The sequence below is a fragment of the Selaginella moellendorffii genome, unplaced genomic scaffold, assembly GCF_000143415.4.
Source record: "Selaginella moellendorffii unplaced genomic scaffold, v1.0 SELMOscaffold_46, whole genome shotgun sequence".
NCBI classification, from domain to species: domain Eukaryota; kingdom Viridiplantae; phylum Streptophyta; class Lycopodiopsida; order Selaginellales; family Selaginellaceae; genus Selaginella; species Selaginella moellendorffii.
The window spans coordinates 641,727-758,898 of NW_003314307.1; the positions used below are offsets into that span (position 1 = coordinate 641,727).

At 44.8% G+C, this 117,172-nt stretch overlaps 22 protein-coding genes and 1 long non-coding RNA gene across 25 annotated transcripts; 9 read left to right on the forward strand and 14 right to left on the reverse strand.

Moving 5' to 3' along the window:
• Nucleotides 1–17,578: 17,578 nt before the first annotated feature.
• Nucleotides 17,579–20,202, reverse strand: LOC9656992. The gene is made up of 4 exons (XM_024685801.1): nt 19,532–20,202; nt 18,434–19,461; nt 17,815–18,366; nt 17,579–17,740 (listed from the first exon to the last, which is right to left on the reverse strand). The coding sequence occupies exons 2-4, from the start codon at nt 19,442–19,444 to the stop codon at nt 17,645–17,647; spliced, it is 1,659 nt and encodes a 552-aa protein (XP_024541569.1). The 5' UTR covers nt 19,445–19,461; nt 19,532–20,202; the 3' UTR covers nt 17,579–17,644.
• A 51-nt stretch (nt 20,203–20,253) lies between these two features.
• On the forward strand, nt 20,254–21,257 carry LOC9657332 (40S ribosomal protein S5). The gene is made up of 5 exons (XM_002980772.2): nt 20,254–20,387; nt 20,450–20,568; nt 20,639–20,782; nt 20,847–21,050; nt 21,122–21,257. The coding sequence occupies exons 1-5, from the start codon at nt 20,301–20,303 to the stop codon at nt 21,174–21,176; spliced, it is 609 nt and encodes a 202-aa protein (XP_002980818.1). The 5' UTR covers nt 20,254–20,300; the 3' UTR covers nt 21,177–21,257.
• On the reverse strand, nt 21,190–23,031 carry LOC9656993 (fructose-1,6-bisphosphatase, cytosolic). The gene is made up of 12 exons (XM_024685802.1): nt 22,723–23,031; nt 22,612–22,659; nt 22,476–22,550; nt 22,357–22,418; nt 22,238–22,304; nt 22,076–22,189; nt 21,940–22,026; nt 21,787–21,857; nt 21,672–21,737; nt 21,526–21,612; nt 21,395–21,470; nt 21,190–21,344 (listed from the first exon to the last, which is right to left on the reverse strand). The coding sequence occupies exons 1-12, from the start codon at nt 22,879–22,881 to the stop codon at nt 21,237–21,239; spliced, it is 1,020 nt and encodes a 339-aa protein (XP_024541570.1). The 5' UTR covers nt 22,882–23,031; the 3' UTR covers nt 21,190–21,236.
• Nucleotides 23,032–23,124: 93 nt separating this feature from the next.
• On the reverse strand, nt 23,125–24,265 carry LOC9657333 (glycine-rich RNA-binding protein 3, mitochondrial). The gene is made up of 3 exons (XM_002980860.2): nt 24,200–24,265; nt 23,475–24,134; nt 23,125–23,413 (listed from the first exon to the last, which is right to left on the reverse strand). Exons 2-3 carry the CDS (start codon nt 24,120–24,122, stop codon nt 23,270–23,272), a joined length of 792 nt encoding a protein of 263 aa, XP_002980906.1. The 5' UTR covers nt 24,123–24,134; nt 24,200–24,265; the 3' UTR covers nt 23,125–23,269.
• Nucleotides 24,266–24,986: 721 nt separating this feature from the next.
• Nucleotides 24,987–26,332, reverse strand: LOC9657334 (TATA-binding protein-associated factor 2N). The gene is made up of 3 exons (XM_002980861.2): nt 26,243–26,332; nt 25,410–26,162; nt 24,987–25,347 (listed from the first exon to the last, which is right to left on the reverse strand). Exons 2-3 carry the CDS (start codon nt 26,148–26,150, stop codon nt 25,147–25,149), a joined length of 942 nt encoding a protein of 313 aa, XP_002980907.2. The 5' UTR covers nt 26,151–26,162; nt 26,243–26,332; the 3' UTR covers nt 24,987–25,146.
• Nucleotides 26,333–26,417: 85 nt separating this feature from the next.
• On the reverse strand, nt 26,418–28,078 carry LOC9657335 (peroxisomal sarcosine oxidase). Its single transcript, XM_002980862.2, has 2 exons — nt 26,717–28,078; nt 26,418–26,660 (listed from the first exon to the last, which is right to left on the reverse strand). The coding sequence occupies exon 1, from the start codon at nt 28,075–28,077 to the stop codon at nt 26,842–26,844; it is 1,236 nt and encodes a 411-aa protein (XP_002980908.1). The 5' UTR covers nt 28,078; the 3' UTR covers nt 26,418–26,660; nt 26,717–26,841.
• A 1,495-nt stretch (nt 28,079–29,573) lies between these two features.
• LOC9657336 lies at nt 29,574–31,446 on the reverse strand. Its single transcript, XM_024685940.1, has 10 exons — nt 31,335–31,446; nt 31,086–31,265; nt 30,935–31,030; nt 30,809–30,886; nt 30,666–30,758; nt 30,504–30,602; nt 30,376–30,447; nt 30,129–30,290; nt 29,951–30,052; nt 29,574–29,884 (listed from the first exon to the last, which is right to left on the reverse strand). The coding sequence occupies exons 1-10, from the start codon at nt 31,404–31,406 to the stop codon at nt 29,645–29,647; spliced, it is 1,194 nt and encodes a 397-aa protein (XP_024541708.1). The 5' UTR covers nt 31,407–31,446; the 3' UTR covers nt 29,574–29,644.
• A 319-nt stretch (nt 31,447–31,765) lies between these two features.
• On the forward strand, nt 31,766–33,286 carry LOC9657337. Its single transcript, XM_002980773.2, has 3 exons — nt 31,766–32,279; nt 32,357–32,402; nt 32,485–33,286. The coding sequence occupies exons 1-3, from the start codon at nt 31,993–31,995 to the stop codon at nt 32,752–32,754; spliced, it is 603 nt and encodes a 200-aa protein (XP_002980819.2). The 5' UTR covers nt 31,766–31,992; the 3' UTR covers nt 32,755–33,286.
• On the reverse strand, nt 33,223–39,885 carry LOC112350139 (pentatricopeptide repeat-containing protein At5g16860-like). Its single transcript, XM_024685818.1, has 6 exons — nt 39,830–39,885; nt 39,261–39,713; nt 38,981–39,094; nt 35,754–35,854; nt 35,398–35,510; nt 33,223–35,347 (listed from the first exon to the last, which is right to left on the reverse strand). The coding sequence occupies exons 1-6, from the start codon at nt 39,883–39,885 to the stop codon at nt 33,431–33,433; spliced, it is 2,754 nt and encodes a 917-aa protein (XP_024541586.1). The 3' UTR covers nt 33,223–33,430.
• Nucleotides 39,161–40,732, reverse strand: LOC9656994 (PRKR-interacting protein 1 homolog). 2 transcript variants are annotated; one of them, XM_024685934.1, is made up of 4 exons: nt 40,477–40,732; nt 40,139–40,418; nt 39,811–40,079; nt 39,161–39,713 (listed from the first exon to the last, which is right to left on the reverse strand). In XM_024685934.1, exons 1-2 carry the CDS (start codon nt 40,714–40,716, stop codon nt 40,143–40,145), a joined length of 516 nt encoding a protein of 171 aa, XP_024541702.1. In that variant the 5' UTR covers nt 40,717–40,732; the 3' UTR covers nt 39,161–39,713; nt 39,811–40,079; nt 40,139–40,142. The 2 variants fall into 2 exon arrangements, with proteins under 2 accessions (XP_024541702.1, XP_024541701.1); XM_024685933.1 differs by having other exon boundaries at nt 39,811–40,084.
• A 279-nt stretch (nt 40,733–41,011) lies between these two features.
• On the forward strand, nt 41,012–43,093 carry LOC9657338 (serine/threonine-protein kinase BRI1-like 2). Its single transcript, XM_002980774.2, has one exon. It carries the CDS (start codon nt 41,012–41,014, stop codon nt 43,091–43,093), a length of 2,082 nt encoding a protein of 693 aa, XP_002980820.2.
• A 2,755-nt stretch (nt 43,094–45,848) lies between these two features.
• On the reverse strand, nt 45,849–47,805 carry LOC9656995 (transcription factor MYB44). The gene has a single exon (XM_024685853.1). The coding sequence runs from the start codon at nt 47,217–47,219 to the stop codon at nt 46,122–46,124; it is 1,098 nt and encodes a 365-aa protein (XP_024541621.1). The 5' UTR covers nt 47,220–47,805; the 3' UTR covers nt 45,849–46,121.
• A 178-nt stretch (nt 47,806–47,983) lies between these two features.
• Nucleotides 47,984–49,675, reverse strand: LOC112350140 (pentatricopeptide repeat-containing protein At4g02750-like). The gene has a single exon (XM_024685820.1). The coding sequence runs from the start codon at nt 49,673–49,675 to the stop codon at nt 47,984–47,986; it is 1,692 nt and encodes a 563-aa protein (XP_024541588.1).
• LOC9657339 lies at nt 49,665–50,261 on the reverse strand. The gene is made up of 3 exons (XM_002980866.2): nt 50,070–50,261; nt 49,869–50,001; nt 49,665–49,811 (listed from the first exon to the last, which is right to left on the reverse strand). The coding sequence occupies exons 1-3, from the start codon at nt 50,228–50,230 to the stop codon at nt 49,752–49,754; spliced, it is 354 nt and encodes a 117-aa protein (XP_002980912.1). The 5' UTR covers nt 50,231–50,261; the 3' UTR covers nt 49,665–49,751.
• Nucleotides 50,262–50,713: 452 nt separating this feature from the next.
• Nucleotides 50,714–53,113, forward strand: LOC9657340 (probable WRKY transcription factor 31). Its single transcript, XM_002980775.2, has 3 exons — nt 50,714–51,642; nt 51,702–51,833; nt 52,185–53,113. Exons 1-3 carry the CDS (start codon nt 51,071–51,073, stop codon nt 53,017–53,019), a joined length of 1,539 nt encoding a protein of 512 aa, XP_002980821.2. The 5' UTR covers nt 50,714–51,070; the 3' UTR covers nt 53,020–53,113.
• Nucleotides 53,114–53,285: 172 nt separating this feature from the next.
• Nucleotides 53,286–55,185, forward strand: LOC112350141 (aspartic proteinase-like protein 2). Its single transcript, XM_024685821.1, has 9 exons — nt 53,286–53,509; nt 53,572–53,704; nt 53,762–53,994; nt 54,042–54,257; nt 54,336–54,510; nt 54,569–54,639; nt 54,683–54,782; nt 54,861–54,918; nt 54,968–55,185. Exons 1-9 carry the CDS (start codon nt 53,286–53,288, stop codon nt 55,057–55,059), a joined length of 1,302 nt encoding a protein of 433 aa, XP_024541589.1. The 3' UTR covers nt 55,060–55,185.
• Nucleotides 55,186–55,418: 233 nt separating this feature from the next.
• Nucleotides 55,419–63,822, forward strand: LOC9656996. Its single transcript, XM_002980776.2, has 14 exons — nt 55,419–55,979; nt 56,050–56,107; nt 56,338–58,247; nt 58,312–58,467; nt 58,535–58,706; nt 58,775–59,061; nt 59,114–59,437; nt 59,568–59,935; nt 60,247–60,287; nt 60,374–62,319; nt 62,375–62,530; nt 62,648–62,819; nt 62,905–63,209; nt 63,272–63,822. Exons 1-14 carry the CDS (start codon nt 55,797–55,799, stop codon nt 63,701–63,703), a joined length of 6,510 nt encoding a protein of 2,169 aa, XP_002980822.2. The 5' UTR covers nt 55,419–55,796; the 3' UTR covers nt 63,704–63,822.
• Nucleotides 63,759–65,972, reverse strand: LOC112350153 (CAAX prenyl protease 1 homolog). The gene is made up of 13 exons (XM_024685851.1): nt 65,859–65,972; nt 65,661–65,808; nt 65,504–65,588; nt 65,353–65,448; nt 65,231–65,296; nt 65,070–65,168; nt 64,894–65,007; nt 64,729–64,839; nt 64,616–64,678; nt 64,474–64,566; nt 64,296–64,409; nt 64,162–64,233; nt 63,759–64,108 (listed from the first exon to the last, which is right to left on the reverse strand). Exons 1-13 carry the CDS (start codon nt 65,887–65,889, stop codon nt 63,926–63,928), a joined length of 1,275 nt encoding a protein of 424 aa, XP_024541619.1. The 5' UTR covers nt 65,890–65,972; the 3' UTR covers nt 63,759–63,925.
• A 96-nt stretch (nt 65,973–66,068) lies between these two features.
• LOC9657000 (pentatricopeptide repeat-containing protein At3g24000, mitochondrial) lies at nt 66,069–79,195 on the reverse strand. Its single transcript, XM_002980868.2, has 2 exons — nt 78,291–79,195; nt 66,069–68,727 (listed from the first exon to the last, which is right to left on the reverse strand). The coding sequence occupies exons 1-2, from the start codon at nt 79,035–79,037 to the stop codon at nt 66,094–66,096; spliced, it is 3,381 nt and encodes a 1,126-aa protein (XP_002980914.2). The 5' UTR covers nt 79,038–79,195; the 3' UTR covers nt 66,069–66,093.
• Nucleotides 74,452–77,125, forward strand: LOC9656999 (G-type lectin S-receptor-like serine/threonine-protein kinase At5g24080). Of its 2 annotated transcripts, XM_024685850.1 has the most exons (3): nt 74,452–74,487; nt 74,580–76,343; nt 76,398–77,125. In XM_024685850.1, exons 1-3 carry the CDS (start codon nt 74,465–74,467, stop codon nt 77,020–77,022), a joined length of 2,412 nt encoding a protein of 803 aa, XP_024541618.1. In that variant the 5' UTR covers nt 74,452–74,464; the 3' UTR covers nt 77,023–77,125. The 2 variants fall into 2 exon arrangements, with proteins under 2 accessions (XP_024541618.1, XP_024541617.1); XM_024685849.1 differs by lacking the exon at nt 74,452–74,487 and having other exon boundaries at nt 74,515–76,343.
• LOC112350154 lies at nt 77,431–78,304 on the forward strand. Its single transcript, XR_002993661.1, has 3 exons — nt 77,431–77,651; nt 77,717–78,081; nt 78,150–78,304. It is a non-coding gene; the product is annotated as an uncharacterized LOC112350154 (long non-coding RNA).
• A 6,364-nt stretch (nt 79,196–85,559) lies between the features above and the next one.
• LOC9657342 (G-type lectin S-receptor-like serine/threonine-protein kinase At1g34300) lies at nt 85,560–88,099 on the reverse strand. Its single transcript, XM_002980869.2, has one exon. The coding sequence runs from the start codon at nt 87,922–87,924 to the stop codon at nt 85,621–85,623; it is 2,304 nt and encodes a 767-aa protein (XP_002980915.2). The 5' UTR covers nt 87,925–88,099; the 3' UTR covers nt 85,560–85,620.
• A 6,792-nt stretch (nt 88,100–94,891) lies between these two features.
• Nucleotides 94,892–97,597, forward strand: LOC9657343 (nucleobase-ascorbate transporter 2). The gene is made up of 15 exons (XM_002980780.2): nt 94,892–94,899; nt 94,950–95,132; nt 95,217–95,314; nt 95,425–95,601; nt 95,678–95,778; nt 95,873–95,948; nt 96,007–96,066; nt 96,129–96,316; nt 96,366–96,462; nt 96,525–96,611; nt 96,672–96,730; nt 96,785–96,876; nt 96,936–97,013; nt 97,082–97,242; nt 97,305–97,597. Exons 2-15 carry the CDS (start codon nt 95,039–95,041, stop codon nt 97,515–97,517), a joined length of 1,581 nt encoding a protein of 526 aa, XP_002980826.1. The 5' UTR covers nt 94,892–94,899; nt 94,950–95,038; the 3' UTR covers nt 97,518–97,597.
• The last annotated feature ends 19,575 nt before the right edge of the window (nt 97,598–117,172 follow it).

The following is a 117,172-nucleotide window of genomic DNA, read 5'->3' on the forward strand; positions in this document are numbered from 1 at the left end:
ACTAAACAATCTCGTTTAGAACACAACTAACTCAAACTTGCTACTCAGTTTGTTTGAACATTAATACAGTTGCTAACTAGCAAATGCACGAATGCCAATAACACAAAGCTACAACCACATTATCAACACTATCTCTATTGAGACTAATGAAACTCAATATTAATCCTAAGGAAAGACATCTTATTTCACTTGAATCTCAACATCAATAATATCAATGACAAGGCATCACTTCAATGCCATCAACACTAGGGCAAAGCTAAAAGAAAGCAAGAATGAATCACCACTCAAACCTCTTTAGTAACTAAGTTAACCAAAGTCAAAGATACTATACTTAATATCTGAGACCAATTCTTCAACAATACTCAGTTACAGATAACATATTATCAAGGAGTGAATCACTACATCCAAGACTCAATGAAATCTAACACCACAGACTAAATGTAACCAAATAATATCGACAAAGGTAGAGTCGACATGCCAACATGGAAAACCATGCAAGACTAACAATACAATCCTCTGCAACACCATCCAGTAAAGTAAATTTATCACTACTAAATCATCATCAAGTGAAGCAAGTGTCAACAGTCCTTAACGAAGTTTAGAAGCAATTACTAGTTACAAAGTAACCAAAAATCACTTTTCAACTTGCCTTCACAAGACCCAAACACTAAACTCACGTCATCGAGTCATATATTTATCCAACATGAACATAATACCCTAGGTACAAAATAAAAGTTCATGGACAAGCACGAATTAAATGACCACCCGAATCCAACTCAATCGCAATAAGTTCATTAATGCATCTAGCTAATAACTCTAAACATACCTTGAAGAGGCTAGCTATGCATGATCAACACTCAGTCAAAATTAAAGTGAAGACCATAAGATGGCCTCATATTGGTACACAACCTCCTTATAGACAAAGTTATAGTACGAGTACTAACATCTTAACCTCAAACAACTAAGTTGGACATCACTATCCTCAGCCAAAGCACAAGACTATTAAGAGTAAATCAGGATCAGTGAGAGCTCACTACTCTCATAGAGTTTAACAAAATGCAAGGTGCAACTTACCACCAAGCATAACGCTACAAAAGAAAAACACAAAAGGTCACCCTTCTTAGAGAAGTGCAATGGCCATTTTTTTACACCAACTCCAAACTCTATCCAACTCAATTACCTTATCCACACTTTATCTTTCTCCCCTTAAGCCAATTGGAAAAGGGTGTAGCGCACGTGGTTTTGACCCTTTATCCTATGGTGATTTACCATAGGATAACACCACGAAGTGGAACCTAAACCCACTTTGTGCCACGTGACAGATGCCACGTGTCACATGCCACATGTCCATGCCACGTGTCCATAGGAACCCGAAGTTCAGGGCCTTGGGCCGCTGAACGAAGGAACGGTGCCAAACTCCCAAGCATGGAGCCAAGGAGTGACGGAACCGAACCACGGAGCAACTCCCGAGCATAAAGCCCAAGGAGCGAAGGGGAGCCCGGAGCGACTTGGAACAGTCCTGGAGCAACCAGCATCCCAATGCCAGGACCAGCACACAAAACGGAGCCAAACGGAGTCTGGCGCTATTTCGGCATACCGGTGGCCTAACGTGAGGATATGGGTACTCCACCAACTAGCATGGAATGGAACTTGGGCTTAGACCCAAGCCGGACGCAGAACAAGGACAGGCACGCAAGCGGGAGCTAGACTATGCCTCAGGTTGGTCGGCCATGCCCGACCTACCCACTATCCCTACTATACATTTGGAACCCCCCACAGCCCCCCCCTTGAGGAACACACGCTTTGGGCTTTCACCCCAAGCCTCCCTTAGTATCAGGAGTTAGTCTCTGGGACAAGCTCGAAACTTACTAAATATGGAATGTCCCTAGATTGCGAATTTGGACACGGGACGAACACCATTGTGTTCAGGACGATCTCTACATTCTGTAGATATGCCAAATGAGCAATTCTGGACACTTTCCATAAATAGTATTTGGGACCGAAATGAGACTAACACAAAGGGCATGATAGCGAGGGTGTTTGGCAGACACGGTAAGGTATCATCTGGCGATATTGAGGGACCAATCTCAATACGCGAGGGTTCTTGTCACTAGCCAGTGCAAGACATAATGAGACGGGAACTCCTTACCGGGCTAAGTATGCTTAGCTAATAACACGTAGGAATTCTGTCCTTATGCTCGTCCGGTCTAAGTACACTCGAAATGCCCAGTTAACTCCACTAGCACAAGAGGGACTGATAAAGGGTCCAGCAATACCGACCTCCTGCCATCGTGGCAGTAAGGTAAGAGTGTCCGTAAGGACTGGTCGACAGGTAACTTTCGATACCTGAAGTCACATTCGCGACACTCTCCCCCCCTTGGGAAGATCGACGTCCTCGTCGATGCATACTCGAGTCTAGAATACCGCCAAGGAAACAACTCCAGAAAAAGTTCACGGTACTCACACTATGTGAGAAATGCACCAACTTAAATGAGTTAGGGGGCAACCTCTTTGTCTAACGCGGATGCGCTACCAGCTCAGACACCTTCCGGCCGTCGCCGACAAGGAAATGACCAACGGAGTCAGCCACCCTTGCTGCTCTGGGAGTCACCCAGCTTACAAAAGTGTGATATGCCCTGTCCGCAGGAACATAGAGAGAGAAGCCAGAAGCCCCAACCCTCATAAGCAAAGAAACCAAACCCGTCGGTAAGGTTTAGATAGACTACTATAAACAGGCAGTTAGAGTTGTTTACACGGTCACGCCCTTTTAACGGAATAAGGAACATCGACAGAGAGGCGGGTTATGTGACCAGTCTACAGTAGCTACCCCATGACTAAAGATTTCAACATGCACACGAAGTGCCGAAGCCAGTCTGCCTATACTGGCCCAAACTCAAAGATCAATAGATGGACAATATCAAAGTCAGAGACAATAATATCTTAGAGACTTAATTACCAATGATTAAATCTTAGAGTAGAACACAAAAGTATTCTAAGCAAGTTATCATCCGATAAACTAGTATAGTATAGGAACCACCAAGATCATCAAAATTTGTAAACATAGGATTCACCATCCAACAAAATTCAATAGCAAGTATATCATCAAGTAAACTCAATGATGAAACTTAACTACCGAAGATAGTAGATAGTAAGCCAACAACTTACTAGAGATAACTCAAAAGACACAAAGTATCAGTGACTAACAAGCACAATGCTCGCGAATGTATCACCCGAAGGAAATAACATCCCAACCTATCAGAACTAACTCAAGCAATAATCAACAGAACAGAATGAATGCGGTAAGACCAACAAACACTCATTCCTGCCAACTATCACAAAAGCCAATCTGAATAGATCCCAACCAACAATACCAAGGAACTCAAGTTGCCTAAGCAAGTGTCAGCAACATCCTACTGATGTCTCAAACCCAAGAGACCAATCCAAAGCAAATCACAAAAAACATGTGATATTGCAAAAAGCCAAAAGCCATCAAAGAGAACAACCAACTATCATGAAAGATTGTCAATCATCCCATCAATAAAGAGATGCATAATCATTGTCAAAGAAGGAATCCACCATCCCACAGAATGGCAAATCATTCTATATCAACAATAATCAAGCAAAACTTGTGATAAAGATAATCAACTACCCTAGATGATAGTCAATCATCACCAATGATTGCTAGATGCAAATACTAACTTCATCGAAGCTAACAAGCCAAAATGTCTTCCCCAACAACTTCTAACAAATGGAACAATGAGCATAAAACTCAAAGAACCAAAAGCTCAAAGAAGTCTATAGCCAAGTCTTGTCTAACGATGATCACAAGTCTCACATGAACTAACTTCAATGCTAAAGAAGAAATTATGGTGCAACCCACAATATCTTCCTCAACACATCCATAAGCTAAACTTCATAATGCCAAAGCTAATGAAGAGCATATCTGCATCAATCCAAAAGCTAAGCATAACAAAGCTATGCTCAACAAGTGATCACCAAACGATCCTCCATGAATTCATCTTATAGCAAAATGTAACTCACTTCATAACAAGCACAAGAAGAATCATCAATGATCGATATATTCCAACTCAAATCCAATAAAGATTCAAACCTTCCAATATCAATCACTAACTCTTCCGCTTGTAGAGTTAATATAGTCCACGATTAAATCACTTTTCAAGGAAAAGCCAAAGCTTAATCCCTACTAAATAATCTCGTCTAGAACACAACTAACTCAAACTTGCCACTCAGTTCATTTGAACGTCAACACAGTTGCTAACTAGCAAATGCACGAATGTTAATAACACCAAGCTACAACCAAACCATCAACACTATCTTCATCGAGACTAATGAAACTCGACATCAATCTTGCGGAGAGACATCTCATTTCACTGAAATCTCAACATCAACAATGTCAACGACAAGGCATCACTTCAGTGCCACCAACACTAGAACAAAGCTAGAAGAAAGCACGAGTGTATCACCACTCAAAGCTCTCTAGCAACCAAGCTAACCAAAGTCGGAGATACTTTACTCAGTATCCGAGACCAATTCTTCAACATTACTCAGGTACGGATAACACATCATCAAGGAGTGATTCACCACGTCCAGACTCAATGAAATCCAACACCACGAACTAAACGCAACCAACTGATATCAACAGAGGTAGAGTTGACATCCCAACATGGAAAACCCATGTAAGTTTAACGACACGATCCTCCGCAACCTCATCCGATAAAGCAAGCCCATCACTGCTAAATCATCATCAAGCGAAGCAAGTGTCAAAAGCCTTTGACAAAGTTTACAAGTAATCACTAGTTGCAAAGCAACTAACAATCACTCTTTCAACTTGCCTTCACAAGACCCAAACACTAAACTCACGTCATCGAGTCATACACTTGTCCAACATGAACGTAATACCCCAGATATGAGATAAAGGTTCATGGACAAGCACGAACTAAATGACCACTCGAATCCAACTCAACTGCGATAAGCTCACCAATGCATTTAGCCAACAGCTCTGAGCATGTCTTGAAAAGGCTAGCTAAGCATGATCAACACTTAGTCGAAACTAAAGTGAAGACCATAAGATGGACTCATATCGGTACACAACCTCCTCATAGACAAAGCTACAGTACGGGTACCAACATCTCAAACTCAAACAACTAAGTTGAACATCACCATCCTTAGCCAAGGTGCAGGGCCACCAAGACCAAGTCAAGATCAGTGAGAGCTCACTACTCTCATAGAGTCTAACGAAATGCAAAGTGCAACTTGCCACTAAGCATAACGCTATAAAAGAAAGGCACAAGGGTCATCTTTCCAGAAAAGTGCAACGGCCACTTTTCTACACTAACTCCAGACTCTATCCAACTCAATTGCCTTAGCCCCAAAAGTTAGCATCCCTTTCGGGCCGCATCATACTAACTACATACTAAGGTCTAAGCTAACCGAAGTCAACTCCAACCCCTTCACTAGTTTGTATTGGCTTTCGAAAACGGAATGGTTTTCGGACAAAGTGATCAACAGATCAGCCATTGGAAAAGCCTAAGAAAATTTGTGGAAAATCCTTCCATCCTAGAGAAAGAATGACTCTCAGTCTAGGAATACAAACTTCCAAGACTCAACCAACTTCCTCGTACTAACAACTTCACATAGGTTCACCTCAACACAAATTCTCATGACCCATAGTATGCTTAAGCCTCGAACATCTTTTTGCCCATTCTCTCAACATCCAACACCGATATCTATAAAAAATGCAAATGGAATATCCAAGGCTTGATCACGAAGACCACATCTTTGAATATCCACATTGCATTAACACTCTTCTTCAACCACCTTCAAGATCCAATGTGAAGCTAAAACACTAACAAGAAAAATGACATGGAAAATCAAGTTCTAAGGAAAATTCCTCATCACTCGAAATAACAATGCCACTTCCACTAACACAAGTGCTAGTGATGTCAATGCCCCAACCACACATCTTCTCCATCTAACAATCTACTCCAAGTGTTAACGGATCAACTAATGAGCTATAGCCACTGAATGCTACAACCCTTTTCCAACACTTTAGTGGGCAAACTCAAGGAAACAAGGAACCAGCTTAAGCTTTAGCATAATGGACCACCATCGAGAATCTAGTCAAAGCTACTACAATGCTACTTCATGCAAGTAGACTAGCTTCACCATCAACCACTTTGGGGTTGATCATCATTTAACCAGCAACTTCGTAAACACATTGCTCATTATCACATGGATATGATATAGAAATCACAATAACTTGATCATCAATTGAGCAACACCACGAACAATGCCAATGTCATTACTTCAAAGGTTTACATGAATATCAAGTGCCAACTCAACTTGACAGAATGCAACATAAATGCCACACTCTACCGATAGAGATTTACAACACCCAACACCACTAACTTTTGTTCACAACACAGACAAGCTCATGCCACTCTTTTTCAGACCAAACTCAAAACTAATCCAACACCAAGCTACTCAAGGAGCAATAGCAAGGTTCCCCAGAAAAGAATTGAGCATTGCAACCCAAGTCTTCAAATAGCAAGTCTAGACAAAATGGTATAGCGCTTCACCGCTATCCATCCCATGACTCACCACTTGTAAGACCATCATCTCCAACATGCATCAAAATAGGGACTCTTGATTGCATAATGTGAACACAAGCAATGAGTTAACACCTCGTTGCAAATCATCTCTCCAAGAAGAAAAGATGATTTACGTGTTTGATCCTCCGTCCCCGACGACTCTCTTTTCGGTCTCATCTTTGACCAAACCTCAAGCTTGCTTTCGCACTGCCTTCAGTCCAATCCAAGAAAAGTTTATGAGAGAGCACGACAATGATTACTTGAACCAATAGAGTAATCCCTACAGTCTTGGTTGATTCACTTGTAATCATGCCTAGGAAGGATCTACTAGTGTCGTGCTAAACAGCTATGGACCAACCTATTTACCACTCATAGCAAACCTAAGGAGGTTTGCTTTCACCCATGGTACATGGAACAACTTATGGAACCACTGATAGGCTAACATTAATCCTGCCAACTCAAAGTGTAACCTTAAGTTGCTAATGTGCCTCACTCACGAGCCCAAGCGTAAACTCGTGTAACCGGAACAACTCAATCCCTTTTGTGAGCCCAAGACCAAGCTCACATTGTTAGGTACAAAAGGTAACCAAAACCATACCCAAGGAACAAATGTGAACCCTTTGCACCAAACGTGTACCCACTCGGATCATCGTTTTCATCTCTGCGTATGCAACGAGACTAGTTGCCCAATCTCATTGTATAGTACTCGCTGAGACTCATCCTCTGATACCAAATGTAGCGCACGTGGTTTTGACCCTTTATCCTATGGTGATTTACCATAGGATAACACCACGAAGCGGAACCTAAACCCACTTTGTGCCACGTGACAGATGCCACGTGTCACATGCCACATGTCCATGCCACGTGTCCATAGGAACCCGAAGTTCAGGGCCTTGGGCCGCTGAACGAAGGAACGGTGCCAAACTCCCAAGCATGGAGCCAAGGAGTGACGGAACCAAACCACGGAGCAACTCCCGAGCATAAAGCCCAAGGAGCGAAGGGGATCCCGGAGCGACTTGGAACAGTCCTGGAGCAACCAGCATCCCAATGCCAGGACCAGCACACAAAACAGAGCCAAACGGAGTCTGGCGCTATTTCGGCATACCGGTGGCCTAACGTGAGGATATGGGTACTCCACCAACTAACATGGAATGGAACTTGGGCTTAGACCCAAGCCGGACGCAGAACAAGGACAGGCACGCAAGCGGGAGCTAGACTATGCCTCAGGTTGGTCGGCCATGCCCGACCTACCCACTATCCCTACTATACATTTGGAACCCCCCACAGCCCCCCCCCCCTTGAGGAACACACGCTTTGGGCTTTCACCCCAAGCCTCCCTTAGTATCAGAAGTTAGTCTCTGGGACAAGCTCGAAACTTACTAAATATGGAATGTCCCTAGATTGCGAATTTGGACACGGGACGAACACCATTGTGTTCAGGACGATCTCTACATTCTGTAGATATGCCAAATGAGCAAATCTGGACACTTTCCATAAATAGTATTTGGGACCGAAATGAGACTAACACAAAGGGCATGATAGCGAGGGTGTTTGGCAGACACGGTAAGCTATCATCCGGCGATATTGAGGGACCAATCTCAATACGCGAGGGTTCTTGTCACTAGCCAGTGCAAGACATAACGAGACGGGAACTCCTTACCGGGCTAAGTATGCTTAGCTAATAACACGTAAGAATTCCGTCCTTATGCTCGTCCGGTCTAAGTACACTCGAAATGCCCAGTTAACTCCACTAGCACAAGAGGGACTGATAAAGGGTCCAGCAATACCGACCTCCTGCCATCGTGGCAGTAAGGTAAGAGTGTCCGTAAGGACTGGTCGACAGGTAACTTTCGATACCTGAAGTCACATTCGCGACAAAGGGGCAATTATTTGATGAAAAAGCCTTTAATGGCTATTTTATCCCTATTTATCCCCCAAGGTTTCAAGGATCCATGGTGATGGTATATCCAAATCTCATCCCATGATCACATGTGTTACACTTACCCCCCTTTTAGAGATGTCAATATCTTTATTGACTATTGACTAACAACCTCTACTAAGCCAAAGGGAACCAACACCTCCATTTCCGCACTTAATCTACCAATCCTTCTATTATATAAACTAATTATTCCATGTGAAACAACTAGTCATTCACCTGTACCACAGTCCTACGGTGGATACCTTTGTCTGGGATGCTCCACAAGAGGAAGGACATAAGCATGGATGCTCAATACATACGATTTTCAAATTTAGGGGTAGGAATATACCTTGCTCAAGGGTATATTATATTTTTACTAATCAATAGGAATTAAACTCATGCCATTTCCTCTAACACCAAATGTAACACACATGGCTTTTACCCTTTATCCTATAGTGATTTACCATAGAATAACCACAAAGTGGAACATAAACCCTCCATGTGTCACATGTCATATGCCATATGCCACATGCCACATGGTCAAAGGATAGCAGAGTGGAACCCAAGTTTCAAGGCCATGGGCCACTGAACGAAAGAACAGTGCCAAACTCCTAAGCATGGAACCAAAGAGCATTGGCACTGAAGCACAAAATGACTCCTGAGTGTATAGCCCAAAGAACGAAGGGACAAAAGCGCAAAGTGACTTGGAACAATCTTAGAGCATCTAACATCCCACACGCAAAACAGAGTTAAACAGAGTTTGGTGTTATCTCAGCATACCAGTGGCCTAACACAAGGATATAAGTACTCCACTAGCTAGCATAGTATGGAATTTAGGAGCTGTATGCAAAACAAGGATAGGCACACAAGTGGGAGCTAGACTATGCCTCAAGTTAGTCGGCCATGCCCAACCTACCCACTATCTTTACTATACATTTGGAACCCCCTCCTCCCCCTTTTGAGGAACACATGCTTTGGGTTTTCACCCCAAGCCTCCCTTAATACCAGGAGTTAGTCTCTGGGACAAGCTTGAAACTTACTAAATATAGAATGTCTTTAGATTGCGAATTTGGACATGGGACGAATACCATTGTATTCAAAACAATCTTTACATTTTATAGATATGTCAAATAAGCAAATCTAGATATTTTCTATAAATAGCAATTAGGACCGAATGGTACTAACACAAAAGGCATGATAGCGATGGTGTTTGGCAAACATAGTAAGCTATCATCTTGCGGATATTGAACGACCAAGCTCAATATCGCGAGGGTTCTTAACACTAACAAGTGCAAGTCAATGAATGAGTTTCTCTAACTAAGTCAAGTATGCTTCACTAATAGCATTTAGGAATTCCATCTTTATACTCATCTAGTCAAGTGCACATGCAAAGACTAGTTTCTCAACTAGCTAAGGTGGAGACTGAAAAAAGGACTAACAATACCAACCTCTTGTCATCATGGCAGTAAGGAAAGAATATCCGAAAGGATAGCCAACAGGTAACTTTTGATACCCGAAGTCACATTCACGACAGCCGATCCAACACCTTATGAACATCACAAATGTGTTCCTCCCAAGTCCCCTTTGAGTGGATTAAAACATCATCAATGAAGTCAGCAGTCACCTCCAATATATCATAAAGAACTTCATCCATCATCCATTGGAAAGTTGTTAAAGCATTGTTCAAACCAAATGGTATCACCAAGAATTTGTACAAACCAAATGGTGTATAAAAAGCAATTTTAGGAATACCTTCTTCGACTATCAGTACTTGCTAGTACCCAAAAGCAAGATCTAACTTAGTGAACCAACAACTTCTCCCAAAGGATCCAAGAGATTAACAGTGTGAGGAAGAGGGTATACATCTGGGATCATCACCACATTTAATAAATGGTAGTCCATGTAGAAATAAATACTCTCATCAATCTTCATCACAAGATGAGGTTCACACACCCAAGAACTCCACAACTTCTGAATAACTCCCTTTTCCAACATCTCCTTAACATTGGCATGTAAAATCTTTATTTTTTTGGGTGATTGACAATAAATAAAAACCTTGATTGGACAAGCATCCCCAGTTAGAATAGAATGACGTGTTGCAATCTTGATCCCAAATGATACGTTAAATTCAAAGAAATCAGCATACTCCTTTATGAGTCAGTCAACCTCTACAACATAAAGACCATTAGAGGGATCAGAAAAGGAAAAAGAGGAATAAGACATAAATTTAGGGGGAGACAAAAATAATGGAAGTAGAGGTAGAAACAAAGGAATGAAGTGGTACAAAAGTGAGAAAAATGGAAAAAATATTAGAAAAGATGAGATAAGGGGGAGAAACCTCAAAGTCACATTTAGCATAATTGTACTGCAACCAATATATACCAAGGATGTGGTCAAAATTTTGACTTGGCACCACTTATAATGACTACAAGTCAAACTTGAGACTACCTATATGCACAACCATGTCTGCCTCATCCTACAGACATGCGTGCGTATGGCTGTTGCCATAAAGAATGAAAATGGCTTTGCTACACAATGCAAATGCAAATAGCAAGGTGTGGCAATAAATTAAACAATAAAAGATAAACTCAAATTTATATTAATTGATATAGAGAAAATAATAGGAGACCTTTTGTTATAAAAATGAGCTTGGAAGGTAAACATTGGATGAACTAGTATCGAGTGAACCCTTTGATGATAATCCCAAAAACAAGATGGAGGGGTCACTAATTTATTTGCACAAGGTCCCTTCACTATTCATGCAACTTCTTATTTTCCAGATGCATCTTAGTGTCTAGACCTTCCACTGTAGAAGCACCAACAGAACATTGTTGACACCAAGGTCTCCACCTAGGAAATAGAGGTTGCAAATCCAAAAAACACCAACAATGTTGATAAGTGTGACCAACTTCATCACATGCCCAATAACGAACATCACGGCCATGACCACATCCTCACCCTTGTCCTTGAATTTAGGTAGCAACAACATCAACTTCAATTAGAATAAGACCATCTCTTACAAGGAGTGGAGCTAAAGGATGTGTAGTGAGAAGTGGAAGAGGTGATGTCTTATAATGTTGTGCAAAGCGAAAGCCATCAAGGGTGGCTGAAATAAGTGCATACATAACTACTATAAGATCTTAACAAAGTGCTAGCCACAACATTCCCAACTTGATCCGCTCTAACATGTTTAGCTCCACATGAAGCAGAAGCTTTGGAAATGAACACCAAACTACATTATTGATTTAGATGGCCCTTGACGAAGACAATGCAATTGTTAGAAGGCATCATCACAATCATTAACATATCTAAAGATGTATTTGAAAACGTCTGGGAGAATACTCTAATCCTCACGAATGGTTGTGCTTAAACCATTGTACCACTGCAGTGTTGTCCCTTAAAGACACATTGGAAATTCATGCAAATACTAAGCATCATCCCAAGAATGATATATGGCAATCACTGTAAAGTGATTGAACCAATGGTACACATCATCCCCAAAATTCCCACAGAAGAACTCCAGCCGAATATGAGGATTGGTTGCAAGAGTAGGAGGAGTTGTACCACACACCATAAATGCCACCATCAATTGAGTTTGTTTGCTTAACTACAATCACATAGCATTGAGCAATTGCTCTAATTGTTACTCTAGAGTCAATGGAGTAGGAGATTGTTACTTTGCTATGAAGATGATTAAAAAGGAAAGAGCAAAAGAAAAGCAATGGAAAAATTTAGAAAGAAAGGGAGACTTAAACAATGCAAAAGCTAGATTTATACAAAACTCTTAAATCTAAACACTCCTTAGGGACAATCAAAAGGTGCCCTTCATTTTCATAAATGTGAGTGCATGGAATATAGAAAGACAATACAAGAAATGTGCATATTGGTCTAGATTGAAATCAATCTGATAGCTACTCAAATCCCACTACACTAATATTAGTATATGGCATCATAGTTATACACTTAGACATCACACACACACACACAAACACATATATATTATGTGTTTGTGTGTGTATGTATATATATATACATATACATATATATATTAAATCATTTTGTAATTACAATTTAGAAAATTTAAATTTATAAAAATACTTATATATTCATATGTATTAAGAAGTAAAATATACAAGAAAAAATTCTTCTTTTAATTTATTGAAAGAGGTAATTTAGATTGGCACATTTAAGAAGTTAGAACAATTATTTAACTATATAAATATAACAACAGTATAAGTTTTAAATTAAATAAACTCTAAGAATAGTTGTAAATTAGATATTAATATTTTAAAGATGATAAATTAACATTTGTCAATGGCAAATATAACAATAATATTATTTTTTTTATTTTTAAGTGACACTTTGAAAGATCCTAATCCAAGATCTCCTAATTTCTAATATCATAGGAAATTAATAATTATATTTAAAATTATGAATAAACTTATTTTATTTAATCTATTTATACTTCTAAATTTCTTAAAGATTTATATGTATACAATGCATTCACCAAAAAATTCAAATAGTGAATGGGGAAAAAATAATACATTAAACAAAAATGAAATAGGAATGATTATTAGTGATGGATTTGAAGAACTTATAACTAGTATAAATTTATCAAAACATCATGAAGGATATAAAGCAAATTATGAAAATACAATAGAAGTTAATATTGGTAGAGCAATAATAATTGTACAATTTAAGCGTATGGATGGTAATCCTCCTACATGTTCAACAGGAGAAATATCAAAAGCTAAAGTTCAACCTAGAACATTAAGATACGGATTTGAATATTTATTTGATTCATTTAGGGATGATATGCTTCAAGCATGTTCTGATGAATGCACTTTTACATCAAGAAAATATCAAATTGGTTATAATGTTTTATTTTGGTCACCTGGGTCTAATTTAACCCAAAGAAAATACTATGGCCAATCTTTATTTCATAAACTAAATATTCATTATAATTTTAATGAGAATTGTGATATTACATTGACAACTTTAAATGCTGGATCAAAACATGACAGCCTTTATACAGGTCAATTTATAATTTCTCCAAATCGAAAAAATATATTATTAGTTGAGAGTAATTGCAAAATTACTCTATATTCTAGAACTATATTAATATGGAGATCAGATAATATTGATGAATATTATGATTTATGTGTATTGAAAGTTAAAACTAATGGTCATATAGTTTTATATAATAAATATAGAAAAATAGTATGGTCTAATAAGAAATATTGCTCAAATTGTTTAAAACTAACATCTCTTACTTTACAAAATGATTGTAATTTAGTATCTTATGAAGCAAAATATCCAAATAAAGTTTGGTGGGCAACAAATTCTTTTAATAATAAAAATTGTCTATAATTATACCAAAAGAAAAATTTATTTGTTAAGAAAGGATTTATTATAAATTCAAATGCTTTCTACAAACAGTTGTAAAGTGGATAATTTAATGAAAGTAGGTTTTTTAATCAATTATAATACTTATATATTTATAAAGTCTCTTATCAATTTATTGAATATTACTACAAGTGTAATTTTTCTTTTATACTTATGGTTTTGTAAATCATGGTTTATAAATATATATAAACCAAATACTTAGCAATTATTTCATAAGTATTTCATTCGGGTGGTGAGCCACTTCTTATATATGTATATTCTTGGTATAGCAATTATGATTTCCAACATGAGGTCCACTCAACAAGTATAGCATCGACATTGAGGTTCCTTAATATTGATTTCACTGACAACTATAGCATGCACATTATGACAGCTTCGATGGTAGCCAACAATGTTGATGAAGATAGCCATCTTTTCAAGCCATTTAACTTACTATGTATTCAACACTACAGGGTTAGAGCTAAGAATTTGAAATATCATTTACAGCTCTATCATCTTTCAACCAATATTTCTACAGCCACACATGTTCGAGCATGGCTAGAGAAGGCTCTTTTAGTGCTTTGACTTTGTCACGCCATCAGACATTGTTCCACTAAGTTAGTTTGCAAGTGATGCTTCTGCTTATACTTTTGCAATGGTTGCTATGGCAATCGTTGGTGTGGATCAAATGCATAACACTACAAACATCATGTTCATTTATAAAGTATTTATAATATTCTGACTAGATTTTTTTTGTGAACTTCAAAAGTAAGTCAATATGGACCATGTCTATCATAAGCTCAAATTGCCATGGTTTGCTGGGGAGATGCCAAATCATATTTTCTATAATCTCCAGCTAAGGATAAAAATATATTCAACATTGCACTCTCCACTATTGTCTTAAAAATTCTTAACAATATGCCTTGGGACCATATATAGAAGTAACTACACTTTGTCTCATTCATATATGGAAAGAATTTCAATATATATCTTTCATAATCTTTTTTCGTGGCTCATAATGCATGTTTTATTAATAGGTGCATGGCCACTTCATCCTTGAAAACCCTCAAGAAATCTCTATTTGTTGCAGTTGCCATGTTTGCAAAAAGCTTAGAATCGAAAAACAAATATGAGATATTAGTTGGTGCCACCATTGCAAGAACAAATGAACATTTTTCCAAACTTTGTGGGTCCACGGCAAATTCTATCCAAATAGTGGTCACCCCCAAGATGTTTGCATGGAGGACACTTATATAGACTTGATGTTCACTTCTACTCAAATGTTCGGTGCAATCAAACTTTTAGAGACAAAGAAGCCACCAACAAGCCACTTTGTATTCTCCACTAGTGCCAATCAAAGCTCGCCAAAGGTTATTGCATTCAAGGCTGATTAAAGTACTGTGCACTTTCATTTTCTATTCCATAATGTGCTTTCATTTTTTGTTTGTACAATATATTGTCTATATGCCATATAGTTGTATTTGGAATCCATTATATCAACTTGATGCTAGATTGCAACCTTAAAGTCTCTTGCAAGACTCTCCACCAAACTTCAGTTTCACTTCCAACAAGTCTAACTCTACTTTAGCTGTCAAACATGTCCTCTTTCCAATTGAGAACCACTTCAATATAGTACTCCTCTTAAAGATCTATCTAGAAGCTATCTCCATAAGATCCTTAGAGTGTGAATCCTTCTTCCTCCTATACATTGACTCCTTCTTGGCCAAGGAGAAGTTGTTGAACTTTTTAGGCCGTTAGATCTGGCCAATTAGCACAATTGGATGCAGGTTTCAAAAAATCTTTTCGAAGTTTAGGTGTGGAGTACAGCTCGGGCTGTGGGCAGAAGGTGTGAGTGATACTTGTTTCTTTGTGTGACCTAGGAGGGATAAAACTCTCCTTTTACCACAGCTCCTCTCAGCCACGAAGTTTTCAAGGGAAGCACATTGCCCAGCACCAAAGATGGAGGCCCAAGAGCTTGTAGGCCTAGGAGCTCTAGGGTCTATAGAGAAGCGAAAGAGGAGGCAGCCACTAACCAACACCGTCCTGCTCAAGCATGAGGATGTTTGTGGTGTTAGCAGCCACCCAAGATCCTTTTTGCAAAAGTTCTCACTTCTTTCCCTAGGGCTGGACTAGTAGTGGAATGCTATGGCCAGCACTCTGGAGCAGTGAAGCACCAAGTGGAGTGCCATGGCTATCCAACAGCCTAAGTGTCGTGGGAAATTGATTGATTCAGTCTGCTACTAGCACTCAGTTCTCTGGTGAGTGTTTACCATTTGAATTTATGGGCATAGATCTGGGAGACAGGGTGTTGGGGCAAAGAATTGCTAGGGCACAAGCCATGGACAGCAGGCAACAAAAAATGTTGCTTGCTATGGGTCTATGATCCTCCTGCATTGCTTATTAATTTTTTTGGCTCTTGGAAAACTCCTAATATAAGGGATTGTATGGGCATGAGAACAAGAGCTCTTAGGGTTTTGTAGAGCATGGCTGTTGAGTTTGGTGGTGATTGTGCAGTAGATGCAAAACCATTGGGCAAAGAATATCATTTCCTATGATTAAAATTCATTTTCACTTAAACTTGCCCCAATCACTTAATATAATTAAGATGCCAATTACCTTATCATACATTTTCTTCTTTATGTATATGTTTAATTGATAGATAGAGTCACCCCTCACCAATTGATAACGTAATTCTTTGTCTATACTAATGTATTGATCTGGTAATTACAACAATTCCATATAGATTGCCTCTCTCTAGACACGAGACTTACATTTTAAACATGAGATTGACAGTCAAAGTCTGGCAAATTAAACACCTTTATAAATCTTTTGACTAACTACAAACATGGTTTATTAGTACTATGGAATATCAAGTTTTAAATTTAGTTTATATCTAATATATATTAATAACAATTATTTTTTTAGTTTTACCTAGGTCTGGGTAGTAGTATTAGTGTTCTTAAGATTTTATTGTTCTATATTCTAAGTAAAGCACATGGCAAAGTAATTCTTTGCTAATATTTATATTAAATATATATTAAACTAATTTATTTTTATTTATTTCTAACAATTTTTTATTTCTATGTTAGACTTTGTTTAGGTCTGAGTAATATATTAATGTTATTAAAATATTAGCTATATATTTATTCATATTCCACGTAAACACATAATAATTAAATAATGCTTCCTAGTAGTCCTTCTTTACTTTTGTTTGAGTCTGGGTAGTAATAAATTAGTTTTTTAATTCTAAATTTGTTTGTATCCCAAGTAAAAAATATGATTTACATATAATATCTAATAAATAAAATTAATTTTTAGTAATTCTTGATTTAATTTTTTGGTCTGAAATATATTCATATTCTAATAACTGTAAAAAAGTATTCTTAGCAATTTTTATTCTACGTTTTCTGGGTTAAGTATTAAATTTTGTAAAATCTTAGTGTTCCAAATCAATAATTCCAAATTGAGAATATATTAATATTCTAAATATATATTCTATGCTGTATAATATTAATATTGTGGAGAGAGAGAGAGAGAGAGAGAGAGAGAGAGAGATTTGTATATATTATTGATTTTTGTACTCATAGAGCATTTGCTGGGCAATGTCTAATATACAAATGAGAAAAAGACAAGATTTTAAGTTATGCTGCCGGCCAAGATTTTGTTCCTCACAAAATAATTTTGTTATAGTTTTTCTATGTACATCGCTGATCAAAAATTTCGTTCACAATCAAATGATGGTCTCCCCGCTTTCACAGTTTCCAACGCTAACTTCAATCATCTTCTTGGTGGATTTCACGACTCTACAGCATTGCCTTCTCGGGGCCTGCATTCACAACAAAACAGGTTAGCAACACTACAAAGGAGAAATGGTAGAAAAATAAACGAAACAGCACTTACCAAGTGCCAAGAATCGTCGGCCTGTTCTTTCGTCACTATAATCTCCTCCAGAGAGCCTGGAGAGTGCTGGAGCGTCGACTTGCACTCTCCTCCTCCTCGCTGCCGACGGTCTCGACTATAGCTGCTAATCGTCTCCCCGGCTTCGTCGCCATAGCCAACTTCTTTCATGTAAAAGATAGTTGGCTGCTCGCACGGACTCTTCAAGAATGGCCGGGTGTTGAAAGGAAAGCCAATGTCGTCCATCCTTCTATACCAGCTCAAGAAGGTCCGCATTGGCAGCTCCAGCAACCGTGGAGGAAGTATCCCTCTGTAGACCTGGACAGCATATCCCCACGACACCGAGATGGACCATCTCTTGTACTTGTCGTAGCAAATCGACTGCTGGAGCACACCCCCTGGGTCCACTCTCATCGAGCTCTTGAAGTGCCTGAGCGCTTCAATCTGCGTAGTGTTTGGGAACACGGGGTCGATCAGGTCGAGGTGGTGGATCGAGACGAGCGGAGTCACTGGATGTGCTGCGAGGAGTCCAAACGCATCCCCATATATGTCGAACTGCCAGGAGAAGAGAGACAAAACCTAAGAAACTTGAAAGAAAGAAGCAAGAACTTCAAACACATACCTGGTGAAATCCCGGTTCTTTGGTGAGAGGAACTCCGAGCTCGGAGAGACAAGCCTGGATTCGATCGTCGCTGCCGTAAAGGTAGGGGTACTTCATAATGCATCGGTCCTGGACCTTCGCGAGAGCCTTGGCGAGAGGATAACTTATCGCGAAGCCACCACCTCCGTAAGCCATGTTGTACGAGAAATGAATGTTCTGAGTGTGGCTCTCGGAATGGGAGCCAATGTAGTAGAACTTGCGGTGGTCGTACTTGGACAAGATCCTCACCAAGTTCTCAGGAACAAACATCGTGTCGTCGTCTCCCATCACGAACCAGTGCACGTCCGTGAGGTTCTGCCGGAACGTCTCGGACACGACGCGAGAGATTCTGATCCCCGACCGCCCGCCTTTCTTGTTGGTGTAGTTGAACTTGGCCGTGTCTTCGGAGATCCTCATCGGCGGCAGCGCCTTGGACCAGCTGCTCACCGCCTTGTCCAGCCACACAAACCCCCGCATTTCCCCCGGCCGCCACCACAGCTTCACGTACTCCTGCCTCTTCTCCCACAGCTTGGCCGACGCCGCGATCCCGAAAACTATGTTGGCCAGCCCCGTCTCGTACCCGGGAGCCGGAGAGGACCCTTTCTCCGGCTCGTGCGAGGGCGCTATACTGCTGTGGAAAGGCTGCTGTTCTTCCTGCATGGGCGGAAGATCGTCGTCCAAGTATCTCACCATGTCCCGCTCTAAGTCGTCTTGGGCTTCGATGGCCCGGTTGAGCTCCTCGGCCTGCCTGAAAGCCTCATCGTCGCTGTGCTTGCACGAGTAGAGAACTCCACACCCGGGGCCCCCGAACACGAACATGAAGTACATGAACATGAACACCATAGCCGATAGAACGATTGCCAGCCGCAAGCTCCCAACACCTGTGAGCTGCTCTATCCTGTTGCTAGTACCTTTGACGACTCTGATACACTCCTCGTCGTCGTAGAGCACGGGCTTCATGCTGCTCCGGTGCTTCTTCTTGGAGAAGAACATCCTTCTTCCTTGAGACCCTGGAGGAATTCCCCAAAGACTGAGTATCATTTTTGCTGCTAGGCCTCCTCTGAGAAAGAAAAAGCTTACCTCACAGAGCCGAGAGATCTCGCGACGCCCAGTCGCGCTCCTGGGTCAAATTTGACGATGGCCGGCTCTCACAAGTTCCAAAGCCGTGTCTTTGACGTTTTCTCCCGCTGACAAAGCAATCCGAGAGAGCCGCGCAAAACGACGATCATCGCTCTCCCTGATCCACCCTTAGCTCCCAATTTTTAGCCCCTCTCTCCACACCTGGAATCTGGATCGAAAGAAAGGGAAGAAAGGGAGGAGCACTCGCGCGAAAGTGAAAGGCCGCGGGAATATCAGCGTCCCAGCGGCAATGAGCGCACGAATCTAGATCTGACCCTCTTGCGTCGTGCAAGCAGGCGACCAAAAAAAGAGAGAGAGTGAGAGAGAGAGAAGAAAAAGAAATCGTCCCTAGCACTGGAGCACGCCTCTTGCATCCGGCGATGGAATCTCCCTAGAATTGAGGATCTCTAGCGCTGCTACAGTGCCGCGGTCTTAACCTAAGCTCGCTCGAAAGATGCTTAATGGAATTTCCGTGAAAGCGATGGCCGCGCTTCCGGCGAGCAATGCAGGAGGTCGCGATGGCTTTCCCGAGGATCGCCAATGCCTCCTTAACGCAGCCAACGCGCTTGGACAAGAATGCCGCCATAGACCACGAAGAACACAGCGTAACGGGAAAAACGAAGGAAAAAAAAATTGTATTTCTTTTTTCCTGCTGGGCCTTGGAATCGAACACAGGACCGCTCGAAGGAATTTTAGGGTTCTTGGGTTTTGTAGGGTTTAGCGGGACAACATGGCGGCGCCGGTAGTCGAGAAGCCCAAGCCGGCTGGCCTCGCCGATGTGAAGCTCTTCAATGCCTGGACGTACGAGGAGATCGAGGTACGCGCGCGCCGATCGATTGATCGATTGATCCCGAGAGCGGGATTTCGTTTCCATTCCAGGTGCACGATATTTCGCTCGAAGACTACATTTCGGCTAAGCGTGCTACGTATGTTCCACACACCGCTGGGCGCTACTCCAAGAAAAGATTCAGGAAGGCGCAGTGTCCAATTGTCGAGAGGTGTGCGATCAAAATCTCCTTTTTCGCTGTCGAGCTCTTGTGAAAATTCCTTTTTTGTGTTCCTTTCCAGGCTTACAAACTCTTTGATGATGCACGGAAGGAACAACGGAAAAAAGCTGATGGCTGGTCGCATTGTGAAGCATGCAATGGAGATCATTCACTTGCTCACGGACGCCAACCCGATCCAAATTATTGTCGATGCTATCATCAACAGGTATAGAGGTTCAAGTGAGCAGGATTCCAGGACAGTTTTGGATTTTCTCTCTTTCTCTTTGCAGTGGTCCTCGCGAAGATGCTACCCGTATTGGTTCCGCTGGTGTTATCAGGCGTCAGGCTGTGGATATCTCCCCTTTGAGGCGTGTCAATCAGGCGATTTACTTGCTCACCACTGGAGCTCGCGAGAGTGCTTTCCGTAACATCAAGACCATCGCCGAGTGCCTTGCTGACGAGCTGATGAATGCTGCAAAGGGATCGTCCAACAGGTACTTCCTACATTGTTCTAGCTCATGCTTTGAAAGAAACTAAGAGCCCCTTCTGTGCTTGTTTGCATCAGCTATGCGATCAAAAAGAAGGACGAGATCGAACGTGTTGCCAAGGCAAATCGTTGAAGAGAATTTTTTCCACCACAGGTTTATTGTTTTCACTTCGCTTGAGATTGAATCAATAGTTTAAGCGATGGTTGCACTGTACAGCTTTTTTATCTCCTCTACGTCGTCGTAGCTCCCCAAGAAAATTGGAGACCTCTCGTGGAGGTGTTTGGGGACTAGATCGAGTGCCTAGGAACATAGATTTTAGAACAAACGGGAGTTAAAAAGCTAAATTTTACCCGCTCTTTCCCTGTGAAAGCCTGACCCCCGGCTTGCTCAACGAGATAGGACATTGGAAACACCTCATAGAGAACTCTGGTAAAAAAAGAGTGAGTTAAAAAAAAAATTCCGGGGAAGCGTTCTTTCTCACCGTAATTTTCCAAAGGGGCTCTTTTTGTCAGCTGGGTACATGAAAATTCCACCGTACAAAAGTGTGCGATGGACATCAGCTACCATACTAAAGATCAAATATTCTTAAAAACTGAGAATTCGATATAAAATTTAGAGTAATCTTGCCTGCCAATGTATCTGAGCGACTTTGGTGACGAGTCATCTTTGGGGAACTTTGCATTCTCCACATATCTGTCATAAATCAAAATCTTACTTTTTAAAAAGAAAACACTAAACTTACAATCTAGTGGGCTCGTCCCAGTTCTTTGCATTGCCCTCATTCACGGAATAAATTTTTCCCTTCTTTGGTATCTGCAAAGAAAAAATCATCAATCTTGGGCATCTCACAATCATCCATTGTAATAATGAAAGGAATCATCTTTTACGAACTTACCTTAATGTCAGGATGTGTCAATATAAATTCTCCCAGGGATGGATCTAGAGTAAACCCATTCACGCCCGATCCAGTAGAAAACACGAGCTAAGAGAAGAACAAAGCATTAAACTTTGTAAGTTTGTGAAGTTCTTACCGTGCATGAGCTACCGTACATGCAATACCCAGCCGCGACCATTTCACTGCCAGGCTTGAGAACATCATCGTTGCTGCCTGCGTTGTCATGATCCAGTAGAAAAATCCCAAAAATCTGCAGCAAAACCTGGTTTTGACGATCAATCTAGTGGAAAGGGCTTACAGTTCCAATCGAAACACCACAGTCGATGTTAGACGAGCCATCCAGAGGATCAAAGACCACACAGTATCTAAGATCAGTCGAGAAAAGAATTAGCGACGTTTGAGTTATAGTTTACTTACTTGCCACGGTGAGATGCCTCCACAAAGATCGCCTCCTCCAGCTCCTCGGACACAAGAACATTCTAAGCAAAACAAAGAGCAAATCCTTAGAAAGTAGGCAAGCATGGATTTTTACTCACAGTTCTTCCACTGCTGCTAAGCGCCTTGACGAAAACATCGTTTGACAACACATCCAGCTTCTTCTGTTCTTCACCCTGTACAGGAAAATGTACGGAAAACCTTGCAATCGAATCGAAGTTTCCAATTCCAACTCACCTGGACATTGGTTTCTCCTGCAAGGCCAATCAACTTGGCCAATCCAGCCTGAAACAAAAAAGGAAAAAGATTCCCAGATTGCAATCGCTAGGAAGAAATCTGTTCGCCCACCTTGTTCACTGCCGAGCACACGAACTTACATCCGAGAACAATGTGACTGAGCAAAATGGTGAGATCGCCGCGAGCCTCGGGATGCTTGCTCTGCTCGTTGAGCACGAACCGAGTGATTGTCATGAGATCGGTGCGCTGGGCATCAGCTTGATGATCCATGCCTCCAAACTCCAATCCAGAAAAACCCAAAAATGTCCAATCCCAAAACCAAGAGAGGAAAAAAAAAAGAAAAAACTACACGAACCTCGCTCGTCAAACAAGCATCACACACCTATTTTGCCGCCCGGATATACCATCCACGTGGCGTCTCGTGGTTGCCAAGTGTGAAACAAAGCTCTTATCTGCGTTTTCTCTCCAGAAATATTGGAGCGAAACAAAAGCTTGGTCACAAGGCCATCATGATTCCACCATAGCTTTGATCTTCCACTTATTTTAAAAACCATACAAATCGCTAACTATATAGTGATCTTTGATCTTTATCATCGTTCTTTCCACAAAGTGGTGGTGATTCTGGAAAGCAAAAGAGCCACTTTCGGTGCTTGATCTCTTAATTAAAAAAGTGCCTCTTCTTCTTGTCTCCTTGTTCTTGATCCTCCAGTTCTTCGTCCTTGCTTTCCTCCTTCTCGCGGTCCTCGTAAATCGCATACCCGCCAGATCCAGCCTCGGTTTTGTTCCTTGCTCCGGCTTCATACTGAAAGAACAAACATTGATCCAGAAAAAGAAGAAAAAATTCAATTTTTTTTTGTTCTTACCATGCCTCCCACACTGCCAAGGCTCGCCTTGGCATCGTCCAATCTCCCCTTCACGTCTTCCTGCATTTTCGAGCTTGTGTAGTCACTGTCATCCATCGACTCGTTGTCCTTTCGGACACCATATCCGGAGCTTCGATCGTAATCGCCATCCTCTTGTTTCTTACTCCGCCCACCATAGCCATCTCCTTGAGTGTAGTCTTCCTCCTCTGGTTTCTTCGTTCGGTCACCATAGCTGTAGTCGTCGCTCTTCGTTCCATAACCTCCAATGTCATCGCTCTTCTTTCCATAGCCTCCAAATTCATCGCTCTTTTTTTCCGAATCGGTGCTGAACTCGTCGGAGGTTTTCCCGTAGCCTCCACCGCTGTAATCGTCGGATTTCTTGCCATATCCACTGGAGTAGTCATCGGATTTTCTCCCGTAGCCTTCACCTTCGTTGTCGTAGTCGTCAGATTTCTTTCTGCCGCCATAACCACCACCTCCACTGCCGTAGTCGTCAGATTTGGCCTTGTATCCATCCTCATTGTCGTCGTAGTTGGAAGAATTCTTGCTCCTTCCTCCTCCATAGCCGCCGCTATAGTTGTCCTCCCCTGTGGCTACGCCCTCGGTGTTGGAATCGTCGTAGTTACTCCTCCTTCCCGTGTAAGACATTGTCGCGAAACGCTGCGAAATTACCACAAGAATGTATGTAAGTTGACGACTTTAGATCAGAGAATGCTTCAACTCACCAGAGAAACTTCTGAAACTTTCGAGAGAACTATGGAAGAACTTTTCCTGGCCGATATATCCGTGAGAAGCTCGAGGGCGTCGTTTTATACTGATAGATTTGCCCGCGGATCGACGAGTAAACTCCCTATAGCCGGTTCCCAGACACAGAGCAACCGACACCTGCAAGTTCCAGCAAGCATATCTCCACGAAATGTATACGCATATACCACCCGCGCGATAAAAGCTTTACGATGTCTCTCTCGTGCTCGTGAAGGCCACCAAACGGAGTAGTGATTTTCTTAAAGGGGCCCGGCGATGACCAATTCACCCACATTCATGCATGGTAAATCTCCACCGACGCATCCATCTGGGATTATTTTTCGCGTAGAATATAGATCATACTCTGCACGAACGATACCAAGGATCATCCGTGAGTTTACTGTGCTGGACAAAGTTTCTTCCCCAAAATCTTGAGTAGAAAGGATGTTCGATCACCTTCTGTTCTTCACCCTCTACACAGGAAACCTTGGCAATCGAATCAATTCCAACAAGATTGCACCCTCTCCTGCGAGGCCAATCCAGCGTGAAAACAAGGAAAAGATTCGTCGCTTCGAAGAAATTTCTTCACCCGCCTTGTTTACTGCCGCGCACAAGAACTTACATCAAAATGATGAGATCGCCGCGCGGGATGCTCTGCTAAATTGTCATGAGACCGGTGAGTTGGACTCCAAATTCCAACCCGAAACACCAAAAAGAAATCCACGTGTTGCCAAGTGAACTCTTATCTGTGTTTTCTCTCCAGAAATATTGGAGCGAACCATCTTGATCTTCCATTTATTCTCATAGCATATAAACCAAAACCATATAGTCCTTTTTCTTTGAGCTTTATCGCCTTCTTTCTACAAAGTGGTGTGATAGCTCCTTGGAAAGCGAAATATGTCCCAGAGCTTGAAATCGTGGAGATCTCTTAGCTAAACCAGTGCTTCTTCTTTGTGACTCCTTCTTCTTGATCCTCCAGTTCTTCCACGCCGTCCTTGCGTTCCTCCTTCTCGTGGTGCTCGTAAATCGCGTACCCGCCAGATCCAGTCGCCACAGCAGCAGCAATGCCGGCCTCGGTTTTGTGCCTTATTCCATGCTCGGGATCCACTTTGGCCTCGTGAGCTTCATACTGAAAGAACAAACCATTGACCATCTTCAAGAACAAGAAGAAGAAAAGCGTTTTCCTCTTACCGCGGCATAAGCTCCAGCAACCATTCCTCCAACAATGCCAATTCTCTCGTGCCTCCTGTGCTCCTTGATGTCGTCCTCGGCATCGTCCAGTTTCTCCTTCACCGAGAACTCTTCTTCTTCCTGGTCTTTCCTTGTATAGTCACTCTCATCGTCCTTTCGGACACCATATCCGGAACCTTGATCGTAATTGCCATCCTCTTGTTTCTTACTCCGCCCACCATAGCCATCTCCTTGAGTGTAGTCTTCCTCCTCCGGTTTCTTCGGTCGGTCACCATAGCTGCTCTTCTTTCCATAGCCTCCAAATTCATCGCTCTTCTTTCCATAGCCTCCAAATTCATCGTTCTTCTCTCCGTAGCCTCCAAATTCATCGCTCTTCTTTTCCGAATCATAGTTCTCGGTGCTGAACTCGTCGGAGGTTTTCCCGTAGCCTCCACCGCTGTAATCGTCGGATTTCTTGCCATATCCACTGGAGTAGTCATCGGATTTTCTCCCGTAGCCTTCACCTTCGTTGTCGTAGTCGCCAGATTTCTTGCTGTAGCCGTCGGACTTTCTGCCGCCATAGCCACCACCTCCACTGCCGTAGTCGTCGGATTTGGCCTTGTATCCATCCTCATTGTCGTCGTAGCCGGAAGAATTCCTGCTCCTTCCTCCTCCATAGCGGCCGCTGTAGTTGTCCTCCCCGGTGGCTACGCCCTCGGTGTTGGAATCGTCGTAGTTACTCCTCCTTCCCTCGTAAGACATTGTCGCGAAACGCTGAGCAAATCCCACAAGAATGTATGTAAGTTCACGACTGTAGATCAGAGAAATCAAGCAAAAGAAATGCTTCAACTCACCAGAGAAACTTTCGAGAGAGCTTTAGAAGAACTCTGGAAGAACTTTACGAAGAAATAGATATGTTATCCGTGAGAAACTCGAGAGCGTCGCTTTATACTGATAGATTTGCCCGCGGATCGACGAGTAAACTCCTATAGCCGGTTCCCAGAGCGTCGGCGGTCCACAGAGAAACCGACACCTGCCAGTTCCCAGCAAGCATATCTCCACGAGATGTATGCGCATATACCACCATCTCTGTTGCACGACTTCGCCGATAAAAGCTTTGCAATGTCTCTCTCGAGCTCGTGAAGGCCACCAAACGGAGTGGTGATTTTTTTAAAGGGGCCCGGCGATGACCACATTCGTGCATGGTAAATCTCCACCGACGCATCCATCTCGCGATTTTTTTCGCGTAAAATATAGTTAGAATGGTCATGACTGCACGAACGATACCAGGGAATCAAATTTTCGCAATGAGACCGAGTTTATCATACCTGAGTTATATTGTCACTTTACTTGATCACTGGACAAAGATTCTCCCGCTCGCTAGTAACACCTGGACTAGAAAGAATGCTCGATCACTTTATATCCGATCCTGTAGAGCAGGCCTTTAAGAGCTTCAAGTTGAGGACTCGCACACTGCTCGGAAGAGCGACGAGTCGAGCTGATCGTAGGACCACTCGCCGTTGCACACCAGCGAGCTCGCCATCTTTCCAATCTCGTCAGAGGACTTTGCCGAGGCTCCACAGCCGAAAGCCGCGAGGAACACCTCGTCCGAGAGCTTGTCCATGTAAGGATAGTTGCGGGCCGCGTAGGAGACGACGCACGGCTTCGTCTTCACGCTCTTCACTCTCAGCCCCGGAACAAGCTCCCGCAGCAGCACCTCGAGCAGAGCATCTGTCTCGACTTTGCAGCCTGCGCCGCGGAACCACTCGAGAAACTCTTCCTCCGTGGAGACGATCTTGGGCTGCCAAGTAGTGCCTCCAATCTTGACGTATGTTCTCCCGTCTGGATACTGGATCGGAGGACATCCATACACGGAATGAAGCACCGGGTTGGACTTGAGCCGCCATATGAAGCACGGCATTCCATCCAGCCTCTTCACTTCATCGCCATCGATCTCCGCTAGCACCACTGACACGGCTCTGATCTTCACCACGAGCTGCAAGCTTTTCGGCAGAAGAAAGTTTGTGTAGGCTCCAGTGCAAATCAAGACTCTGGCAGCTAGAAAACTCGTCCCTCGTCTGGTTGAGATCTTCACACCACCACCCTCTCCAAGTCGCTCGATGCTCGTCACGGTTTCCTGGACGAGCCGGATCCCATTTTCTCTGGCGATGGCGAGCTGAGCTCTCACCATCTCTCTCGGGTTCACGTAGCCAGCACCACCGTTCTCGACCACCGCAACATCCTCGTCTCCAAATCCAAAGTAAGGAAACCGAGAGCTTGCATCGTCCGCCACCTCTGCCTCGGCACCGTTTTGGAGCCCAACCTCAAGTGATCTTGCGAGGCTATCCCCGGCACCACCGTAAAATGGAGAGACTCTGAGAAACCCGACGCGTCCGTGAAAAGAAATGCCGCTCTTGGTCTCTACTTCTGGATAGTTGGAAATGGATTTGGCCGCGAGGTGAGACCAGACGGCATCAGGATCCACAACTCGAGTGATGCGTCCCTGGTCGTAGTGAGACGAGAAAACCGTGGGAAAACTACAATTGGAGCCAGTACCTGGAGTGCTCTCGGCCTCGCCAATACCGATTATGGTGCTCGGATCCGGCGAAGACATTGAGAGATGACGACACGCTGCCGACCCGATACAGCCCAAGCCCACAACTGCGATAGAGTAGTGCTTGGCCGCCATATCCAGCATTATTAGATTAGGGCACATTTTAAAAATTTCATATTGTTTAGCTGGAGGCATAATCCAAGCTTCTCTAATGTCTTTGCTTGAGATGTAAGTTTAGCAAAAGTATAGAAAGATGAGAACCTCAAGGAAAATTTTAAGAATTGAGGTGGCTGTAGAAATAAAAGCACTAATTTAGTGGAAAAAAGTTAGCAAAGTTTAAAAAGTGAATATAATAGGTTAAGGGTAATTTAAAAGTTCATTATTTGGTGCAGAAAAAACCCATCAAAGTGTACAACACTCATCACCCAACATACATATAAAAATCGAATGTTCCAATTCAAATAACTCTTGACATTTTCCACCAAAGACTTTTGTACAAACTAGTGTAATTAACATTGATTTGGACTACTCAACCCATAGATAAATGCAAAGAACACCATGACCATACAATCCATTGGTAATCTTGTGGCATTTTAGTTTTATCTTTTTTGATATGGCATATGCAAATAACTTCAAGAGTAATTCTGCTTCTCTATTAAAGCTGGTGGATGATCCATTTGGATCTTTTACAAATTGGAGTTCAACTAGAGAAATCTGCCAGTGGGAAGGTGTAATTTGTTCTAGAAATGGTCGAGTTTTTGGTCTCCAGCTTCATTCCCTTCAATTTTCAGGCTTAGCTCTCACTTCCATTATATTAAACATACCTTCCCTTCGCACCTAATTTGCATATGGCCTACCTACATCTATTGTGACATCCTTCTAGACTAAAGCTCCTCTAATCTCATCCTTTCAATTCTCCTTTTCAAGTTAGATTAAATTTAAAATTCAATTACACTAACTTCATGTTTTAGACAGCACTTTTAAAGATCAAAACTTCTCCAGCATAATTCCATGCTTGCTAGAAGCTATAGATATATCAGGCAATCGAAATATGTCCTCCAGCCTTGATCTTCTTCAAACTCTAATGAGGGCATGCAAAATTATGAAGTTCTCAAACAATCAAGTTGGTGGAGAGCTTTTCCATGGATTTTTTGCTGTGATTGGAATTAAGCGGGAGGTTTTGGATCTTTCATCTAACCAACTAACTGGCAATTTATCTACTGTGTTCTTTATGAGATGCAAGGGCCTTAAATCTCTATATCCGTCCAATAATTGGCCTATAATGACGATTTAATAGGCCTCAGACTGGACCATAACTTGCTATCAGGGAAAATTCCAGCTGAGCTCGGGGAGTTTAGGAGAATGGTGATTTTAGATCTCCCACACAACAAGTTCCAAAAAGAGAACCACAAACTTTCTTGCTTCCTGAGCACTTTAAACCTTTCATTCAACAACTTATCGGTCTTGGATCAAAAATTTACGAGGGAAACATACACTTATGTGGGCTTCCATGCAATCACACAAAAGTTCCCAGTGATTTCCAGAGGAATGTAAAAGGTGGCGGTGATGGAGTTGGGTTTCTCATGTTCGTATTTGGATTTGGCTTTGTTGTGAGCTGCGCAATGGCCATATCTGTATGATCAAGAGAGACACTTATTACGTAAAAGTCTTTACACTCTCCGGTTACGCTTGGATCGATCGATCACGCCAAGCTCATGGAAATGGACGCAGCGTGAGCACGTAAGACGCCGTTTACTTGCTCGATTGCAGCGCGAAGCCTCGCTTGCTTGGCCCACTCCATCACCAAACTTTGAGCTTCCGTGCCCTCCACACTCTGCTCCAAAACCACCGCTGCCTCCACTAATTTGCCGTCTTTCATCAAGCTCTCCACTTGATCAAGCACGGATTCAATGCCCCCATCGTCAGGGTTGTCTTCTTTCACCTGTCCAACTCCAGTGTGTGAAAAAGAGAGGAAAGACCAAACGCAAAAGTAGATAGAGAAGCATACCTTGAGATTCGAAGCACCGCGAGCAATCAAATGTGACACTGCTCCACCTCCAGTGGAAGGAATGAGAATCAGCTCACGGAGCTTTGGCTTCGACTCCACAAACTACAAAAATAGGAATGTAAACGTAAAAAGTAAGCCATAAGGGGTCAGAAAGGAGAGATTTCTTTTATATACGTACACTGTTTTGAAGCTGTAAAGGTCTTAACGACCCTCCTTTGAGGGCCTCCTCCGGTAACGAGGAAATGGCAGCATCGATCAAAGAATCTCCTCCTCGCAAGAATTCCACCTCCTTCTCTAGAGGCTCTCCATTGAGCATGGCGTTCTCAAACGCAAACACACCCTGTGACATCCATCTATACTCAACTGGTGGCAAAATAAGGGAGTAAAAAAACAGAACCGAGGGCTGAGGAGGGTTGATTTCGTACCATTACCATAGCAAGCTTCCTCAGTATATAGCTCTTTTCCAAGTCGCTACCACTGAGGCCTAAAGCCTCTACCTGAAAACTCAAACAAAGTCAAGTTGTGACTTCCTCCTTTGGAAGAAAAGTATCACCTGGCGTTTGAGCTCTGTAATTTCATTCACAAGACGAAGTTTATCCTTGCCAGCTTCCTCACTTTGTTTGGATTTCGCGTTGGCACTAGCCTCTTCTTTCTATGCCCACCAACGGACGGAGGATGAGCACAAAAAGAAAAAGAAAAAGCTATCGACACCAACCAGAGTTTTGATCTCCTCTTGCAGCTTTGACGCAATCATGTCGGCTTGAGACTTCAATTCTGACGCGTGCTTGGCTGTTTCATTCTCAAGCTCCTGTAACACACTGTAATTCTGGCTGGTGAAAAACGAAGAAAGAGCAATACCTTTTCCAGTTGCTTAGCACGAGCTTCACTGTCCGATGCCTTTGTTTGAGCTTCTTTTAATTCTTGCTCATACTTGGCCTGAAAACCATTGTGAGCAGCTACAGCTTGAAAGGCCAGAGATCGTACCTCGATCTGCTTCAAGTGATCCTCGTAGGCCTTCTCCACCTCGGCCTTCACATCCCTTGGAGCCTCCTCGTGTGCCCTTGGTTCGTGTTTGGTAGCCTAGAAAAGCATCACTCATGCTTAGAAGAAGCAGCAAACAGAGAAGACTTCCTACCAATGCTCGCTGCTCCTGGGAAAAGTCATAGTATTCCTTCGCGACTGTGGCTCCCATCAAACAAATCGATCCCAGGAGGAACTTGTCGATGCCATCCAGCGGCTTCTTGGGCATGAAAGACGCAGTAGACAAGTGCCGCGCGGCCCGGCATGGATTGGATGAGCCCCTCAGTCCGATCGGCTACACAATCAAGAATTCCATCCCTGTCAACGCAGCCCCGATCGATCGACCAGTAATCCATCCACATACCAGGAATTGTTGCGCGTTGCCGCCACCGACGATCGCTGCTCGCCTCCAGCCGCGCGCGACGAGAGCGCTCATCGCAAACTAGGGTAGCCTGCGACCTGGCATAGCTAAAATAGGGCAAGCACACCTTCGTCTGTTTCATGTGAAAATTTCGCGGTGAAAATTTTCCACCTTACTTGGAAGGGGCAAATTTGTCACAATCTTTGCTTTCCAAGATGGGGGCAGTTACCAGGGAAGTTGCCAACCATCTTGGGCCGTCCATTGGGTCAGATCGACGGACAGCATCAGCCTGCCGTTCAGCCCTTTAGGTCTGGCTGTACGCGGCGCATCGCCGCCGTCCAAGGCGGGAGACCGACGGCCACGATTCGCCCCAGACCTATCCTTACGACCTGGCTTTGGCTCGACGGTCCTGATAAGACGGCCCAAACTGGAAACCGAGGGTTTCCGAGAGTTTAGGGTTTGAGGGCGATCGATCGATCGAATGCCACACGCCGCTCGACGCCGCTTGCGCGGATCTATGCCGCCGTGTTCTTCTCGCGGCCGACGCCTCACATTTTGGTACGCTCCCAGATTTTGATTCCCCCCCTTTCTCCTTCTCTGAGCTCTTGTAAGATTTCCCTCGGAATTTTTCTCCTCTCTCCCCTCTCGCTGCTCCTCCTGTATGTATAGAGTGGTGGAGCTCTCTTTCTCGTGTACAGCCGCTGTAAATACTAGTCCCTCGAAGAGCAAGCTGGATTTCTATCCCCCCCGGAGCCTCGGCAATGCCGAGCAAATCCTAGAGAGTTTGGGAGAGATGAACGAGCGGTGGCGCGTCCGGTCGGGGATCCATGTAGATAGCAAAGTCAACGAAGAGTTAGTGTGTCCCAAGCCCAGAAGGCCGGCTACCGTGGTCTCTTGCTTCTCTCCGGAGCCTCTCAAGCCCCATCCTTCCACTCGAATGCACTGCGGGTACGATGGAGGAACTTTCTCTTCTTCTCTCTCGTCCTTGGTGCTAACTCTTCTCTTGTTTTTTCTTTCGTTTCTAGTGACGGGGATGTGGGCTTTGAGATCCTTGACATTTTTCTGAGGAAGGTAAGCGAAGATTGGTTTGTTCGATCTAGAGAGTTGGGCTTGGTCGCTGACACACAGCTCTGGTTTTGTTTCTCTATGCCAGGCCTCCTCCGGGGAATCATCAAATTTTTGTTGTTCTCCACCATATTTTTGTGGCTCGCCACCGAGCCGAGCAGGCAACCCACTTATACATGATGTACAGTTTACACACCAGCGCAGCAACGCCGCCGCCACCGCGGCCGCGTCTCCTCTGATATGCTCCCAGCAGCAAAAGAGTGTCCGCGAGCCGGCCCGAGCGTCCAAGCCTCCGGTCCGAGTGGAAGGATTCGTTCCATCCGGTCCGGACTCGAGGAGCGTCTCGGCGCTGGCATAGTGGGGGAGCTGCGCGTTATTTTTCCTCTTCGTCCTCAAATTTTCCATCGCCCAAGTTACTACTTCAGGCAAGCTGGTGATTTTGGCAAAGTTCTTTCGTTTTCATCTCTCCTCCTCCATCGTCACAACTCACAAGGAGGTTGTATACTTTTTTCTCTCGTAAGCTGGCGAGAGAGATCTTGCGCTGCTGCTAGCACAGGTGTTTCAACCAAATAAGAACGAGGATCATCGTTCCAGCGAAAGCAAGCACTCTCCTCCGGCAAAGAGCCTCGGATTATCATCGTCATCGTCTCTTTTCTCCATTTGGTTTCGTCGCCCCTCTTCTCTTGTACACAAGAAATCTAGTGAGTGCCTCTCCTTCTCCCTTCTCGATTCTCGATCGGTTAAGTCGGTTGAGAACAAGAAAAAATTTTCCCCTTTCCCCTTCGCTTCTCGGCAGAGCCTGTTGTACATATATATTTCAAGCTGATCCCCTTGTAAACTTTTGTAATCTTTGAAATAGTTTTTCCAATCAATCAAAAAGCTTTGGTGTACTTTGAAAAAGAAGGAATTGGTTGGAGGAGGCGCGATGGATTCGTGTGCGCCGACGCGTCCCGCGTGTGTTGTCTTTGTCGGGAATCATACCTTCCCCCTTTGACCAGACCAGTCAACCTTTGACCAGAAAAGTCAAAGGAGCCCTAATTTCTGCTCAAGAACCCTAGAAACTCGTCGTTCTCGTAGCTGTTGGCCATGAGGACGTACGCCGGGGATCCTCGATCGTCGAGCGCCAGGAGCCCCTCAAACGCGATCTTCCCGACGCGCACATTGCCCCATTTCCTACACGAGCTCAACAGCGACGTCCACAGCCTTACATTGCCCCCGTGCGGCATCTCCTCCACCATCGCCATGGCCTCGCCCAGCTGATTCGCGCGCCCCAGCACATCCACCATGCAGTTGTAGTGCTCCACGCTGGGATCCACCCCGAACCGCGGCGATCGCATCAGCGCAAAGTAGAATCTGGCTCGATCCACGAGGCCCGCGTGGCCGCAGGCCGAGAGGATCGAGAGGAACGTCACTCCATCCGGGCGGACTCCACTGTTCTTGGCGCCCATGTCGTCGAAGAGCTGGAAGCAGCGATCGAAGTCCCCCTGATCGGCGTACCCGGCGATGAGAGCGTTCCAGGCGACGAGATCGCGGCGGGGCATGGAATCAAACACCCGGCGTGCCTCGCCCATGCTGCCACACTTGGCGTAGAAATCCAGCACGCACGTCTCCAGGATCGAGTGCGCGGCCAGATCGTCCCGCGCCGCGATCTCCTCGTGGAGCTTCCGCCCCCGCTCCAGATCCGCCAGCGCTCCACACGCCTTGAGCGCCGCGATGTAAGCGCCCGAGTCGGGCACCAACCCGGCGTCCTCGCGCATCGTACGAAAGAGACGCAGCGCGAGCCCGGCGTCGCCATTTTCGGCATATGCCAGCACCATGGTCGCCCACGTCACCACGTTGCGGTCTACCATGGCGTCGAATATCCGCCGCGCGTCTGCCGCGGTGCCGCACTTGCCGTACATATCGATGAGCGCGTTGGCCACGAAGACGCTGGACTGGAATCCGTCGCTGGCAGCTCGAGCGTGGAGGTAGAAGCCCCTCTCGAGCGCTCCAGCTTTGAAAACTCTGGTTTTTCTTCCAGCGATCTTGAGCTTAGTGCTACCATCTTCGATCATTCTGGAGCTACCATCGCTGTTATCCTGAATCTCGGTGCTACCATCGTTGTTACCATCTTTGATCTTGGTGCCACCCTCGCTGCTGGTGCTACCATCTACGACATCTAAGAGCTTTCCATCTTCTCTCGACGCGAAGCTCGCGCAAGCCTTGATCGCAGCGGTGTAGCTCCGACCATCCGGCCGGAATCCCTCACTTTCCATCCGCTGGAAGAGATCCAGCGCCTCCTGACCATCGCCACTCTCGGCGTATCCCATCATCAGCGTGTTCCACGAGATCACGCAGTGGCAGCTCCGATCAAACACCCTCCTCGCGTCGGCCATGCTCGAGCACTTCCCATACATGTCCACCAGCGTATTCGCGACGTAGACGTTGGATTCCAGCCCATAGCAGCACGCCTGCGAGTGTAGAGCCATCCCTCTCTCCAGGAGCTTGCTCTTGACATTGTCCTCGCCAATCTGGCGATCCTCCTCTTCCAGTGCCAGGATCGCGCAAGCTCGCAGTGCCGCCACGAAAGTCCGGCCATCCGGTCGAAATCCCTCGTCTAGCATCCGCTGGAAGAGCTCGAGCGCGACGCGAGGCTCGCCGCAATCGGCGTAGCCGGCGATGATCGCGTTCCAGGACACCACCGTGGAGGAGCGCGCAGTGGCAGTGATCTCGAAGAGTTGCCGAGCTTCGCCGACGCTACCACACTTGGCGTACATGTCGATCAGGGTGTTCACCACGAAAATATTTGCCATCTCTCGCGAATCACTGAGCTCGCGGTGGATTGTCCGCCCGGCTTCCAGATATCTGGAGCTGCTGCACAGCTTGAGCGCTGCCAGAGTGATTGGCACGCTGGGCGTGGCTCCATCCCTCCTGATTCTCTCATAGATCTTCAACGCATCGGTAGAACTTCCCTGGAAAGAATGGAGTCTTTGATGATTTCCACTCTAGAATCGCGCATTACCTTCTTGGTTCCTCCTCCCGCGGACTGTGCGCATTCCCTGCTGTGGAGAGCTGGCGATAATCTCGCGAGCAGCAGCATGAGTGGCGCTTTCCCGCATTCTTCCTCTTCCCCAGCTTAAGATTTTCTAGGGCACAAATATTCGAGTATATTCTAGAACAATAGAATATTTTGCGAACCTAAAAGGATTTTTTTTGTCAGATAGAATAATATTTATGCTGTACTTAAAGGTAAAGCATTAATAATTTAAAGTCTTCCCACCACCTTGAATTATATTTCCTCAATACACATTACATTCCCTTGTGATCACCACCCAGAGACCCATAGGTGATCCCAAAAGCCCTCAACACAATCTCTACCCGGCCGTACCACCTCTCTCCATCTCACATACGGTGTACCAAATGGATCGTTGTACGGCAAGAGGGAATGGAGCATATTCCCCGTGATTGTTTCCTCATATCTGGTCCATCACAAGCAGCTTCACTTGCACCACAACAACACTTCCATCAGTGTGACTGCCCACTCAATTGTGGAGGTTCTAGTTCTCTAAATATTCTATGATCTTTCCAGCAAGCTCTTTCACCTGTTGAGTGGTGCATGTGGACTCCTTAGTGAGATATCATGAGGAGCTTGTGGAAATGCATTGCAAATTTGTAATTACACATGAAGTGAAATATCTCTGGAATTTTTTAAAATTACTTTTGATATTTACAAAGATGGCCTCCTTCACACCTTTCTTCTTGATTTTTTATTTTTTATTTTTTTTTTGTTTTTCATATAATCTGAACTCTATATACTGATAACAAGAATTACAAGTTCTCAAATCAATAGTTTTGTGACAACACAACAAGCGTTTTTGAAAGATTGGTGCTAATTTAATGATGTTTAAAGAGATTTCTTAACTCTGCCAATCTGAACTCTATGTACTGACACAAGAATTATAAATTCTCAGATCAATAGTGAAGATTGGTGCTAACTCATAATTTCATCATTTGATGAAGTTTAGAAGAATTTCTTGAGATTTTCCACATTGTGTGAAAAAGGTCTTTTGATCATTACAAGTGGATTTTGTCACAACCTAAAAAACACAATTTAGCTCTATATCATTTCCATATGGCTTTTGACCAAGTTTCAGGAAAAGGTTTAGCACAAGTTTCAGGATTTTTTGTTTGGTGAGATATTCCTTTCTTTCATGATTTTTGGTGCTGTAGAGACTATTAGCTTAATAAATATTCTATTACAAATGAAAACTAAATTATCCTAAAACATCACTTTATTTTAAAATAATTTTTCATAAGCCACAGCTTAAGTCATTTTACAACAGTCTCAGCTAATCACAGCAGTTATAGAATTTTATAGCAAATTGTGTTGAGGGCTTTTGGGATCATCTATGTAGTGCAGAGGGATGAGCTCTTGTCTTTGGGTTGGCTACGGAATCACTAGAGAATATAATCAGTATTGAGGGACTTGGAAAGTAAAAAAATAAAATATTCTTGCCATACCTTTTTTTACTTTTTCTATTTACTTTTTATATTTTTAACTCTTTAACTGTAAAAAAGGAAGTGGTTAAAGAGGCATGGCTTACAAACTGAAAGAGATAAACAAAGGACTCAAAGTGGAATAACATTGGAAGCATCCCACCATGAGTGTATGAAGTGTTGACATATTTCGAGCTTGACATATCTAGGGCTGGACATATTGGGGCCTGGAGATGTGAAACCACATACCATATACTTGATCTAATATTTTTATTAGTGGTAAAAACTTAATCAAGGAGAAAAGAAAATCTACATATATGAATGGAATTATATTCCATTTATATTTTCGTTGGATATAACAAGATTTTACTTATATTTTCTTTGGATATAACCAGATTTAAAATATGTTATATTACAACTGACTAACCATAGAGAATAATTTCACAACCTAAGAGAAGAGCCTTGGATTTCCTTCAATTATATATTTCTTCTAAACATGTAACTTCAAAATGGGGCATAGAAGTTTATACATATTTTATATGTAGTGTTAAAGCTTGAAAGCTTATCTGTATAGTAGGCAAGTTCTGCATTTTAGAAAAAATAAACTAATGCCTCTTCTGCAAAGGCAATGTTGTAAACCATTAGCAAACACCTAGCTTTAATTAGTTTTGAACTCTTACCTAGAAGTCAAGTGGAATCTCTAAAATGGGAGTTGAGCAAGCAATACGTACAAATGCATGCTGTTCTGTTTCATATCTTTTGCACATGGGCCCATGTGAGGTTGATTTGATGCCTAGGTGGCACCCCTTGTAACATCAGACACTTATGTAATTCTAGATGACAAACAAGAGAGGTTCAAAGTTCCTACTAGAGTGTGTTGCCATTATGCTCATGCTTGTCAATTTTTGCTATATAAGGCTGTGGTTGGGCTTTTCAAAAAAACATCGATTCAATATTATTGATGGGGGTTTTTACTTTGGAATATCATTTATGGGTAGCCGTTTCCACTCTGTAGATGGAACAAAGCTGGGAAATATTAGGCATAATAGAGCAAGGATTACTACAAGGCAAGGTCAAGGAGGCTTGGCTCTGATCAAGAAATAAAGAAGCTTTGTTAATGCAACAATAGTCCCCATTTTTTATCTGCTCCTAATAAATATCTCAATTCCAATCCAGCTTAGTCCTTTTTCATCCCTAATATACATAGAGATTGTCAGCTTGAAATGATAAATAAATTTTTTAAAATAATGTATTTCATACCTTTTGCATGGGTCTAGATTTCTCTGATTGTGATGTCAGTTTTTAGGGCTTAGTAGGTTCAAAATTCCCACTAGAATGTGATCCAATGATCAATTTACAATATGAAGGCCAGCTCACCTACAAGGAACTTTGTGCTCTTGCATTTAGGGGGAGTAGGAGGTGGAGGTGCGTTGACAAGCACCACACTACCAGCTTCTGAGAGGACTCTAAACTTCAGCTCACAGGAGACATGGATGTGAAGGAGCTGGATGGCCTTGTGGCCACACTCCATCTAGCATTATTATCTCCTTGGATGACAGATCCCTCTTGCTTGAGATTTAAATTGTTTCACTATATCAGTCTTTAGATCTTTCTTGATGTAAGCTACCTTGAATATAAATTCTAAACTTTGAATATGTTTAAAAATTCAATACTTGTGTTTTAGCTTGTTGATTTGGGGACAAATGTTAGCCCGAGATTATGTCTAGGAGAGTGGAGTTAAAGTTATGCCACAATTTCCTTTTTGCAGGGCAAATGCTTAAAATCAAGGACCATTGTTGAATTTACAAGAATTTTCCCACTTTAACTTGTAGATTAGTTATAAACACAAGTATATATTGATTTATAAATGCTTTGACATGGAATTTTAGTTTTGAAACAGGTTTTACATGGTACTTAGTAGAGAAGTATGAGAGTACCATATGATGGTTTCATCCAGCCCTAGTAGGCAAAACCATACCATACAAATTAGCTTTTGTGGGGAACATTGCTACTTGAACATTACAACATCAGGAATGACATTCTAGTTTCTTGAGTATCTTTGACATTTGAAGCTTTGCTAAAACTTGGTGGATAGGACAATTCTTCACCTCAGTGCCTGATGATCAAGCACTGCTAAATGCTGCAGAAGCTGGTGCAACATCACTCCTTCTAGTTGGAGTATCAGCATCGTTGTTGTATGGCCGGGAACAACTACCCCAGAACTGTGAGAACAATTTCTTCTGCATGAGTCAAAGTGGAAATGCAAGTACATCTCAGAATGTGCCAAGGAATCAAATATTAGTAATATCTATTTACCTTTAATAAACATGTCTAACTAATTGCTTGGTCTTTGAATAATGCTCGCAACTTCCTCAATATATACTACACTCCCTCATGATTCCATAGCCAGCACCCAGAGCCAAGAGCTCGTCCCTCTGCACCTCATACGTGATCCCAAAAGCCCTCAACACAATCTCTACCGCGCCGTACCACCGCTCTCGATCCAAAAGCTCGTAGAAGATAGACTCCCCCATCTCACGCACAGCGTTTACCATATCCCCAAACGGATACACGTTGCTGGAGGACGGCATGGAGCATATCCCCCCGCGATCTTCCCCCCATATCTGGTTCATCACCAGCAGCTGCACTCGCACCACGACGCTCCCCGTCAGTGTGACCGCCCACGCAAAGGGCTCGTTGACGCGAACCTCGCGGAGGTTCAAGTTCCGTACATATTCTATGATCGTTCCGATGAGCTCTCTCACCTCAGCCACCGTGAGCCTGTCGTAGTAGGCCCTGCGCAGGAAGAGGCCCAGGCGTGGCGGCGGCGCGAGGATCCCCCTGGTGAAGAACACAAGAGATATCGATATCATCAGGAGAAACACAGAACGTCGATGGAGATGCATTGCGAGTGAGAATGGATCGATTGATCGCTTACCTCTGATTTATATACGTACGCAAGCCCGTCCATGCTCAGTCCGTCCCAATGTAGACTTTTCTGCTTTCCTTCCATTTTTTATTTCTAGATGTACTATCCTTCGAGGTGGGGCACCAGAAGTTTTTTACCATTGTGCCAGGATCAAGCATCTGGGCATCGATCTTAACAAAGAGAGAAAAATACGAAGGTTAAGTGACAAAGCTCCAACGCTTGCCTGACTTTGAGCTATATATTCAAAGTTCCGCTTTGAGAAGGAAATAAACTACCACCTTTCCTGTCAAGGCAATCCATTAGCGAACAAAGAAACCATAGAAAAATGGGAGCTTACCTTACTACTCGGCCTCTGAGTCGGAGCTGGATTCTCCAGCGTTTGCGCCTTTCGCCTTGTCCGCCTCCTCCACGCCTGGCTCTTTCACCGCCTTGTCCTTCTTTTGCTTCTTCTTTTCTTTCTTCTTTAGCCTCTTTGCCCTCCTCTTGGCCGTTCGCTCCTCGGCCTCTTTGAGCCGGGCTTCGCGACGAATCGCAAACTCCGTCTGCTCCTTCTTCCTCTGATAATCCGCCTCCATCCGCGCCAGGCGATCCTGCTCCCTGCGTCTCATCTGCCGGTACTGCGCAGGCCGAAATATCGATACTCTGGGGCCAAAAACAAAGAAAAATCGCGCTTACCTGGTGGAAATCTCCCGAGCCAGACCCAGCGGAGCTCCCAGATGTGTTGCTGATGCGCACGGGAACTTGCTCCGTGATCCGCCGGAGCTTAATCTCGAGGTCTTCGTCCTCGGCCGGGATCTCTGGGATCGCCGGCTCCGAGGCTGGGACCAGCGCCTTGCCATCGCCCCTAGTGCTGGCGAGAGTCACTACCTGGGTGTTGCCCTCTGTGTAGGTCTGGGACGTCGTGTACCGCGGCATTCGCCCAAGAACCCTAAAATCCCCAAACGAAAAAAGGTCACGGTTTCGAATCCCAATAAAAAAGTAGAATCGCTAATGAATATACTTAAGCTGGACTTAGAACAAGTATATCCCACAGACTTCTATTTCTCGTGGGTCATGAAAGAAGGTCCAGGGAAGGTGAGAAGTGGGACCAAATACTTTGACAAACTTTTGAATAGCTGTAGAAGAGATCTTTCTAGTGGACATGACAAGTTTCCTCATGGACTATTTAAACAGGTTTGAGTGAAGAGAAAAGGTAGTCTAGTGCATGATCATGCTTTTGAATTGCTATCTCTTGATCGTCTTGTTTGCCATTTTCGCGGCAGCAGAGGCAAATTCATCCAAGAGTGACTCCAGCGTGCTCTTAAGACTGAAGAGCTCTGTGCATGATCCATACAAGGTACTTTCGAGCTGGGGATCTAATCGGAGTGTTTGCAAGTGGGAGGGCGTGAGTTGCTCAAAGAAAGATCGAGTTTCTGGTCTTTATCTCCAGAATTTGACACTCTCAGGTTCTATTCTATCTTTTATGATCCAGGAATTGCCTTTTCTCCGCCAGCTTCATGTCTCGAGAAGCAGCTTCAAAGACGAGCTTATTGCCAACACGAAATCAAATATGTCATGCTTGCTGGAATGGATGGATCTTTCTGGCAACCAAAACATGTCTTCCAGTTTTAATCTAGTCCAAGAGCTCCTGATGGGCTGCAAGAATTTAAAGGTCTTCAACTTATCAGGCAATCATCTTGGTGGAGGGTTTCATCACATTGACTCTAAATTTTCAATTGGTGACAAGTTGGAAGTGCTGGATCTCTCAGATAACAAGTTGGGTTTCAATCTTCCTTCCTCTTTTTTCCTTAGATGCAGGAGCTTAAAATCTCTAGATCTTTCCACCAATAGCTTTACAGGAGAGATTCCAGAGACACTATTCAGAAGGTGTACTGCTTTGGAGCAAATTTCATTGGCTCACAACAATTTCTCCAGTTATCTTCCTTCACTTATTTCTCTGCCATATCTAAAGATCATTGATGCCAGCTACAATGCCTTCAAAGGTCAGGTCCCTGCATTCAGGACAAATCTCAGGCATCTAAATCTCAGCTCCAATAGTTTTACTATCACCAGCAATGAAACTTGTCCATTGACATCAAAACTGGAGAGCTTGATTTTGGTGAACAACGAACTGAATGGACGAGTGCTGGACACCCTGAAGCTTTGCAATGCCTTGAAGATGTTGGATCTAAGTTTCAACTCAGTGACTGGACAGATACCAGAGGATATTTGTGACATTCTTCCCAAGCTTGAATACTTTCTTGCATGGGTGAACAGCCTTGAAGGGGGCATTCCATCAAATCTTATGGCGTGCAACAACCTGACAATGATCATTCTCAGCTACAACAATCTTGAAGGAAACATCCCTGCAGAGCTAGTCTCTAGCTTGATCAAGCTCCAGTGGTTAAGCTTGAGCAACAACAAGCTAATTGGAGAGATTCCTTCATTGGAAAATGCAAAAGAGATGCTTGTCTTGCAACTGAGCAACAATTCATTACAAGGGAAAGTTCCAAGCAGGATGGGCATGCAAGTGATAGAGCTCCGAAAAAACAAGCTCACTGGAAACATTCCTCCTATTTTAGGATTCACTGGGAAGACATTTGTGAAAGCAACTCTCGGCAGCTTGAAAACAGCCATAGACACTGAAGCAGGGATTTGCATGGACACCACCTTTGCTATACAGGGCATCAGCTTGGACAAAATGAAAGAGCTTTTAAAAATTAAAAGTGGAGGATGCTTTCCTAATGTAAATTTGCTTCCAGCTCTCACTTATGGATACAACATCAGTAGTCCTCTTCATATTGATATTTCACATAACAATCTTTATGGAGAGATTCCATCCCAGTTGAGCGAAATGCAAGACTTACAATACCTCAACTTTGGGCACAATGATATATCAGGGGTAATACCAGCAGCACTAGGAGTGCTTAAGAATATGGCAGTTTTGGATCTTTCTCATAACAACTTGCAAGGGGAGATTCCATATACATTTTTATTACTTTCTTCCTTATCAGCATTGAACCTTTGCTGCAATAACTTATCTGGGATTATTCCACAAGGTGGTCAACTGACAACACTTAAACCAAGTAGTTTTGAAGGAAATGAATATCTATGCGGCTTTCCTCTTAGTGCTTGTAGACCACCAAATTCTCTTGATAATATTGACAACAGTAATATCGGAGGTGGCAAAGTCGGGATTGTTCTGATTGCTTCTGGCTTTGGAATGTTTGGATTTGTTTTGAGCTTTACAATTGTTATTTTTGTTGACATGAGGAAAAAGCTGGTATACCGAACATTATTTAGAATCTTCTAAAGTAGAACAAATAATAATATTCTAATATGATTTTTATGTTTTGAGAGTTTTTATGGACTAAGCATAACTTTCACACATCATATTATCATAAGCAAATTCCTTTAGTTGTTACAACACAAACAACTCTTATTCTTCTATACTAATTAGAGAAGCTTAATGAAAATTCTAAACTATCAATTTTTCACATTTACTTTCAAAATTATAATGCCCTACAAAATTTGGACATATTCATGGACCTTAACACAGAATCTAATCAACATTTGGATTTGGATTGGGAACCCGCCCCATGTAACAGCACTCTAATGGGCGCACAACCCCTTTACATTACCACCTAAACTTGTGTAACTCAATCTTACAGATAATCTAGATGTTTGTTCCAACCCAATGTTTCAATATAGAAAAATTTAATGTTCATTTTACTCCAATCCATCCACTATGACTGTAATTTTGGATCCATCCATTATAGATGTATATTTATCATACATACCCAAAAAGGTGGGATCTTGTTGAAGATATACTACCTAAATCAATAAAAATATATCCAGAGTTAATTCACCACTACTAGAGGCTTACTCATGTTAACACCTTGATCTAGGCAAGAAAATTCAAAAACCTTAGCTCAAGGAATGAGTGGAAGAGGGATGGGTATGGCTATGCATCAATTAAAAGAAATATTCTACCAGATACACTTAGTTAATTCAAATTCAAATAATTATAAAGTAACTATATTATCTTTCTGGGCCGCCAGATCCAGCCAATGGCACTATCAAAGGGTTATTGACTTAACCATGTCTTATCAAATAATTGCACTGATGTTTGCTTTTAGCAATAGGAGATAGTCAATTGCCTAATACAAGAAAGGAATGCGTTGGGACACATGTCATATGTAAAGTGTTGATTGGATTAGTGAAGAAGGCACTATGAGGAATGCATATGCTTGATGATGTGGCAAAAACTAAGAAAGGCATTATCTCCATCAATTTACTATTGACTTTGATTCTTGCTCCATGTATTGTTTGTAGCACTGAAAGAAATTTTTGAATTAAGTCTAATGAACAAACAAAAAGGCTTGGATATTAAGCTGTGAGTGCATGGAGAGAGCTAATATTCTTTATGGCTCTGAGTAATATTAATTTTATATATTTATTCATATTAAACACATATAATTAAATAATGCTTTTTCTAAATTAATAATAACTATTCTTAGTAATAGTTCTTTTTATACTAGTATTCTTAAGATCTTAGTATTCTGAATTTTCTTATATCCCAAGTAAACATACCATGCATTAACATCTAATTAATAAATATATTTTTAGTACTTCTTCTATATTAGTGTTCTTAAATTCTTTATACTCATATTATTGGCTTATACTTTGCAGCTAATATATTTAAAAATTATTTATTCTTAGCAATTCATTTTTTACTTTTTTCTGGGTTGGGTATTAGTTTTCTTAAAATCTATGTTCTAAATATATTCATATTTCCAAGAGCATGGTCTATATTGTATTGTGTGTGTGTGTGTGTATGTATATATATATATATATATATATATATATATATATATATATATATATACAGAAGTTTTGCACAGTCCAACATTTGATGAGAAAAACTAGTACAAGTATAACATAGTTTATAAGAAACTATAGTATAGTTTATAATATTTACAACAAACCCTTTATAAAAACAAATTGTATAATATGAATTATTATTCATGGTATTTCTTTTTCAGAGGTGAGCTTTCGAAACATCTGGAGAGCCCACTCGCATCTCTGCCGCTGGCCAAAGCTCTGCCGCCATAACTCTGTCAAACACAGCCTTTGCCGATTCCACGCACCCAAACTTCTCATACATGTTGATAGCTGTATTTCCAGCAACACGGTCGGAGCCACTCACTGCCTCTAATAAACATCTGCTCCTGTGTAAGGCTCGAGTAAGCACTGGTTAAGGCTTTCACCAACACGAACTTGTTAGAAGCGATTCCGTCCTGAAGAGAAAAAATGCTACTGTCTGATGCCCATTCTGAGCATACCTCGTGATGATCCTTCTTCCTTGCCTGCTGCCTGGTTGGAGTAGCCTCTTTTCCTCCGTTTTCTCAACCTCTGCTGCCATTTGAATCACCTGGAAGTAAGAAATATGAGATTCCCACAACAATCTGTGAGAGGAAATTTGTTGACCTTTACTGATGCAAGCTTCTTGAGAGCCTTTTGCAATGTTTGGATTTCTTACTGGATTGACCCAACAATCTTGTCAACTTCAGGCCCCTGGTGATTCTCTTTAGCGTAGTCTATTGTTATCACCAGTGACATCTGTATTGGAAGCTTCACTAGTTAGCATAGCAAAAAGCCATATCTAATACATAGCTTAGAACCTTTTGTCCAGTATTTTACTGAGGACTTTAGCCTGGAAACACAAGTAAGCGACCACATTATGCAATCCAATGAATGTGCTCATCTAATGCCCATGATATGCTCATCATATGATACTAATAGTCGACATCAAGGATTAACCTATACAAGCAAGATCAGATTATATAGGCTTAAGGACATTTAATTAGCATCTAGCTAACCTCTTTATGATGTAAGTGGGGATTCCAATGCATGGATGACATTGCCACAGTGGTTGACGGGAGCGAACAAAATGCCATATCCTGCCCTTGCAAAGGAATGAAGCTTTGGCAGGGAAATGTCATCACAGCCAAGTGGATGCCCTCCTGCTGCAAGATTATGACAGTAAATGGATCCTGGAATAGAACTCCAAAGCGTGGCCCAGGAGAAATGGGACAAGGTTTGTTTGTTTGTCATGGAGCTTCAAATTGTCACAGAAGGGCGCTGGGGATGAGAATCCTCACTGGCACCAGCAAAGGTATAAAATAATCCCGAACTTAACACTACTTGGAAACATACACTGTGCCGAGCTATCGTCAGTCGCGATTTTCAACGAACTTCTTCGCTAGTTTCCAACTAGTTTCCTTCGATGACAAAAACAAAAGATGACATTGATTCATCCATACGCGATCGATCGAAGCTCAGCTCACACTTCTGGGTGGCGGTGGCATGGCGGACGTGGCAGCCGCAGCGGCCGAACGATGCCCAAAAAAGTGATGCCTACGGTGGAGATGCTGCTGCTGCTGCTGTTCCTGGACGGACGAGATGTAGTTGTGGACCTCCTTGGCCACCATTTGCTTGAGCATCGACGCCAGCGCCTTGTTACTCTCGATCCGGGCATCGATCGGCTCGGGCAAGATTGGGGGCGCCAATACCTGCGCCACTGCTGCCCTAATCGCGGCATTGACGAGATCCATGGCCTCGTCCGCGCGCAAGAAGCCGCTGGGAGGAGCCCAAGCAGGGGACTCCTCTGCGCGGGCTCTAGGGCTAGGGGCAGGAATCGAGCCGGTGACCGCTACACCGGTGTCGCGGACAGGATTCGAGCCCCGGACCCTGGCGTCGGTGTTGGAAGGATTCGAACCTGGGAGAGAGAGCGATAAGCAAACGGTGTCGCTCGTCGAGCGCGTAGATGGAGGAGCTGGAGCTGGATCCACGGGCTTCGTGTAGCTCGAGAACGCGGAGGATCGCGACGCGATGTCGAAGGAAATGAGGTTGGGCCGCTTGGATGATCCATCCTCCGCCGCCGCGTCGACGCTTGCGCGCTTCCTGCTAGAAATCGCGGGAGTGGCCACGCCTGCCTCGTCCTCTTCTTCCTCCTCCTCCTCCTCCTCGCTGCGATCGGGGCGGCGGTCTTCCTCGTGCTCGTCGTCCTCGTGCTGGATCTGCTGCTGGTGGAGCGATCGCCGGCGCAGCGTCGAATTCCAGTGGTTTTTGATCGCATTGTCGGTGCGGCCGGGGAGGAGCCGCGCGATCGTCGCCCACTTGTTGCCGTGCTGCGCGTGCGCCTCGATGATGATCGCGTCCTCGGCGCAAGAAAAGGGCTTGTGCTCCACCTGGGGGCTCAGCTGATTGCACCAGCGCAGCCGGCACGATTTGCCCGATCGCCCGGGAACCCCCTTGCTGATGAGCGACCAGTTCCTCGCCCCATACTTCTGGATGAGCTTCTGGAGATTGGCGTCCTCCTCCGGGCTCCACGGCCCCCTGACCTTGTCGATGGATCGATCCACCGCCGATTCCATCACCCAATCACAAAATGCAGGCAGTTTCGTCGATCGCCCACCCGCCTCCCCCCTCCACTCTCTCGCAGCTCGCGCAGCTCTCGCGAGCTTTAGGGTTCTTCGCTCGGCCCAACTACCATAGCTTAAAATGGACGACGGATGGGCCGTTCCGTACCAACAATCGTGGCCGTCAGTTTTGGGCCAGGTGGTCCGCCTTTGTTGGTTTTGGGCCGTTGGAGGCCGTTAAGGAGGGCAACGCCGATCCAACGGTGTAGTCCGCGTCGACTTTATTCGCCGGCGGATTTATATAACGACCGGCCGGTCCAGGAGACAGCTGGCGCGCATACGTGTCACAAATCTGGCGGGGGATGGGCTTGCCAGTTCACGTGAATGGGACTTGGAAGCGGTTGAGAGGAAATAGTCTACACTTCCATATGGTCTCTCTTGTTTGATTGACCAAACAAACAACACCTATCATATTAGACAGTGGTACGGACGAGATAAGGTAACTACGTGTGTGATTCCTCGTCGCTCCCCTCCTTTGAGAGGAGTAAAAAATTTCTATCGCTTCGTCTTTAAGTAGTGGACTGTGGGCACCACGTCAGCGACCACGCGTAATTGTGAAAAGTGGGTAGGTGGAGTTTGTTGGCCTCTCATTGTCCGACATTGTGCGGATCAACGGTCTACGTTGAATGTTTGAAATCTAACGGCAAAACAAACCCTACGATCCCTGACCTAATCAACGGTCTATGTTGAATCTAACGGCAAAACACCACCTGACCTAATCAACGGTCGTCGCGTTTGAATTTAGGGTTACAGGCGTTTGCGAGCAGCACGTACGCGGCGGAGTTTCGTGGCTCCTTGCCAATGGCCGACTTAGCGGCGGCTCCACCGTGTTTTAGGTCGCTGTGATTTCTACACGACGCCAGGAAGCACGTCCAATCCACGCCGTCGGCCATGAACGGCATCGTGTCGATCAGCTCCGCCGCAGATTCCAGGTATCCGCCCCTGCCAAGGACGTCGACCATGGAGCAATAGTGGGCTTTGAGAGGATTAAGGCCGTAATCCTGGGCCATGGAGACAAAGTAGCCGCGGGCTCCGTACACATCGCCCTTGTGAATGCTGGCCATGAGTACGGACGAGAAGCAAGCGTGGTTTGGTGGTATTGTCATTGGCATCTCATGGAATATCTCCAGGGCGCGGGAAGATTCGCTGTCACTGTCACACTGGGATGCCAGCATCGCGGCCCATGATATGACATCAATCTCTGGCATGGCATGGAAGAGGTCCCTTGCAAGGCGAATATGCCCGTTCTGGGCATATGCCACGAACATGCACGTCCAGGCGGCCACTTGCCACTCTGGCATCTGATAGAAGATTTGCTTCGCTTGCTGTAGATGCCCTTCTTGGGAATATGCTGCTAGTAAGCTTGTCCAAGATACCAGATTCCACTCGGGCATCCTTGAAAACAAGCTGTGGGCCTCCTCCAAACGACCATTCTGGGAATATAGTGCCAGCATTGAGCTCCAGGATACTAGATCACTCTCGGGAATCTCATTGAACATTCTCTTTGCATCGCTGATCTGTCCCGTTTGAGCAAATCCAGCAATCATGGCCGTCCACAGGATGAGATCCAACCGTGGAGCTTGGTCAAACACAGTTTTCGCTAGAGAGACCAGGCCATGGTCCACAAAAGCCGCCACCAACGACGTGTGAGATGCAAGGTGGCGAACTGGCATTCTGCGGTGGAATATCTCCGCGGCCGTTAGATCTCCGCTCTGAATGTAGCAGTCGAGCATCACCGTCCACGTGTCCCAATTCCGTTCCGGAACCTGGTCGAAGAGATCCTTGGCCCGGGCAATTTCTCCGGCTCTGGCATATCCCGAAAGCATTGCATTCCAAGACACTAGATTCCTCTCTGGCATCTCGTTAAACACTTGAATTGCATGGTCAAGTATCTTGTGGAGCGTGTACGCTGCCAGCATCGAGCTCCATGATACCAAATTTCTCTCAGGCATAGAATGAAATATTCGCTCTACTTGTGTAATATGCCCATTGTGGGCATATACTGTGAGTATGCAAGTCCACGAGACCACATTATGCTCGGGCATCTCATGAAAAATGCTCTCGGCATCTTTGAGGTTCCCTCCTTCGGCATATGCCGAAAGCAAAGAGTTCCACGAGACTAGATTCCTTTCTGGCATCTCAAGAAACAAGTCTCTTGCTTGCTGCAGATGCCCATTACGGGCATATGCTGAAAGCAAGCACGTCCACGACACCAGATCCCGCAAAGGTAGCCCGTCAAACATTCTCTTAGCCGCAGAGACGTCCCCCTTCTTCGCATACGCATCCATCAGGACGGTCCATAGAACGAGCGTGGTCGACTGGAGCGAATCAAACAAGAGCTTGGCTTCGTGGAGCTGGGAGTTTCGTATGGAGGCAGTGAGCAATCGATAAGACGATGAAGGATCAGCCATAGTTTCCATTTGATGTTTATCAAGGCCTAAGAAGAACGTAAGAATGTATACATCAAATCAATCTTAAATCAAATCTTCAAGAACTGGATTCATACAGCCCGATCATGTGACCATCCAGGCATCTAAGCGCTGCAACCTGGAACAAAAACCATTGTTATTGACAAGGTCTCTCAATGCAAGCAAAGATTTCCACCTTTCCATGAGCCTGGTATTTTATAGGACCATCGAGCTCGGCGCCCATGGAAATAAGCTTGACCACAGTGTCATCGATGTCGGGCACGCTAACGGAGATGAAAGACGAGTAGTTCTTCGCCGGCTTTGTATCACTGCAGCACACAAGATCTGCTAGCTTGGATCAGTTCTAGCACAGGATCTACAATCCCATCGCGCATACCTCGGCGCTTGCATCATCGCGATCTTGAAATCGCCGCAGGTGAGCTCCGCCCATCGCTCCGTGCAGACGGCGACGGTGAATCCGAGCGCATTGGAGTAGAGCTTCGCGGCCTTGGGAACGTCGGCGTGGAGCTGGACCAGATGCCTCACTGCGGTCGCCATAGTTGAGAACCCTAAAAGTATCTTTTCCCCATTTAGGATATTCGTTTAGGGCTTTAACGGTTTGACACCTGCGCCCTTTTCGGAGACAATCACACTAAAATTTATTACAAGAATCCATGACCACTTTAATGCCGAAAGATACAATCCTTCAACCGTTTCAACGAACTTTCCTCGCGGAATTTCTAGCTCTAATCCGCCATTTGAACAGGTCACCCGCATCCGACGGTCGAGCGGCGTGGGCCGTAAATCTGGGCTCGGTCAAGCCGCCGCTGGGAAAAGCTCAGTCAACTCTGGTCAGGAGCTCCGCGGGTCAAAGAGGGCGGTCAAGGAAAATCGTTTGACCGGGGCAAGAGCTCGTGCGCGGGGTACATGGGTCAAACTTGGTCAAACACCCGGTGGCTGCAGAGATTAAGCACACAGATTCTTCTGGAATTTTCAAATGTGTTGACTGTGGACTGGAAAACCCCAAAGAGTGGATTTCAGACGGCCGCGGAGTCCTTTTTCCTTCTTGTCAACGTTCCAAGCTCTGTAAATTCTTCGCTTGAGCGCGTATAGATGCATGGAATGGATTCCAATTTCCAACGATCTGTGAGATAAAGGAGTGATCGATCGAGATTTATCGACAGACAAGCATAGAGCTCATAAAAGAGGGATTTTGATGATCGTGAAAGACAAAGAATGCCGTGTTTCCAGGATGCGAGGAAGATGAATCCGAGCTAGTCCGCTGGAGATACCAGACAAAGGAGAGGTTTTCTTGGCTTGTTCTTGGTGGGAATGTGATTCCGCCTCTGCTAGAAGAGAGAGAAGTCGATCACTGGTCGACCGATGAGAGACTGAGAGATGGATCAGCAGCAAAAACAAGAGCAATCGAGCTCGTCCTCGAGCTACCAGCAGCTTCTCAAATCGGAGGTGAGCAAAGGGTGTGCGCAAGTCCGCCAATTCGAGCAGAAGCTCCATTCCTTGATCCAATCCCCAGCATTCTACCCCACGCTCATCTTCGACGCCACCGCGATCATCTCCACCTTCGCCAACGTCATCGCGCAGCTCAACCGGGGCGATCCCACGCAAGCAATTACAGCCGCCGCCGCCGCGGCGGCGATCACGATCCCCACTACAGCTCCTTCTCTTCTCATCCGGCCCTCGTTAGAGCTGCCCACAGTGCCCAGCAGCTCCACCGCGTCGTCCTCGCCAATGACTTGCAGCCCAATCCGAGCTTCAACGCCGCCACACTCGCCCCCAAATCTAGCGCTCTCGAGCCCTCACACGACGAGCAGCAGTAGCCCGGCATTGACGCCTTCCACCACACCGGAAGGATCGCCAAACAATCCACCGTGCACGGCGGCGCTGGATGGAGCGGCGGAAGGCGGCGGCGCCATGGACGAATTCCCAGCTTCTGGGATTGGGAGGAAGAGGTGAGCCGGGTTTTTTTTTGTGGTTTAGGGCTCTTATTTCTCCATTTCTCCTCTACCAGGAAGTGCTTGCCCAAGCGCGTGGTGAAGCAGCGCGCCAACAGCAACGAGCATGGGAGCGAAGCTCCGGCCGACGATGGATTCACCTGGCGCAAGTACGGGCAAAAGGATATCCTCAATTCCAAGTTTCCCAGGTATGATCCTCGATCTCGATCTAGCGCCAGTAAGTAGCTCGCTCAATGCCGTGTAGCTCTCGCGATGCGGTGGAGAGACCTCGTTTTCTTGGATGATTTCTCACTGTCCTGGGAGGATTTTCTTCTTGATTCGTACTGACGGTTTCTTTGGATTCCAAGCTTTGAGATTTTGCGTATCTTCACTTCGATAGCTATCGATTGTGATGTCTCATCGTTTCCTTTGATACAGTCTTTGCATGTCAGTTTTCTTGCGATAGTTCTCTCAGGGGGTTGTTCAGGCAGCGCTAGCTCGTCTCACTCGAGAATCGAGAATTTCCTTCTAACGTGTGATTTATATTCTCTCTCTTCCAGGAGCTACTACCGTTGCACTCACCAAAAAGAACTTGGCTGCCAAGCGACCAAGTACGTCCAGAAGTGCGAAGACGAGCCATCCATGTACCAGGTGACTTACATCGGCGAGCACTCATGCCAGAACGCGCAAAGCAACAGCTTCTGGAGATCGGGGCTCTCCGCCAGACCGCTTATCTTCGCGATGAATCCCGGACAATCAGCAGCGGCAGTAGCAGCGTCACTCACGCTCCCGAGCTCGGGGATCCATTCCACTCCACCGTCTCTCGCGTCTCGGCTCGAAGAAATGAGTGCCTCCCGCCTCACGCTCTCGCCGTCGAGGCCCTCCACTACCGGTTTCAACCTCTTGAGACCGGCTGCTTCGCTCACTTCTCCGAGCCAGTGGACGACTCCGAGATTTGGAGTCGCTTGCCCAGTGAAGTCCGAGCCACTCGCATCTCCTCCGCTGCAGCTAGCAACAACGACGAGCCAGCAAGAGCCATCGCCGTCGAGCCTCGACACTGACAGGCGATTGCTCAGAATGTCGCTGGGAAGCAGCATGACGGTGGCAGCAGCAGAATCATCATCGCTGCATTCATCTTCGTCGTCCACACCACCGCCGCCGCCGCCACCGCCACCATCTTCGTCCTCACCGGTTGCCGCTACCACCACAGTTGCTGTCACTGCTGGAGAGCACGAAAACATCCAAGAACTTTGGAACCTGGGGGAGCTTCCGGAGGTTGGCATGGACACGGCCTCCCTGGAAGACATCCCAAAGAGATCGTCGTCCTTGACAGACATAGCTTACCTCCAGGACATTATGGGCTACGACCCCATGCTCTTCGACTCGGACAACTGAAAGTGGTCTTCTAACAATTCTTTTTCCTGCGGCGAAGCTAGCGATATCAGTTTTGTAAAGCAGTTCTTTTAATCATAGCTTTCCTTTTCTTTTTCACTGCTTTTGTCGAGTTTGCGACTAACTTCCTCTACTAGATGGCTATGAAACAGGCTTGAAGAAATCATCTTCGCTAGACCGAGTCTGTCTGACTTGGTTCGTAAGAGATACAACCTCAACTTTAAGGCATTTTCTCAGGTAAGCGATCTCCTCACTCTTGTTTTCGTTCGATGGATTTCGCAGTTGTGTTGCTTTCTCTCGCGGTTCTTCAGCTGTTGCGCGTAGATGGAGCAGCGGTTTTCCAGCTCAAACACAGATTTTTCGAGCATCACAATCCAGCTTCCAGAGGGATTAGCGAGGACCATTTTAAAAGGCTTGTCGAGCAGAATATGAGACGAGGGAGGTCTCTTGCTAGAGTCGAGTTTGGACTGGAAGGAGGCTATTCGGAATTTGGGTAAAAAGCTTTCTTTTCGTTTTTTCTTGGGGTTTGAGCTTGTACCGTGTTTCTTCGTGCAGACTTTACTACACGGAAGTGGAACTGGGAAGTCCATTCCAGAAGCTGAAAGTTATAGTGGACACGGGGAGCAACATCTTCTGGGTCAAGTGTAAGCCTTGTCAGTCCTGCTTGAATCCGGAAGATGATTCCAGCGTAAGATATCGTCAAACTTTGAACTTATTGACAAATTTTTTTTTCTCTGCTCCCCAGCCCTCTCAAACACTTTTCGACACGAATTCTTCGTCCACTCTTGCTTGGTCGAGATGCTCGGACCCTCTTTGTGATCCACACCAGTGCCAGAATAAAAGCGTGAACAGCGTTTGCTCTTTCGAGATTGGCTATGGAGACAACTCGTCCTCCACAGGTGCGTTTGTGAGGGATAATATCAGCTTGGTTTCGCGAGATCAAGGCAGGGGTGATACAACTTCCAAGATTTTTCTCGGGTACGTTTTTGATAGCTCCAGGCCTTTTCGCAAGCGGTGTTCTTCAGGTGTGCGAATTATATCTCTGGTAGCTGGCCAGGTGATGGGGTTATGGGATTTGGACCGCTTCCGCTGGCCGCACCGTCCCAGATTGCAGCTCAGAGGAATCTCACCAAAATTTTCTGGCATTGCTTAAGCGGAGAGAGAGATGGTGGTGGAGTTCTTGCGCTTGGAGAATCTCCTCCAGAGCTAGGAATGGTTTACACTCCTCTCCTGAACACCTCGTAAGTTTTGAGCTTTCAATTTGTCTCCTTTTTTCCCTTTCTGCTTGCTTGACACAAGCTCGTGATTTTGGAAATCAGAGGCTATTACAGCGTGATTCTGCTCGGCATTTCTGTCAACTTTAAGATCCTCCCGATCGACACAAAGGATTTTTTAGACACCAGGAACAGTAGCGGGACTCACGGAGTCATTTTTGACAGCGGCACAACATTTGCGACACTTTCGACTGCAGCAAATAATCTTCTTTTCCAGACCGTAAGCTCCTGTTTTCTATGTTTTTTCTTCGCAAAAGTGTTTTATTTTTTAAAAGCAGATCTTAAACTTAACCAGCGCTACAGTAGCGTCTGACATCAACGAAACTCGGTGCTTCCATGTTAGAACCAGGTACTTGAAAAAACAAAATCGGTTTTTTCTTACTTTGTTCCAGCCTCGGTTCGTCTTTTCCAAACATCACTCTTTTCTTCCAAGGTGGAGCGTCCATGAGCTTGACACCTGAAAACTACTTGGCATCTGTCACCACAAACCAGGTACGTGAAAACGAAAAAAAAATAAATTAGCGATTTTCAACAGCAAAGAAAGCGCTCATGACTTTGACAATCGAACAGAAAATTCACGTCTACTGCTACGTATGGCAATCGTCTGGCGATCTCACTGTCTTGGGAGGTAAATCACAGAAGCATCTTTTTTCTTCCCATGAAACTCTCGTGTGTAGAAATCGTCCTCAAAGACAAGCTGGTGGTTTACGACCTCGAAAACTCCCGAGTTGGATGGAAGAAAGGCCATCGCGATTGTCACAAGCAATAACAAGAGATTTTTGATGGCCCCCCAAAGCTACAAAGCTTAGAAAAGCTATAGAATTCTTCTTGAGAATTTGGATGGAGATAGAGTTCGTGTTTGTCTAAAATGCTTGGAACTTATTTTCAATGTCAAAAGAGAATTCGTAATAACAAGAGATTTTTTATAGCCTCCCAAAGCTACAAAGCTTAGAAAGCTATGGAGATATTTGTCCAAAATGCTTGGAACTTATATTAGCATGTCCGTACCAATGTCAACAGAAGAGCTTTGTCTGATTGGCCAATGGTTAGTTTCTTGTAAGAATTCGTCTATTTTGCCTGGCCGCGTCGTGACGCGTGAAGGGCACGAAGGGTACGATGGTCGTACGCGGGGTCTAGGGCCGTACTCCAGGAAGCTTCTTAAGACTTGGGGCTCCTGATCGCGCAGCGCAGACAAAAGGAAGAGCGCGACGCGATCGATCGGCAAATCGCCACCATTGCGCTGACAATCGCAGCAGCAGCAACAGAACGCGCAGGCGCGTCCACAGCGCATTTGTCCGGTTGCGCGCCTCTCCTCCCCAGCGCCGCTCCGATTTCCCGACAGCCGCGAGAAATCTCGAGCGATCTCGCGCAGCAGTTCGATCGGATAAGGTCTGGTTAGGGTTCTTGATCGTTTCCTCTGCTTCGTCGTCGTCGTCTAGCTGCTGTAGATCGATCGATCGGTCGGTCAAAATATCGCAAATGCCCGTGTGGTAAGGGGAGGAAGGAATGGAATCCAGGCGTGGCTCCGATCTAGGCAGGGGCGGATCCAAGAAGACCTTCGAGATCCCGCACAAGGACACTCCATTGGAAGTGCTCGAGTCGTGGAGAAAGGCCACGCTTGTGCTCAATGCCTCGCGGCGCTTTCGCTACACTGCCAATGTGAAGAAGAGGCGCGACGCCGACGAGAAGGTAAGAGATTTTGGCCATAGCTCCTCCTAGAGATGTTCTCACTTAATTGTTCCTCTTCTTCTCTTTGCAGAGGCGGAAGTTTAAGACGACCGGGCAAGTCGTGAGGGCCGCGTTTCGATTCATCGATGGTGAGTTCCTTGCTTGTCGGATTTTTCTCCATGGCTCTCTGGATGATCTCTCGTGCGTGTTTTCCATGTGAAAGCTTTTTCCTGGCTTTTCCAAGTTTTCTTTTGGATGATCTCGTCTCTTTTGTGTGGAAGTTATGAGTGCCTGGCTCTTTTTGGATGCGTTATAGCTTTCTCGAGTGGATTTTCATTCCAGCTTGGTGGCGACTGACAATCGCTCTAAACTTTTCCAGCTGGGATCTCCGCTCCCGATGTTACCACTGTCGAGGACGAGAAAGCAAAGCAGCACGGGTTCCAAGTTTCTCCAAAGCAACTATCGTCACTGGGTGACAGGAGCGCTCAAGAGTCCACGCTAAAATCTATGGGAGGGATTCACGGAGTGGCCCAGAAGCTACTGGTGAGCCTCGACGATGGAGTTTCCAAAGACGAGGTCGACAAGAGGAAGGAAGCTTTCGGGTCCAACGTGTACGAGGAGAAGCCGCCGAAAGGATTCTGGGTGTTCGTGTGGGAGGCCATGCACGACTTGACGCTGGCAATTCTCGGCTTTTGCGCTATCCTCTCGCTGGTGATCGGTGTGCTCACGGAAGGCTGGAAGGAAGGGTGGTACGATGGAACCGGTATTGCGCTCAGCATTATTCTCGTGGTTTTCGTCACTGCCGCAAGCGACTACCAGCAGTCTCTCCAGTTCAGGGATCTCGACAAAGAGAAGAAGAACATACTTATACAGGTGACAAGGAACCACAGGCGGCAGAAGGTTTCCATTTTCGATCTTGTTGTTGGAGACGTGGTGCATCTTTCCATCGGCGATCAAGTTCCAGCGGACGGGCTGTTTATCTCCGGGTACTCGCTGGTGATCGACGAGTCGTCCATGACCGGGGAGTCTGAACCACAGCATGTCGGGAAGGATAAACCGTTTTTGCTTTCGGGGACGAAAGTTCAGGATGGCTCGGCACTGATGCTCGTCACGGGTGTTGGAATGAACACGGAGTGGGGGCACCTGATGGCTGTGCTGGGTGAAGGTGGTGACGACGAGACTCCTTTACAAGTAAGGCTCAATGGAGTGGCGACTTTGATCGGGAAAATCGGCCTCGGCTTTGCGGTCGTGACTTTCCTCGTCTTGCTCCTGAGGTTTTTGATCAAGAAGAGGTTCCAGCTGGTTACTCATGACGCTCTCGAGATCGTCAACTTCTTCGCCATCGCCGTGACTATCATCGTCGTTGCTGTGCCCGAAGGCCTCCCGCTTGCGGTGACGCTTACTCTGGCGTATGCGATGAAGAAGATGATGAAGGACAAGGCCCTGGTGAGGCATCTGTCCGCTTGCGAAACGATGGGATCGGCGACTTGCATATGCAGCGACAAGACCGGAACTTTAACGACAAACCACATGACTGTGGTGAAGTCATGGATTGGTGGAAGAGTTTGGAGCGAGTCAAGGCCGGAAGTCTGTCCTGAACTTCACGAGCTGGTGCTTGAGAATTGCTTTCAGAACACAAGTGGAGACGTCTGCGATGGAGAGGGAGGCAAGCCGGACCTGATAGGAACACCGACCGAGACTGCGGTTCTATCGTTTGGTGTCAGCCTGGGAGGTAACTTCAAGAAGGTGAGAAGTCAGTCGAGCATTCTCAAGGTTGAGCCGTTCAACTCGGCGAAGAAAAGAATGGGGGTGCTGGTAAAGGACGGCCATGGGACCATCCGTGCTCACTGGAAAGGTGCTTCGGAGATTGTCCTGGGCATGTGTGACAAGTACCTCGACACCGAAGGCAACGTTTGTCCCATAGACGAGAAGAAATACCGCGAGCTCAAGGGAATTATCACGACTTTCGCCGACGAGGCTCTGAGGACGCTGTGCATGGGGTTCCGAGAACTGGAGAGCGAGCCTGCTGAAGATAAACTTCCCGATAATGGCTTCACCTGCATTGGAATCGTCGGTATCAAGGATCCGGTAAGGCCAGGAGTGAGGGACGCCGTCCAGCTTTGCTTCGCAGCTGGTATCAAGGTTCGAATGGTAACGGGTGACAACATCAACACCGCGGTTGCCATTGCTCGAGAGTGTGGCATCCTCACAGACGGTGAAGCGATTGAAGGGCCCGACTTTCGTCGCCTCAGCACCGAAGAGATGAGAAAGTTGATTCCCAGCTTGCAGGTAAGCAAGCAAGCCGACGTTTTTATTGAGCTTTCTAATTATTTATCTCGGTTTCGTCTCGAAGGTTATGGCAAGATCCTCTCCAACTGACAAACACACTCTCGTAAGAGAATTGCGAGCTCTGGATGAAGTGGTTTCCGTAACTGGCGATGGAACCAACGACGCTCCGGCTTTACATGAAGCAGACGTTGGCTTAGCCATGGGAATTTCTGGAACGGAGGTACTACTTTTCATCTTGATCTTCTTTAATCGTTCTGAGCGGCCGGAATTTTTTTTTTATGCAACAGGTGGCAAAGGAGAGCGCTGATATAGTTATTCTAGACGACAAGTTCAACACTATAGTGGTGGTAGCAAAATGGGGCCGCTCGGTCTACACAAACATCCAAAAGTTTGTGCAGTTCCAGCTTACAGTGAACCTTGTGGCCCTCGTGTTGAATTTTACATCTGCTTGCATCACAGGTAAGATTCTTTACTCTTTAAGTTCTTGGGTCTCATATGTGACTTTTTCTTCTCTTGTCGTTGATCAGGGACGGCTCCGCTCACTGCTGTGCAGCTGCTGTGGGTGAATCTGATCATGGACACGTTGGGTGCTCTTGCTCTGGCAACCGAGCCACCGACGGATGATCTGATGAAGAGAACACCCGTTGGACGTAAAGGATCCTTTATAAGCACCGTCATGTGGAGGAACATAGCAGTCCAGGTCGTTTATCAGCTCGTCGTTCTTAATGTTCTCCTGTACAAGGGAAAAGACATTCTCGGCTACGACACCTTGACGCTCAACACCCTCATCTTCAATGTTTTCGTGTTCTGCCAGGTAAACACTACTGCTTTCTCTCTTGTTTTTCTCACTGTCGCCGCTGCTACAGGTATTCAACGAGCTGAATGCGAGAGACATGGAGAAGCTCAACGTTTTCAAGCACACCTTCAACAACATAACTTTCCTCCTGGTGATCCTCTTCACGGTGGTTTTCCAGACCATTCTGGTGGAGTTCCTGGGCAAGCTGGCCGACACCACCCCGCTAAATGCAAAGCAGTGGGGGATCAGCGTGCTGCTCGGGGCCATCGGCGTGCCACTGGCAATGCTCGGCAAGCTCATTCCAGTCCCCGCAGAATCGTCGTGCTTCTCCTCGCATTCCAGCGACAACGACGAAGAGGACAACGATGGCTACCAGCCACTGCCGCAGAGCGCATGAAACTCCACTCTCTCTGCGAAGTTGGCGAGAGTGGAAGAAGAAGAAGAAGAAAAAAAGGAGAGCTTCACCAAGAGAAAGGGAGCTAAGTTTTGTTTCCTCACCGTTTCCAGGAAACTTTGATTTCCAGGGACGAAAGCAAGCAAGCTTGTCAATGGAATGCAAAGTTTGCCGCTTGATTATCCCCATCGAATCGAATCAAAAGCGAAAAGACCTCGGTGTGGTGATCGATGCAACAGGAAGAATTTCGTCCCATTCGCTCGAAACCAGCCAATCCAGATCTAGATCCAGGATTGTAGCAATACTTCACCGATTTCAACAGGAAAGCCCCACAGTGCTAGAGACAGCCCAGCCTTTCCGTGAAGCTTCCATCCCTGAAAAATCTCCCCGCGAGTCTGACTCCGCCCTAAATTCTAGGTTAAATTCAAATTTCAAATCGACCTGGCATGTGCGAATATTCTCCACCCCGCAGCTGCGCGGAAGCCGGGATCCTGTCCCGTCCGTACGCCTGCCCTAATCTTAGCGCCATGGCCCAGCCCTTAACACTGGCAGTCATGTGTATTGTAAAAATTAGAAGGGATTAGCCTAGGAAGGGAAGGGAAGGGAAGAAAAGAAAGAGAAGAAAAGAGAGAGAGAGAGAGAGAGAGAGAGGATATCATCAATCGATTCTTTTCGTCCTCCCTGTGGCTCTCATCGCGATGATCTTCGAGAATCCTCGCCAAGAGCGTGGGATTGGCGCGCGCTTAGCATTGATCGTGGTTGTGCGCCAAAACCCTACGAGGTGAGGGGTATTTTGCCGCTCGACGCAGGCGCAGCTCGATAGAAATGGAGGCGCTGATCGTGTCGCGAGGTATGGATTCGTGTTCTTCGCATCGAGATCGTGAGGAAATCCTGAATCGCTGTCGTGATTTCCTGGTTCTTGGCGGTATTTCGCAGGGCCGCTGCTCGACGACGAGGCCTTCGCGATCGATATTTCGACGCTGTCATCCATCGTGCAGCAATCCGACGCGCGCCTCCTCCGCGATCACGGCGGCGTGCTCGGAATCGCGGGCAAGCTCCACGTCCACGGCATCGAGCATGGCATCGATCCCTCGGAGCTCGATGCGCGGCGGCGAGCGTTTGGATCCAACACCTACAAGGAATCGCCGCAGAGGAGCGTCCTCTCCTACATTCTCGACGCCTCACAGGATCTGACGCTCCTCATCCTGGTGGTCTGCGCGCTCGTCTCCATTGCGGTGGGCATCGCGACGAAGGGATTCCGCGACGGCTGGTGCGATGGAGCTGGGATCCTCGTCTCCGTCGTGCTGGTGATCACGGTCTCGGCTAGCAGCGATTACCAGCAGGCTGTCCAGTTCCGGGCTCTCGACAAGGAGAAGGGAAAGGTCTACATACAGGTCACACGGTCCGCCAAGCGTCGGAGGATCCTAGCGTCAGAGCTGGTGGTCGGTGACATTGTCCATCTCGGCATTGGCGATCAGATCCCGGCGGATGGCTTGCTGCTCTACGGCCAGTCGCTGCTGGTGGATGAATCGTGCATGACAGGCGAGAGTGAGATGCGAGCAAAATCGCCCGAGCAGCCATTCCTCATCTCGGGCACCAAGATTGGCGATGGATCGGGGGTGATGATCGTCACTGGCGTGGGAATGAACACCGAATGGGGGCACAGTATGTCGATTCTCAGCGGGGAGGATTCCGGGCAGTCCGAGACTCCTCTCCAGCACAAGCTCCAGGATCTGGCGACGCTCATCGGGAAGATTGGTCTTGGATCGGCAGTGGCCATCTTTGTGATCCTGGTGACCAAGTACGTGACTTCGAGGAGAGGCGCTTGGTCGATGCACGACGTGATGAAGGGCGTCCAGTTCTTGTCCACGGCCGTGACGATCGTGGTGGTGGCGGTGCCCGAGGGGCTTCCTCTGGCGGTGACGCTGTCCCTGGCATTCGCGATGATGAAGATGATGAGCGAGAAGGCACTCGTGAGGCACCTGGCGGCGTGCGAGACGATGGGGTCCGCGACGTGTATACTGTGCGACAAGACGGGGACGCTCACGACGAATCAGATGACTGTAATCAAGTCGTGGATCGGGGACGAGTTACTGGTCGCGGGAAGAACAGAGCGGGTACCGGTGGTGTCAAGATCTTCTCGAGAGATGGTCCTGGAAGGGATCTTCCAGAACACGAGTGGAGAGGTGGTGGTATGCCCTGGCGAGGCATATGATCCGAAGACCAAGACGGTGGAAGTGATTGGAACTCCCACCGAGACGGCGCTGCTCCAGTTTGGATTGGACTTGGCGGGCAATTGGCAAGGAGTGGTGTCCGAGGTCCGATCCAGATCCAGGGTCATTCGCGTGGAGCCGTTCAACTCGGTGAAGAAGATGATGGGAGTTCTGATAGCCGTTAACGGTGGTGGTGAGCAATCGGCTCCCTCGTACCGTGTGCATTGGAAGGGGGCCTCGGAGATAGTTATGGGAATGTGTGACTGGTACCTCGACTCTCAAGGCAGGAAAGTCGCTCTCGATGACAGCAAAAACTGGGAGCTGAGAGGAATCATCAGAAGGTTTGCAGATGAAGGTCTGCGAACGCTCTGTTTAGCTTACAGAGACTTGGAGATCGCTCCGCAGGGGGAGGAAGCGCTTCCCCAGCAAGGTTTTGTCTGTGCCGGGATTGTTGGAATCAAGGATCCGGTGAGGCCCGGGGTGGAGGAAGCTGTAAGGATGTGCATGTCCGCTGGTATCCGAGTAAGAATGGTGACCGGTGATAACTTATACACAGCTATGGCGATTGCTCGCGAGTGTGGGATTCTTACGGACGGTGAAGCTGTCGAAGGGCCCGTTTTCAGAAGCTGGACTGGCGAAGAAATGCGGCGAAGAATCCCAAAGATGCAGGTAAGTTTTTGATGCTCTGTTTGAGCACTCGTACTTACCTGCCTTTTTCAATCAGATATTAGCAAGATCGAGCCCCTCCGACAAGCACAGGCTTGTCAAGGAACTGCAAGCCATGGGGGAAGTTGTTGGAGTAACAGGAGATGGAACAAACGATGCCCCTGCTCTCCGTGAAGCAGACATTGGGATTTCCATGGGAATAGCTGGAACCGAGGTTGGTAGCCCCGATTAAATATTATTCTTCTTAATTCTGCTGGGTAGTTCATGTTTTGCTTTCATGATTTCGTCCTGATGATTGAAGCATTGTTAATTGCGTCTTCCCTTGTTACAGGTTGCTAAGGAGAGCTCAGACATCATAATCCTCGACGACAACTTTGCGTCCATAGTCAATGTTGCGCTCTGGGGTCGGTCTGTCTACACCAATATTCAAAAGTTTGTTCAGTTCCAAGCGACTGTGAATCTGGTTGCGCTCGCCCTCAACTTTTGGTCCGCCTGCTCCACAGGTACTTCTTTTTTCTTCCTGTTCCTTTTGCGACGATTCTCCGTATAACGTTTTTAATGCGTTTCCTAACGCTTTCCTCGGCGCAGGAGATGTTCCCCTCACTGTGATCCAGCTGTTGTGGGTGAATCTGATAATGGACACTCTCGGGGCCCTGGCGCTTGCTACGGAATCCCCACATGCGGGATTAATGAAGAGGCCACCAGTGCGGAGAAAGGAGAATTTCATCAGTCCGGTGATGGCCAGGAACGTGCTTGCACAGTCTGTGTTCCAGCTTGTCGTGCTCATTGTACTTCAGTACCGGGGGCTGGAGATCTTCGGCCTCGTTGACGCGGGCGACCACGAAAAGCTGGTGCTCAACACGATCATTTTCAACACCTTCGTCTTCTTCCAGGTTAGTGCCCCCGCCGCTCGTGCTCGGGTTTCGTTTGCTCACTAGATGCCGATCCACGCCAGGTTTTTAACGAGTTCAACTCGAGAGAGATGGACAAGATCAACGTGTTCCGGCACCTGGACAACCGGTTTTTCCTCGCGATCGTGACGGCCACGGTTGTGTTCCAGGTGGTTTTGATCGAGTGGCTGGGCTCCGTGGCGAGCACCACGCCCCTGAGCCCCTGCCAGTGGCTCTTTTGCGTGGGAGTGGCGTCGCTCAGCCTGGTGGTGGACGCTGTGGTAAAAGCGATCCACAGCTTGTGGAGAAAGTGCTGCCGATCAAAGTGTAACACGATTAGCTTCTTCCGCGCCGCGAGCTGCCCGCTCATCCCGCGAGTGAGCGCTCCATCGTACCAGACGTTCTTCCGGGCCAAGAGCTACCATGGCATACCACGGCGTGACCAAAGCAATGGCCACAGCAATGGCCGCCATCACCACTACTCTGACCAGGTGTGAAGAAAAAAGAAGAGAGATTATTAAATTTTTCCACTCGAAGGCATGTACAAATAACTCGAGGGCGATGATATAGTATTTTCTTGCCTGTAGAATAATGACCTTAGTCTAATCTAAGCTCACAATTTCGCACAAGCTTTAAGTTTGATAATGTGGTCCGGTTTGGGGTGGTTTGAAACCAAAATCGAGAGGAAATTTACATACAAGGATCTCGCTTCTTTTCGCTCACTCGGTCTTCTTCTGGAATTTGTCCAGCGCCGCCAGCCGTTCCACCAGCGGAGGATGGGAGTAGTGGTAAGTGGAGTACCAGGGATCGGTGTTCATGGCGGACAGGTTCTCCTCCTGGAGCTTGATAAGCCCGCCACGGAGCGGGAGTGCGTAGCCCAGCTCACCCGCAAAATTATCAGCCTGTAGAGAGCAAAGCTCAAAACACTCCCCAGCGATCTCGCGAGTTTTCTTACCTGGAACTCAAACGCGCGACTCACAAGGTTCATCACAAAGCCAGCAACGTGAAGCAGTGGCGTCAACGTGTGCTGCATTGCATTGATAATATTAGCTATGGTCCACTTCTTAAGAAAAGGCGTAAGAGAAATACCTGGAACAGCTGCAAGCCGATAAGTACCGGCTGAGTGGTAAAGCCAAAGCTGTGGAACAAATCCTTGGAGTTGCGGACGAACGTGTATCCGACGCACTGGAGTAGAGTAAGAAACTGGACAGAGCAGCAAGCAAAAAGAAAGCGTCAGCAAACGCGCCATGTACGTGTGATACAAAACCTGTCCCGCTATGAACGAATATGTCGTGTGATTAAGCTTCCAGTGCCCCAGTTCGTGCGCTATCACGGCCACTACCTCGTCCTCGTTTGTGCACTGTAAACAGCATCGTATCGAATGAAACGAGAAAAGCAAAATAGCGTACCTGCTGAACTAGTGTATCGTATAGCACAATGCGCTTGCTTTTGAAAAAACCGTACATGTATGCCTGCAAAAGAGTAAAAAATGAGTAACCAACAGCCACAAACAGTTACTTACGTTGCTATGACTGCTTCGGGTAGAGCCATCTACCACAAACAGCTTCTTCAAAGGAAATTTCAGAGAGGCAGCCAGATCCTCAATTTGCTTTCGCAAAGATCCTTCCGGGAGCTGCAACAGTTACGATGTCAGTTTCAAGAGATTACACTATGTGCGTGAGCTTACGGGTGTAAACTTATTGAACAATGGTTGGATCACGAGTGGATACAGTATCAACATAAGAAGCCCGAGGACAACAATGAACCCCCACAGATAAATCGCAAGATATGGGCCACTTTTCTGCACTCATCATTCATATATATATATACATATATATAAACAGAGGAAACTCTTCACCATACCTGGACGATGATGATTACAGCTGAGACAATTGGCGGGGAAAGCACCACCATAAGAAGTAGGCCCGTTAGAATGTCTTTAAAGAAGAGCCATATCGTTTGCTGGTCCAAAAAAGCTCAAGGTTAGAAGAAGGCACAGCGGAAACAAAAGAAAGGCGGCAAACTTTATTAAATCCATGACGCTCTTCAATCACAAAGGTGGAATACAAGGCGAAAGGAAGCTCCGTTATCTGAAGAATAAAGCACACAATGATGTTTTAACAATCTACAAGCTTTTTTATCTTACTTGAGACCATATAGTTGTCAGGACGAGAAAAGCCAATGTTTGTGCGATCTCGTTTTGAGGATCAAAGCCCAGCCTTACTGCCAAGTCTCCGGATTTCTGAGCGCACCAAGAGCTAATGATCGTCAAAAACTAACATGAAAGACCACTATACCATCCAAATCCACGGCAAAATTTTCAGCAGCAGCATACAGCACTCCTCAACGATTGTCCAGACCGAGTGTATGAACTGAAAGCGGCTGCATTGAAACATCAAAAGAGATTGAGAGTGAGAAGTAAGAAGAGCGCTTTGAAACTTTTTTAAAAAAAACCTCTTTTCAATAGTGTAAGCGCGCGACTTCTCAAATTTCTCCTGGCTGACGACGCCTTCGAGCGTGGGAGGCAGCGTGGGGAGCTTGAGAGCCCTGTATTGGCGGAGATGCAAGTAACTCTCCACGAAATACATGAAGATCATGAACCCTGGCCAAGAACAACGATATTTCGTGGCGAAATCGAGGCGAGACACTCACCGACAACGGATTCCAAGTAGGGAAACGCCATCACGCCAGGCGCTCGCGCTCTTGGATGAAGAACAAATATACGTAGATATGCCCAAAAACCCTAGCTTAGAGTGAATTTCTGACCAACAGCTCAGATCGATCCGTCACGAACGGCTGTGATAAAGACAAAATTAATAATTGCTAATCGGGTTCCTAATGACCTAATCTTTGCGCGCCATATTTTCAAATTTGAAACCTTATCTCTTTACCAGTAGTCTCCGCAAGAACAGCTCCCATTTCTAAAGTGGTGGAAACGATTGGAATCCCTGACCACGATCTCCCGCCCCTCGATCGCCGAAATGAGCTTGATTGCGGTGTGACAATCGCCACAGGCGCGCAGGTTCTTGATGATCCGCAAGCTCGATCCCGGCGGCGTGCTGAGCACCCCAAATGCCACTGCGAGCTTCTCGCTATGGCAGCCCAGTAGATCCCTCTTGTCTGCCTCGCCCACATTGTGTGTCACCATTCCCGTGTCCACGACGTATCCTCGATCCACCATCGCCCTCTCCAGTCTCCGGAGCTCGGCATATATCTCCTCGCGCCGCGGATGATCGCGATCGCCTGCCACGAATTCGTGCAGCCGGTTCTTCACCGCGATCAAGCTCCTCCCGGGCTCTTTCCTCAATCCCTTCTCCGCCATCGCCTTGCGGATGCTCAGCGCCTCGTCCCAATTCCCACTCGCGGCACAGATGTTTGCCAGCGCGACGTGGGCGGCCGATGGATCGTGCTGGGACCGTGGCTCCATCTTCTCCACATCCATCGCGTTCCTGGCCGCGCGCCTCGCCCGGGAAGAGGAATCGCCCAGGCTCCGGCAAGCGCCCAGCAGCGCCATCCACATCGGGGAGGATGCCGGGGAAGAAACCGAGATCCTGGCAATGAAATCCTCGGCCTGCTGGAGCTCTCCAGCACGCGCCAGCAGATCGATGACGCAGGAGTAGTGCTTGGGTGATGGATCGATCCCAAACTCGCGGCGCATCGCCACGAAGTTGTAGCGCGCCTCCTCCAAGAGCCCCGAGTGGCCGCAAACCGATAGAAGGCTCACAAAGGTGACCGAATCCGGGCGGTACCCGTCGCGCTGCATGGTCCGTACGAGCCACAGTACACCGCGCGTCACGCCACACTGCCGGTAAGCCCCCGCCATGGCGTTCCACGTCGTGACGTTGCGGCGCAACGCACGGTCAAAGATATACCGCGCGGTGTCCACGTCGCCGGCCTTGCCGTACATGTCCACGAGCCCGTTCGCGACGCACGTCTCGGACTCTAGCCCGAGCTCCCTGGCCCGCTCATGGACGCGCTTGCTCGAGGATGGATCCGCCAGCCCACCACACGCACTCATGGCCGTGACGAGAGTCACGCTGCTCGGCTCCAGCCCCTCAAGCAGCATCCTCGCGAAGAGAGTGAGCGCTCGCTCGCACCGATCGAGCTGGACGTAAGCTCCCATCATCGACGTCCACAGCACCATGTCTGCCCGCGAGGACTCGAGGAAGAACTGGAAGATCTTCTCGGCGGACGATAAGTCTCCACACTTCCCATACATGTCGATGAGCGCGGTAGCGACGTGAGCGTCGGAGAGGAATCCACACTCCACAATGGAGCTGTGGAGAGTTCTTCCCGACGAGAGCGCTGCTAAGATCCCCGCGGCGTCCACTGCCATGACGAAAGTTGGAAGGCCCGGTCTCTGCCCCTGTGCTTGCATCGTCTGGAAGAGCTCCATGGCTGCTTGAGCGTGCTCGCGAAGAACACCGGCTTCTTTGCCGCGCTCTCCCTTCACGTACGCCGCTAGCATCGTGGTGTGGAGCGCAACGCTCTTCTCGGGATTCCTGTCGAAGATGGCTCTCGCCTGGCTCAAGCTCCGGAACTCCGAGAACATCTCGATGAGAGAGTTTGCAACCATCGTCTCGGATTCCAGTCCACTCTCCCAGGCCAGAGAGCTGATCCACACTCCATCTTGGAAGAGTTCCAGTCCGGAATCCGCGACGCAGGTGATCAAGTTCACGAGAGTCACTCCCGTTGGCTTCAATCCTTCGTGGAGCATGGATCGAAAGTGTTCCATCACTTGCTTGGTCCGGCCGAGCTGGCAGTAGACTGTGAGCATCCCGGTCCAGAGGATCACGTCGAAAGTTTTCACTCTGGCGAAGATCTCCCTCGCTCTGTCCAGACCTCCACACCTCCCGTACATGTTGATCACCGCCGACGCCACCACCGTGTCCGCCTCGTATCCACACTGGACGATCTTCTCGTGCATCAAAACTCCATCTTGCAGCGAAGCTGGATCAGTGCACGAGTTGAGAGCTGTGAGGAAAGTTACCTTCTCGTACAGGACTCCTTCTCCTCGCATTTGATCCAGGAGTTTGATGCACTCGTCGCTGCGTCCGTGGTAAGCGTGAGCGGCGATGGCCGAGTTCCAGGACGCCAAGTCCTTCTCAGCCATCTCCGAGAAGAGCTTAGCCGAATCCAGCAAGCTCCCGCACCTCCCATACATCGTCACCAGCGCGTTCGCCACCGATACCTCTCGATCGAATCCACTCTCGTCGATGAGAAGGTGTAGAGCTCGACCGTCTTGCAAGCTTGAGCAGGCACCGAGAGAACTGATAAAAGTGATGCAATTCGGCTTCACTCCCTGGAGCTGGAGAGAATCGAGCAGGAAAAGAGCCTCTTTGGAGCACCCTCTATGAGCGTAAGCCGTGATCATCGCGTTCCAGCATTCGATCACTTGTGCCGAGTGATCCGCCACCTTTTCGAAGATCTCCCTGGCTTTGTCCACTCTCCCACACCTCGCAAACATGGAGAGCAGTGCGGTGGCCACCACCGCCTCACGATCCAATCCACTCCCGACGATATAGTCGTGAGCCATCCAGCTATCCTCGTCCAAAACTCCCCGGCTGGAGCAAACGTTGAGCAGCGTGAGGAGCAAAACCTTGTCCGGCTTTATCCCTTCCACCGCCATGGATCGAAGCAGCCCCCAAGTCTCTCTTCTCCTCCCATTCTCCGCAAACACGGACACCAAGATCGTCCAGCTGATCACATTCTTCATCTCCAAACAATCGAAGAGCTGTTTGGCGAGATCCAGCCTCCCACACTTTCCATACATGCTGACCAGCGCATTCCCGATCTCCAAGTCGGAATCCAGCAGCTTGTCTTGGATCTGGCGATGGATCCCGGCACCATCTTCGAGCCGCTTGAGGATGCCACACACGTTGAGAGCCGCCAGGAACACAAGACGGTCGGGCTCCACGCCGGCCTTGATCATCTGGTGGAATCTCTCCAGCGCCTGGGCATGGAGGCCCGCGTGGAAGTACGCCACGAGAATCGACGTCCAGGAGAAGATGTTCTTGTGCGCGATGGAGTCGAATGCGCGCTGCGCCTCGTCAGTCCTGCCGCATTTGCCATACATTTGGACGAGGCAGTTGCCCAGGAATCGCGCGCCGCTCTCCTCGCGATCGTCGAGCAGGAGCCCTGATTCGCGGATCTGCGCGTGGAGGCGCTTGCCATGCGCCAAATCCCCCAGCCTACCGCATTCCTTGAGGAGGCGCGCGTAGCTCCGGCACGCATCGTCCACGCCGCTTCTGGAGATCGCCGCTCGCATCTGCCAGCAGCCATCGCCAGACCCTAAATCTCGGGCATATTCTCTAGGGTTTTAAAACTCCAAGAAACTCAAGAATATGCTATTGCCCTTTGTTTGCTTACTTGCTGGCCCGATAATGTTCCTCTTTGACATCCTCTATGGAAAAACAAGATGATTTTCAGAGAGCCATGAAACAAGCTTAGAAAGCCTTGCCTCAGGATTTGGCATGGGCTTTCCAGAAGTACATGGCCTCGGAGCTAAAATGTCCAGAGATGGAAATTTCAGAAACTGTGAATTGTTGCTGAAGGTTGCCTTGTGGATTTAGCAACACCCAAGTTCGAGGCCCATTCGAGAACACAATGACCTTTATTATAATATATTATTTCTATTTATCTGCTTTGATGGAGCATAAATAATATTATTGTTGGTCGCTAAGGGTCTGTGGGTGTGCTCTAGGACTCTAGAAGCCGTGGTCTACACTCCATTATAGAATACTTCTAACATTGTTTGGGCACGTTCTCTTTTCCTTCTTTTTCTGTCACAAGAAAAAGGTCTCCTAGGAGGTCCCAGAACACAGGTATGACTGACAGTCAATAACTTGACTTTAAGTCAAGCACGCAGAGACTTTAAAGGACTATCTGCGTGACTCTTACGCACCACTCTTTCTTGCCATGGCATTAGCGTTTTTACTCCTTGTCGCCTTTGCAATTGCGTGCAGTGCAATGGAAATAGAGATTGGGAGCAGTCTCAAGCTGGGAAGCCAGTGGAATTCATCTGGAGGTACTTTTTCTCTTGGTTTTCATCTAATGGACGAGGCCTACAATCTAGCAATATGGTACCAGATCGATCCTGAAGAAATTGTTTGGATGGCAACTACTGATAACGGGCAGTTTGTCCATGCCAGTGGAAGCGCACAGCTTCAGCTCAGGTCTGATGGTGGACTCGTCATCATCGATCGAGCTTCCATTCTGTGGCGAACTAATTCTGGACAGGCCAAAGGTGCTTCTCTTTTAGAGACTGGCAACTTGGTGGTCTATGGAGAGAATGAGCAATTTGCATGGAAAAGTTTTGATGTTCCCACCACCACCATCTTGCCTGAACAACAATTTCACACAGAAACGGTTTCTGATACTAAAATTCTGTTCTCTCAGTCGAGAAACTATGCACTCCAGCTCAACAGGGGTCAGGTTTTCCTGAGGAACAATAACAAGAAATTTGTCATTCCTCAGAGATACTGGTACATAGCAAATCCTGCTGTTAACAGTTCGCAAACGTGCCTTATTGATGATACTGGGGAGCAAGTCAACAGTAACATACAGTGCCAGACTGATGGGTCTTTACGTTTTCCAGCAGTTCTCAACTTGAGCTCTGATGGAGTTTTATCGTATTATGACGCAACTGGCATAGCAACTGAAAATTCTCACAAATATGCACTGGATTATGGAATCTCGAACGTTTTGAGGAGGCTTAAGCTAGATGACGATGGAAATCTGAGAATGTATAGCTTCTCAAACGACACCAGGTCCTGGAGTATTGTTTGGCAAGCACTTATGCAGGAATGTGATGTCTTTGGAGCCTGTGGAGCTTTTGGCCTTTGCACCTATCGACCAAAAAAGACTTGTAGCTGCCCTCCTGGATTCCATCGTGTTGATCCCATCGATGATTCTCAGGGTTGTGATTATAATGTTCCTATGGACTGTGAGCATCCTACAAAGCTTGTCTTGGCCACCCGAGCCGACTACTACTACAGTGACTATAGATTTGACGCTGCCGTCACAACTTTGGAGCAATGCAAGGCCAATTGTCTAAAAGATTGTCAGTGCCTAGCAGCTGCATACAAGGCTCAAGACGGTGATAGTCTATGCTTCCTCAAGGGGGGACAGGATAGACTCTACAATGGGATGCAGTCGTTTGACAAGCCCAACCTTGTGTACATGAAAGTATCCATCAACGACAAACTAGCTGCTGATGACCATTATGATTACTTCATGTCGAACACAAATGCAACACTGAGCAACATTTTCACTGCTCATCACAAAGAAAGTTACCTTTCTATGCACCTTCACTCAGTTGTCATAGCCATCGCCACTGCAGAATTAGTTGCTTTTGCTGCTATTGGAGTTGCCATGTTCTCGATGTGGAAGCGCAGATCTCGAAAGGAATGGGAGGCTTTAACAGCAGAGATTGAGGGTTCTCCTACCAAGTTCACGTACAAACAACTCCAAGAGGCCACCAATAACTTTGAGGAGACGCTAGGCTCTGGTGGATACGGAACCGTCTACAGAGGTGAAATACCTGAAAAAGGTGGTATTGTGGCAGTCAAGGTGATCAAAGCTGTTACTCATGCAGAGAAGCAGTTCAAGGCGGAAGTGAATACTATTGGAAAGGTACATCACGTTAATCTTGTACGTCTGCTTGGCTACTGTGTGGAGGGTGTTCACAGGCTCCTTGTCTACGAGTTCATGCCAAATGGTTCACTCGACAATTATCTATCCAGTAATTCAGGCTCCTCTGACTCGAGTTGGCAGACTCGGTTTTCTATAGCACTAGGCATAGCAAAAGGCATTGCTTATTTACACGAGGAATGCCAGGAGTGTATTATACATTGCGACATCAAGCCACAAAACATACTTCTGGATGATCAAATGAGTCCAAAGATTGCCGACTTTGGTCTAGCCAAGCTGACTAAAAGAGAGCACTCCATGAGCGTGACGACTGTAAGGGGAACCCGGGGTTATTTGGCACCCGAGTGGCTGGATGGTCTGTCGGTCACCCCCAAGATCGATGTTTATAGCTTTGGAATGCTCCTTTTTGACATCCTCAGTGGAACAAATAAGATGATTTTCAACGAATTGGCTGGAACAAGCTTCGAAAGCTTTCCCTCAGGAATGGAGGACTATTTTCAGAAGTACATAGCCTCAGAGCTACAATGTATTGCAGATCCAAAGATGGAGATGGCAGAGACTGATTGGCCGCAGTTTAAGTTGTTGCTGAAGGTTGCATTGTGGTGCATCCAGCAAAACCCAAGTTCAAGGCCCTCTATGAGCCGTATAGTGCAGCTGCTGGAACACAATGATCCGGAGAACAAGATATTTGATCAAGACTTATGTTAGGATTTTAAAACATGTAGTTCTTGCTGAAAAGTAATTGCAAATAATATAGTGTATTGAATTTAATTCTTCATTTTTATCATCCAGACCATAGTGATTGCAAGTATAAAAACTCCTTCTGTAATTGCAATTGCCAAGAGAGCATAATATATATGCTTTCGACTGGTGCTGTTTTTTGGGGTCCTACTTCCATAAACTAACATTATTTCTTCTGTATCTGTGACAAAAGCATCAATATTGTTCAGATCACCTGAGTATGCAAAACCTTCAACTTGTGATTCTCCTGCCACTTTGAGAAGAACAAAGTTTTCTAGAAATGCTGTCTGGATGCCATTGAAAAGCTTCCCAGCATTTCCCTTGTGAAAGCAGAGGTCTGTCCCTTGATATTTGTAAGCAGCTGCCAAACAGTTGCAATCCTTCAAACAACTTTCCATGCAACCTTGAAGGGGCATGACAAGCTTAGCATCAAAGTTGTAGTCATTCCAGGGGTAATCTGCCCGGTAAATACGAACAAACTTGTTATTGGTTGCGTTGCAATGCAAAGGAATGTCGTAAGCACATCCAGCTAAGGGATCAGTTTCATTGATCCTGTGAAATCCTGGAGGGCATCTGCAAGTCTTTTCAGGTGTATAGGTACAAATCCCAAACTGCCCACAAGCTCCGAATATGTCACACTCCATAAACACAGCTGTCCAAACTGTGATCCATGACGAAGAATTGCGATCCACACTAAACATCTTAAGGCTTCCATCGGCATCCAGAGTGAGCCTCCTAGTAAGAACACTACTGCCCTTGTGGTCAATTGCATAGATCGTAGAACTGTCCCAAGAGTTCCCAGTGCCGTCGTAGAAAGTGAGAACGCCATCACCACTCATGTTGAACCGAGGGAGTATGTCAAGACTGGAAATGTTGACAATAGATAAGTTGGTGTTGGTGATGGTCCAGTATGGCTGTGTGAGATATTCCTTGTATCGGAGCATGACTTGAATGGGATTAAGTTCCAAGCTATACTTTCCTGCCTCAAGGGTCATTGATCCGACGAGCTGTTGGTTAGGAAGGAGGGTGTTGGTTGGAGAATCAAAGCTTTGCCACAGTATTCCATCGTGGGCATCAAGCATCATGAAGCTTCCAGTGTCGGACATCCTGGCCTTGGAGATGCACTGATCACATGAGATAATCACTGTCTTCCACACAGATTGAACATTTTCTGCGCTTCCCTGGTTGACAAGAAGTGCATCGTTGGTGAGGATAAGATTCGCATCTTCAGTGACAAGAAGTGGCTGATCGCTGCCGAGGGACTTGGCTGTCCAAACTATCGTATCGGGGTCAAACACATACCAAATCGCGAGGCTGAAGCGCTTACTGTCAGCGATCGACTTGAAACCTACAGCAAAAATGCGTCCCTCCGAAACCCAAGACTCTCCAACTTCAATGCCTTGGCCGAGGTGGATATCACCTGACTCCGCGCGAACAAAATTCAATGCCAAGAGATAGAAATGTAGCAGCAGAGTGGTGGAGACGGCAAAGATTGTTACTCCTTCCATGATAGCAAGCCAGAAGAGGGAGTCAAACAAGCCACCCGTGTTAACTAAGGTACATCTCTTGAAGACTAGACGTGCTCTAAAGCGAGTCATCGTCGTCACAGACGCACTTCTCCAAAAGCAAAAACAATGGGGCCCATCTTTGACAAGGTGGAAGTGTTTGACACGGCAGAGAGAGTGGTTTGTGGGAATCTTATATCTGTAGCTTGGAACAAGATCTCATCTTGTGGACCTTCATCTAGACTGATCTAGTGAATATTCCAAAGACTTGACTCGCTTTGTGTGGGCCTTCTCGAGCGAGATGGCCTGCATTATGTTTTGGCTTTTTCCAAGTTCCAGGTTGCTAGTCTAACACGGCAGATGGTATTGTGTAAATACTCAAGGTCAGTGCCTTATCTTTGTTCTTCACTGGAACTATGGCAAAAGCTCTTTCCCTAGTGCTGATCGCTACACTCTCATCCGTTCTATCTTCCAGAGCAGTTCAACTGGGAGAAAAGCTCAGTGCCGGAAACCCACCATGGATTTCTCGTGGGAACACTTTCGCATTCGGCTTCTACAGCACTACTAGTGGTATGTCCACTCTCGCAATTTGGTACCAAAGCACAGGAACTGTCGTCTGGGAAGCCACGCTAGACAATGGCGCAAGCACGAAAGAGAGAGTAAGCGTAAGCAGAAATGGAGTTCTCGAGCTCACCGCAACTGGTCTCGTCGTCACAGACGCTTCCAAGCCCGTGTGGACTTCAAATCTGCGATGCAACAATCGTTGCTCTGTCACCGTAGCTTCTCTGGAGGAAAATGGAAACCTTGTGCTGCTCGGCAATGGAACAAGGCTCTGGCAGAGCTTCGACTCACCAACAGATACAATTCTTCCCGAGCAAGATCTGGTTGGAAACATGACGCTGGTCTCCGGAAAGTATAGACTGAGCATGAATAAGAGCAGTGTTGGCCTCTACTTTGATGGCTTTTCAGCGAATGAATCCTACTGGAGTGTTCTCAACAAGGATCTTGACGTGACGATGAAAAACTCCATCCCCAGGCTCACCTTCAACAGGAATGGAAGTCTCGAGTTTTTCGACGCAAATGGAAGCTCTTGGTATCGCTACAAGTATGACAACGCGCAGCGGTACCCGATAGACTACGGAAACAGCAGCGTCTTGCGGAGGCTCACGCTGGAAAAGAATGGAACTTTGCGGAGCTACAGCACATATGGAGAGAGATCTCTCTGGAGAGTTGTGTGGCAATCGCTACTGCTCGAGTGCGATGTGTTTGGGACGTGTGGAAATTTCGGGCTTTGCAAGTACCAGCCCAGGAAGTCGTGCGTTTGCCCCCCAGGATTTCATACTGTACGTGATAGGAGCAGTGGTCAGCTCGATGGCGATTTTCCGGGATGCAGCTACAACTTTCCATTGAACTGTAGCAACAGCAAGATGGTGGAGCTAGCTCGAGCCGATTTTCTTGGAAGTGGTTACATCGTCGGTTTAAACTCCAGCATGTCCTTGGAGCAGTGCAAGAAACTTTGCTTGGACGATTGCCAGTGCGTTGGTGCTGCCTACACGCTTGACGGCTCGGGGCAATGCCGGCTAAGGAAAGGTGGCAGCACTCCATACAACATTGTCCAGTCGCCACAAAAGGCATCCATCGCTCTCATCAAACTCTCGGCCTCGGACACACGCGCACAAGCCGATCCAAACGACATGAAAAACCTCTTTGTCACGAGCATGAATGCCAGCGATCTATATCAAGCGGACAGTCGCAAGTCTAGCGGCACCAAGTTCTTCACGGCTTCTCGAGCACTCGTGTTTGGTGTGGCGGTGGGGGAATTTGTGATCCTGTGCTGCGTTGTGATAGCAACGTCGATGTGGTGGCGAAGATCTAACAAGAAAATGTGGAACAAACATGCTGGTGATCACCATGGGCCGACGAGATTCTCATACGAGCAACTGGAAATTGCTACTGGGAACTTCCGTCACAAACTCGGCTCCGGTGGATTTGGGAGTGTCTACAAGGGTGTTCTTCCGGACAAAACAGTGGTGGCTGTGAAGACTCTAGAGGTTGCCACTCACGGAGAAAACCAGTTCAAAGCCGAGGTTGCCACTCTTGGAACGATTCATCACGTCAACTTGGTTAAACTCTTGGGCTACTGTGTCGAGGGCAGCCACAGGGTTCTGGTTTACGAGTACATGACCAATGGATCGCTGGACAAAGTGTTGACGTCGATAAGAGCTCCTTGGAAAACCAGGTATTGTCATAGAAAATCGCAAAGTCCTAAGGTTAAACTCACTCTCTTGTTCAGATACTCCATTGCTATGGGCATTGCAAGGGGCATCACCTACTTGCATGAGGAGTGCTACGAGTGCATTCTCCACTGCGACATCAAGCCACAAAACATCCTCCTCGACCAAAACTTGTGCCCAAAGGTGGCGGACTTTGGCCTTGCAAAGCTGACCAAGAAGGAGATGGCTCTCAACGTGACCACCATCCGAGGAACTCGAGGATACTTGGCGCCCGAGTGGATCAGCAATCGGCCCATCACCACCAAAGTGGACGTCTACAGCTACGGAATGGTGCTGCTCGAGCTTCTAAGCGGCCATGACAAGTCAAGATCCGGCCAGAACACTTATTTCTCCGTGTGGGCTTTCCAGAAGTACATGGCGGGAGAGTTTGAGAGCATTGTGGATCCAAAGCCTGTCACGAGTGTCGAGTGGAGCCAGTTTGAGAGGATGCTCAAGACTGCGTTCTGGTGCATCCAGCTCGATGCGAATTTGAGGCCCAGCATGAGCCGGGTTATCCAGATGCTCGAGGACAACAGCTCCGAGCTTGCGGTTCCACCATTTCCAACACCACTTGATCACGAAGCTGGAACTGGTAACTCGAGCTCCATTCCTCTCGAGACACAGTCGTTTCTGGAAGCACGCTAAGCTAAGCTAGCTAAATTTATATTATAAAACTACAAAACGAAATAGGAATGCTTAGAGATTCCGGATGCCAGAAAGTTGATAAAGTAACATTTTGTCACTGTTATATTTCATGCTCATGCTCTGCTTACATGCATAAAAATAAATATTGCGATTCATCGACATCACAGAGCCCGATATTCATATCTTGGAAAAGTTGGCCGCCGTAAAAACCATGCAAGGATTTAATTTTCTCGATCTTTGGCTCGCGTCGAAAGTTACCGTTGAAAGAATTCGCTGATGATTACTTTAACCCCTAACGCTAGCCCGGACTATCCCCACCAAAAGATCCAGGCCGTCGATCGCGTTGCCTCTCGACATTCCGCCACGAAATGCCGACCCGGCTTACGCGCGTTCCCTACAGTGGCACTATCTTCCTCTTTAGATTTGTTTTTGTTTCTTTTGCCGCAAGGAAGAAAGGAAGAGACGAGCAAAGCTGCGAGCAGCGGTCGAGCGATCGATCGAGCGATTGAGTGGTTTCATCACGGAGAAGATCAAAATGTCTGGAGGAGGGGGAAAAAATGACTACTAGAATCTGGTTCAAGAGCAGCTCCCCGAGCTCGACTACTGTGTCAATGACAGCCCTCCTCTCGGTTTGTTCTTGCGGTTTCTCCGATGGATTGATCGTGGTGACTTTCTTGGCCTACTTTTTTTTTAGAGGGAAAGAAGACATAACAAGAAGAGCAAGCAACCGATTTAGTTCTCTCTATCAGCGATCGAGAAGAAGAAGACGCTCAAAGAAAGTTCAAGGTTTTCCAGAAAACAAGAAAACTTACATCGTTTCCCATGGCATAAACGAGAGGAGTCGTGACCAAAACCGTTGTTCCGACCATGGTAAGATAGTGCTGGAATCCGACAACAATGGTCTCGGCTGCTCACTCTTTGCGAGCGGCATCAAGACGCTCATCCAGTCCTTCCTTGGAACCAGGCTTCCGGCCATTGTGGGGGGCTCCTACGCTTACATCCTCCCCATCTTCAGCATCATCAACTCTCCCAAGCTGCGAGCCATCAGACGATCGCGAGGTACAAAAAAAATCCATTTTTCTTTCTTCTGATCGACCCTGAAAGTTGTTTTCCATCGTTCTTCTCAGAGGTTTCTTCACTCGATGAAAGCTATCCAGGGAACTCTCATCTGTGCCTCCATTCTCCAGATAGTCCTTGGCTTCAGTGCACTCTGGGGTATTTTTTCAAGGTGTAGTTTAAGACTCGATCGTTTCTTTTTGTTTGACGATATAGTCGTGAGCCATCCAGCTATCCTCGTCCAAAACTCCCCGGCTGGAGCAAACGTTGAGCAGCGTGAGGAGCAAAACCTTGTCCGGCTTTATCCCTTCCACCGCCATGGATCGAAGCAGCCCCCAAGTCTCTCTCCTCCTCCCATTCTCCACAAACACGGACACCAAGATCGTCCAGCTGATCACATTCCTCCTCTCCAAACAATTGAAGAGTTGTTTGGCAAGATCCAGCCTCCCACACTTCCCATACATGCTGACCAGCGCATTCCCGATCTCCAAGTCGGAATCCAGCAGCTTGTCTTGGATCTGGCGATGGATCCCGGCACCATCTTCGAGCCGCTTGAGGATGCCACACACGTTGAGAGCCGCCAGGAACACAAGTCGGTTGGGCTCCACGCCGGCCTTGATCATCTGGTGGAATCTCTCCAGCGCCTGGTTATGGAGGCCCGCGTGGAAGTACGCCACGAGAATCGACGTCCAGGAGAAGATGTTCTTGTGCGCGATGGAGTCGAATGCGCGCTGCGCCTCGTCAGTCCTGCCGCATTTGCCATACATTTGGACGAGGCAGTTACCCAAGAATCGCGAGCCGCTCTCCTCGCGATCGCCCAGCAGGAGCCCTGATTCACGGATCTGCGCGTGGAGGCGGTTGCCCTGTGAAAAATCCCCCAGCCTACCGCATTCCCTAAGGAGGCGCGCGTAGCTCCGGCACAGATCGTCCACGCCGCTTCTGGAGATCGCCGCGCGCATCTATCAGCAGCCATCGCCAAAGCTTAAATCTCGGTTGACATTAAATTTTATTTCCCAATGTTAAAGTGTTGAGAAGTCGAGTGCTGGGAAGAGCGCCATGATGTATGGAATCATTAGTCTCACAGTCATGGCCGTCACGTACTGTCCTCACAATGTCCACTCTTGTTTCTTCTGCAAGCTGTAATAGAGGATAGCGAACTTGAGCACTTCGAGTGTGGAGACCAAGAACTTCAATCGTGGCTTGGCTTCATTGCTCATTTGGAGAGAATCACTGCTGTTGTTGTTTTCCAAGACTTTGATGCATTCGGGTGCAATGCCCTTCTTGCCGATGTGATGCACTCTACTCTAGTTGGAAGCTTCCAAAGTATTCAGCAGTGAGGAGACACTTGCAGTCACTAGCGCACACCATTTCTGCCTTAAATGCCAGGAGGGGTTGCATGCCTAACTCCTCATCACTAGGTCTCATCAAGGTAGAACTCCTTTGTGAGGGAGTGTGCTGCTATGCTTCTTTGTTTCCCCATTGAGTCTTTATCTTGGGTTTTCTCATTCTTCTGATTGTAAACTTCAGAGGGCTTGTTTGTCTCTCATCTTCTGTGTGTTTATTGTAGAGTCTTGGAAGATTCTTGTGTCTTTAATTCTTGTTTTTGGTTGAAAAGTCTTTGAGTTATAATTTTTCAATTGATCTTCATAGGATTTTGATTGTGGGGCAAGGTTTCCCTCGCCCCACCACTTCTTCATTTTGAATTCTAGAGTGTCATGATTGTAGCCTTCACTTCTTTCAAGATTATTGTTGATGAGGTTCATGTTGATTGATCAATATTCTTGAGCTTATTGGGGTTGACAATTTCATGGTTGGCTTGTTCATGTTGTTTGTTAAGTGTATAAATGAATTTGAAATTGTATTCTTGAAATAGTAAGAACCATTATACAATTTTATCAGTGAGGATGGTTTTGTTGAGTAAATAGTGCTTAAACTTTTAGAGTGTGTAAACCAGGTGTCAACTTGAATGTTAAAGTCTTTTTCTCAATTTTGTTGAGTAGAGCTTTAGACATCCTTATATGTTTTGATATTGATAATTACTGCAAAAGTGATATAAATCATATTGAAGGAGTTTTGATACTTTAATTATATAATTTTATTGCCATATAAAAAATCCTCATACTCACTTATCTAAAAATGCTATTTGCATTTGGCATTTATATTCATTTTTAGAATATTATCTAGGAATATGCTTTTGATAAAATGGTTGAAATTAAAAACTTGGCCTAGATTAAAATAAGTAACACTTTAATTATTTTTTAAGTAGGTCAAGAGCGTGAAAGTTTTGAAAGAGCATCTAAAGCTCAAACTGGATAAGCTGCTAACAAGTAGACCAAAGGTACCTGAGATCTGTCAAGCTGTCATTCTAGCCAAAGCAAAGAAATTTCAACAACAAAAGCTTATGTGCATGAAGCACTTCAGGAGCAAGTTGGGCATTCAGGACCATCGACTATTCAAAGTCGCAGTGAGCCATCTGCATGACATGGGGGAGGGGATCTATTTTGATCAGGAGGTGTTTCAAATGTTAATTCCTCATGTCCAAATGGGAAGGGAAATCCATATTGAGATTGATTGGCTCAACTATTCCTTGAATGCAGGTGTGGAGAATGCACTGATTCACATGTATACCAAGTGTGCACTCATGGTGAAAGTGCTCTGGATCTTCAAGGGCATGAAAGGTTGCCAACCGGTATAGTGTTGCTTTGTGGATGTCTCTCATCCTTGGCTATGTTGAGAGCAGTAAGGAATATCTATCTCTAGAGATATTCCACCGCTAAGAGATGTCCCCTGGATTCATAGAGCTTTGTCACACTGATCAAGATGTGCTCCAGTTGAATTTTTGCTCAAGATGGGTCAGGATTTGTACACTGGGAGAATTGAGGAAGCTCATAGAGTTTTTTGAGGGATTCTCCAGCCAAATGTCGTGTCATGGATGATTTTGATCCTGAGGCATGTCCTGAATGAACAAGGTCATCTATTTCTTCTCTGTCATGCAATGTGAGGGATGCATGTCAAGCGTTTGTTGTGGTGCTCAAGGCCTTTAGCAACTTGGCAGCAAGACCAAAAGCTCTGATCATAGTGACAAGAAGAAAAGGCTTTTCCAGGTTTCTAGACTTGCAGTGGCTATGAGTCTGATGTATTCATCACTAGCACTATGGTTGATATATATGCAAAGTTTGGCAATATGGTGGAGGCCTATAGAGTTTTTGAAGGAATAGCCCATTGAGATATTGGCTCCTGGATGACAATTATACTAGGATATGCTCAAAATGGTGAAGTCAAGGTGGCCTTGGATTTCTTCTTAAGGACGTAGTCGCATGGAGGGTGTGCAGACACCATGGCTTTTCTTTTTGCAATTCTAGCATGCACGAGTCTGGCTGCATAAGGGCCATTCCAATGAATTGATGGGAAACTTGTGAAGCTCTAGGCTCTAGAGAAAGGGATGGAAGGCCATAAACTGGAAAAAGTAAAAAACTTTTTACAATAGATAATGTTAAATTATAATTGTAAAAGAATGTTTGTGAGGTCTAAGTGTATGGCTATGATGTTATATACTACTATTAGCATAATAGAATTTTGGTAGCCATCAAATTGGTTTCAATTTAGACTATTTACCCATGTATATAAGTTAAAATTTTTAGGCTAATTGACATATTCTATATTGGTGGAGATAGGGGCAAATTTGATTGTCACTAATAAGTGCTTGGATTTGGGATTTTGCTATAGATCTTGTTTAAATCTCTCTTTCTTTATAGTTTTTTTAATTTCTTCCTATTTTGCTTTTTCCTTTTCCATTCATTTTCATGGTAGAGAAGCAGTTTCCTCCTCCTTTGACTCTGGAGTAGTAATTGGTGCAATTGCTTAATGCTATGTAGTTGCAATTAAACAATCAAACTCAGTTAATGGTAATATTCACACTATTTGGTACAGCTCCTTCTGCTCTTGCTACTAATCCTTATGTCTGGTCGGAGTTTTTTTATGAAAATTCTAGGGATGATGTGTACCATTGGTTCAATCATTTCATGGTGATTGCTATAAATCATTCTTGGAATGATGCTTGGTGTTTGCATGAATTTCCCATGTGTCTTCAAGGGATGGTACTGCAATGGTACAATGGTTTCAGCACAACCACTCGTGAAGATTAGAAAATTCTCCTAGACGTATTCAAATGCACATTTGGATATGTTGATGATTATGATGATGCCTTTAACAATTGCATCATCTTCATCAAAAGTGATTTGATTTTGTGATGCAATTTAGCATTTGTTTCAGAAGCCTCTTTCTTCGTGCAAAGCTAAATATGTTAAAGTGGATCAAGTTGAGAATCTTGTGGTTAGCACTTCTTCAAAATCTTGTAAGCTTTATGCATGCACTTGACGATGCTCTTCGCTTGGCATAACATTATAAGACGTCACCTCTTCCACTTCTCATTGCACGTCCTTTATCTCCACTTCTTGTAAGAGATGGTCTTATTCCAATGGATGTTAATATTACTGCTGCCCAAGTTCAAGGACAAGGGTGAGGACATCTGCCATAACCAGACTGATTTTCACCTAGATGCCATAGGTCATAGGACGTCATCTAGGTGGAAATCTTGTGTCAATAATGTCCTATTAGTGTTGTTGCAATGGAAAGTTTGGACACTAAGATGCTTCTAGAAAACGAAGAGTCACACAAGTAGTACAAGGACCTTATGTGAATACATTAGTGACACCTCCATCTTTCTTTTATGAGTATTATCAAAGGGTTCACTCCACACCAGTTCATTTAGTGTTACTTTCCAAACTTATTTCTATAACAAAAGATTTCTTATTTTTCTCTCCATGTTAATTGATATAGGCTTGAGTTTATCTTTTATTACTCAACTTGTTGCAACATATTGCCATTTACATTTGCGTCATATAGTAAAGTCAATTTTCATTCTTTATAGCAACAGTTGTATATATACATGTGCACAGGATGAGGCAAATCTAATTGTGTGTGTGGGCAATCTAAACTTCAGTTACAGTTATTATAGATGGTGTAGAGTCAAGTTTTTGACTTTATCCTTGGTATAGATTGGTTATAATTATGCCAAGTGTATGTTCCTCCTAGTGATTGTAAAAAGAATCCTATAAAGCTTGTTTTGGCCACTTAAGCTGACTACTACTACTACAATGACTATATATTAGACAATATTGGAGTAATGTAATAGTATGTGTGAGGTTTTGGTTGTAATCCACAGTCACTCATCACGTTCCTACCAAGCTCATGGTGAAGAGCCTCTTGAAGCTTGTTGAATGCATGTTCTTGAAGAGCTCCCCACATGAAAGGTGTGTAATAGCATCACCAGAGGTAAAAAACATTGAGGCGTAGCCTTGGATAAAACGTCAAAAGGATCCCAAGAAAACAGTGCAGCTGTGGACTGAGGTCAGGGGCGAAAACTCCAAAAATTCTTTGTGTTGTGCCATGTGAGAGACTACACATTGTTTGGAGATATCAAAGCCTAAGAGGCAGCCTTTGGTGACAGCAAACTTACACTTGTCTAGGTTAAGAGTGAAGCAATGATGCCAGCAAGCTCCAAGTGCCACAAATGCTCCTCAAAAGACCCACAGTGAATCACCCGGCAAGTCATGAAAGGCAAATGTCATGAAATGTTGGACATCTATGCAAATCCACAGCTTGCCACTAACTTTCCACAGAACCATGTTGGACACCAATCTCTTGACTCCCACATGTAGAAGTTTCTCCTCCTTAATTGATGGCAACAATGCTGTGTTGAAATGTCCTATGCCTTGGCATTGTCAAAGAGCTTGATCTCATGGCAATGACCTCTAAGGTGGGCAAATGCGTCTTTGAAAGAACAAAGAAGCTCCAGGAGCTGGTTTTCGTATGCACTCATGAAGACTGGATCTGAGTCGTCCGAGAGGAAGGCCTGCTTGCAACGATCATCTAGGGTCAGAGATGTGTTGGCAGCATCAAACATGTCCAGTGGTGGCTCCGTGGCCGTTGTAGGAACTCGTTCATGCATCACCTTGATCGCTTCATGAGAAAGTTTATCCGCCCAGAAATTCCTGGTGTGTGCGATGCTCAGAAAAGTGTCAGTGTCAAAGAGGGATGTGAGGTCAATAGCTCACTGCCACAGGTCACGAATATTGGTTTTGTGGAAATGATACTCGCCATTAAGTTGCCAGATGACAAGCTGAGAGTCTCCTGTGCATTGGACGTGGCAGATTCCATGTTGTGAGGCAAGCTCCATGGCAGAGATCATGGACAAATACTCTGCCTCGTTAGCTGAAGTTGCAAGAAGTGTTGTGGAGAGCTGAGCCACATTTTGCTATTTGTCACTCCAATTCCTGCTCGATGACCATGCACCATTGAAGTAAGCTGTAAAGAGTTCTGGAGGGCTCTCAAAGAGAGATGAGGAATTAACAATGCTCTCCAGATCTGCTTCGTGGCCTTGGGAGTCAGCAATGAGAGGTGTCACTGAGAAAGGTGACGGCGGCAAAGGAACTGGGATTGCGAGCTGAGCAGCCTCCAAAGCGGTAGCAACTGAAGGAAGATCGTTAGTGTAGGTGGAGCTGGTGCTAGGAGTCTCGTTGCCACTTTGTGTCGCCACTGGGGAAATGGCATTTGTGGTGTTGTCAAGAGTGACCGAGTGTTGAGCTTGACAAACAAGTTCCGAGGGAGTGTGCTGTAGGTGGAAGTACAGTGGAGAATGTGGATCCCAGGGAGAGAAGCATCTTGTAGCAGCTCTGGAAAGACCACTAGAAAGGAATCTATCATCTATGGAGTGCTGTGAGCAGCTGCAAGGGAAGAAACCACTGGTGACAACACGAGGGAGCCTTTCTGATTGGAGAAGGTGGCATGATGAATGCCATCCGAAATGGAGAACAATCCCTTGTGTCAATCTGTTTGAGCATGGATGGCATCTTGCCAGCTTCATCCAAGGATTAATTGTACCTCCAATGTTTTACCTTTTATCGTTCGTTTTATCGGAAGAAAGTGGTGTCTTGTAGTTTACCACCAAGAAATCGACCAAGGTTTCAACATCTTTGCAAATGTCCTTGGGGATGACAAGATGTTGGGCAAATTTCTCAAGCATGATGGGGATGACATGAAAAAGGATATGGGCTCCAGAGAGTATATGACAAAAACACTCCAAAGTGTGCTGGTGATTCACGTTGACAGGTACAAATGCCGAAGCCTCCTTGCCAACAATGACAAAGATCTCAAAAAGCTTTCCTCGATTTGGAGCACACATCACTGGGGCAAGGTGAAGTTGCCAAGTACTTGGAGGCTGGTTGTGCTCCTGATAGTTTCTCCCTGGACCAGCAATGAGTGGCAGTACCTATTTCTCTAGTAGATGGGCTGAATTGATTTCTTAAAATAAACAGGGTTGGCATTTTTTAGTCTACTTTGGCCCACTACTAGTTGCATGTTAGAGTTTATCCATGCATATGAGTTGCCAGCTAGTGATCATAATTTTCCAAAACAAATAATAGTAGAATAGAGGTTTACCATTTCGAAAAAGATAAAGAACTAATAATGATATCACCTCTATTATCGTCCATTTGTCAGAGAACCAACTTCAAGAGAAGGAACCATAGAAGGATCCAAAGCTATTTCAGAGGATAAATTTGGAGACAATGGTTCAGGAACTTGTATAGTATCCTCCATCATTTGCACCACTTTCCCCATTGATGGCCTTGCATTTGCATCATGCTGAATGCACCATAATGCAACTTTGAGCAGCCTCTTGAACTGCACCAAATCCACGTCCTCCCTCACTAGCTTCTTGTCAATGATGCTTTCCAGATCTCCTGCTTGATACATGTTGTAAGCCCAGTCCGAGAGACACCAGCGGTTGTTTTCTGAGTTTATGGCAGATATTGTCATGAGGTACTTCTCCCTGCCGCTTATAATCTCGAGCAACACCATTCCAAAGCTGTAGACATCCACCTTGGTTGTGATTGGAAGGTTGCTGATCCATTCAGGTGCAAGATATCCCCTGGTTCCACGCACAGTTGTCACACTCAATTCCCTCTCCCGTTTCATCAGCTTGGCTAAACCAAAATCCGCTACCTTTGGAATAAAGCTCTCATCAAGCAGGATGTTTTGAGGCTTTATGTCACAGTGGAGAATGCATTCCTGACATTCGTCATGAAGATATGTTATCCCTCTTGCAATCCCCAAAGCAATGTTGAATCGGCTGGCCCAGCCGCAAAAGTGCTCTGTATCATTCAAAAAAAGTAGCTTCTCCAGTGAACCATTAGGCATGTACTCATAAACCAGGAGCTTTCGATTGTCCTCGTAGCAATACCCCAGCAAGCGGACGAGGTTGATGTGGTGAATCTTGCCGAGGGTCTTCACCTCGGCTTGGAACTGTTTATCGGCTTGCATGGCCATTTCCAGCTCCTTGACTGCAACAAGAGTGCCATTTGGAAGCCGGCCCTTGTAGACTGTCCCAAATCCTCCCGATCCAAGCCTGTCATAAAAGTTGTCTGTGAAATTTTGCAGCTGCTGATACGTGAATATTGCAGGCCCACTGCCAAAATCGAGATCCATGATGTTGTTACGTACTCTAGCGCTTATGATCCAGCAGAGCCCCATAAAACATGTAACCAAGAGGAAAACCATCAACACAAGTGTTGTGATGAAGAGCGCAATGCGAGGACCATCTCTGAAAAATGGCCGATGGAGCACCAGCCACTGGAAACCAGGAACGACGGTGGCATTTGCGTTTGTCACGTATACGTTTGCATCCGGACTTTGTCCTGGATCTTTGGCAGAAACTTTCAAGAAGAAAACGTTGTCCACGTCCACAGACTGCTTGCCATTGAACAGACCCGAGGGATCTAAGCCCTTGAGCCAGCATATTCCAGCGCCACCCATCTGGAAAGCAGCTCCGAGACACTCGCACTCCCTGAGGCATCTTTGGATACAATCCTCCTGGGATGACGGATTTGGCAGTGGGTGGCTATTGTAGTCATTGTATTGGAAGTCCGTGCGTACAAGTTGGATCATCTTGAAGTTTCTTGGATCTGTTGAGTTTTGGCCTGCGGGACACTTGGTCAACGGGGTATTGTAAACACAATCCTGTGACGGATCGGAAGCATTTGTGGGGTGAAATCCCGGAGGACAGATGCAAGTTGCAGTCGGCCGGTATGTGCAAATCCCAAAGCGCCCGCATTTCCCAAAGATGTCACACTCGAGAAGAACAGCTTGCCAAGTTATGAGCCATCTGTTCTTAATCTCATCAAGAGTGTAGATTCTCAGGTTGCCATCATCGTCCAGGGTCAGCCTTCGGGTTAGACCAATTTCAGGATAATCGAGCGCATACCTCTGTGCCGTGTCATATACTTTGTCAGGATTTTTCCAGGAGCTGCCGTTCCCATCAAAGAAAGAAAGCATCCCACTAGTGCTGATGTTGAGACGAGGAGGACTGAGCGCAGAACTGGAACAATTGTCATTCGCAATCTGCCAGTATGGTTCAAGCCAATATCCCCGGGAGTAGAGCGCAACTCTACTCACATCCATTCGAAGGTCATATTTTCGGTTACTGGAGACAAGCCGGGTGTTTCCAATGAGCTGCTGATAAGGAAGAAGGGTGTCCGTGGGGCGCTCAAATGACTGCCAAACAGGCACTCCGTTGCTCGTTAGAAGTTGTAAGTTGCCATTCTCCTGAAGCAAAGCTTTTATAACTCCGAGAGTTGACGTAGAAGTTCCCCAGATAATTCCAGCAGCGTTGGAGGTGAGAACTAATCGACCATCGATCTGGAAAACGAGCTGGTCGCCTTTGATAAGCCCGATTGGAAAACCTCCCGTGTCATTGGACATTGCGCTCCAGACGACTGTGTTGGGCATTTTGGTGTACCATATCGAGAAACTATAGAGGGGAAATGTGTGATTGATATGGCTGAATCCTGCAGAAAAGGTAGCGTTGGGAGACGTAATCCATGTCTGAGGGTCTTCGCCTCTCACAATTATGGTTGTGCCTGGACTTCCACCATCAGCTGCCACCGAAGTTAAAATGATATAGCACAAGCAACAGAATAGGAGAATTCTAAAAGCGAGAAACATCAAGAACATCTGTTGTTTTCTGGAAGGTGTGAAATGCTTACATCCTTTTTATAGCTGGGAGTGTCTTGCAGCCACTTGTTGTGTTTTACTTCAGTATCTTCCATGTAGATTGTCGTCACATGACTATACTGGTCTTCCACGGCCACAACTTTGATGTTGAAAGACATTGAAAGTTGCAATTATTGTCAGTTTAACCTTGACTGCATGCTTGACTCTGACTCTGACGATGACCTGGACTCGAGAACTAAAAGCGTTAGTGCACGAGCCTTTGAATTTCCTCAATACTTGACTCTCAGGTAATGACAAAAGTAATTCTTGAGCTTCCAGTCATCTTTTCAACTGCAATAGAGATTGGGAGCACCATAGAGGTGGGAAGGGCCTATCAATCCTGCACAAACTGTGGCAACGGAGCAAAATAAAAACGGAGAGTTTATTCATATCAGTGGGAACGCACAGCTTTAGCTCAGGGATGAGAACGGACTCATTGTCACTGATGATGCAAGTGTGATTGTGTGGCAAAAAAATCAAATTGGGGCTGTTGCTCTAAAGGTTCTTTCCTTCTGGAGACTGGCAACTTGGTGGTTCATTGGGAGGACATGGCAGAGTTTTCCTGAGGAACAACAGCAAGAAGCTTGAAATTCCTCAAAGATACTGGCATATAGCATATCCACTTTGCGAACGTGCCATAGAGATGAAACCGGGACCAAGTCAACATATAGTGCCAGATTGACAGGTCTTTACATTTTCTAGCAGTTCTCAACTTGAGTTCTGATGGAGTTTTATTGTTTTATGACACAATTGGATCAAGTCCGCCACTGAAAATTCTCACAAATATGCTCTGGATTATGGAATCTCGAATGTTTTGAAGACAGCAGGTAGCAGCGCCCAGACAGCAGCCCACAGGATGTTGTTATGAATTTAGGACTTGGACAAGTGGCAGTCAGTGGGAAGCCGGAACTATGGGACTTGGAGTTCACTGCGTGGAGTGCTGGAGTTTAGACCATGGAAGATGGATAGGCTCTGAACAAACCTTTTCTCAACAAGGATTTCTACAAGGGCATTAGGATAGTTACCAATTCTCCTCCTATCCTGGGATTAAAACATAGAGATAAGAGTAGCATTGAGGACTAACAAGGGATGTAGCAGCTCACTCAGGAATTCTATTAGACCCTTTATATGGCTTAGCCATGGACCCCAATCTGGGAAAGCATAGTAGAAGAGGTCATGTAACTCTCCCCCACAGGTTCCTCAATGAGTGGTTGAAAGTATACTCTTATGTTGAAGGTGGATGCTATGTTGTGCTTGTGAATGAGATTATAAGTTTCTTTTTATTTTAGACTAAATGCAATAAATTAGTGGAGGATTAACAATATGCTAGAGTTGTGACATAAGGAGTATTATATCAGTTGTGGGAGATAAAATACAAAAAAACTTTCGTCAAGGAAAAACATTAGCATTGCTATTAAAGTTGGTGGCAAGGTAAATAAACTTTTAGATAGCCGTGGTGATAATTAATACTGGAGCATGAGGAAAGTTAAGTCCTTAGACAATAATGGTTTCTTAGTGTTAACTCATCTTCTCCACAAAGCCTAAGAATATCTACTTTTTCAAATGACACCAAAGTCTTGGAATGTTGTTTTGGCAAGCACTTATGTAGGAATGTTGTATTTTTTACTTCTGGAGCTTTTAGACTTTGCACCTATTGCCCAAAAAAGACTTGTAGCTGCCCTCTTGGATTCCATTGTGTTGATCCCAAATAATGTTCCTCCTAGTGATTGTAGAAAGAATCCTATAAAGCTTGTCTTGGCCACCTGAGCTGACTACTACTACTACAATGACTATATATTGGACAATATTGGAGTAATGTAACAGTATGTGTGAGGTTTTGGTTGTGATCCACAGTCACTCATCACGTTCCTACCAAGCTCATGGTGAAGAGCCTCTTGAAGCTTGTTGAATGCATGTTGTTGAAGAGCTCCCCACACGAAAGGTGTGCAATAGCATCACCAGAGGTAAAAAAAATTGAGGCGTAGCCTTGGATAAAACGTCAAAAGGATCCCAAGAAAACAGTGCAGCTGTGGACTGAGGTCAGGGGTGAAAACTCCAAAAATTCTTTGTGTTGTGCCATGTGAGGGACTACACATTGTTTGGAGATATCAAAGCCTAAGAGGCGGCCCTTGGTGACAGCAAACTTACACTTGTCTGGGTTAAGAGTGAAGCAATGATGCCAGCAAGCTCCAAGTGCCGCAAATGCTCCTCAAAAGACCCACAGTGAATCACCTAGCATGTCGTGAAAGGCAAATGTCATGAAATGTTGGACATCTATGCAAATCCACAGCTTGCCATTAACTTTCCACACCAGAACCATGTTGGACACCAATCTCTTGACTCCCGCATGTAGAAGTATCTCCTCCTTAATTGATGGCAACAATGCTGTGTTGAAATGTCCTATGCCTTGGCATTGTCAAAGAGCTTGATCTCATGGCAATGACCTCTAAGGTGGGCAAATGCGTCTTTGAATGAACAAAGAAGCTCCAAGAGCTGGTTTTCGTATGCACTCATGAAGACTGGATCTGAGTCGTCCGAGAGGAAGGCCTGCTTGCAACGATCATCTAGGGTCAGAGATGTGTTGGCAGCTCGAGCTTGGGTCTATCACTGGCGCGTCTACAAGATTAGAGTCAAACATGTCTAGTGGTGGCTCCGTGGCCGTTGTAGGAACTCGTTCATGCATCACCTTGATCGCTTCATGAGAAAGTTTATCCGCCCAGAAATTCCTGGTGTGTGCGATGCTCAGAAAAGTGACAGTGTCAAAGAGGGATGTGAGGTCAATAGCTCACTGCCACAGGTCACGAATATTGGTTTTGTGGAAATGATACTCGCCATTAAGTTGCCAGATGACAAGCTGAGAGTCTCCTGTGCATTGGACGTGGCAGATTCCATGTTGTGAGGCAAGCTCCATGGCAGAGATCATGGACAAATACTCTGCCTCGTTGGCTGAAGTTGCAAGAAGTGTTGTGGAGAGCTGAGCCACATTTTGCTATTTGTCACTCCAATTCCTGCTCGATGACCATGCACCATTGAAGTAAGCTGTAAAGAGTTCTGGAGGGCTCTCAAAGAGAGATGAGGAATTAACAATGCTCTCCAGATCTGCTTCGTGGCCTTGGGAGTCAGCAATGAGAGGTGTCACTGAGAAAGGTGACGGCGGCAAAGGAACTGGGATTGCGAGCTGAGCAGCCTCCAAAGCGGTAGCAACTGAAGGAAGATCATTAGTGTAGGTGGAGCTGGTGCTAGGGGTCTCGTTGCCACTTTGTGTCGCCACTGGGGAAATGGCATTTGTGGTGTTGTCAAGAGTGACCGAGTGTTGAGCTTGACAAACAAGTTCCGAGGGAGTGTGCTGTAGGATGGAAGTACAGTGGAGAATGTGGATCCCAGGGAGAGAAGCATCTTGTAGCAGCTCTGGAAAGACCACTAGAAAGGAATCTATCATCTATGGAGTGCTGTGAGCAGCTGCAAGGGAAGAAACCACTGGTGACAACACGAGGGAGCCTTTCTGATTGGAGAAGGTGGCATGATGAATGCCATCCGAAATGGAGAACAATCCCTTGTGTCAATCTGTTTGAGCATGGATGGCATCTTGCCAGCTTCATCCAAGGATTAATTGTACCTCCAATGTTTTGCCTTTTTTCGTTCGTTTTATCGGAAGAAAGTGGTGTCTTGTAGTTTACCACCAAGAAATCGACCAAGGTCTCAACATCTTTGCAAATGTCCCTGGGGATGACAAAGTGTTGGGCAAATTTCTTAAGCATGATGGGGATGTTGTGCTCTGTAAGCTCTAATCCCAGTGCATGCATGACTGTGAGGGACATCATGTTATTTCCAGAACCGCAGTCTACCAATGCAGTTCCTGCCATATGCCCTCGATAAGTGACAGGAATGAGAAAAGCTCCAGGATCTGTCGCCTTTGCCTGGACTTAGGACAACCTTCATGGGCTGTCTCTGAGGCGAAGACTGAAGTGATGAAATGCCACTGAGGTGATGGGCCTTGGAAATCCCCGAGAGAAATATCCAAATGTAAATCACAGAGCTTTTGTGTGACATATTTAAGGAACTTGAGTGTGACATTCTGCTGCTAGAAGGCGGAAATCTCCTGGAGTGCATTTCCACTGCTGCTCCTGGAAAAGGTGCTTGAGCTGGAAGTGGTTGAGGGAATGGAAGTTGAATTTCCGTTGGCATCGAGCTTGCTTGAGGTGATGGTGGGGGATCTAGACCAGAGAAATCATTTGAAACAACATGTATAGGAACAGCCTTCTTTTTTCGAGCTCAAGTAGTCATGACAACCTGGTAAAGTCCTCAGCTGGAAGAATCACATAGATGCCAGCGATTTTCTTTCCTTTGTCCAAAGCTGGCAGAGCTTCCTGTAAAATCTGACAATAGCTCGACTTGGCTGCAATCGAGGAGTTGTCCACCAAAGGTTGCTGGAGAACTTGCTGAGGCTGTAGGCGTTGCTCAGGGTGTAACTTCCAACAGCGTGATTCATCGTGTGTACTCAATTTGCGGTGATTGCAAAAGAGACGATGACGATCAACAACATCCATCCTAAGGTATCTTAGCTCTTCTAAAATCTCTACCTGCTGTGCTTGCTATTGTTGGAGAATGTAATATTGTTGGATTTCCACCAATGTGACATCCACTGTACTCAAGGATTTCTCCTTGGAAGAGCTCTACCTAGGGAAGAATTACCAAGTTAAAGTAACCTGTCTAAAAGCCATAACTCATCTATAGTAAAAATAAATATATAGATTAATATTAATCCCAAGATTAGAAAAGTCCTCCCCTAAACTAAAATCTTTGTTAGTAAGGATTGCCATCACTTCTTGGGGCTTTGGCTAGTTTAAAACATTTTAGTTGCCTTTTAAATAAAATTAAGAATATTGAAGAAAGGTGGGTTATGTGATCAGTCAATATTAATTATTTTATGATTAAAGATTTTACTATACACACAAAGTGCCGAAATCAGTCTACTTATACTGGCCCAAAGTACAAAATTAATAGATGAACAATATCAAAGTCATTGACAAAAATATCTTAGAAATATCGAATTAATTAATGAATAAAGCTAACATTAAAACATAAAAATTATTCCAAGTAAGTTATCATCTAATAAACTAATATGATAGAAACTATAGAGATCATGATAGTTTAAAAACAAAGGATTAACTATCTAACAAAATTCAATAACAAATATATCATTAATAAAACTCAATGATAAAGCTTAACTACCACTAATTCTTCTTTAAGGAATATTTGGTGTTGGATTAGTTTTAAGTTTGGTCAGAAAAGAATTGACATAAGCCTATATTGTGAACAAAGCTGGTGGTATTAGGTGTTGTAAATTTTTATTTATGGGATATTATATTTATATTGAATTTTGTTGTTTGAGTTGGCACTAAATATTAAACTAGTAGTGATATGGGCTTTACTTGTGATAACTCAATTGATGATTAAGTCATAGTGATATCCATATCATATATTTATGATTGTGAGTAATAAAGTTACTTAGTTAAATAGTTTTAGTTATTTTAGATTAGTTTATGACTAATCTGTTTTGTAGCAGCTTTGACTAAGTGATCTACTATACTAATTTGGTGTTAGTATTGTGAGTTTGCTTATTGAGTGTTGGAAAAGAGTTACAATATTCATTTACTATACTTGAGATAAATTATTAGACTTCCTTTTGGGTTACCTTTATTATATGAGATTATACTAAGAGACAGATATAATCTACAAATACCTATTTCAACTAAGTTATATAAAGGAGTAAAAAGTTTAATAAAAAGTCAAAAAGTTACTTAAGTTTGAATTTCTTTAGCCAAGTAAGGCTTTTTTATCAATGTTGTTTAATGTATATATGTATTAACTATTATGCCTTAAATAAGAAGACAATGAAGGATAAAATATTAATGTTATGTTATTTTAGATAAGTTTGGTGAAGCTCGTGTGTTTATCAAGCACTACAACCAAACTAAATGATCTAGCATCATATATTACCTCCTCACCACCCAATCAAAAATAGGAAGATCTTGAGAGCCAAACTTGCTGGAGCCAATTTGAGAGGAATGTTCAAAATTGTCTTTTGGTAGCTTGATGTGAATTTGAGGCTAAAGGTTATCCATATGCTCAAGGACAATAGTTAGCGAGCTCCATTCATCTCAAGACATAGTCATTTGTGGAAGCACGCTAAGCTAAGTTTGCTAAATATCTAACTTTTATACTATAAAACATGTGTAGATCCAAAAAGAAATAAACTTCTTATTGAGGATCTAACCTTCACACCAATTTGAGCACAAGTCCAGATGCTAGAAAGTTAACTTACACGAAAGTAACATTTTGTCACTGTTATATTTCGTGATCAATCTACATCATGAGATGAAGCTGTGGAATGTTCTCTTGGTCATGGTTTACTGCTCACATGCATCAAAATAAATAGTGGGATTCATCGACATCACAGAGCCCGATATTCATATCTTGGTAAAGTTGGCCGCCGTAAAAACCATGCAAGGAGGCATTACTTTTAATTTTCTCGATCTTTGGCTCGCGTCGAAAGTTACCGTTGAAAGAATTCGATGATGATTACTTTAACCCCTAACGCTAGCCCGGAATATCCCCACCAAAAGATCCAGGCCGTCGATCGCGTTGCCTCTCGACATTCCGCCACGAAATGCCGACCCGGCTTACGATGTAACAGTACCACTAGTTACGGTAAGACAGAAGAAGCGAGTTCCCTACAGTGGCACTATCTTCCTCTTTAGATTTGTTTTTGTTTCTTCTGCCGCAAGGAAAAAGCTGGGAGCAGCGATCGAGCGATCGAGCGAGCGGTTTCATCACGGAGAAGATCAAAATGTCTGGAGGAGGGGGAAAAAATGACTACCAGCATCTGGTTCAAGAGCAGCTCCCCGAGCTCGACTACTGTGTCAATGACAGCCCTCCTCTCGGTTTGTGCTTGCGGTTTTTCCGATCGATCGATCGTGGGTTTCTTATGTGTGACTTTCTTGGTCTCGTTCTTTTTTTTTGAGCAGCCGAGACCATTCTTGTCGGATTCCAGCACTATCTTACCATGGTCGGAACAACGGTTTTGGTCACGACTCCTCTCGTTTACGCCATGGGGGGGAACGATGTAAGTTTTCTTGTTTTCTGGAAAACCTTGAGCTTTCTTTGAGCGTCTTCTTGTTCTCGATCTCTGATAGAGAGAAAATCGGTTGCTTGCTCTTCTTCTTTCTTTCTCAGAGGGACAAGGCTCGAGTGATTCAAACGCTACTCTTTGCGAGCGGCATCAACACGCTCATCCAGTCCTTCCTTGGAACCAGGCTTCCGGCCATTGTGGGGGGCTCCTACGCTTACATCCTCCCCATCTTCAGCATCATCAACTCTCCCAAGCTGCGAGCCATCACAGACGATCGCGAGGTACAAAAAAATCCATTTTTCTTTCTTCTGATCCAAAGCTGACCCTGAAAGTGGTATTTTGTTTCGTTCTTCTCAGAGGTTTCTTCACTCGATGAAAGCTATCCAGGGAGCTCTCATCTGTGCCTCCATTCTCCAGATAGTCCTTGGCTTCAGTGGACTCTGGGGTATTTTTTCAAGGTATAGTTTAAGACTCGATCGTTTCTTTTTGTTTTTCCTGTCTTGGAACACTAGGCCTTGAAAATCCATTCTCTGTTTTGTTCCATGTCCCCAGGTACACGAGTCCTCTCACTATCGGTCCCGTGATCTTGATGGTCGGCATTGGGATGTTTCAGCTCGGCTTTCCCGGGGTATCTTATAAAAAAAAAATTCTTTGCGCGAAAAAGATAAATCTTTCTTTGATCACAGGTTGGAAAGTGCGTCCAAATTGGGATCCCGCAGATTCTTCTCATACTCCTGTTCTCTCAGGTATTTAACGCAGAAGTAATTTTCTCTCGAGTAGTTTGTGTGATTGTTTCTTGCATTTTCAGTATCTCAAGACGCTCAAGGCGAGCAAGAAGATGCCATTCTTCGAGCGCTTTGCAATTGTCATCGCCGTGGCTCTCACCTGGGCCTACGCTCACTTCCTCACTATCACTGGCGCTTACAAGCACTCGAGCGAGCTAGGACAGATCCACTGCCGGACTGATCGGGCCAATCTCATTCGATCCTCTCCATGGTATGGACATGAAACTGTCACAAGATTAAAACTCTCTACTTGTTTGTAGGATTCGTGTTCCATACCCACTGGAATGGGGAGCTCCAACTTTCAACGCGAGCCATGCGTTTGGAATGCTTGCTGGTGCCATTGTGTCACTAGTCGAAGTAAGCTCTGTTGTTTTGTTGAAATCCACTCGATCACTCGGCTATTTTCTTTTCTTTCGAAGTCGACTGGATCGTTTTATGGGATTGCGCGGCTCGCTGGTGCTACGCCACCTCCCTCGTACGTCCTGAGCCGTGGCATTGGCTGGCAGGTTTGTAGACACAGCTTTTCCGAAAGTTTGCATAAGATCCATCACTCTTTCGATTCACAGGGTGTTGGAATTTTCATAAATGGTATCTTTGGAACGGCAGCTGGTCCGACTATCTCTGTGTAAGTTCTTCGCGTTTTTGCTGTCTGTTCTGTAAAGGTGGGATCTTTTTGCAGTGAGAATGCGGGGCTTGTTGGTATCACTCGAGTTGGAAGCCGTCGAACCATCCAAGTCGCAGCTTTCTTCATGATCTTTTTCAGCTTGTTCGGTAAGAACTTCTCAGGTTTGGAAGACTCACGATCTAACGAGTAACTGAATCGTTTCCAGGAAAATTCGGTGGTATCTTTGCATCGATCCCCGCGGCAATGGTGGCTGGCATCTACTGCGTGCTCTTTGGAGTCTTGGGTGAATTTTCTTTCTCTAACCCTCTTTTCTGTAACGTTTGAATGTCACGTTTGATCTCTCTATCCTAGCTGCGAGTGGTGTCTCGTATCTCCAGTTCACAAACCTCAACTTGCCTCGCAACTTGATCATTCTCGGCTTCTCCGTGTTCATGGCTTTCTCCGTCCCGGAATACATTCGAGAGTTTACAATCTCGGCTGGACACGGCCCAGTTCACACGAAATCACACTGGGTAAGCTAGCTTCTTCTCGAGAATCACTACGTAGGCACTAAACTCCGAGTCTGGTCACGCAGTTTAACGATATATTGAACGTGACTCTCTCGTCCGGGCCAGTGATTGCGCTGATCGTTGGCGTCGTCCTCGACAACACACTCAAGCTTAAGGTGACAAAGAAGGATAGAGGAGCGAATTGGTGGAAGAACTTCCGGACCTTTGGAGCTGACAAGAGGAACGAGGAGTTTTACAAGCTGCCTTTCAATCTCAACAAGTTCTTTCCTCCAGTGTGACTAATAGAGTTGTATCTAAAGATTAGTTTTTGTTTGACTTGGGTCATTTAAGAGAAACGGTGACGTACTTCTAACGAGTATCCAAGCAGGCTCTCAATGTATCCTTTGGAATTGCACCTTGGTTTTGGCCCTTTCCTGTGTGTGATGACAACAGAAGGCAGATAGGTAACCTCAATGCCCTTTTTGGGCACGGGTGATGAGAACAGAAGACTTGTGGAGGATCCAATTTGACAAGCCAAAGCCATAATCAAGGCAGAAAGCAGAAGAGGAATAGTTGGCTAGCTTTGGAAAGCATCTGTAAAAGAAGCCTAAGGGACCGACCTGTGTGCGCACCCTTAGTATGAGAACAAAAACTCTCTCCCTAATTAAGTTAGATATAACCCCTTTAAAAATGTTATGTCAACTAAATTCAACAAATGCCTTTTTCTTGGCATATATGCACTAGATTCACCCCTTTCCCCATTGCTGTATCAATTGAGGGGTGCATTGAATAAGGGGTTAAAATTTCCTGATTAAAAGTTCCCCTTTTTGAAGGGTTCCTTTCCACCCCTCCTAAAATTTTAAAGTTATATGTAACCCCTTTTAAAAAGGCAATCATTAATATCAAATTGCCATTTTATATGTGTCATTATTTTATTAATTTGTTCTATTGAGTTCCAGGCATGAGGAAATATTTTGGGGGGACACTAAATTCCCTACCTTCTGTGCAATGTCATTGGCAGAGTGTATAGAACAAAGGGTTAAAAAGTCCCCCCTTTAAAAAAATTTCCCCACCCTACTGTTAGGATAGGGTTCCACAGAAGGAAGATTTTCAAGGGGGAAACTTTTAACCTCTTGCTCCATGCACCCTGCTAGTGACATGGCATTGGACTTGGGGGAAGGGGGCAAACTTAGTGTCCCCCCCTGAAAATTTCTCCAATGCCTAGTAGAATAAATTAATAAAATGATGCCACATATAAAAATAGTATTCATTACTTATAAAAAAAATGAATTTAGAAAATTATATCAATGACATTACATTAATCTTAAAAGTTTAGAGAGGGGGTGGATGGTATATTAATTGGGGTTTAGACTATGAATGGATGGACCAAATTCAATTTTAATTGTACTGTTCATATTCTACACTGTGAAAACATATGTATATTATTTCATATTAAAACATTATACTTTAAAGCAAGCTTGTCCGGCAATCCAATCGCTAGAGGTACCTGTTTAATTTCCACAACTCTTCTATTGCTTCCATAGCTTCAATTGATGTATAAGCTTTTGCTTCTTGTTGTCAATGTCTTGAAGTTTAAAGAACAAATTAATCTAGAGCTAGAAGAGGTGGACCATCCACTTAGGCATACTTGAATTAGCATTGCCTTGAAATCCAATTTGAGTCAAAGCATTCAAATCATTATATGATGCCTAAATGATCATATGATATATTTCATTTGATGCTACCAAGGGAAGCCATTCCCATGACCCTTTTCATCCCCCACCCTTTGCCACCCCTTCCCCCCCTTCAGCCCACCTAGTGCCCAGAAACCCCCACCAAACACACCACCCAATGTACCAGGTAGAACTTGTCAGCTTGGAGGATTAGGGTGATGTTGTGGTGGGCTCCCCAGCAAGCAAATGAAGAAAGTATCAATGTGCATGTCTAAATCCGTTCACCTACTGCAACCTCTAAGGTTTAGTGGGGACATCAAATCGATCCATACAGTGCCTGTGCTTGGTCTTTTGGGGCAGTTCTTGAGTGGCTCAGGGGGATGTCCTATTGAAAATGCCTAGGCAATAAAAGGGTGGATTATATTTCTCTTCAAATTAGTCTTAGTGTAGTTGGCAGAAGCATCAAGATGGGTTTGCAGAGACCACTATCTTTGGTGTTTGATAACAATCTTGAGCCAATGACCAACAAAGTACCCCATGCCCAGCAGAATGTCCACAGTACACATTCTGATCAATCTGCACTGGTCCAAACAAGCAGTAGTGCACTCATCTTTAGGGGCATGGCCCATGTTGATCATGTTACCATTAGGATGATATAAAAATATCAAGAGAAGGAAAGAAAGAGAGTTTGGACATAGAAGTGGGTTTGGCCAAGATGGTGGGAGGGTGCTTAGCTCAGATTGGCTTTGCTGGTGACATGCTTCTTCTTCTTCCTGTTATATATTGTCTCTCGGAGGGCAATCACCCCACTCACCCTCACCAATCTCAATCCTTTATCATCGGGTTTGATGTGAACCACCCATTGCAGCTGGTGGTGCAATGGCTGCTCACACCACCCCAATCAATCATGTGTGGGTCAACACCATCAAGTAGCTGTTGAGACCATCTGCTCTGCTAAATGGCCTATCCCATCAGCAAGTGGGGTAAGATAGAGGCCATCACAGCCAAGGAGAGGTCCATGTGTGGTAGGGCACACAAACATTAGAATTGCCTGTTGGGTGTGATTGAGCACACTTTCCTGGAGGGCATGTTCATGTAGGGGAGAAGCAAGTGGGAAGGCCAATGATCTAGATGCCTAGTCTTGCTTGTGTAAAGGTTGTGGGTTAAGGCTGATATCCTTTTGCTCCACCCACATTGGTGGTGGCAGCAATAGGGGTCAGATCATCACCAATGATGCTTGATCAGGGAGAGGGTGCAGCAGCCACACATAGGCTGTGGTTCCTCAGTATTATCATGGAAAAATGGGTGTTACGGAGAAAAGAAGGAAACAAAGGGGAAAAGGGAAAAGGGGTTGGAATGGTGAAATCGCGAAATGGTTGGCTTAGTTGAGTATTTGGTCGCCAGTCGGATTACAAGTCCGACGAGAATAGAAAGAGAGGCTACACAATTGGCCAGTTGTACAACTCCTCGATGCGCACTAAGTACTTGGCCGTCAACGGAACTGAAGGTGGGCAAGGATGGCACAAGTCACAGAATCAACAAAAACCCAAAACAAGTGAATGCACTGGTACAACAGAAAGTAAAATTGAGTGAAAACTAAATGCATCTCGGTGTCAATCCCGGAACACAGAGTAGGAAGTCAAATCTCACAAGCAGTTGATAAAGAAAAGTTTTACAGAGCTTTCCTTTGTGCAGAGTAGAGATGGGATAAAATTCTCACTCTCACAGCTAGCCTTTTTATACGAAGTCCTTGGCAACCGTGTCCGTGCTTGTTGCCATGGTCCTTTCAGGTTCATGTCTGCAGTACAGATGTTGTCATCTGGCAACCGCTCCTGGTAACCGCTCCCGGGTCATTTGTACCCGTCCGGTGTTCGAGTCTGTTGTAGAGTTGCTGCTGTAGAGTGTCAAACCAAGATCACTGAGAAACTGAAGTTGGAGTCATTGGGTTGGAACTTGGGCAGTTGGACCTTGAGTCCACCAGCATTTTGATGTTTGAACTTGTGCTGCCAAATATTCCTTCTGTCTGACTTTTTCCTTTATCACTCAACTATTCCACCATAGGAGGACAGCTAGAATATGGGTGTCAAGATGGCATCAACTACTGGATTGAAGGGACCTAGTGCAATGGGGAACACTAGCAAAGTCAATCTCATGCACCCCGTCAAAGGAACAATAGGTAGGCAGAACACACCACACCTACCCATCTTGGCCATCTTGGTTTTGGGGTAGTGATTAGATCTCAATTGGTCACTAGTCACACTTGTCAGGCCTAGTACTCCCATACCACAATACCACCCTGTAAGCGACTAATTTTTCCATTCTAATTTAGTCACTTAACCACACCTTTGACCATTTGGAGGAGTCTCTTTCACAACTTCCATAAGTTCAATTTAGGACTTGGGGCTTACGAGCCCTGAGAATGGCATCCATGCCACTTAACCTTTGCACTTGGTCCAAGTGCTCCACGTGTCTGATCCCATGACCAACACCCCAAGGTACCATCGATATATCAACCTATTATGCTAATGCTATGCCTATTCACCTTGGTCACATTGGTGGTCCAACACCACCTGTATCACAGTCCCGTCTCTCAAATACTAAGCTATCCATCCATGAGTGATCATCTTAGATCCACTCCTTAGCATCCTTAAGATGCCCATAGACATGGGAAATAACCTTCTCCAATATCCCTTTTACAGTCCCCACTAAGTCCCTTTTCTGTCCATGACCATATTTGCCAACACTAACACTAAGACAAGGCCTACAGGCCCAACCACTAAGTCCTACTATTTCCTCACCACATGACCATATTCTTGGTCATTACACTAGAGGACCACTCCTCTTCTTTTCTATAGTTTGGGATTTTGGGATAACATTTTGAAACACTGTGGCCCTACGCAAGTCTCGTAGGTACTCTCCCCACCTTCCGCCTTTGGGTGCTTTAGCCGTGGGCTTAAAACAAGGTTTTGTTGAGCCATGCTAGGTATCCAAGTAGGTAGTGCCACTCACGCTTGGATTGGGAGTATCGACGATTCAATCTCCTGAGGGAATTAGAGTTGGCTCTTGAACACTTCACCAAGCTACCCCATTTGTTAGTCCATATTCATTTTAGCTTTGGACTTCCTAGTGGTTATCTCATCACCCAACAGCTGGGTATGGCCTTCTTGGGCCAAAACTGGCCTTTTCTGGCCAAACTGGCTCCCTTGGGGTCAAACCCCCACACTCTCCCTACTATACTTTTGGAACCCTTTGCAGCCTGCTCCCCCCTCCCCCCACGCCCCTTGGGGGACGATCGCTTTAGGCTTTCACCCAACAACCTGTATTAGTATTCGGACTTGGACTCGGACTCGGACTCGGATTTGGACTCAGTCTCGGTCTCGGTCTCGGTCTCGGTTCCATCTTGGACTCCATCTCGGACTCCATCTCAGGTCCATCTCGAACTCCATCTCGGGTCCATCTCGGACTCCATCTCGGGTCCATTTTGAACTTCATCTCGGACTGCATCTCAGACTCCATCTTGGGTCCATTTCGGACTCCATCTCGGGTCCATCTCAAACTCCATCTTGGGTCCATTTCGGACTCCATCTCGGGTCCATCTCAAACTCCATCTCGGGTCCATTTCGGACTCCATCTTGGACACTTCCATGTGTCATATATTGATCCTTTTGTGTCCCTTTTCTAAAGACTCACTTATTGCTCACTTTATGTTTATTCCTTGAGCCTTTCGTTGGGAGTTCCACTCCTGCTCTCGACTTTTCAAGTCAGAGCTTTTAATCCAAACATGTTACGGTCGTTTGGCTTTCGCTTCAGCCACTACCACATGGCACCCTTTCGGCTCCACTTCGGGGCTTAGGGATTTGTGTCTCACACACCCTTTGCATCATCACATCCCACTGATAAGGCTGCAAATCCCGCTGTGATGAGAGAAGCTGAGATTTACAACATATATTAATGTATTTTGTAATGTATCTATAATAATGTCAAACTTTCTAGGCTGCTAGATCTAGCCAATCACAACCATCCAATAGGGGGTAACTATCAAATGGTTATTTCTTTAACCACATTTTAGCAAATAATCTTGTTGATGTTTGCTCTCAGCCAATGGGAGGTGGCTAATTGCCTAGGGCAAGAGAAGATGGCATTGCGACATGTGTCACATGCAATGTGTTGACTGGACTATGCTTGTCATCTATCGAGTAGAAAAGGCACTATAAGGAATGCATGTGCTCAATGACATGGCAAAAAATAAGCAAAGCGTTGGTTCAATGGCTGTGATTAACTTTGGATTAATCAACTGTCTAATTCAAGATCTTTCTCTACAATGGCAGTGGCAGCTAGCAATTGACTATAGTTACCAATCATCACCAAATGATGTTTCTTCACACTAGCAAGCTTAACAAGTTCTAGGTTATGTAGAGATGGGTGGAGAGAGCATTGAACTAGGTTTGTGTTTATCTTGATAAAGTAAAATCCAATCACTTTCTTTCCAGGATCTGAGTGCTCTACACAACTAAGTGCTTTAGGTATTTAGTCTATTCCAATATAGTGCTTTATTGCTTGAGGAATAGGTGTGCAAGAAGACTTCAAATAGTTGTTAAATTTTCAAAGTCCCTTTACTATTCTAGTAGGCACTGGCACTTGGCTTCTTTACTTCTTAAACCTTCTTTGTGGCTAGTTCTAGGCGTTCAGACACACACTTTCAGCCAAAGTGCCCTGTAGGAGTGTAGGAGGTACTCACTTTTAGAATGTTTCTTTTATTTATGCATTTGTAATGGGATTTTTTAGCTAAGCACAAATTATATAGCATTCTAGACCTTAGCATATGGACAATATGCATGTTTATATATTGTAGATCTATAGTTTCATCTGGGTGGTGAGTTGCTTCTTATATATGTATTATCTCGATATGGTAGTTATGATTTCCAATACGAGGTCCACTCAACAAGTATGGCATCAACATTGAGGTTCTTTAATATCAATTTCACTGACAATTATGGTATGCACCTTGCAACAGCTTCGATGGCAACCAACGCTGCTTATAATAACAACCACCTTTTCAAGCCATCTAAATGGTTGTGTATTCAACACTATAGGGTTAGAGCTAAGAATCCAAACATTGTTCCATTGAGTCAGTTTGCAAGAGGTGCTTCTACTTATACTTCTACAATCATTGCTAGGGCAATCACTAGTGGATCAAACACCTAACACTACAAACATCATGTTCATTGCTGATGATCCTAAAGCTAAAAACACCTATAATGTATTTGTAATATTTTGACTAGATTTTTTTCTGTAAACTTCAAAAGCAAGTGCATGTGTTGGGTGATATGGACCATGTCTATCATGATCTCAAATTGTCATGGTATTCTGGGGACATGCCAAGTCATATTTTTGATAGTGGAATTAAGGACAAAAATGTTTTTAGGATTGCACCCTCCACTATTGTTTTGAAAATTCTAGACGATACACCTTAAAACCACATACAGAAGCAACTACACTTTATCTCATTCATATATGGAAAGAACTTTGGGGTATGTCTTTTATGATGTTTTTCAGTGGTTTATAATACATGTTTTGTCAATAAGTGCATGGCCACTTCATCCCTAAAAACCCTTGAGCAATCTCTATTTATTGCGACTGTCATGTTTGCAAAAAGTTTAGGATCGAGAAACAAACATGAGATATTAATTAATGCCACCATTGCAAAAATGAATGAATATTTTTCCAAAGTTTGTGAGTCCATGGTAAATTCTATCCAGATAGTGGCCGCCCCCAAGATGTTTGCATGGAGGACACTTATATAGATTAGGCATATGGTCTCACTCCTGGCCAGTTTCTAAGGATGTGCACTTCTGCTCAAATGCCTAAGGCAATATAACTTTTAGAAACAAAGAGACCACCAATATGCCGCTTTTTATTCTCCACTGGTGCTAATTAGAGCTTGCCAAAGGTTATTGCATTCAAGGCTGATTAAATTAAAGTGGAGGTAGAGTGTGAATCCCTTCAAAACTCTTCTTCCTCTTGTATGTCGACTCCTTCTTGGCTACTGTGGTTGTGGCATCAGCCGCGTTTAAGATAACACTTGCCGCAAATATGATTTCAGGTATTGAAAGATACTTGTTAGCCAGTTCTTATGGACACTCTTTCCTTACTGCCATGACGGCAAGAGGTCGGTACAATTGGTTCCCTTTATCGTTCCCACTTGAGTTAGTTGAAAAACTGGTCAATGACCTTGCACTTAAATTGGATAAATATAAGGTAGGAACCCTATGTGTTTTTTGCTGAGCATACTCGGCCTAGTTTGAGAAACTCGTGTCATTGGCTTGCACTTGTTAGTATCAAGAACCCTTGTGACATTGAGATTAGTCTCTTAATATTGCTGGATGATAGCTTACTGTGTCTACTAAACACCCTCGCTATCATGCTCTTTGTGTTAGTCTCATTTTAGTAGCAAATGCTATTTATAGGAAGTGTTTAGACTCACTCATTTAGCATATTTATGGAATGTAGAGATTGGCCTAAACATAATGGTATTCGTCCTGTGTCCAAACTCGCAATCTAGAGACATTCCATATTTAGTAAGTTTCAAGCTTATCCTAGAGACTAACTCCTGGTACTAAGGGAGGCTTGGGGTGAAAGACCAAAGCGTGTGTTCCTCAGGGGGGGGAGGGTTATGGGGGGTTCCAAATGTATAGCAGGGATAGTGGTTGGAATGCATGTCTGACCACTTGAGACATTAATTTGGCTCCCGTTAGGTTGTGTCACTTTTTGTTCTACATCCGGCTTGGGTCTAAGCCCAAGCTCCACACTGCTCTAGTCGGTGGGATCCCTCCTCCTTGCGTTAGGCCATCGGTATGCCAAAATTGTGCTAGACTCCATTTGACACCATTTTGCATGCAAGTGCTGGATACGGGGAGTTGGTGCTCATGGGATTGTACCGGACCCTCATTTCGTAGCGCACGGGCTTGGAGTTTGGCTCCAAATTCAGGTGTGCTACAACACTTCCATGCCAAAACATCTCTGGATTCATGATGATCATTTGTAAGTTCCAGAAATTTTAAGAAGAAAAACCAATATACCTTAAGCTTTAATTCATGAATAGCATTTGACCCCTCAGATTTCAGCAAGTGTTAGAATGCACTAACCAAGAGCTCAAAATCTCCCCCAGGTGGCTCCACAAGTTTTGTAGCTCCTTTTGCTCATCGGTGAGTGTGGGGGAAGCTCTAGACTAGAATCTCTCTCTAGGAAATGTAGGAATTCTTCACCACAAATGGATTCCTGATGTGTCAAGCATTGCAGGTTGCAGTGATGTGAGTGCTGGCAAGCTTTGTTAGCTAATAAGAAGAAACCATGGGTGAAATATTGAAGAAAGAAAAAGAATAACTCACTTGAACAACATAAGTACCCATACCACTAGAGGCAGCAATGTTTCCTTTGTAAGATCCATTGTACTTCAATCCACTAGAGTCTTGAAGGTTTTGATACTTAGTGAGTCTAGCCATTGGTAAAGCTGCAGCCTCAACAACTGGAACTCTTGATGGCCTCTTGGTCATGTATTTTATTGTAGCTATAGCATATTGTGCAAATCCTCCACTACACTATGAAAACCACCAAAATTTTTAGTGTGACAAATCTCTCAAGTGAGAAAGGAAAAAACATGTGAAGATCACAAGATCAAGCCAAGAGACAACTTTGTCTCCCTGTGAGAATCCAGTGATGCCACGGCCAATGCTTACAACTTCTCCACTCACATTAGAGCCTATATAGAGGGAAAAAAAAGAAGAAAAATAGCCAAGAGAAATAAAGAATCTCAACTCTAACTCCAAAGAAAAAAGCCTAGATACTTACAAGGTATATATAGCAATTTGATTAAATAAATGACCTTGAGCATTCCCTTCTAGAGCTTCTAATCCACGGGATTGATCACTGTAGCTTCGATCTTGACTAGAATTGTTTCCTTTTTGGGCATCGAGAGTGGAATCTCCACATGCTATAATGTTTCCAGGTTGTGATCATCCAAGAATTTTGGGGCATTTAGCTCAAGCATACCTTGAGAGGGGGATGGTTGAAAGTTGAGTTAAGGTCATGAGTTAAGCTCAATTCAGCTCATGTCAATGCTAGTCAACATAGTCAACCATAAGCCTTAAAAGGAAATATTAAGTCAAAAAAAATGTTATTCTTTGGTGAACTTGAAATTTATGAATTTAAGTATCAATGGTTTAGAGAATTTCTATTTTTAAATCTTTTTAATGCAATTTATACAATAAAATACTGTTTCTAGAATTAAAAGTTCGTTTAAACCCATATAAATTTCTGGGCTTTATTGGTCCTAAATAAAATGGGAATATTGAAGTTCGAATGAACCTCAAATTTCTATTGTACATTTCAACATTTTAACATTTCAACAATTCACCAGAAACATATAAATAATTCAAAACACTGATTCACTCGTTTATTCTTTAGGGTTTATAGAGATGGGAAGCAAGGAAGACAAAAAATCTGTAAGTAGTTCTAACATACAAAAATGTGAGAATGTTAATTTTGTTTCACTACCACAATTTCTATATTACACGCCTGGTCCTTATTACCCTCTGGGAATGTGAAGACCACTGTCACTATTGATAAAAATGCTCCTGTTACTTCCGATACAACAGTCCAGAGCAAAAGAAAAGAACAAATGGATAGCATAGTGGAAAGCACTAATAAATCCATTCTATAAACCTTTCAATAGCTTTTGTAATCCACTAAAATATTATAAAAAAATGTAAGTTTTTTATACATATCTTATTCCTTTTGATATGTTTTGTCTTTGCAAAGAGTATAAGTATATATGATGTGGACAAATCAAAGAGTTAAATCTATATATAATATTAGGATTGAAAGGTAATCTTGCAAAAAAGTATATTTGCGTGCCTATGTGCATTCCCCATTATTATATATGGCAAGCCAACTATATAAAATAAGGTTACGTATTAATTATGTATTAGTTTTTAGCTTTTGAAACCCTATAGCCACTTGTCTTTCATAGTAGGTTGTAATTACTAAGACTGACAATTATGATTCAATATATTGTCATGTCATAATAAAACATTATTCCCAAGATTGAAATATAGTATATTAATCAAAGAATTCTTATTGCTGGGAAGTTTAATTCTTCTTGTGTGTTGCAATGGTTAAGAAGAAGTTTATTTTTGGTCCGAAGGCCTTTCATATGAGTGTCCACCTCTACCTCCAATCTTAACTAATAATCCACCTTCACTTCAACGCAACAATCCTTCTTTTCATTTTGAGGGTTGTTGTGAGGATTTTCCATTTGCAACTTCGAGTGCAACTGAACAAGAATTCCTTCCTTATGATGTTATTAAAAGAGTTGGATTGCCCCCAATGCTCCAAGAGCGATATTAATATTTTCTTCAAGATCTTGGATATGGTAGGAGAGCTTAATGTAGATACATATTATCTTTAGTGTCCTATATGCAACTTTTATTTAAACAAAAAAATGGTTGCATGGGTTTGGTAAATTTTATTGAGCATTGTCACAAATGCCCAAGAGCGGTTAGAAGGTGTGCACATGTGGATGTATAAGATAATCAAGAAAGAATTAAAAACACATAACTATTATAATTTCATGGTAGAGAACAATATTCCATTGATGAACACTTCATTAGTAAGTGTTGAATATGGGATATTTAAGCTACCCTTTAATGTAATGTGAAAGTCATGCATAGTTTTTTCAAAAGTTTAATTCTTTATGAGTAAAGTGGAGAATCTTATATTTTCGAGAATGATAGTATTCTAGCATGTATGAAGATATTATTATATATACAAGTGGTTCTGGCACTGTTATAATTCTTAAGTCCCATTTTTGAGACTGATAATCTAAACTTTCAAGAACCCTTAGATCTTTTCTTAGTATAAATACCGACAAGAAATGCTTTCAACATTGAAACTTCAATTTGTTTAGAGTGTAGGAATGGCTAAAGAAAATGTTATTGCTACTCGCACTTGGCCCCTATACATTTTATATGAGTCTCCACCTCCATTTCCAACTTCTACTAACATTCCACCCTTCCCTCCACACAATAATTGTTGTGAGGCTTTTCTTTTTGTAGCCCCAAGTATGACTGAATAAGAGATCCCTCCTCTAGATAATATTCTAGATGTTGCTACTAAAGATGGATTGCCTCATGTGCTTCAAGAGTGATGCCAGATGTTTCTTCAAGATCTTGCTCTAGATATGGTTGAAACTTTTGAAAGAATGAACAAATATTATCTCTAGTGTTCTATCTACTACTTTTATTTAGATAAAATGGAAAGCTATATGGGTCTAGAAACTTTTCTAGAACATTGTCACAACTGCCCAAGAACTAGTGTGGAAGGTGTGCATAAATGGATGTATAAGAAAATAAAGAAAGAGTTAAGAACACACAACCATTATTATTTCATTGTGAGGAACAATATTCCGTTAGTAAATACTACATCCACAAGTTCTGAATATGGTATTTTTAGGCCATCCTACTGAAAATTTTAGCTACTAATAATTCTTACACTATGATATTATCCACCCCTCACCTTTTTTTTATTAAAAAAATTGTATTACCTATAGATAATAATCTCATAATACTAGTAATTATGAAATTTGACAAACTGACATTGTAACTCTGTCATCTCTGACACTGACACTGTCTTTATCACTGACATTATCACTATCACTATCTGCTGCACTGACACTGTCACTGTCACAATCATTATCACATTGACATATGACACATCTTTCTTATTGCAAGTGGATGTATTCATTTGTCTTTTAATGTATCATTAATAAATAGATTTTTCATACCACTCCTCAATTTACACATTGCATATGATGTGCCATGCATACCTAGGAAGACTTCTAGAAAACTAAATATATATTGTATATAAGTTTTTAAAACATCATAAATTACCTCAGGGCAAAACCCTTGTAGCATGCTCGCTATCACAAAAACCGTCATTTTCTCTTCTGTAGAACACATGGTAGATCCACAGCATAACCTAAATAATAAAAACTTTAGAGACAACCAAAACAGAAGATGATTTCTTACCTTCTCTGGCATGCCTGGGACGCCTTTGGTCTTGACCCCAACACTATCCATGATGCACTTAGAAGAGAACCTTTTGAAATTGACTCGATTTACATACCTCATAAGGCAGGACATCCAATAGGGGTCATTCAGGAGAATGAAGGCAACTTGACCGGTTGTGTGAAGGAGAATTGTTGTCAAAAGGAATGCATCTTTCAAATGGTTTTTAGTCAAGATGTTCCAGCTTGGGACATCACCATTACTGTCTGGAAGACCATCTGGTATGTCAAAGAGCATGAAGTTTGTGCTCTTGAGCAATCGCCTATAGATCTTCTGACAAAAGCACTCCCACTTTTGCCAGATAGCTATATTCTCAACATCCTCCTCAAAAGATGCCATCAATGAACTGTAGGAGCTAATAAAGATCCCAACTTCACCACGGAATGCCATTGGAGAGATAGGGCGAATCTAGGGGGAGAAGACAAAGATAAGATGTGAATTTAAGAAAAATTCACATAACGTCATGTGGCGTATGGTAGATATAAGTTCCTCCAGGTCCTCTTCTCAAGCATCAAGATGAGCTGGAATGAAGTTACTCCCAACAGTTTTTGTTGTAACCATTTTAAGGAACTAAGAAAAGGAGAGAATTAAGAGAAATATACCTTGAGAAGTTCCTCAATTATGGGCATGTCTTGGACGATCATCATCATTGTTGACTGATTCCTCCATATGTGGATTTGCACGCTTTCGTCGAGGTAGAACTTCTTGGATGTTCTGGTTCTCTTGTTCGACTTCGTCTTGAGGAATTTCTTGCAAATCATTCTCACTGCTATCTTCACTCTCCTCGCCATTAGCACTAGTAGTGTTGACATTCTCATGGCCATCATCTTCGTTATCCAGCACGTCTTCATTGTTGCCTTTTGCAGCCTCTCGATGGGTTGGTGCATAATCTGGCATCTCCAATTCCCAAGGACAAGCTCACTTTATTGCTACTAGAAACTTTATTGTTGTTAGGTACATGCCTCCATCTCTCACACCATGCCTCAGAAGTCATTTGCATACCGGTGTTTCGAGAGGAATGCCTCTAAATTAGAGATACCTATAATAGAATATAAATAAATTGAGTATAGTTGAGAAATTGTATGTTACCTAAAAGCCGCTCACCGCATGAAATAAGGTTGGCCAAGTTGTTTATCAAATGCAGTCATGCTTGTAGCCTTTTTTGGTAACCAATCCTCTCCGACTTTTGTAAACTCAGTGGTGACCAAGTCCTTGAATGAAAGTTGCTTAAGATCATCCCCTATGAAAGGCACTAGAAACATCTCCTTTTCATATATAGTTTGTGAAATGTAGACAGTCTTCTTCATCACAGTCTCCATCATAATGTCCAAACCTTTTTCTCTTTCCCTAAGTCTATTATTGAGGTCATTTAAAATGTGTATTTGTTCCTCATATGTAAGCTTTGACTTTGAGATGTTGTAAATAATCTCATCTAGAGTTTTGCCCACTAAGAAATAACTTTTGTGAGTAACCTTCATGTAAACGTAAACAATACTTACTTTCATGATAAGCAATCTCTGTTATGATATTAAACCACTCCTTTGGGTGTTGAAGGTCAGCCACACTAAGTAATGTCTTTACCTTTGTCTTCTTTGTGATGTTGATTTTCTTGTCAATTGCAACTAAATGCTTCGAGAGTTCTTGATCACTTTCAGCTCGATGTGATTGTGCATATGCATCTTGCCTAACCTTCACCAATGGCTGAAGACAACACAAATATTCTATGATAAGAAGTATACTTTGAAGAATATACCTTACTCCACACAGTTGTCATAAAAGCCACTAGATTCTTGTACCATCTATTGGCATCTTGATGACCTTGTTGATGCCAAATAAGTGATGCTAAATCATCATCATAATGGCTGTAAACTACATCCTTGTTGAGATTGGCAAGAAACCGGATCTACTCGATATCATATACTAGGCTTTGTTTATGCACTACAAACTGTCCTAGCTTGCAAAACACAAATTGTTAAAAGTGATTGAAGAGGTACTTACACATTAATTTTGTGGCAAGCTATCACAAGCCTTGCCATATCTAGAGATCCTCTCGTGTGTACATGTCCAATCAGAACATTGATGTGATAGATAGAATCGTCTCGGAAGCATTCATTAATATACTTCATCCATGCACACCACCGATCATTCCCGTCGATAATGTAGAACATTTTCCCCATAAATTATTAAGTCTCAGAATGGCTCATAAGCATGTTGTCAAATTCGCGGGACTTCATTTTCCAAATGTCTTCCCAAACCCTTTCAATTTTTGGTGACACCGAGAGGGTATTTGTCATTCCTGGCTTGAAGACCAAAACAAGGAGCATACCTATATTTGTCCCAAGGCCATTATGTTTGTATAAACTATAGATATCCATGTTGACAAAGTGAGGTGAAGCAGACCGAATGATGCTTGTCTGAGTGAATTGACATAGTGGGATTTCTTGGATCATGTCTTCCAGGCCTTCCCACTTGAGAGACTCTAGAGTCGTGTGAATGGCCTTCTCTTTGGTTCTCAAAACTGTCTCTTGGAAGTGTTTGTCTACAATATGTTTAGGTAGCTCCACTTCTCTTTTAGCTTCAGCTACACCTCTAGTAGCACCATTATCAAATCTAGCCCCCAGCTCGGGCCCAACACCCCCGTTAGGCACACTTGGGCACTGCTCCGTAATGTAGTTAATTTCTGCCATATTTTGTGAATATGTTAAAAGTAGTGGCATTTGTGGTTGTGGCAACAATGGTAGTGATGACAATGGTTGCAATGGCGCCACTAGTGGTGATGATGGTGGTGGTGGTGGTGGTAATGGCAATGATAACAGTGGTGGTAATGGTGGTGATGATGGTGGTGGTAATAGTGGTGATGAAGGTAGAGGTGGCAATGGTGGTGAAGGTGGGTGGCGGTGGTAATGGTGGGTGGGTGGGCATCGATGGCGGTGGTGGCAAAAATGGGGGTGCATGTAGACTAGAGCTATCTGGTTGTGAAGATGGTAGAGTTGTTGCTATGAAAATCTCTATCTAAAGATTAAATTGATTGTCATCCTGGATCTCATCTTCCTCATGTCTTGTTCTCTTTGATCCAACATCCTTCTCCTTTTATAGTTGTTTTTTTTTCTGAAAATATAGAAAACTCATTATAAAATAAAAATGCATAAGAAGAAAAAATGCATAAAAATGCACCTAGCGTGGCCTCCGGTTCACCGCCCCCAAGCGCCATGGCCGGCCTCCACGGAGTGCCCGGCATGGGCACTTGGCGCGGGCACTGGTTCACTGACGTACCGGCCCGCCCCCAAGCACCATGGCCAGCCCGCGCAGAGTGCCCAGCACAGGCACTTGGCGCGGGCACTTGGCACGGGTGCCGGTTTGCCGGCGTACCAGCCCGCCCCCAAGTGCCATGGCTGGCCTGCGCAGAGTGCCCAGCATGGGCACTTGGCGCGGGCACTTGGCGCAGGTGCTGGTTTGCCGGTGTCCCGGCCCACACCCAAGCGCCATGGCCAGCCCATGCGGAGTGCCTGGCCTGGGCACTTGGTGCGGGCTCTAGTTCGCTGACATACCGGCCCGCCCCCAAGCGCCATGGCTGGCCCGTGTGGAGTGCCCAGCTCGGGCACTTGGCACGGGCACTTGGCGCGAGCGCTGGTTCACCGGCGTATCGGCCTGCCCCCAAGTGTTGTGGCTGGCCCGTGCCAAGTGCCTGGCCCGGGCACTTGGCATAGGCACTTGGCATGGGCTCTGGTTCGCCGGTGTACCAGCCTACCCCCAAGTGCCATGGCCAGCCTGTGCGGAGTGCCCGGCTCAGGCACTTGGCATGGGCACTTGGCGTGGGCTTTGGTTTGCCGGCGTACCAGCCCGCCCCCAAGTGCCATGGCCGGCCCGCGCGGAGTGCCTGGCATGGGCACTTGGCGCAGCCACTTGGCGCAGGCACCCGGTTTGCCAGCATACCGGCCTGCCCCCAAGTGCTGTGGCCAGCCCGTGACAAGTGCCCAGGCAGTGGCGGCGCTGGGCACAGCAGCAGCAGCGCTGGAGGCTGGGCACTGAGGCGGCGGCTCTGGGCATGGTGTGGGCGTGGTGGTGTTGGGCGTGGTGTGGGCACGACGGCGCTGGGCGTGGCATGGGTGTGGCAGCGCTGGGCGTGGCATGGGAGTGGAGGAGAGGGAGTGGAGGAGAAAAAAACTTACTCTTGGTGGCATTCTGTTCGACGCCGATGGATCCCACAGTCACTCCCAATCTCCTGCTCTACTTTCTGTAAAACCCTTAGTCCTAACCTAACTTTCATCATAGCTGTTCATCGTGGATGTAGTAAATCTTCATTACATTCTGCTAGTAATATACCATCCTAGATTTGATCACGTGACAAAGTCCTTTTGAGTTGTAATTTATTAATAGAGGTGTGCTCTAATATGACTATGCCATAATGTGAAAATAATGTCACAGACACATGTGTTGAATTGATCACAGTACGAAATTATAAATGAGAATTATGTGTTTCTTGCAAGTCATAGAATCTTGTCAGAAAATATAAGATTATTAAATCGTAAGATGTTATTTCCAAAGCAATGTATATAGATAATTTACTATAGGTGATACATGGTAGTACAAAGATGGAATATATTTAAATGAGTTCAGAAGAATGTGATGATTTCTGGCTTTAATGAAGTACTGAAAATATGTACAATATTTAATGTGGTTGGCAACAATTGGTTGATGGTAGATCCTAGAATAAAATCATTCATATCTTTCATATTATGGCACATGCTTGAGGTGATATTTCTTTCCATTTTACCAAAAGTTAGTCCATATAATAACTTTGAGCATGTTTTTGAATTCAATGTATACAAACTTTTAATATTGTACATCATAGTCCTTTATACTTCATACAAAATTTATTATAACAACATTATTTGATGTTAGATCCTAGAATAAAATCACCCTTTCTTTTCACATAATGCCATAGCACATGTTTAAGGTGACATTTCTTTATAAAAGTTTAGAGTTCCAAAACCTAAAGGTAATAAAATGGAGAGTTTCTTTTTGCATTACCAAGATCACACACCACTTTTTTTCTCCCAAAGTCTTATTTCAAAAAGTTTTCTTTGCCAATGTTTCGATTTGTTTCTCAATTCTATTTCATTGGAGGCTGTGATTCGCAACAATATTGGTGTAGTTGAAAGATCGGAGTTTCTTCTTTTGGGTGTAGATGAAGATGGACAACATTGGGATTTGCAACATTCTAAGTTGAAGGAGATTTGAGTTTTTTTCTTTGCAATGCTTTTCAATTTTCCTGCCTCTTTATTAACATGCGTTCCTTTCTACATAGGCCTGTTAGTGAGCTCCCATCTACATACAATGGCAATATCTTCTTTGAACTACCACCTTTTGTCAGCTTAAAACAAAAGGGGATGGAGATTAAGTAAGACATCCACAACTGGTGTAAGATCAAGACCACACATTTCTAGTATTTCGAAGGCACAATGTCTATGGTTCATTGTGGTGAGTATTTGGATTGTGTGAATAAAGCATGCAATTGAGAGCGCAGTAAAAACTCCACATTTTTTGAAGGATCTACAACCAATCCTCCCATCTATGACATCATTAGTGTTGAATTCAAGTGTTAGTTTTGCAAGAATGCTCCATTGTGTCGTGCCATCTGTGGAGCCAAGATGAACTATTTTCTTCCACGGGATGGAGAGGCTAGTAGAGATGTAGTACATATTGGCATGCACACACATCCAATGCAGGAAGGGATACAAAGGAGTTCAGTCAACCGTTTCAAAGATGCAATGCAAATAGAAACTGTAAGAAACTCATCTACAACTCTAAAGCATATTCAAAATATAGTGCTTAAGGATTTTATTGCAAACACTTTACTTGATCCAGACTGCAAGAATACTCAACTGGATGAGGCTAGCTTGCGAGAGTTACTACGACACGTGCAACTTACAACTAGCCTCAAGAGGTACGAAAATATTATTACATACTTTTCAATAATATCTCCCTTACATTTTGTTTTATTTAGGATAAAGTCTTGGATGTGTGAATCTCAAGAGGGGAAAATCCAAAAAAAAATTGACTCAATCCTTGAATTAAAACAGACTTATCCCTACAAGTTTATCTATAGGAGTTTATTTCCAGATCAAGTCGTTAGTGAGCAAGAGCACCTTTTTGTCTTCAAAATGTTTACCATTAGCCCCGCCTCTAGTGTGGATCTTGTTTCCCGAATGGATATGTTTGAGTCAAGTGACCTTGCTAATGCATGGGTACATTTTGACCATATAGAGCGGGTGGCGGGTTGACAACCATAGGAGCTCATGTGTATGATCTAAGGTAGTTTTTTTTTCTCATTAGTTTTAAGTATTGCCCTTTTCACAGGCTACGTTGTAACTTGACAATTGCAACAATAGAGTTTAAAGTACAAGACCAAATGGTTCAGGAAATATTTTGGAAGTCCCTCTTCGACATTGTATTGAAGTGGACTGGTAAGCCTGCCAACTTTCATGGTTTCATGGCAGATGGGGCTGGGGCTAATTGGAATGGTGTCTGGGTAGTCTTTGGGAATGGTCAACCTTAAAAGGTTGTGAGAGGACTTGTGAGTTCCATTAGGCTCAGATCCTAAACCAGCACTGCCACCTTATCAAACTAGATTTCCAATTAACATTTAAGGAGTTGTGCAAACAATTGCAGGCTGTGCCTTCTAAAGAAGACCATGAGGCAAAAACAAATGAGATCCAAATGTGGTAGTGTGAAGATGGCCATACTAACACAAGCTGTCTACTACAACTTGAGTTGTGGTTGGGGTGGTGGGAAGCTAGGATGTTCCAATGGGGACATCACTCTTTTTAGGTTGGTTTTTCTTTTTCTCCTCTCTTTTTATTGCTTTTTAATATCATCTTTTTATAAGGATCAACCACTTGAGGATCTTGCATACACCCCAACTATGAATCTCTTAGAGAGTAAGCATTGGAGTTAGCATTCCTCTGAAGCAGGGAAAGGGAAAATGAGTCTATGTGAAGCATGTTTATTAGATTTGATATGCGCTATAGAGTAGTCTTCAAAAGCCTTGGCATTTGAGGAAGGAAGATACATGGGAATAGGACCTTTGGTTGAGATGTTACATGATTGGATGAAAAAGAAAATGACTCCACCAACACAAATAGTGGCAACTACAAT

What these genes read in the sequence shown, in the direction of transcription:
- LOC9656992 (XM_024685801.1), bottom strand. Translation starts at nt 19,444, where the DNA reads ATGTTCTTCTCCAAGAAGAAGCACCGGAGCAGCATGAAGCCCGTGCTC. An exon ending in AAGAACCGGGATTTCACCAG is followed by an intron (nt 18,367 to 18,433) that starts GTATGTGTTTGA and finishes TTCTCCTGGCAG; the next exon opens with TTCGACATATATGGGGATGC. An exon ending in CCGACGATTCTTGGCACTTG is followed by an intron (nt 17,741 to 17,814) that starts GTAAGTGCTGTT and finishes TTGTGAATGCAG; the next exon opens with GCCCCGAGAAGGCAATGCTG.
- LOC9657332 (XM_002980772.2), top strand. Translation starts at nt 20,301, where the DNA reads ATGGCGGCGCCGGTAGTCGAGAAGCCCAAGCCGGCTGGCCTCGCCGAT. An exon ending in GTCGATGCTATCATCAACAG is followed by an intron (nt 20,783 to 20,846) that starts GTATAGAGGTTC and finishes TTCTCTTTGCAG; the next exon opens with TGGTCCTCGCGAAGATGCTA. An exon ending in GCAAAGGGATCGTCCAACAG is followed by an intron (nt 21,051 to 21,121) that starts GTACTTCCTACA and finishes TGTTTGCATCAG; the next exon opens with CTATGCGATCAAAAAGAAGG.
- LOC9656993 (XM_024685802.1), bottom strand. Translation starts at nt 22,881, where the DNA reads ATGGATCATCAAGCTGATGCCCAGCGCACCGATCTCATGACAATCACT. An exon ending in CAGGAGAAACCAATGTCCAG is followed by an intron (nt 22,551 to 22,611) that starts GTGAGTTGGAAT and finishes TTTCCTGTACAG; the next exon opens with GGTGAAGAACAGAAGAAGCT. An exon ending in CTTTCACAGGGAAAGAGCGG is followed by an intron (nt 21,345 to 21,394) that starts GTAAAATTTAGC and finishes CTATGTTCCTAG; the next exon opens with GCACTCGATCTAGTCCCCAA.
- LOC9657333 (XM_002980860.2), bottom strand. Translation starts at nt 24,122, where the DNA reads ATGTCTTACACGGGAAGGAGGAGTAACTACGACGATTCCAACACCGAG. An exon ending in TTGGCAGTGTGGGAGGCATG is followed by an intron (nt 23,414 to 23,474) that starts GTAAGAACAAAA and finishes TTGTTCTTTCAG; the next exon opens with TATGAAGCCGGAGCAAGGAA.
- LOC9657334 (XM_002980861.2), bottom strand. Translation starts at nt 26,150, where the DNA reads ATGTCTTACGAGGGAAGGAGGAGTAACTACGACGATTCCAACACCGAG. An exon ending in TTGCTGGAGCTTATGCCGCG is followed by an intron (nt 25,348 to 25,409) that starts GTAAGAGGAAAA and finishes TTGTTCTTTCAG; the next exon opens with TATGAAGCTCACGAGGCCAA.
- LOC9657335 (XM_002980862.2), bottom strand. Translation starts at nt 28,077, where the DNA reads ATGGCGGCCAAGCACTACTCTATCGCAGTTGTGGGCTTGGGCTGTATC.
- LOC9657336 (XM_024685940.1), bottom strand. Translation starts at nt 31,406, where the DNA reads ATGAGCGCTCTCGTCGCGCGCGGCTGGAGGCGAGCAGCGATCGTCGGT. An exon ending in ATCACTTGAAGCAGATCGAG is followed by an intron (nt 30,887 to 30,934) that starts GTACGATCTCTG and finishes AATGGTTTTCAG; the next exon opens with GCCAAGTATGAGCAAGAATT. An exon ending in GCGGTGCTTCGAATCTCAAG is followed by an intron (nt 29,885 to 29,950) that starts GTATGCTTCTCT and finishes GGAGTTGGACAG; the next exon opens with GTGAAAGAAGACAACCCTGA.
- LOC9657337 (XM_002980773.2), top strand. Translation starts at nt 31,993, where the DNA reads ATGTATAGAGTGGTGGAGCTCTCTTTCTCGTGTACAGCCGCTGTAAAT. An exon ending in TCCACTCGAATGCACTGCGG is followed by an intron (nt 32,280 to 32,356) that starts GTACGATGGAGG and finishes TTTCGTTTCTAG; the next exon opens with TGACGGGGATGTGGGCTTTG. An exon ending in TTGACATTTTTCTGAGGAAG is followed by an intron (nt 32,403 to 32,484) that starts GTAAGCGAAGAT and finishes TCTCTATGCCAG; the next exon opens with GCCTCCTCCGGGGAATCATC.
- LOC112350139 (XM_024685818.1), bottom strand. Translation starts at nt 39,885, where the DNA reads ATGGAAGGAAAGCAGAAAAGTCTACATTGGGACGGACTGAGCATGGAC. An exon ending in CTGAGCATGGACGGGCTTGC is followed by an intron (nt 39,714 to 39,829) that starts GTACGTATATAA and finishes GTTCTTCACCAG; the next exon opens with GGGGATCCTCGCGCCGCCGC. An exon ending in GGCTATGGAATCATGAGGGA is followed by an intron (nt 39,095 to 39,260) that starts GTGTAGTATATA and finishes TTGTTCTCACAG; the next exon opens with TTCTGGGGTAGTTGTTCCCG.
- LOC9656994 (XM_024685934.1), bottom strand. Translation starts at nt 40,716, where the DNA reads ATGCCGCGGTACACGACGTCCCAGACCTACACAGAGGGCAACACCCAG. An exon ending in GCTCGGGAGATTTCCACCAG is followed by an intron (nt 40,419 to 40,476) that starts GTAAGCGCGATT and finishes CGGCCTGCGCAG; the next exon opens with TACCGGCAGATGAGACGCAG.
- LOC9657338 (XM_002980774.2), top strand. Translation starts at nt 41,012, where the DNA reads ATGCTTTTGAATTGCTATCTCTTGATCGTCTTGTTTGCCATTTTCGCG.
- LOC9656995 (XM_024685853.1), bottom strand. Translation starts at nt 47,219, where the DNA reads ATGGAATCGGCGGTGGATCGATCCATCGACAAGGTCAGGGGGCCGTGG.
- LOC112350140 (XM_024685820.1), bottom strand. Translation starts at nt 49,675, where the DNA reads ATGGCTGATCCTTCATCGTCTTATCGATTGCTCACTGCCTCCATACGA.
- LOC9657339 (XM_002980866.2), bottom strand. Translation starts at nt 50,230, where the DNA reads ATGGCGACCGCAGTGAGGCATCTGGTCCAGCTCCACGCCGACGTTCCC. An exon ending in GCGATGATGCAAGCGCCGAG is followed by an intron (nt 50,002 to 50,069) that starts GTATGCGCGATG and finishes TGTGTGCTGCAG; the next exon opens with TGATACAAAGCCGGCGAAGA. An exon ending in AATACCAGGCTCATGGAAAG is followed by an intron (nt 49,812 to 49,868) that starts GTGGAAATCTTT and finishes TTTTTGTTCCAG; the next exon opens with GTTGCAGCGCTTAGATGCCT.
- LOC9657340 (XM_002980775.2), top strand. Translation starts at nt 51,071, where the DNA reads ATGGATCAGCAGCAAAAACAAGAGCAATCGAGCTCGTCCTCGAGCTAC. An exon ending in TCTGGGATTGGGAGGAAGAG is followed by an intron (nt 51,643 to 51,701) that starts GTGAGCCGGGTT and finishes CTCCTCTACCAG; the next exon opens with GAAGTGCTTGCCCAAGCGCG. An exon ending in CTCAATTCCAAGTTTCCCAG is followed by an intron (nt 51,834 to 52,184) that starts GTATGATCCTCG and finishes TCTCTCTTCCAG; the next exon opens with GAGCTACTACCGTTGCACTC.
- LOC112350141 (XM_024685821.1), top strand. Translation starts at nt 53,286, where the DNA reads ATGGATTTCGCAGTTGTGTTGCTTTCTCTCGCGGTTCTTCAGCTGTTG. An exon ending in ACTCCTCTCCTGAACACCTC is followed by an intron (nt 54,258 to 54,335) that starts GTAAGTTTTGAG and finishes TTTGGAAATCAG; the next exon opens with AGGCTATTACAGCGTGATTC. An exon ending in CATCTGTCACCACAAACCAG is followed by an intron (nt 54,783 to 54,860) that starts GTACGTGAAAAC and finishes ACAATCGAACAG; the next exon opens with AAAATTCACGTCTACTGCTA.
- LOC9656996 (XM_002980776.2), top strand. Translation starts at nt 55,797, where the DNA reads ATGGAATCCAGGCGTGGCTCCGATCTAGGCAGGGGCGGATCCAAGAAG. An exon ending in TACATCTGCTTGCATCACAG is followed by an intron (nt 58,707 to 58,774) that starts GTAAGATTCTTT and finishes GTCGTTGATCAG; the next exon opens with GGACGGCTCCGCTCACTGCT. An exon ending in GGCGCTGATCGTGTCGCGAG is followed by an intron (nt 60,288 to 60,373) that starts GTATGGATTCGT and finishes GGTATTTCGCAG; the next exon opens with GGCCGCTGCTCGACGACGAG.
- LOC112350153 (XM_024685851.1), bottom strand. Translation starts at nt 65,889, where the DNA reads ATGGCGTTTCCCTACTTGGAATCCGTTGTCG. An exon ending in GCTTACACTATTGAAAAGAG is followed by an intron (nt 65,589 to 65,660) that starts GTTTTTTTTAAA and finishes GTTTCAATGCAG; the next exon opens with CCGCTTTCAGTTCATACACT. An exon ending in GTCGCGCGTTTGAGTTCCAG is followed by an intron (nt 64,109 to 64,161) that starts GTAAGAAAACTC and finishes TGCTCTCTACAG; the next exon opens with GCTGATAATTTTGCGGGTGA.
- LOC9656999 (XM_024685849.1), top strand. Translation starts at nt 74,521, where the DNA reads ATGGCAAAAGCTCTTTCCCTAGTGCTGATCGCTACACTCTCATCCGTT. An exon ending in AGAGCTCCTTGGAAAACCAG is followed by an intron (nt 76,344 to 76,397) that starts GTATTGTCATAG and finishes TCTCTTGTTCAG; the next exon opens with ATACTCCATTGCTATGGGCA.
- LOC9657000 (XM_002980868.2), bottom strand. Translation starts at nt 79,037, where the DNA reads ATGCGCGCGGCGATCTCCAGAAGCGGCGTGGACGATCTGTGCCGGAGC. An exon ending in GCTGGATGGCTCACGACTAT is followed by an intron (nt 68,728 to 78,290) that starts ATCGTCAAACAA and finishes GCTCACGACTAT; the next exon opens with ATCGTCGGGAGTGGATTGGA.
- LOC9657342 (XM_002980869.2), bottom strand. Translation starts at nt 87,924, where the DNA reads ATGCCCAACACAGTCGTCTGGAGCGCAATGTCCAATGACACGGGAGGT.
- LOC9657343 (XM_002980780.2), top strand. Translation starts at nt 95,039, where the DNA reads ATGTCTGGAGGAGGGGGAAAAAATGACTACCAGCATCTGGTTCAAGAG. An exon ending in TTCAGCTCGGCTTTCCCGGG is followed by an intron (nt 95,949 to 96,006) that starts GTATCTTATAAA and finishes CTTTGATCACAG; the next exon opens with GTTGGAAAGTGCGTCCAAAT. An exon ending in CCATTGTGTCACTAGTCGAA is followed by an intron (nt 96,463 to 96,524) that starts GTAAGCTCTGTT and finishes TTTCTTTCGAAG; the next exon opens with TCGACTGGATCGTTTTATGG.